Source organism: Bufo gargarizans, chromosome 2 (genome assembly GCF_014858855.1).
Source record: "Bufo gargarizans isolate SCDJY-AF-19 chromosome 2, ASM1485885v1, whole genome shotgun sequence".
In the NCBI taxonomy this organism is placed as follows: domain Eukaryota; kingdom Metazoa; phylum Chordata; class Amphibia; order Anura; family Bufonidae; genus Bufo; species Bufo gargarizans.
In genome coordinates, this window is record NC_058081.1 from 614,058,144 (window position 1) to 614,193,614 (window position 135,471).

A 135,471-nucleotide genomic window follows, 5' to 3' on the forward strand; every position below is an offset into this window, starting at 1 on the left:
TTAAAAAATTCGGATCGCCAGCCTGCCAGCGAGCGATCGCCGCTGGCAGGCTGGAGATCCACTCGCTTACCTTCTGTTCCTGTGAGCGCGCGCGCCTGTGCACGCGCGTTCGCAGGAAATCTCGCGTCTCGCGAGAAGACGCGTATATGCGTCCAGGAGGAATAAAGCAACCACCTCCCGGACGCATATATGCGTACGGCGGTCGGGAGGTGGTTAAGATGCACTCCATCAGACCTCAAAAATAAAGGGGATGCCTCCTCCAAGTCCTTATGTCGAACTACAAAACCCCCATGCCGCTTCACAAATCGGCCCACCTCCCTATTGACCTTGGCCCTAGCCCTGTTCAACTTCTCCACCGACCGTGCCATCCGCCAAGCTCTCCTTGCCACTATATACGACCACACCCTCAACAAGGACGGGTAATCAGCCCACAACCGCAGCAAGTCCAATTTTATGTTCCTAATGACGTCTCTGGAACGACGAACACCTAAATCATTCCCTGCAGCATGAATGACCACTATATCTGGAGGGCAATCAAGAGAAACATAAAAACTGAATTCTGGCAACACCCGTCCCTACAACAAACCTCGCAATCCAATCCAGCGGACCTGAAGCTCATGGGACTCAAAACCCAACTGCCTGCCGTTCCTCCGCACATCAGCTTTCTGGGCTCCCCAATAAACATACGAGTGGCCAAAAATCCAAGCCAGGCACGCGGTGAGCACTACAAAACAGAACAGAACAACCAATGAACAAAACAGCAGTTAACAAAGTACAACCACTCATACCTGAACCCCCACCGAGCCTAGCTAAACCGGCTATCCAACAGCTCACCCTGTCACAGTAAATGAGGCCTAACATAGAAACGGAAACACGCGGATTCCCATCTGCCAATACGCCAAATCACATCGTCCCCCAAGCCCCACCGAGCAGCCTCAGTAGCAGCTTCAATCCGAAAGGAGTGCGATGCAAACTCCGTGGCTTGGAAACCCGCCGCCCCCAAACACTTCCTAAAAACTGACACAAATTGATAACGGGACAAGGCCGACCCGTCCACGTGCACAAACAATGCTCCCTCAACATCAGGCCGAACCCCCCAGAACTCCTCCAAACACCTGATGGGGCAAACCACAGAACCCCACAAAGGGTGGAGCACAAAACGCCTCCCCCGTCCCTCCGGATCAGTTTTCGATCTACACACCATACAATTCAATCCTTCCGGGCAGCGCACCACATCTCAAACCTCCATCTCCACCTCTATTTCTTGCCACCAACTCAGACACTCGGAAATCCATGAAAAATGCCAGGGGAAAAAACGCACGAAACAGACACACCTCATACCCTGACACACAAGTAACCCCCACCTGGCTCCACAACAAATTCAATATCTCAAAAGAAACCGGGCGGCGTGTATCCCTAGTGAACAAATGTCTCCGATAACCCGTCAACGCCTGGCGCACCATAAAACATTTAGACACATCCGCCATGCCCCTCATGCGCAACCAGAAGGATATCGCCGACACCCGTTTAGAAACCACTGAAAAAGACGAACCCGCACTAAACGCCAATCCTACCATATAAATCAGAAGCACGCGAAACTCCTCAACCGTACTACAGCCCCCAACCTGTTCAATCAACCGCTCCCACTGGGACCAAACTGAAGCATAAGCCGACCACGTACCTGTACTCACATATCATTGAAGCAACGCAACCGAGACCCCAAGGCCGTGCTCCAGAGCCACTGAGGACAAGGACGGCCGTGCTCCTCCGCCATCGGCTCCAGTCGACGAAAACGATCCCACTGAAAACGAGAAAGAGCATCAGCCACCGAATTCTCAACACCCAGAACATGAACTGCCACAAAACATGCATTCAACTCCAAACCCCTCAACACCAAATGCCGCAACAAACGAATCACCGGTGGCGAACTAGCAGATTGGGCATTAATAGCCTGCACTAGGCCCATGTTGTCACAACAAAAACGAATCCTCTTGTTCCGAAAACAATCACCCCATAATTCCACCGCCAGCACAATGGGAAACAATTCCAACAAAGCCAGATTAGTCAGAAATCCAGCCCTACGCCAGTCATCCGGCCACAACCCCGCACTCCATTGACCTCGCCAAAACGCCCCGTAACCGCATGCCCCTGACGCGTCCGTAAAGAGCTCCATATCGACATTAGAAATCGTCTCGTCCATCCACACAGATTGCCCATTAAACACAGACCAAAACTTTTCCCAAACCTCCAGATCTGCCCTAACCTCTGCCGACAACCGCACAAAATTACTCGGAGCAACCACCCCGGTAGTCGCCATTGCCAATCGACGGCAAAAAACCCAGCCCATAGGCAGGATACGACAAGCAAAGTTCAGCTTACCCAGGACCAACTGGACCCTGCGCAACTGCACTTTCCTAAGTCCCCGCAAACCGGACACTTCCGTAACCAAATCCGCCAACTTATCCTCCGGCAAGCGACACTCCATGCGCTCCGTATCAATGACGATACCCAAAAACTTCACTGACATAGCCGGACCTTCCGTCTTGTCCGGAGCCAAAGGGACCCCAAACGCACCAGCAACACTCTCCATTGTATGTAACAAAACGGAACAAACTCGGGAACCCGCCGGCCCAACAAACAAAAAATCATCCAAATAGTGCAGTACCGACTTCCAACCAGCCTCGTGCTTCACTTCCCATTCCAAAAATGAACCGAACTTCTCAAACAATGAACACGAAATCGCGCAACCCATCGGCAAACAGCAATCAACATAAAACTGCCCCTCCCAAACAAAACCCAACAAGTGAAAGCTCTCCGGATGTACAGGCAGTACAACGAAATGCCGCCTCTATATCCGTCTTGGCCAATAGCGCCCCTTGCCCGAAATGACGCACCCACGCCACAGCCGCATCAAAGGATGTGTAGGAAACAGAACATAACTCTGGGTCAATCCCACCATTCACCGAACTCCCAGCCGGGTACGACAAATGATGAATAAGCCGAAACTTGTTCGGCTCCTTCTTAGGAACCAACCCCAATGGTGAAACGTGCAACCCTGGCAACGGCGGGACAGCAAACGGACCTGCGACCCGCCCTGCATTAACCTCCTTCTCAATCTTCTCCCTGACAACCCCAGGCCTCGCTAACGCGGACGCCAGGTTCCGAACCACACTGCCCTCCCAAACCGAAGAGCACGGAATACGAAAACCGTCAACAAACCCCTGACGCAACAACTCCGCCGCCGCCCTATCGGGGTACTCATTTAGGAAGGGAAGCATCGCGTCCACCTTCACCGGTGTCGAACCTCTTCTGCACAACATCCTGTCATCTCCCTTTCCCCTTCTTAAAACACCGGGAGAAACTATGGGCACCCCCACACCCGGAGCATTCATGCTTAAAACAGCAGTCGGACAGGAACTTACAGTACCCCTCATTAAACTGCCAGCAGACCCCTTTCTTCCCGCCAGAGAGCGACTCTGCCGCTGACGTACCCCCTGACGCGCCACGAAAGGGCTGACCACCCACCTTCTGGGCCGCCATGAGGCGCATCCAGAGGCTGATATCTTTGTGATCCCACCTAATACTGGGGCGGATAGCCTTGCATTGACGAAACTGCTCATCATAACGCAACCATGCCACCCCACCATATACCCTATAAGCCTCCCCAATAGAGTCCATATATTCAAAAAGCGCGGAACAATGCTCCGGCGCCTTTTCCCCTACCACACTTGCCAAAATAGCAAATGCCTGCAACCAATTCATGAACGTACGTGGTATCAGTCGATACCGACGACGCTCCTCCTCCTCCTTGCAATCATCCGGTTTGACCCTATCTAAATTAAACTTCTCTAGGGGCAAAAGTGAAAAAATTTCAACATATTCGTCCCTATAAATCTTCTCCCTCACATCTGGTTTCAGATGAGCCCCCAAAGGCCCCTCGAAACAGACATACACTTCCCCTAGCCGCGTCTGCCAACCGTACCACGTTCTCTGAACCCGACTTACCACCACTACCGGTCACGGCGACCGACGCCGAAGAAACCGCAACCGTAGCCACCGCCTCAGAAGCCCCAGACACACTCCCTGCTACAGCTTGTGCGACCGCACCATCCGCCCCCACGCAGGCCGGCACCCCCTTCGACCACACCGCCGCAGGCGATTGTCCGATCCCAGAACCCACCCTCGCTAACAACGCCGAAAAACCGGATAACAACTCCTGCACTACCTGAGTACCCCCGTCACTCACAGACATCCCCCCTGCAGCACCCTCCCCCCCACACTGACCCGCCCGTGGCGTCACCTGGCCATCCCTAGGGATGGATCCCATCAGCAGCCGCACGCCTGAACTCCGTCTCCCGGACACTCACGGAACCCACTGCCGCCGCAACCGACTCAGCAGCGTCCACGCAGGTTGCAAATTGGAAGTCGTCATCTTCTGTGGACTCTTGCGCAAGCTCCCCTTCTTCCTCTGACCCCTCCGCAGGAAAACCGGAAGCAGGTACTCGAGGATCCATTGCCGCGACGTCATCCGCACCGCGTCCAGGCCCACCAGACGGTGGCCGCACCGCACTAACAGCCGCAGCGCCATCACCTGGAACAGGTCCTCTAAATGCAGCACCCTCCGCAGATGCCTTCTTAGGGGGCGGAGCCACCTGCCACTCATTGCTCCCCCGCTGCAATTCCCTCCGGCGCCCACTAGAGGGCCTCAGCGCACCAAAATCCTCCTGCTCTTGCTGATGCTGCAGTTGCCTCCGGCGCCCACTAGGGGGCCTCAGCGCGCCCAGTTCTTCCTGCTCCTGCTGACTGCCGTCCTGGCCTACCGCATTGAAGGCCGCCTGCACTCTCCCGCCACGAACATGCTGCTGGCTCATTCCAAAAATGACCCGAACGTCTCAAACAATGAACACGAAATCGCGCAACCCATCGGCAAACAGCAATCAACATAAAACTGCCCCACCCAAACAAAACCCAACAAGTGAAAGCTCTCCGGATGTACAGGCAGTAAACGAAATGCCGCCTCTATATCCGTCTTGGCCAACAGCGCCCCTTGCCTGAAATGACGCACCCACGCCACCGCCGCATCAAAGGATGTGTAGGAAACAGAACATAACTCTGGGTCAATCCCACCATTCACCGAACTCCCAGCCGGGTACGACAAATGATGAATAAGCCTAAACTTGTTCGGCTCCTTCTTAGGAACGAACCTAGGGTTGCCACCCGTCCGGGATTCACCCGGACAGTCCGGGTTTGTAATCCTGTGCCCGGGTACAAGCCTTTCTTAGACCCGGGCACAGGATTATTCATTCAAACTGCAGTGTGGTCCGACCGAGACTCCGATCGCATATTTAAGCTGTCACTCCGGGTGATCAGCTGAGCGCAGCGCTCCCGAGCCTCCCCCCTCCCTCCTCCCTCCTCCCTCCTCCCTCCTCCTCCTCCATCCTCCATCCTCCAGTGATGCCAGGCAGCGCTGTGTGTTCACTCACTGTTCAGGCTCCTCCTCTGCCTCCCAGTCCCTCCCTCCCTCTCTCTCTGATAAGGAACAGGAAGTGATGACATCAGAGAGAGAGGCAGAGGGAGCTCCGTGGGAGAAATCATTCTACTTCTCCTCTCCAGCCCAGCTCCAGCAGCCTGCCCATGTAGTGGCCAGCCAAGTGCCCACTGTGCCCTACATGCAGACAACCTGACCAAGACAGTCCTAACTCCTGAGTCCTGACACCTGTCCTAGTCTGTCACTCACTTCTAAAAAGGTATACATAGAAACTGTTACATACAATTACACAATTCAAATGTTTTATGTCCCCCCACTAAACTCTTTTTTTTGCCTTCTTATAATCCCTATACTGCGATATATGAATACATAATGTTATTAGTCATTTTGGTTTAGTAGATAATGAATAAAACTGACTTTTATAATATGTAAATTACCTGTCTACCAGCAGGTAGGGCGGTTACTTGCTGGTAGCAGCCGCATGCTCTTTTCATAATGACGCCCCCTCCTCATGTCGATTGACAGGGCCAGCGAACGCGATCGTTCTCTGGCTGGCCCTGTCTGGTATCAAGATCTCGTGCCTGCGCCGTAACGGTCTTCAGTTGGTGCAGGTGCACTGAGAGGAGGACACTCGCTCGGCCGCTCCATCCTCAGTGCGCCTGCGCCGGGTGTAGATGTGACGTCATCGGCGCAGGCGCATTGAGGATGGAGCGGCCGATCGAGTGTCCTCCTCTCAGTGCACCTGCACCAACTGAAGACCGTTACGGCGCAGGCGCGAGATCTTGATACCAGACAGGGCCAGCCAGAGAACGATCGCGTTCGCTGGCCCTGTCAATCGACATGAGGAGGGGGCGTCATTATGAAAAGAGCATGCGGCTGCTACCAGCAAGTAACCGCCCTACCTGCTGGTAGACAGGTAATTTACATATTATAAAAGTCTGTTTTATTCATTATCTACTAAACCAAAATGACTAATAACATTATGTATTCATATATCGCAGTATAGGGATTATAAGAAGCCAAAAAAAAGAGTTTAGTGGGGGGACAGAAGCCCATTAAACAGGTTTCTGAATCTGTCAATCATCAGAAAAAACGTTATGTTATGTAGCTGACTGAGGTTAGCGATGTGCTAATACTACATAACAGTATGTTTTATAACTCCCTGCCGCTGCCGCCGTTCTCTTAAAATAAAGACTTATAATATGCTAATGAGCCTATAGGTGCTATGAGGGTGTTCCTGCAGCACCTAGAGGCTCAGTCTATTCACCCTTTGTCAGTGGCACGCCCATGTCCAGTTGATTGACGTCCAAGTTCTCCTCTTCGTCCCGTAAATCCCGCGCCTGCAGCGAATACTAAAAGGGACAGCGCAGGCATGGGATCAGGGGCGTAACGATTGCGGTGCGACAGCGACCAGGGGTGGAGACGGGACATGGTTGGAGGCGGGACATGGGCGTGGCTGGAGGCGGGGCCTGGAAGGGGGCCCTCCCTCCCTTCTGTTCGGGTTTGGCTTGAAGAAAAGGTGGCAACCCTAAACGAACCCCAATGGTGAAACGTGCAACCCTGGCAACGGCGGGACAGCAAACGGACCTGCGACCCGCCCTGCATTAACCTCCTTCTCAATCTTCTCCCTGACAACCCCAGGCCTCGCTAACGCGGACGCCAGTCACATTTTGCCAGTCACGTTTTGTAGTCACAGGTGCCCACGGTAATAGACCGCAGTCTCAAAGTCCATAATGCAAGTGGAGTGCTGTGGGTCTTCTGTACACATTAATATTTAAAGGTCATATTACCAGATACAGAAGACCTGCAGCACTCCTCTTGTAGAAGAAGTAGTCCTTTATTCACCAAACATTATACTACGTTTCGAATCCCCATGATTCTTTCCCAAGTTGCTTAAGAAAGAATCATGGGGATTCGGAACGTCGCATCATGTTTGGTGAATAAAGGACTACTTCTTCTACAAGAGGAGTGCTGCAGGTCTTCTGTATCTGTTAATATGACCTTTAAATATTAATGTATACAGAAGACCCACAGCACTCCACTTGTAATATGGACTTTGAGACTGGGGTCTATTACCGCAGGCACCTGTGACTACAAAACGGGGCCACTTTTAGGTTTTTTTTTTCAGGGCCACTTTAAGTTCCCATTCCGTCCCTGGGGCATATAATCACTGCAGTCATGAAGGCAAAACCATGTAGGGGGATGGGAGCGGAGGCGCTGGGGTAGAGGGGATTCAGAATGGTGATCATAATTTTTTTTAAATTATTTTAATAAAAATAAATAACTAGACAACCCCTTTAACAGTCTTCATTAACAAAGTTCTATCATTTTGTGTATACAGACCTGCAGACCTGTGCATTTCCATGGTAACAGACTGCAAACAGAGCCTGCGTAGTCTGATTTTGCATCTTGTCATACTCCCTTCTGTCTGTGCCATAGTTATGAAGAAGTAGGATGAATGGATGGAGCATGACTGCAGGATCAGACTACACAGTGTTACCCACTTCGTCGTGTTGTAGCACTGGCTTCTTTCTCCATCTCTGCTTACAGGGGTTTTCCAGGCTCCTGATATTGATGACATTCTCAGGATAGGTCCCCAGGATAGCCTCTGGCACCAGAACTAGCACTTTGTATGGAACAGGAAGCAGACAGCTCCATTCAAAGTGTAGTGGCTGTGCCGGGTTACTGCAGCTCAGCGACCATTCGCTTCAATAGAAGCTGAGCTGCAGTAACCCAGCTCATACAACACGTGCTGTCGGTGAGAGTACTATATATTCTAAAGGTACACCGACGCCTGCCAAAGGGAAACTGGTTTGTAAGCGACTCTACAAAATAAATCCTCAGTGCTGGACATTACTTGTACATACATCAAAGTTAATTGTAAAAATTCTTAAAATGATTTATTGTCCCCCCTCCCCTCATTAGTCACCTCGTTGGTTTCCTCTCAGTATACTGCTGCTTTGACCTTGGTTTAGCTAGTACATAACATAGTAAATGGAGTTGACATTTGCGCGGTTCTCAGTCCTCAATGTTAAATTGGACATATCGCCTTTTAAAAACGTTGCCTTTATTTAGACCGATTCCTGGTGTTGACAGTCCTGAGGGACTCCTTTTTCAAGCTTTATTGACATTTAGGCTACGTTTACATCTGTGTTGTGAACTCCAGCAGTCTCTTCCGGCAGTATCTTCTCTTACTGCCGGAGTTCATTGTATCCGGCATAGCCAGATACCAAGTGCACCGCCAGATCCCCATTCACTATAATAGGATCCAGCCAAAAGCTGACACATATGCTACATACAGTGAACTCCAGCAGTCTCTTACTCTGGCGGAGTTCACAACACAGATGTAAAATGCAGCCTTGGGGCTCATGCACACAAACATTTTTTTTCTGTGTCCGTTCATTTTTTTGCCGGCCCGTATGCGAACCATTCATCTCAATGGGTCCGCAAAAAAAAGCCGGAAATTACTCTGCGTGCATTCCGTTTCCGTATGTGTGCATGGTCATTCTGCAAAGAAAATATAACATGTCCTATACTTGTCTGTTTTCCAGACAAGGGTAGGCATTGTTACAATGGATCCGCAAAAAAACTGATGCAATACAGATGTCACACAGACGTCATCCGTATTTTTTGCAGACCACAAAATACATACAGTCATGTGCACCACATTTTTTACACAGATTTTTGGCACATACATTAGTAAATCTGGACTATTGGTTAGAGAAGGGATAATCAACCTGCAGTAGTAGCAAAACTATAACTCCCAACATTCCCTAATAGCTGTAGGCTGTCTAAGCATGCTGGGAGTTGTAGTTTTGCAACAGCTGGAGGGCCGCAGGTTGAGCATCTCTGGTTTAGAGGTATGCCCCACCCTGACCTTGAGGTTTTCCATATTGTGGTGTTTGCAATGTACTGTCCCCACACGACAGCCCCATAAAAACTACATAATTGGGTTGTAATAGTGCCGCTAGTGCTAAAGCTAAACTGCCCATAAAATGGTTCCAACACACACGGAAATGTCTGTATTGCCCCAACATTACCAGCCAGTGCAGTGGAGCAGGAGCTGAATGAAGAGGCCAGAAACCACATCTAGCCACCCTGGGTATATACAATACTGCCTTTAATACTACAGATGAACGAATTTCATATTTTGAAATTTGTTTGTGATTTGTTTACTGGTAAAAGCAGAATTGCGTTATGGATTCCGTTACCACGGACCATAACGCAATTCTATAATGGAGGACTCCCCTGCATAACGGAAACGCGACGGATCCATTATGTAGCCCATAGGGGCGGAGCCTAGCAGCCGAGCCGCATGCACGCTGGTGTGTGAGCTCCGCTGAGGATTGCACAGGAACTGGCATTATTAGCTTTTAAAGCCAGTAAGCGACGTCTGGGCAAGGCGATCTCGAAAGATTTCTTAAAAAGTCAAACACGCTTGTTGTGCTTTTTCATAGGTGTATAAAATTTATATAAAAATATCCTAATTATAGTGGATTTGATATATAATAGGCCATATTGTGTTATATTCACCATTGTGTATGTATTTTACAGTAGGCCGAAAGAGGTACATGGAGAGGACACAGTTCATATAATTTCTTCTCTGTAGATGTACCAGTCTGAGAAGAGTCATTCTTGTCTCCTTATAGATTTATCACTGAGATAAGGACATTCTCTTAGATGCATCTGGTGCTAATTATCCCTATGGTTTGATGTATATTGAGGAAGCTGAAAATCTGTGAGGTATATGTATAATTAACATTAAGTTTTAGTATAAGATAATCAATAGGACACATGTATTTTACTACGTTGTTAAATATTATGAAGGACTTCTATTATCTTATATATTTCTCACTAGGAATGCATACACTCCTAAAGCATGATGAGAAGGATTTTAAGTGTAAACTTAGTAAGATGGTGTTATGTGGCACAGGTGCTTTTAATTAGCAGAAGTCTGCAAAGGGTTTAATAATTCCTACCACATCTCAGTTGGAGTTCCTGAGAAGCTGTGAACAGGTGATCCCTTTGCACCAGTTCACATGCGGCGCTGGACGGTGGCCGTCGCCGCTTCTATGCTGTGCTGGTGGAGTGATGGGATCTGAGGCCTAGGTGGCTCTGCCGTACGGTGGGGCTGCAGAGTGGCTGTTGGATCCCGTTGCCTGCTAGAGAGGTGTGGAGGCGCGGGGGTCGCCGCATGGCGCCGCGCTATGGTTAGAGTAGGTCCCCACTTAACAAGAGGCAACCTTGTCGCGGTAAGTGGGCCTATGCTCTTTGATCAAACTGTATACCAATGCCTCTTAATAGTGCACAGCAAATGATTGATACCAGTGCTGTATAGCCATGTTTTATCAAATGAAATGCTGCAAATTGCAAACAGTTGTCGTATCAGAAGTATAGGAATGAGGATGTGTGATTTAGATTCTCTCTACATAATATTATTTTAACTAACAATCAATCAACCGTTAGAGTAACAGAGGAGACACAAGTGTCCAAGGTGATACCCAAATGCCTATGTTTTACTGGTATATGTGTCAAAATTAATCCCTTAGCTCTGATTTAGGATTCCTTATGTTATGTGTATGGAATGTAAGACGAAATCAGACCTGGACATTTAACCCTTACTAGTATGATGCTAATAGCTTATGCAATAGTGACAACTAGGTACGAATGAGTAACATTACACCAACAGCAGAAATGCATTTTGGGTGATATAGTGACATCACAGTTTTTTATCATATATACACGCCTAACCGACAATGGATGGAAAACGCCAAGTTAGGAAGGTGTGTCTAACTGATAAGTTTGTGATCATAAACCAAACACACATGAAGGGGGAAAAAACACAGGAAACACAGAACACAGAAAACAAGGAAAGAAAGGACATACCCCAGGAGAAAAATCCCAATGATCAGAACGTACAGTACAGACCAAAAGTTTGGACACACCTTCTCATTCAAAGAGTTTTCTCTATTTTCATGACTATGAAAATTGTAGATTCACACGGAAGGCATCAAAACTATGAATTAACACATGTGGAATTATATACATAACAAAAAAGTGTGAAACAACTGAAAATATGTCATATTCTAGGTTCTTCAAAGTGGCCACCTTTTGCTTTGATTACTGCTTTGCACACTCTTGGCATTCTCTTGATGAGCTTTAAGAGGTAGTCACCTGAAATGGTTTTCACTTCACAGGTGTGCCCTGTCAGGTTTAATAAGTGGGATTTCTTGCCATATAAATGGTGTTGGGACCATCAGTTGCATTGTGGAGAAGTCAGGTGGATACACAGCTGATAGTCCTACTGAATAGACTGTTAGAATTTGTATTATGGCAAGAAAAAAAGCAGCTAAGTAAAGAAAAACGAGTGGCCATCATTACGTTAAGAAATGAATCTCAGTCAGTCATAAAAATTGGGAAAACTTTGAAAGTGTCCCCAAGTGCAGTCACAAAAACCATTAAGCGCTACAAAGAAACTGGCTCACATGCGGACCGCCCCAGGAAAGGAAGACCAAGAGTCACCTCTGCTGCGGAGGATAAGTTCATCTGAGTCACCAGCCTCAGAAATCGCAGGTTAACAGCAGCTCAGATTAGAGATCAGGTCAATGCCACACAGAGTTCTAGCAGCAGACACATCTCTAGAACAACTGTTAAGAGGAGACTGTGTGAATCAGGCCTTCATGGTAGAATATCTGCTAGGAAACCACTGCTAAGGACAGGCAACAAGCAGAAGAGACTTGTTTGGGCTAAAGAACACAAGGAATGGACATTAGACCAATGGAAATCTGTGCTTTGGTCTGATGAGTTCAAATTTGAGATCTTTGGTTCCAACCACCGTGTCTTTGTGCGACGCAGAAAAGGTGAACAGAAGGACTCTACATGCCTGGTTCCCACCGTGAAGCATGGAGAAGGAGGTCTGATGGTGTGGGGGTGCTTTGCTGGTGACACTGTTGGGGATTTATTCAAAATTGAAGGCATACTGAACCAGCATGGCTACCACAGCATCTTGCAGCGGCATGCTATTCCATCCGGTTTGCGTTTAGTTGGACCATCATTTATTTTTCAACAGGACAATGACCCCAAACACACCTCCAGGCTGTGTAAGGGCTATTTGACCATGAAGGAGAGTGATGGGGTGCTGCGCCATATGACCTGGCCTCCACAGTCACCGGACCTGAACCCAATTGAGATGGTTTGGGGTGAGCTGGACTGCAGAGTGAAGGCAAAAGGGCCAACAAGTACTAAGCATCTCCGGGAACTCCTTCAAGACTGTTGGAAGACCATTTCAGGTGACTACCTCTTGAAGCTCATCAAGAGAATGCTAAGAGTGTGCAAAGCAGTAATCAAAGAAAAAGGTGGCTACTTTGAAGAACCTAGAATATGACATATTTTCAGTTGTTTCACACTTTTTTGTTATGTATATAATTCCACATGTGTTAATTCATAGTTTTGATGCCTTCAGTGTGAATCTACAATTTTCATAGTCATGAAAATAAAGAAAACTCTTTGAATGAGAAGGTGTGTCCAAACTTTTGGTCTGTACTGTACTTCAGAGCTGACTTCTGCATATCAACTGCACTCTTGGGTAACGTATAACTTTATTATGTGTAGTATCGATTGAATTAATTTGCCTGATAATTAGAAACTTTTCAAGCTGTAACTGCCTTACTAGTCGCTAGCGACACTAAAGGCCATAGAAGTGTCCCCCCACATCTTCCCCTAGAGAGGAATGTTTGGGTTAAGTCACCTGTGCCAAGTGAGTACGATGGAAGTGTGCGGAGTATGGGTGATTATGACAGTGATGTGGAAAAGCCTGTGGCTTATTCCCCACCACGCAGGCATGAGTTTGCCCACAAGGGGGATGAGAGTTCCAGGCGACCGCCATATGCTGAGGTGGTCTCTAGAAAGAAAAATGTTCAGTGTTCAGAAGGGGATCAGAGTTCCTTGAGTATCATTACATTTCTAAATGCCACTGTACCTAAATTCTCTAATAGAGGTTCTCCCGAAATTGCTGATCACTTAGAACTGCACCAGTCCACCATGGATTTTTTAAATTGTTTTCTGATGCGGACAGGATCAGATTCCTACCATGGGCATTCGAGAATAAATATCGCTATTACTTTATTTCCTTCAGAGACTGGGGGATCAGAGATTGGCAGGATGTTTTGCACGAGGTGAAATTAGAATTCGGCCCTTACCGGACTGTTACTGCTGCAAAACGTGATATTTATAAACTCACATGTAGACCCAATCAAAGTCCCCGGAAATTTCTCTCTATCCTAAAAATGCCTATGGGTTAGCGTATAGGTTCCCAAATTGGGAATCTGGGGAATTCAAACAACTGTTTTATTATGCAATGCCCATGCAAATTAAATTTAGTCTAGCTAGAGATCTTGATCTTAAAGTTCCCTAGGAAAGGTTGGTGACGGCTGCCACTTCACTGTATAACATCAGTGAGTGCCATGCTACGGGTGAGAGAAGATACAAAAGGTCCCCAGAAAAAAAAAGTAGCAGAAGCTAAAATAAACCGTAACCTGGGATTTGAAACGCAGTCACACAGGTACCCTCCGTCTACGGGACCTTTGCAACAAACCCAGCGACAACAGGTAGGACCCAAGCAAATAAAGTCTCATAGCCCTAATGGGTCAGAGAGGGATAATAATGGTGATAAAAGGTCTAACTACCGTCCCCAATATTACAATAGGGGTCCCCCGGGACACAGGCGCTGGAATAACAGGCCCAGACAGCAGAAGGAAGGTAGGCCTAAACTCTCTACTTCATCTAGAAGTCGGTCACCCACCTCTAGTAAGGGTACACCACAAAACCAAACTGTGCACAAATCAAATGATCGGTTTAATCAGTTGGCAGATCAAGTGGCTAAATAACTGGAATAGTTAATAAGATGTCCCAGGTGTCCATCGAAAAACAACCTGAGCCTTTTTTAGGGACGGCTGCAGGTCTCAGTTCAGCCCTATAAAGCAGGCAGGGCGGGGTCAGATCCCAGGCCAACGCAAGGCTACCGAGCTGGTTGAACAAATATCTCATTTGATTCCTCATCCTATATTGCCTTACAGCGTTCTTGACCCTAAAATTGAGGCCAAAGAGGAGGTGTCTAACGTGTTGTCTATTATGCAGTCTAACCATGTAGATTTGTGCACGAATGTGTCTTCTCCATTGAGTAATCCCATAAACTCAGCGTCAATCTGTGAACTGCCGTCTGTAAACTGTGATATAATCCAGTTTTCCCCGAAAGTGGGGACTGCTGTCGCGCGCAGTAACAATGTCCGGGTTTCTCCAGAAGTCGCATCGCTGAAAAAGGATCAAATCCTCAAAAAGATGAGTGAACATCCTAATTTCTTATGTGATTTGTTTCAGGTTGAAGGCCGATATTTTGTTGATTCTTATCTCCAAAATGAACTTATTGGGCCAATTAGGCGTTTACTTGACACGGGATCACAAGCCACTGTATTGTCATATAGTTATGTCCAACAGGTTATGGATGTGACAGCAAAGAGGCCGAAATTAAAATAGGCAAGAAAGTAATTAGACATACCACACACTCACTGTGGACCTTCCCTATGATTGGCTGATCATAGGAATTGACCTCCTGAAAAGATTGAGTTCCATAGTAGACTTCATCAATGAAGCAATCTGGACTCAGGTAAAGGCACCTATTGCTTATGAGTACTCTTGCAATGGACAACCCTATTGTAGTTGTCATGTGATTCAGGAAAGGCTTAATCTGTTGAAGTTCGTTTTAGGAACTCCCGGATGCCGAATGTAACGATCCTGAAAAATGGTAAGCCTGGGGAAGATGTCAATGGTACCGCTCATACCATAACCATCCATCAGGACAGAATTGAAAAGGTAACCTTGGATGAGAATGTATTAACTATTTATCTTGAAGGGGGAAATTACGAAGTTGCGGACCTGACCAAGCATACTCAATCCATGGTACGGATTCAGAAGGTCAGTGATAACTTATTGATTCCCATACAGGTGAACAATATAGCACGGGTGAAATATGCCAAGTTGAATCTAAAATCCGAAGCCAGTTATATAAGCCTAGGTCTCTTAAAACAGGTCACCAACCCTAAAGTGATTAAAGGTTCCTCTCCACAGGACCAATGGATTCATGATCTGGATGGAGATTCTCAATCATAATGTGATTGCGAGATGTCTATTGTCTATTTCCGAAGAAGATAAAACGACGGAATATTTATTCATCGTATTGAATGAACCACGGAACCAGATGTATTTAGGTAATGACCTTCTACACCGATTTGCCGTGCAGATTGATCTGGTCAACAATACTCTAAAGTCCAGATTACCTGGAGACCCGGAGGGGTTCGAGGATGAAGAGCAAGCCTTGAGATGAGGACAACAGATGCCCTATGCCTTAATTATCATGGTTGCTGATGAGGTTAAAATTCCTGAAGGGTGCAAGCCATTTATTCTTCCCACTCAAGTAAAGAAGGGGCAAAAATTAAAGAATGCAGATGCTTTGATCTGTTTGTCTAACCTGATACAGCAACTCGGGCCTGAAGGTAAAGCCTACTCCTATGGTAAAAATCCATCAGAATCCATTGCATATGGTGATTCATAATATGGCTCCCCATAGCATATCCTTACAAAAAGGTACCATAATTAGCCTAGGTATGGATTCAGAGTATTACACTCTCGGATTCCAGAATTACGTCATTGGACTTATTCCGGATGAATACTTGACAGAAGAGCAAGTAGTGGAACAACATTTTTCCTCAACACCTGAGGGATTATTCAATAGCCACTCTGTTTATCCTTTTAATTCTGAAGAAGGTACATGCCACATTGAAGAGTCATCTTTGGTTTTCAACCAAGAGATCGATGAAAAGGAGTACAAGTCATGCCAACAGGGAAAAGAGAAGGTACGCGATACTCAAAACGATTTAACTAGTGAGCTTATGAGTTAAGTCAACCTGAAATCTTTCCAGAATTTCAGGAACGGGTGGAAGAGAAAATCTCTATAGCTGACGCATGCTCCGATGAGTCAGAGCGTCAACAGCTAAAGGGGCTCTTCACAGAATTCCAGGACATGTTTGCTAAGAACTCTTATGGCTGTGGGGAAACTGACCTGCACGTTGCAAGAATCCAGACGGATCCCAATGCACCCCCTGTATATGTCAAACACTACCGACTTCTGCTGGCAGCTTACGAGTTGCTATAGGAAATCGTCAAGAACTTGAAGAGGCGGGGAATCATCTGTCCGGTGCACAGCTCGTTCAACCATCCTATACTTGGGATTCTCAAACCAAATGGTCAATTTCTCTTCTGTTCTGAACTAAGGCAGTTAAATAAACAGGTATATATGTCCGGATGGCCCGTGCCGTATATTGACCAGTGTTTGGCGCAAATACAGGGGTCCAAAATGCTCTTGACTGTGCGCAAGGATATTGGACGATTAAGGTGGACGAGAAGGATCAATACAAATTGGCCTTGACATTTGGGAAGCAGTAATATGCCTGGACCCAATAGCTTTTTGGGTACATTAATGCAGGCCATGAGTTTGCTGTGTTCATGCATAAGGGGATGTCTGATGCCACTGAACAAGGTACTTTATCCTATGTGGATGACGTCCTGATCAAAAGCACGACTTTTGAGGAACACATTGCGGAACTGAGGCATGTACTAACCCAACTGAGGAGAGCTGGTGTGAAACTTTCTTTACAGAAGGCTCAATGGTGTTGTACCAAAGTAAATTTCCTAGGTCACAAAATCACTGCTGATGGAATCAACCTACAGAAAAAGAAGGTGGAAGCAGTGACCAATACGAAGTCACCTACAAATCTCAAGGAGTTGAGATCCTTCCTGGGTATGATGAACTATTTACGTAAGTTCATAGGCAACTATGCCAAGATTACGAAACCTCTTTTGCAGTTGCTGAAGAAGGGAGTGAAATGGGAATGGAGTGAAATGGGAATGGAGCAAGCTGTGAATGAGCTCAAAGCTAGACTCACCCAAGCCTCATGCCTTGCTTACCCAGAAGGTGGGAAACCTTTCTTCATTGAAACAGGCTTCACCGACAAAAACGTGAGTGGAGTCCTCTTCCAGAAACAGGGAAACCTGAATAGGATCCTCGCCTATGCCAGCAAATCCTTATCAGCAGTTGAGGTAAAATTCAATGACTGTGAAAAAGCTGTTTTATCTAAGGCGAAAAGATTATTGGGGAAACTGCACACCAACTGCTGCAATATTTGCAAATAGTGATGAGCGACATAGGCAATATTTGAATATTCGCCAAATATTTGCCATTAATACGCTAATACGCGAACTCGTTATCTCCAGTCATTATTTACTTGATTGCAAAAATTGCCAATGTATTATATTCACAACAAAAATTTGCTATTACAATATTCGCAATCAACAGTGAGGGGCAGGCAACTTTCCTATTGGTTGCTAGAGATGTTGCTAAGTGCCAATATTTGCGATAAATTCGCAATGAAAATATTTGCAATCAAAACTATTCACGAATACGAATATATAGCACTATATTCAAAATATTCGCGAATTCTCAAAGTGGCGATATTTGCAATTAAAATAAAATAAAAACACTATTTGCAAAGTGATAGAATCAAGGATGGAAATCTGTCAAACAGCAGGATAACCGCCTGGACGATGTCCTTAATGGGATGGCCATTGGAAATCAGATACAAACAAAATAAGAGTCCAGTTGCTCAAGGATTAGCTGAACTTCACAATTGCACCAATGCAGGACATAAACGTGAATCACCAGGAAATGATTTCCTGGAAGAACAATCTTTATCTCCATACAAGTCTTATGAAAAAGAGTATTGCAAATCCTTACCATGTGTATATGTAGACGGTTGTTCTTTCCATACCAATATAGGAACTGCATGTTGCGGGTATTGGAGTCGTGTGAAATAATATATTCCCAGATGTGTCCGTGGGGTACAAAATTGGTTCCAAAAGTAGCCAGGTCGCAGAGCTTACCGCTGTGTACAGTATAAAGCCGTACAAATGGCTATCGAATCTGGTATTAAAGAGTTTGTTATAATCACAGATTCTAATTATGTTCTGTCAAGGATGCCCTTCTATGGTTGTCTGCATGTTTTCCTCTCCCTGCTTAAAGGAGACTTTTACTAACTTTTGAACCCTGGTCTGATTCGTGCCAGGTTGGGATATGTTACATGTCTATGTGTATTGTAAAGGGTGGGACATTGTATATTTGAGTAAGTGATGTCTGTCCTATTGTCTCCCCGGGTGTATTGGCGATTTCCCTTTGTCCTGAGATAATGGAATTACACCTCGGTTGTCTCCAGGACAGAGGACATTGTCTATTGTCCTGCCTGGGATAATTATGTTAACCATTGTACGATAATTATATCACAGGCAGACGGGAGGATGTTATGTGGGTTGTAACCTTTGTGTTATTGGTTAATGTATGTTTGTTGTGGATGTCTCCCTTGCATGGGAGCAGGGCATAAAAGAAAGTGTAGTTTTGAATGTGATGTGCTTCCAGTAAAGTCTTGTTCCAGTATCCAGCTTTGGCTCATATGTGGAATTATTCAGCGCTACCAGCGATTTTCTTATTTGTCGAATGAGGGATTCTTCAACTAATTGGAATTAAGGAATTACAAGGCGGTGAGATACAGTGATACCGTCACATGTTCGCAACAGCTTTGTGGAGTACTTCCCTGGATGGAAAAGGTCTAACATGGTAAGAAGCAACAACAAGTCTGTCAGGTATGGTAAAATGTTTTGTAGGATTGACGCAGTTATCGCTCACGGTCTGATCATTTACTGGAAAAAGTTAAAAGGCCACTCAAAATATCTAGGTGTGGATAAAGCAGGGAATGATCTGGAAGATTCCCTTGCCAAACAAAGGAGCCATTAATAGAGAAGTCCTGAACGTTGATGACCTTATGGGAACTGTTCAAGTGGAGGCAACGACAAGAAGACAGGCCCAAAAGGAGGCCAAAGCCAATGTGGTGCAATGGAGAGAAGATTCCCCTAGTGAGGATCTCATTGCGATTCAAAAGGGGGATCCAGTCATTGGTATCTTTTACACACATTGAAGACCCACAGAATTGTCCCATAACTGTGGAAGACTGTGTAGACAAAGAAGAGTTACGAATTTTGATGAAAGGTAAGTCCCAATTCTCGTTATAGGATGGATTGTTGGTAAGAACCTTGAAGAATGGTATCCCACAATGGGTGGTACCCACGGCATTCCGAGGTTTGATGTTACAGCACGCCCATGACTCCCCAATGGCTGGTCATCGAGGTGAGAAGTTAATGTATGAATTATTACGGGATTACACTTTATGGCCTCATATGTTGCAAGACGTTCGCACATATTGTCAGGGATGTTTAATCTGTCCTCAATTCCAGCTACAAGCACCCACCTCGTTGGGTACCGCTGATGAAAAGGGGGATGTCCATGTCATGGTCGGACATCCAGATTGACTTTATTGGACCAGTAACAACTTCACCAAAAGTCAACTGTGACTTGTTTGTTCACATAATGGGTGGAATGTTTGCCTTGCAGAACATGCAGTTCAAGTGTGTGCGCGTCTCTACTCATCAACCACGTATTTTCCAGGTTTGGTCTTCCCCAACGCATCAAATCTGATCACGGAAGTCATTTCACTAGTGAGGTGATGATGAAAATGTGGGAGATACTGGGGGTAAAAAGAAAGATACATATAGCTTATCGGCCAGCCTCTAGTGGTGGAGAAGAAAACGCTACAACCAAACAATTGTCAACATTCTAAAGAAATTTGTCAATGAATCCAGAAAAGACTGGGATGTAAGGTTGCCTTTCGTTCTCATGGCCATCAGAGCCACCCCAAGCACGGCAACCAAACTTTCTCCCTTCGAAATGATCACAGGCAGGAAGATGGTGTTACCCCAGCATTTACTCTACCGAACAACAGACTACAATTTGATAAATGCTTCAACAGCTCATCAATATATGGAGAATCTATGCAAGCACCTTCAGCATGCTTTTGCGTTTGCCAGAAGAATATAGAGAAAGCAGCAGTAAGCGCCAAAACCTACTATGATTTGAAGACTGCTCAAAAGGAATACCAGATTTCAGATCAGGTTTATATCTATAACTTTGCCCGGGATCAGGTGAAGGAAGTTCCTGCCTTCCTGGAAGGGACCCTACTTTGTCGTTGACAAATTGTCACCTGTGGTCTACAAGATCAAAATTCCTAAGGGGGATGGATTTATAGAGAAATGGGTTCATATTAATCAATTACGTGTTTGTCATCCTAGGTCACAACTTCACAAGATGGAAGGATTACCGGATGATGAGGAGTGAATAGATATCAAGGTTCCAGCTAAAGGCGGAAACCCAGGATTGGTATGATATAAACAAATGAGTGTACTAACCTACCCTTATGAATTTCCCTCTGTAACTAATAATCTCTTGACTCACTTCTGAACCAAAAACTTGCTTTGTTAAAGAAAGAAAACTATGCCAAATTGAAGATATATGGGTAGTATGACTTGTTTTATGGTAGGGTTGATAAAAAGAAAAGTGGAAAGATGTAAGTGCTCATATTTGTCATACAATATATTATAGGCACAAGATGGCATCAAAGATTGTTGCTGTTATCTACATCATCCTAGTCTTGGGGAAGGAGTTCCACGCTGAACCAATCGCTGTACCAGGCCCGTCATCTGGGATCATGCTGCAGAATACCACGGGATTCATCTTGATGAATAAGAGAATTCGATCCGAGAAGAGCTACGTGAGTTTGGATCCACGCATCTCCATTCAAAGACAGTTCAACGTTTCCGAGATTTAGTCTCCAGAGATAAAGATGTATCAAATACACGTCAGTTATTCCCAAGAACGCATTACACAAATCCTGGAACAGACAAGAAAGACCCTGACCAGGGAACAGTTTTCCACAAGTCAACGACCAAAGAGGTTCATTTCTGCGATTGCAGCTGCCATAATCTTTGGCGTAGTAGGCGCTGTCATTGCCACCGGTGTATCAGCTGCTAATTCCATCTCTATTAAGACATTGGAACATATCAGGCTTGATAATTTATAACTTATGTAGCAATACTACCCAATATCCGAGATTTGTCATAGTTTGAGCAGAGCAAGGGTTCGTATCTGTCCTTATCACTATTGAGTGTATATCTCATAATTGTCGCCGAGACGCTTGCATTTCATTTTTATGTTTGAGAGGTGTTATGGAACGCTGGTAGTCGTGTTAGAGCCATATAGTGGTGAATTTTGGGTACTGCACATCACTGTGTGTTAATGCATATTATTGAGTTTTTCTATTGATTAAGCTTTGATTGTATTTTGAGTTATTGTATAATAAATTATTTATATTTTGGCATAGACACTTGTACATTATTTTACTGATTGCACAATATAATTAAATTAATGATGATCTCTTTTTGAGGTGTTTTATATGTCCACCTCTAGGATAAATTCCGCCCAGAGCACTGATCCTGAGCCACTGGAGTCTTCAGAACAGGAAGTATTTACAGTCATCCACTGTACTCTACCAGGTGTGTGGATTTATTTTGTGTGTGTGTTGTGGTGGAGTGCGTTATTGCATGCTAGGGTGTGGAAAGGCGGGATCCAGGGGGCACAAGTAAATTTTTGCCCAGGGTCCAATCAATATGAAAGACAGCCCTGGGTGAGAGCACATGCTGACTTTAAAAGACTGTATGATTGCCTTGATATTGCCGATCTTCAAATTACAGATTCTTCCTGATAAGGAATGAGATTCTCTCTTTACTACTAAAATATACCTACCTCCAGAGTCAATGGGAAGGGTAAGCTGTTAATTACTTGCTTGTAGTCCAGTGCTAATCAGTAATCACTTTACCTTCTACTTACTCTCTGGTATTTCATCACAATTTTTTCCTTCTAAGTATTCCCCTCTAAGTGGGAAAGGTGTTTTCCTCTAATCTCTTCTTTTCTTTATTCTTTTCTTATTTCCTCTTATTTTCCTAAAGAGGTTTGCCCATGTGACAGTAGCTGCCCGTTCCTCTGATGAGATCCTCTAGGTGGCAGTCAGCGCCCATAACTCTTGCCACATCTATGTGGTCTGATTACAACTTCGAATTTGAGATGTATTAAAGGGATTCTCTTTAAGTTTAGTAATTGTTTACTATATGGTTTATGCTGTGACATGTGCTAGCCAGCCTCATGCGAATGTTGATACCAATCATTCGCTACATATAAGCGGCGCCGGTCGAAAAATTTTACTTCCAAGTTCAATGTTTTTATTGTTTTATGATGCAGATGGGGGTGGGGATGGATTTAAATGGTGTGAGGAACTGTATACAGTTAAGATGAAGATTTATTATGACACCTGCTACGTAAGCTTGCATAAACCTCTGAAAACCTTAAATGGCTACCCAAATGACAATAATTAAAGTATGCTCTTTCAATGCTCGAGGCATGAATGTGCCGGCCAAAAGGAGTCAGATCTGTTACATGTTCAATAAGCAAAAGGTGAACGTCCTGCTGTTACAGGAAACCCACTTTAGGGCAAAGCATATCCCAAGGCTGGGACACCTTATATATAGCCACTGGTACCATAGCACATCACCTGACTCCACATCTAAAGGAGTAAGTATTGTTTTTCATATCTTTTACAACAAAATTGGCCACAGCACTCTGTTCATAGAATGGCAGGGGTGGGTGCATGTCCGGGTAGCGTTCTAAGGCTCCACCTCCAGAACTTGTGTCACAAATATTTAGACAGCACTCCTTTTTTTTTTTTTTTTTTTTTTTTTTTTTTAGTGATAATTAAATGATTTTATTTCATGTTATTTCAGCCGGAATAGGTGGGTTTTTTTGTCAGTTGCAACGTTTCAGGCGTAATAATCGCCCTTCATCAGGCTGACAAGACATAATGTACAGAAAGAGAAGTTCATACAGTGATCAAAAAAAGGTTCATACAGTGATCAAAAAATACATAATAGTGTACATAGATGTACCAAAAAATTCATATGATAATCATATAAATCAAAAATACATGATAGCATAAATACATGATTGTACTGCTAAGAATCACATGCGAAGGAGGCGGGCCCAATGGGCATAGTTAACATCACATATGCAATACATATTCCTGGGCGTTCCATTTAACAAAATAGCACTGGGTGTTAAAAACAAGATTCCTGGTTATGTACGTGGTGTGCACCGTGGCCAATCGGAAAAAGACGATTGCCCCAGAGCACAACAGCACATACATGGAGACATCTATAATTGCATAGAAATTGTTTTTCATAGACGGCTCCCCTGGTCGGTGCACTCTACGCTTGCAGATAGCGAGGGCAGATACATATTTGTCAAACGAACCCTTGATTCCCAATTATACACATTCGGATGTATGTATTCACCTAACACATCTCAGGCACCCTGACTGAAAACAGCACTAGAAGTTTTTGATAAGTTTACAGAGGGCCTGACAATGCTGGCAGGGGACCTTAATGTAGCACTTTCGCCTGATATTGACACATCTAATGGTACTTTCTCCCAGTCGCAATATGCGTTGCAGCGTATACGCAATAACATTGCAAAGGCGGGATTGGTGGATGCTTGGAGAACACTGCACCCAGGGGAAAAAGATTTCACATATTATTCGTCAGCGCATGCTACATACCAAAGTCTAGACTATGTTCTGGTGTCAACTTCACTCCTACCATACTGTGAAAAGGCCTCAATTGGCTCGATTGTGTTATCTGACCATGTCCCCGTTTTCCTGCAGTTTTCTCTAACACCCCAAGAAGGGAAATCATATGGAGATTGAATGAAATGCTTTTGAATAACCCTGACAACGTGAAGCATGTTGCGGGGAAAATTGAGGAGTATTTCCAATTGAATGAGTCTCCAAACATCTCCCCAAGTGTGATCTGGAAAGCCCATAAGGCAGTGGTGAGGGGACATTCTATTTCACTGGGCACATATATCAAAAAGAAAAGGGAAGCAGAGGTTCAAAAGCTGCAAACCCAAATAAACCCACTAGAATTGCTGCACAAAAGGCAAACTACACCAGACGTGCTACACCAGTTAGAACTTCACAGATCGCAACTTAAAAATATACTTAATGAAAGAACAGGAAAAATATATCTATCATCTAGATTCCGTTACTACGTACATGGAGACAAAGCTTCTAAATTTATGCTCTTCCAACTGAAAAAGAGAAAAGTCAATTCCTATATACATAGGATCAACTCAACAGCAGCTCAGTTGGCCTATCCATGAAATATTACAAATCCTTTCGGGACCTCTTACTCCACAGGCTGCTTTTTGTGTGTAATTCAACCTGGGAGGGAAAACCGCTACACCCTCACATGCTGGCAGCCCAAATTACTATTATCCCAAAAGAGGGTAAGGAGCCCGGCTTCTTGCTTAAGCTATCGACCAATTTCACTACTTGAAGCTGCTGGCAAAGATGTTAGCCCTGAGTCTCCAACCTCTCCTTCCTGGGCTCATTCATGCGGAACAGGTGGGGTTTATCAGCGGTCAGGAAGGTAGAATGAACACAACTTGGATCATCAACTTAATCTATTACGCATATCACACCTCTTCGCCCTTGGTCCTTCTCGGCACTGATACCGAGAAGGCCTTTGATGGGGTCGACTGGGCATATATGGAGAAAGCCATGCTTAACTTTCAAATGCCTGATCGTTTCATAAAGGTAGTAATGACAATGTATGAAGGCCCCAGTGGCCGGGTCCTAGTTAATAACACGTTATCACCACCTTTTAAAATAGGCAACGGAACTAGACAGGGGTGCCCATTGTCCCCTCTCCTGTTCGTTTTCTCTATGGAACCACTTCTCCAGGCCTTTCAGTTAGATTGCAGGATACAGGGAGTAAAGATACAGGGGGAGATCCATACACAGGCTGCGTTCGCAGACGATCTTCTACTGCTTGTTTCTAATCCAATTGAGGCATTTCCTGCCATCCATGCAATGTTACAGCAATTTGGTACTTACTCTAACTTTAAAGTGAATCTCTCAAAATCGCAAGTTTTAAATATCACATTAGACCCACTAACCCAGGCAACGTTGGAAAGGTGTTTACCATTTAAATGGGCAACGCATAGTATCCCCTTCTTAGGTATTAACCTTACCTTCAAATTTCAAAATCTATATCAGGAAAACTATAAAAACCTTCCTCAGATTATTGGCAACATCATTAAATCATGGGATGTTCCATTCGTCACTTGGTTTGGGCGCAGATCGTTACTTAAAACTAGTGTTGGTCGCAACTATTCGAATAGCGAATATTAATCGTGAATATCGGCACTTCGAGAATTCGAGAATATTTAGAACATAGTGATATATATTTGTAATTTAGTATATTCTAGATTTTTTTTCATCAGTAACCTCCCTTCTTGCTTGTGGGCCAATGAGAGGGCTGCAATATCTTTGTCTGAACTTAGCAACATCCCTAGCAACCAATAGGAAAGTTGCCTACCCCCTACTATATAATAACCTCCCCAGCAGCCCTTGTATGCAGTATTTTGCAGATCTGAGAGAGACAGCAGTGTTATTACTGTGTCATTACATTAGACAGTTAGTTAGTTAGCTTATACATATATATATATATATATATATATATATATATTACAGATAGTTAGTGGGAGATAGTCAGTGTAGGCTAGATAGTGATATAGTGTAGCTGATAGGTTGTGCTGTCCATACATACATGCTACATACATAGTGTTGTGATGTCACAAGTTCACAACAATACTTAGTGCACCAATGACTAATAAGTAGTCAGGCCTGTTAAAATGTGAAGTTGCACGTATTGCGCCAAAATATTTGCATTAGTGCTGATTTTGCAATCGTGAATATATTGGAGCACTCTATCTGCATATAAAGCTATTGTAATGTGCTGCCTTGCCAACCATTTTCTCCAGTCTCAGGAAACTTCTAGAAGCTTGAAAAATGTAGCTATAGTGAGCCATGCCTGTATTACGCGAATATTACATTGCCGATTTTTCGCGATCAAGAAAATAATATCGAATCCGTGAATATATGACGAATATTCTACCGAATATTCGCGAAATATCACAAATTCAAACATTGCCCCTGCCGCTCATCACTACTTAAAACAATCATTCTCCCGAAAATCGTATATTATTTGCAGGTCTTACCAATACCTCTCCTGAAGGTCTTCTGCACACAACTGACAAGAACACTTACCCATTTCCTCTGGAATGGGCACAGACCTAGACTTTCCCACTCCCAAATAACTAAATCAATCAGAGAAGGCTTGTATGGGTGTACCAGATTTTCTCCAGTACTATAGAGCCATACAGGGTCTACAAGTTTTAGAATGGGGGAGGTTAGATATATTACTTGAACAAGCTATGTCAAAGATACCCCTTCTCTCCCTAACTTTAGCCACAACCTACAAACATGAAACTCTCAAAACAGTTTCAAACACATTGACACGAAATTCGGTCAAACTATGGCACGCTGGGTTGGCAGACCGTCTGCTTACAAACCCGTTAACACCTTTACTTCAAGTGAGAGATGTCCTATGGGACTCCACTTTGGAATTTAGGTCCACATTAACAGCGGCCTGCAAACACAACACTGGTACAATCTGGGACATACTAAGAGATAACACTAACACGGTTGATTCTAACATGGAAGACACCCCCAAATCTCACTAGCTTTCAAAAGAAACATCTCCTCCATGTACTCAGAAATATGAAGACACCTACTAATAAGGAACCTACAAGCTTTGAACAGGTGGTTTTAGGGAACAGAGAACCTCTTAAGAAAATATCTCAAATATATTCAGCCCTCCTGCCCAAAGACACTTAAAAAAAAAGCCCCTATTTATCTCTAGTCAGGAGAGGGTCTTAAAACAACCCTTTACTGAAGATGAAATAAGGGCATTACTAGCTTGCACCCCAAAAATGTCTAGGTGTGTTCGTCTTCAGGAATATTATTATAAAATCCTTACAAGATGGTATTACACTCCAGAAAAACTACACAAGCTGTTTCCATCAACACCATCGGTCTGTTGGAGATGCCTTCAAGACACTGGTACTTTTATGCACATCTGGTGGACGTGCCCTCTGATAGCCCCTTTTTGGTCCAGTGTCTGTGAGACGTTGGCCAAAATATGCCACAAGACGATAAGTCAAACGCCACAGCTATGCCTTCTAGGGATACTCCCGCTTGCTACATTCTCCAAACAGGAGGAACGCCTGTGCCAACACCTGCTGGCGACAGCGCGAATACTAATTGCAACAAACTGAAAAGACACTGCTTCTCCAGCAATTACACATTGGCTTAATAGATGTGATTAGGTTTACAGATTGGAACAATTAGCTCATTGGGAGTCCAAGACGTCCTACCAGTTTGGACACATATGGGGTATTTGGAAGAAATTCAGGAATCTCATCTAATTACTCAGCATACAATTGTTTATAGACCCACTGGACCACCTATCTACCCAGCTGCAACTGTTCACTTTATTGTAAAGTTATGTTATATGGTTGAAAATAAATGTCTTTATTAAAGGTGTACAACACACTGATAAAGCTGTGCAACTACGACACAACACAAATTGTACAGTTTTCATGCTTTTAAGTACTTCTGTGATTCCAACATATACAGCGTTGCTATTTTTGCTTCGCTAATAATTTTTTTTTAAAACAAACATTATGCAGCCCATAGACCTCTATTATGACGGAATGAATAACGGAATGCCTGTATAGGCATTCCGTTATGTATTACGTCATAGAATTGCCTTTTTACCAGTAAATGAATCGCAAATTTCATAAGCAGAAATTCGCTCATCTTTATTTAATACTATACAAAATGCAGCGCGTGTAAATGTCCGATTTGGAGGGTTCTCTATCACCAACTAATGATCATAGCGGTACTGTACCCTCATTATAAACTTGGTATCTTTTTGTTAAAAATGTTAGGTTTTGTCGGCATTTAGCTTCCCCTCCTTCATAACGGAACAGATCTGTGTATGGTCATCTGCTACTATAGCTGACAATATGTGATGCATGAAGACGTCCTGGTACGGAAATAATGCCATACATCTGGTAGAAGTTGGGTCACACCCCCATTCCACAGGCATATGCTCATCCCAAGTACTGGTCAAAAGGTTGCATTCTCTAATTTTTCCATGAGACACATAGAAAGAATTCAGGTATAAAGAGAGGTGAGAAGCCTCTTATGGTAGGAATGTCAGGATGCCAACAGCCAAGGGGTCAAGTGGGCAAGTTGGCTCTTCGGAGGGCTCGCTGCAATGGCAAGGGAAGGATAACTTTAAAAGGGAATCTTCTACTGGCCTGAAAACAGCCTCTTTATCTTTCGGAAGTGATAGAATGTGGATGAGTTCATGCCTGGGACAGACTCTTGTCAGCCTGGCACATATATAACCAGTCAGTGTTGTGGTTGTCGGACAGTACACAAGACAAACATACAGATAGACAGGGGACGAAGGGACCAGCTACTGGATCAGAGAACACAACAGTCGCCATGGGAGCCTCAATTGTGGAATACTTTACTTGCCTTCTGCTTCTTCTGGCATTGACCAAGGTCCATGGAGGTCCAGTCTACAGCTCCATGATATCATCAGACCTGTCCGATCTAAAGGTAAGACAGGCAAAGACAAAAATATGTTAGAATGCAGAAGCCTATTTACAGATGTAGAAGAGCTGAATGGGTCAAGGAAGTAGATCCTCGGCTTTTCATTGGGCACAATGTAAGATGGTTCACCTATTTGGTGCAAGGAGACTGATGCACGAGCTCTATGATTATATAGAGATATAGCTGTGCTGAGTTTGCCATTTGGTACAACTCATCGCCATGACCCAATGTTTTATTTGAAGACAGTAGACAATGATTTAACTGGATGACATGGGCAGAGTCCATACTAGACTTGTAGCTCATGTCCAAAGTCTTCATGCTAATTGTTCCTGCAAACCAGTGTATATCATTGCTCAGCAGTGCAACTATGGGGGTTTAGAAGTTGCAGCTGCACCCAAGTACTGGTGTCTGGCAGTCTGGGTGTGCCCCCTTACTACATAATAGGACATTGTTGCTATTGATTAGCATGCTATGGTTTGGGGTCCCTTCATAGAAACCATGATGGTGGTCCTGCAACTGGAACCCCCTCCAATAGATAAGAAGAGAGACACTACAATGATCCTTCCTCTTGACTGTTGGCATATAGGCATCACACAAACCCCTACTGATATCAGTATGTGCTCTATAATGCTTCAGTTGCTTGAGTTATATCTATTACTAGAAATACCGCCTTTAAGAGTAAGGGGCAACACTGCAAGTAGAGCCGGGCAGTGCACCAGCCTGTCTGCTCTACTGCCAACGTTCAGGGAACTAGTCATTCCACTTGCAGATATGCATTTGAGACTGGCTAAAGACACAATTCCCTAGTACAGTATGAGTGCTCCCACACTTAATTTTTTGGGCATGTTTTTAATGAAATTCATGGATTTGCAAGCTTTTTTCGGGTGGCGGTTTTTGGTCATACAGTCATAAAAAAAATTTGCCTGTTTTTCCTATATGAAAGTCTAGGGGAAAAGAGCTTAGAGAGTCTTCGTTAAGTCTCTTTGCTGCTTTATAGTGAACCACAAATAGGGTGATGTTGCTTTTTTATACATTTATGAATGTGTTAGGAAGTAGTTTTAGGAACTCCTTAAAAGACAGAGGTTATGAAACACGTCAACGGTGTATTACTCTTCATTGAGGATGTTGATAACCCTAACTCTTCACTGTTTACCCCTTTGTGCGGATCTGTTTTGTGGACATGTCTATGAGGTAGTACTTGTACCTGTACATGCACAGATAGGCGCTGGGGACGGGCTCAGGAAGCCCTCTGTGTACTACATGGTTTTATGACGATTGTACAAAGCAATTTGTACCTGTTGTGTCACCCCCCATCTCTCTCATAGATTGTTAGCTAGGACCCTAGGGGTACGTACGGCCACGCGGTCAGGTTTCCTGATGCCGTTTTGGAAGCCAATACCAGAAGTGAATTTAAAATAAATAAATAAATGTATTTGTCCTTTATACTTTGTCATCTTTTATGATCCACTCCTGGTTTTGGCTTCCAAAACTGTATCAGGAAACCTGACCGTGTGGCCGTACCCTCATGCCCATGGTTTGAATTGTTGATACACTCGGTGCATATACCCTCTGATTGTAAAACACTGCAGAACATATTGGCACCATATAAATAAAGCTTATTATATTCTTCGCTGTAGGGTCTCCTGGAACGCTTAGAAGATAAGATTCCCATAGAAGAACCAGAAGTCCCAGCACAAGACTTATTTATGGGAAACTACGATTCATCTGATTCCCTCCAGTCTTCAAATGCAGCTCCATCCTGGCCTGGAGAAGCCGCCCACCCGCCTGCAGACATGGGCTATAACAGAGGGCCCTGGGCCCAGGCTGATAGAATCTCTCCACTGAAGAATAAGCTGCGAGAGCTGTTGAACGCCCCCCGGAGCATGAGGCGGTCTTCAGACTGCTTCGGGTCTCGGATTGACAGAATCGGGGCTCAGAGTGGCATGGGATGCGGCCGTCGGGTAAGGATCAGGCGGTCCTTTAAAATATAATGTGTCATTTATAAAGGTTTAGTGCCCCCTCACCATGGCTCCAGTAACAGGTAGCAATGGAGGAAGGTAAAGCTCTAGGATAGGAGTTGATGGTGGGCTGTAATGAAAAGTTCTACAACTACTCACCATTTTGAAGATCTCTGCTTGCAGTTAGTAAAAGACTGATACATTTTACATGCACTGATACATTGCAGCAAACTATCAGGATAGCAGAGAGATTTGTGCTGCTGGTGTGTTTAGCTCACAGAGGATTGTAACAAATCCTCAGCTGTGAAAAGTATTACAGGTACACGTTTCTAGCTTCTGTATGTAAAGAAGACATACAAGTTCACTGACAGTAAGTAGAGATTTTGACCTGCTTTCCCTACTGACACCGTCATAGTAGCTATTTGCGGTCACTACTAGGGAGTGCTCACTGCATACAGATTATGGGCTCAAGCACACGGCTGTACTTTTTTGTCCGCATCTTTTGCAGGTCGGATGTGGACCTATTTACTTTAATGGGGCTTAAAAAAATGCAGACAGCACACCCATGTGCTGTCCGCATACGTATGTCTGTTCTGCTGCCCCCAAAAAATATATAGAACGTGTCCTATTCTTGGCCATTTTACGAACAAGGATAATACAAGTTCTATAGAGGCCAGGACGTTCTGTACCTGCAAAATGTGGAACTCACACAGGCGGGATCCATGCTTTGCGGACTGCAAACACAGCAACGGCCATGTGCATGAGCCCTTATTCTTTTAAATTCAATGTCTGTGCAAATCCATATGCAGTGGGCTCCCCCTAGTGGTGACTGCACTCGGCCAGAATTTTACCAGTCAGAAAATCAGAGCTACACATGCAGATATATTATGCAAAATCCAAAAGGATGACTCTACAGCTGCTGTGAAACTACAACTCCCAGCATGCCATGCCAGCTTGAGAACTACTGATTACTGTCCTAATATAGGACAGGTAGAAATCTTTACTGATGCCTTGGGGCTCCTTACAGAGCACACACAGTATCTGCTGTACATTGAGCACAATATTCTGTGGATAGACCTGTTTCTATAGAGGCCTCCAAACACGTACAACAATCAATACCCTTCATTACTCTTGTATTTCTCTCTGCTAGGATGAAATCAATAACCTTAGAAAAACACATAGGATAGAAAGTAACCCCCTTCTTTCGGGCCTCCTTCCCCGCTTTCCTGCCCCGAGGCATCCTCGCCTCCCATTGTTTACCAGGCGCAAGTCTCTGCATCATGTAGGAACATACTGTAACGCCATCCTCTTCTTCTTCTTTTCATAGTTTTCAAGAGAAAGTGAAGCACAACAAGTACAGAACTAAAAGATGATCAGCGCCAACGTCAGGAGCCCGGTTCATCATTCTAAAAGGGACAGTCACCCCAAAAATGAAAAAACAAACAAAAAACATGTCAAGTCATTCAAGATTGTAGTCCGTGGCTTCGTAGCTACAGCAGGAAAATGGACGATGATGAATACGGACACCTCTGGGGGTTGTGATCCAGCTTTTCTAGAGTCCTGAATTTCTCATCTGCCTAATTATGCAGACATATTGACTGAACTTGCTTGCAAAATTGTGCGAGTTTCACTGAACGCATCTGGAGCCAATCCGTCACGCTCGTGTGAAACGTCCGGTCTAGATATTCTGTTTGTACCTTGAAGATAACTGTTGGGCAATTGGATGAAACTACTGCAAACTAAATAAATAATTTAATTGCAACACTAGAAAATCTGTGTGCCTGAATTTCACTGCAGGTACATTGGCTGATGTCAGCCCTTGATTGGCACCAGAGTCCATCGAATTGAGTGCAGTTCTCCACTTCATCATATATCTTTCCCACAAGCGCGACGGATTGGCTCTGGATGCGTTCAGTGAAACTCACACCATTTTGCAAGCAAGTTCAGTCAGTTGTGTCTGCAATTGCGTTCAGTTTTTTCCGCGTGGGTGCAATGCGTTTTGATGCATTTTCACGCACGTGATAAAAAACTGAAGGTCTACAAACAACATCTCTTAGTAACCATCAGTGAAAAACGCATTGCATCCGCACTTGCATCCGTTTTTCATTGAAGCCCCATTCACTACTATGGGGCCAGGGCTGCGTGAAAAACACAGAATATAGAAGACACTGAATATAGAACCGATGCGTGAAAAAAAAAAAAAAAAACGCTCATGTACACAGACCCATTGAATTGAATGGGTCAGGATTCAGTGCGGTGCTATGTGTTCACGTCACGCATTGCACCCGCGCGGAAAACTTGCTTGTGTGAAAAGGGCCTAAATGTGTGTAACCTAGCAGACTTAGCCTTAAAGAGGTTGTTCACCCTCGGGAGCACTTCATGCAGACCCCTCAGTGGGGCTGGACCTGCAGACGGAATCGTACTTACGTGATCCCAGCAGTGGGTTCCGGTTCCTTCACTCCCCTCCACTGTAGATCACCAGTCTCCCTGCGTTCCGGTTTGACATGGGGGCTGCAGCAGTGACTGGTTGATGTGATGCATGGGGGACACGCCACCACTGCAGCCAGCCGGAAGTTGACGTGGGGAGCCCGTTGATCTGCAGTGGTGGTGGAATGAAGGAGCCGAAACCCTACATCGGTGGTCAGGAAAGTATGATTCCCTCCGCAGGTCTAGCCAAGTAGGGAGTCTGTCAGAAAGGCCCCACAGTAGAAAAACCCCTTTAAGGGTTTGCACAGGATTAGAAAAACATGGCTGCTTTCTTCCGGAAACAGTACCACACTTTTGATATTGGATCTCAGCTCCATTCACTCCTTTGGATCTAAGCTGCAATACCAAAAACAACCCATGGACAGATGTGGCACTACTTTTGGGGATGGGGGGGGACTGCTTACTTTAAAGGGGCAGTCTGACATTTTAAACAGACTTCTTTTAAATATTTCTTCAAAAACAGCGCCACTCAGGTCCATAGGCTCTATCTGGTATTGCAGCTCAGCCCATCATGTAAATGTGGCTGTGCTGGAATACAAGTACAGGCCACAGGCAAGAGCGATTCTGGAGAGAAAAGGCAAACCTGTGTCTTTATAAATCTTAGATAGTCCCTTTAAGGAACGTGGGAAAGATGGGTGACTATACCTGTAGGAGCCACAGTGGTCACAGGCAGAAATTATGGCAAATGTTAGAATCAGGAGTCTGGGAAAGCTGAGTGACAACCCCTGTGGGAGCAATAATAGTGCCATATAGGTGGTCACTGACATACCTAAAATAAAGTTATATTTACTGGAAATTTTTTGATTTTGGGGCAAATACCCTTCGACCATGATCCCTACTTGTCGCCACAGTGCACACAACACAACTTTCTCAATTATTTAAATCATATGCAAAAATCTATTTATTTTTCTACCTTGTATAAGAGTAGCCTGATCACCAGGGTCAATGAGCGGCTCCTGTGAGGAGAGGGTTAATGCCCAGGGCCCATTCACTTTGTATTTGTCTTGTATGAAATAAAGATCCATTTTTACAACCCTCACGGTGTCAGTTCTGCAGCCGTGGTCAATATCTCTGTACCCCGGATACATCCGTACATGAATGGAGAAGGTTAATGATCTCTCTTGTCTGTGTGACGCAACCAAGAGGGGGCATTTTGCAGGCTTCTTACAAGACGTCTCTGCTGTTCCTGGACAAGTGGTTGGAACTCTCATGGTCTTTGTTCTCGCCAGGTTCATGTGGTATTGAGGAAAGTAACATCAGTCATTCTATTGATGTGTGGGTGGAAGAAGCTTAGCAGGTAAACGGCACAAGACTCAAGACCTTGAGCAGATCCTCAAGGAAATGGCAAAGGGTCAGGGAGAGTTACAATGACGTGCTGGCTAGCTACAATATGTTCAAATTATAAAGTGCAATCATTGAACGAGAAAAGATCTGCACATTTCTAAGATTCATTTTCAAGATCCCTGTTTGCTGTCAGTTACCTAGTTGGTAAGGTTCAAACAAAGACAGATCAGTGAAGTCCTACCTATAATCCTAACAGGATTCCTTAACAAATAAAGCTACTGTATGCGGCAGAAGTCAATTATCTCCTAATAGGGTGGTTTCATACCATTTATTTTTTTTAAAGCATTTTTTTGTGCTTGCTTTTTTTCACTAGCAAAAACGATGTAACAGATGTTACATGTCGGCCAACAAGAAATTATAAAATATCCTAAAAAAAACCTTATTTTTTTAGTTGCATTTAAAGACCTTTTTTGGGGGCATATTTCGTCTCTCTTGGTAACCAAATTGTATACAATATGCAATGTGTGGCCTCTTTTGGTGCATCCCATGATACTTTGCCTTGGCAGCTGCTGCCTGGCACTGGTTGCTCACCAAGTCTTTCTCAGCTCCTCTTTACCCAGCAGTTCACTGTTTAGTACAGAACTGTACATTTTGCACAAACTGACATTTATTCACACTGACCCTCGTTTCCCATCTCTCCGCCATAAGCGTCCAGCCTCCTCAATATTAGATTTCCTCCTCTCTGTTGCTTACTTTGGAGAGTTTAGTATTATCTGAAAATTTTGGAATTCTATGTTGTAGAGGCCCTTTTACACAGGTCGACAGTGGGGCAATTATTGGGAAGCAGTTCTCCTAGGAATGCTTGTTCCCGATAAGTGCCCTGTGTGTATATGGCACCAGTCATCTGATGAAACATGCCTAGCAACAGACATTTATCGGGAGTGAATGGTTCCTCCAGCCATCTACAAGGTCATAAGTAAACCTATTACTAAGAAGAGAGCACAATACTGACCCCCGGTGCCACCCCACAGGCCACTGGGACCCAATCTGATGCACTACTATTAATAATCACCATCTATTTCCTATTACTGAGCCATTTGTTAACAACCTTCCACCCATTTTGCAGTCCTGGCATTCTCATTTTATACACCTACCTTTTAATGTTACTGGACGGATTATGTACATTAGTTACAATGTCGTCCTTTAAAATGATCTGCCCCTCTCCTGACCTGTCAGTTTTAGGCTACTTTCACACTGGCGTTTTGGCTTTCCATTTGTGAGATCCGTTTAGGGCTCACACTAGCGGTCCAAAACGGATCAGTTTTGCCCTGAATGCATTATGAATAGAAAAGGATCCGCTCAGAATGCATCAGTTTGCCTCCGATCAGTCTCCATTCCGCTTTGGAGACGGACACCATAACGCTGCCTGCAGCGTTTTGGTGTCCGTCTGATGAAACAGAGCCAAACGGATCCGTCCTGGCACACAATGCAAGTCAATGGGGACGGATCCGTTTTCACTGACATAATAGAAAACGGATCCGTCCTCCATTGACTTACATTGTGTGCCAGCACTGATCCGTTTGGCTCCGTTTCATCAGACGGACACCAAAACGCTGCAGGCAGCGTTTTGGTGTCAGTCTCCAAAGCGGAATGGGGACGGATCCTTTTTTCACTGACACAATAGAAAACGGATCCGTCCTCCATTGACTTTTAATAGTGTTCAAGACAGATCTGTCTTGGCTATGTTAAAGATAATACAAACGGATCCGTTCTGAACGGACGCAGACGTTTATATTATCTGCACGTATCCGATTATGACGGATTCGCACAAAACGAGAGTGTGAAAGTAGCCGCAGTAACTACTTGAATTCCCCATGTAATAACAATTCTGGAGCATCTAATCCTATAACTATGTTGTGACATTCCTCTATTACTCCTGCTAGAAGTTTATGAATGAATTGCTAGCTGTCTGCAATAAAAGTCCAACCAAATGTTACCAGTGGGGGATGTGTCCCTGCAGTTTGACACTTTCCAATCAGTGCTGCCAGTGAAAGACTACGCAGGGACACACCCCAAACTGGCAACACCCAGCTGTACCCTTACTGCAGACTGCTAGTAATTCATTCCAAAACTTTGCCCGGGAATAATATAGGAGTAGATGCTCCAGAATGGTTATTACATGGGGAATGCAAGTAGTTACTAAGAAATACGTACTCAGGACAAGGGATAGGGCCTCTCTTTAAGGGCTCAAGCACATAAACGTATTCTCTTTCAGTTTTTTTTGTGGACCGTATGCGGAACCATTAATTTCAATAGGTCCGCAAAATAAACGGAGAATACTCAGTGTGCATTCCGTTTCCGTATTTCCGTTCCACAAAAGAATAGAACATGTCCTATTATTGTCCGCATTATGGACAAGGAAAAAACTGTTCTATTAGGGGCCAGCTGTTCCATAAAATACGGAATGCACACGGACGTCATCTGTATTTTTTGTGGCTGTGTGTTTTGCGGACTGCAAAATACATGCGGTCGCGTGCATGAGCCCTGAGGATAAATCTTACAGTTGCACATAAGGTACCTTACTTGAGACACATGAAGCATATCCACACCTTGTAACTTTCTTTTTTTTTATGAAATATAATACTGAAATGAAATCACAAATTAAATATAACAAAAATAAATCTAAACACAACTGAATATACAATGATGAGAACACTTACAATGGAAGAAGACGATTAGTGCAAACGAATAATTAGTGGTATATTACTATACGGTTACACTAGGAGAGAGAAGCACAACGTCCGGACAGTCTGCCGCCGCCGCCTGCAAGAAACCCTTCATACAGCAGAGTGTGTGATATCCGTCTCCTGTCAGCTCCTCTCTGCGATGGCTACGTTGGGACGACCGCACGGCTTCTGAAGAAAGCACAGCGCAGTTTACAGGTGCTTACCTAGTACCACTGCCATTTCATTCCCGCAACTGGTAACCCCACAGTGGACAGAGCCTGTACTGTAAAGTCTCTACTGAGACACGCTATTACTTTTTGGGATATATTTTCCAATGGATGACGAGTTCAGCTCTGCTACATCCATACATCCATCCATACATATAGTCTATGCATGAATCCAGTTATTAAAACCTCATGATACGGCAGCGAGCATCACATAAGACAGTTATCCAAGGATGTGAGTGAATCATGTGATCTCACTTAAGAATAAAAAAAATGCTAAGATTAAAAAAAATATAATAATTATTGGGATCCTCTATCAGGATCTGTTCATGAAAAAAATGATGGTTTTGCAGGCAAGTTCAATCAGTTATGTCTGCGATTGCGTCCAGTGTTTCAGTTTTTTCTGCGCGGGTACAATCAGTGAAAAATGCATTGTATCCGGATATCTTCCGTTGTTCACGCAAGCCCCATTCATTTCTATGGAGCCAGGGCCAAATGAAAAACGCACAGTATAGAATATGCTGCGATTTTTCTTGAAGGCAGAGATGATGCGTGCAAAAAAAAAAAAGCGTTCATCACACGCAATACAAGTTCACCAGAGATTCCCCTTCCCTGATGATACAGAGGAGTGCTCTGCAACCAGTGACCCTGCAGTGTACGCTGGAGGGCCACAGGTTACAGACCACTACTATAGATAAACATGGACGGCAATCTTACAGCAGGTTCACCACCATCACATTACTTCCCCTGGGTGCTCATCCTGGGTTATGTTATGTCTTATACTACAGTCACAACCAAAGCTGCATTTACATCTCCAGCTGGTTTCCTCTAAGGCCTGATTCACATGACTGTGCTCGGTCTGGAAAACCTGGCCCATGAGTTGGCTGCATTGACTCGCGGCTCCCATGTCCTGAACTGATAGCGTCATAGGGTTTTACAATAGTCAATTCCTATCGGATTGTGGGTCTATTGTACTGTACTCATATCATCATGTGAGCACAGTACAATAGGAAGTGACTGTATCATAAATCTCTATGATGCAGTCAGTTTGGGTCAGTGGAGCCGCGGGCGGTCCGGGAGATGCGGTTGACACGTGGGCCATATTTTCTGAGCCGAGCGCGGTCGTATGTATCAGGCCTTAATGCTCAGGGTAATGAGCTTCACATTTCCATGCTGGGTCGGGGTCTGTTCACAGCTTGCTTTGTGGATGAGCCACCAAAATGCAGTGATTTAATAGCTCATTTCAATTCTTTGGGAGGTGTCTAGGTAATTCTGAATGCAGCTTTGTATGTGACTGGAGTAAAAGACGTGATGATCAAAAGTCCAAAGCCTCTCACTATATCTATAATCGAGTGAAACTGAGTTCAATAATCGAGTTACACTTTAAAGGTTTAAAGGAACACTCTGGGTAAAAGTGATGTGCTGTGTAATGCCTGGTGCCGCACCTGTGAGGCCGAAGCATAGAACCATCATTCAAAGGGCACCAAACAGAGAAGCCACTCTGCCCCCCGCGGGCTGCACTAGGCATAATACCATGTCTTAGTTTTGCTACGAGTGTTCCTTTAATTAACTCTTCTCATGCCACAGAGCATACACAGGTTTAGGCGACATAGAAGGATCCCAGGCTTTGCAGCAGTCGACACGGTCATGACTTTAACGGTTAATGTTTCTACATTACTGGTTGAAACACACAAAATTACATTACGAAAAAAAAGACCATTTCCTTAGCAGCATGGAAAAAGAAGACGCCTGCCTAACGCTTGGGGCGGCTCAAAGTCAGGATGACTGATTCCGTGACATTTTAACAAAAATAAATGTTCTGACATTGAAAAGAAATGAAGCATTGGTCCAAAATATTACTGGCATATCCATCATTCCAGTAACGCTGGCAATCGCCGTGCCCTGAAGACACGCGTTTCATGTCAAAGGAATTATCATGCACAGACCTTATAGAGAAAGTCAGCCCACTCCTCAGTTTTATGTGGAATTTTCCCCAGATCTCACACCACCCAAAGGTTTACTTACCTGTGGCCTTATTAACTGGAAGAGTCCTAAGTGAAGACATGACTCCTCTCTGACTGAGGCTCTGCAGGGTCCCATAGGGTCTGCAGGCCTCTCCCTGACTTTTTATAGAATGAGTAGAGTCGGGTCTGACAACTTGGTTCCCACACAATGTCACAAGAAAGCCTGCTGGAATGTAAGTGGAACATGCAGGTTGGGATGAATCCTAGGATCAGCAGGAGTACAACTAAATGGAATGTCTTACAGATTAAAGTGGGTTTTCATGCTCCACCTATTGATGGCTTATCCACAGGAAAGGTCATCAATATCAGATCAGTGGGGGTCCGACACCCGGCACCATCACCAATCAGCTGTTTGCTACAACCTCTGGCACGGGAAGCACAGCTCGGTCCAAGTGAATAGGAGTCGAGCCACAGTAACCCAGCACGGCCACTATATGGGAGCAGAGCCGCAGTAACCCCGCACAGCCACTATATGGGAGCTGAGCAGCAGTAACCCGGCACAGCCACTATATGGGAGCTGAGCTGCAGTAGCCCGGCACAGCCACTATATGGGAGCAGTGCTGCAGTAACCCCGCACAGCCACTATATGGGAGCAGTGCTGCAGTAACCCCGCACAGCCACTATATGGGAGCAGTGCTGCAGTAACCCAGCACAGCCACTATATGGGAGCAGTGCTGCAGTAACCCCGGCACAGCCACTATATGGGAGCAGAGCTGCAGTAACCCCGGCACAGCCACTATATGGGAGCAGAGCCGCAGTAACCCCGCACAGCCACTATATGGGAGCTGAGCAGCAGTAACCCGGCACAGCCACTATATGGGAGCAGTGCTGCAGTAACCCCGGCACAGCCACTATATGGGAGCAGAGCTGCAGTAACCCCGGCACAGCCACTATATGGGAGCAGTGCTGCAGTAACCCGGCACAGCCACTATATGGGAGCTGAGCTGCAGTAGCCCGGCACAGCCACTATATGGGAGCAGTGCTGCAGTAACCCAGCACAGCCACTATATGGGAGCAGTGCTGCAGTAACCCCGGCACAGCCACTATATGGGAGCAGAGCTGCAGTAACCCCGGCACAGCCACTATATGGGAGCAGAGCTGCAGTAACCCCGGCACAGCCACTATATGGGAGCAGTGCTGCAGTAACCCGGCACAGCCACTATATGGGAGCAGAGCTGCAGTAACCCCGGCACAGCCACTATATGGGAGCAGAGCTGCAGTAACCCCGGCACAGCCACTATATGGGAGCAGAGCTGCAGTAACCCCGGCACAGCCACTATATGGGAGCAGTGCTGCAGTAACCCGGCACAGCCACTATATGGGAGCTGAGCTGCAGTAGCCCGGCACAGCCACTATATGGGAGCAGTGCTGCAGTAACCCAGCACAGCCACTTTATGGGAGCAGTGCTGCAGTAACCCCGCACAGCCACTATATGGGAGCAGTGCTGCAGTAACCCCGCACAGCCACTATATGGGAGCAGTGCTGCAGTAACCCAGCACAGCCACTATATGGGAGCAGTGCTGCAGTAACCCCGGCACAGCCACTATATGGGAGCAGAGCTGCAGTAACCCCGGCACAGCCACTATATGGGAGCAGAGCTGCAGTAACCCCGGCACAGCCACTATATGGGAGCAGTGCTGCAGTAACCCGGCACAGCCACTATATGGGAGCAGAGCTGCAGTAACCCCGGCACAGCCACTATATGGGAGCAGAGCTGCAGTAACCCCGGCACAGCCACTATATGGGAGCAGAGCTGCAGTAACCCCGGCACAGCCACTATATGGGAGCAGTGCTGCAGTAACCCGGCACAGCCACTATATGGGAGCTGAGCTGCAGTAGCCCGGCACAGCCACTATATGGGAGCAGTGCTGCAGTAACCCAGCACAGCCACTTTATGGGAGCAGTGCTGCAGTAACCCCGCACAGCCACTATATGGGAGCAGTGCTGCAGTAACCCCGCACAGCCACTATATGGGAGCAGTGCTGCAGTAACCCCGCACAGCCACTATATGGGAGCAGTGCTGCAGTAACCCCGCACAGCCACTATATGGGAGCAGTGCTGCAGTAGCCCGGCACAGCCACTATATGGGAGCAGTGCTGCAGTAACCCCGGCACAGCCTCTATATGGGAGCTGAGCTGCAGTAGCCCGCCACAGCCACTATATGGGAGCAGTGCTGCAGTAACCCCGGCACAGCCACTATATGGGAGCAGAGCTGCAGTAACCCCGGCACAGCCACTATATGGGAGCAGTGCTGCAGTAACCCGGCACAGCCGCTATATGGGAGCTGTGCTGCAGTAACCCCGTCACAGCCACTATATGGGAGCAGTGCTGCAGTAGCCCGGCACAGCCACTATATGGGAGCTGAGCCGCAGTAACCCCGCACAGCCACTATATGGGAGCAGTGCTGCAGTAGCCCGGCACAGCCACTATATGGGAGCAGTGCTGCAGTAACCCCGGCACAGCCTCTATATGGGAGCTGAGCAGCAGTAACCCGGCACAGCCACTATATGGGAGCTGAGCTGCAGTAACCTGGCACAGCCACTATATGGGAGCTGAGCCGCAGTAACCCGGCACAGCCACTATATGGGAGCTGAGCTGCAGTAACTCGGCACAGCCACTATATGGGAGCAGTGCTGCAGTAACCCCGGCACAGCCTCTATATGGGAGCAGAGCTGCAGTAACCCGGCACAGCCACTATATGGGAGCAGTGCTGCAGTAGCCCGGCACAGCTACTATATGGGAGCTGAGCAGCAGTAACCCAGCACAGCCACTATATGGGAGCTGAGCCGCAGTAACCCCGCACGGCCACTATATGGGAGCTGAGCTAGAGTAACCCGGCACAGCCACTATATGGGAGCTGAGCAGCAGTAACCCGGCACAGCCACTATATGGGAGCTGAGCAGCAGTAACCCGGCACAGCCACTATATGGGAGCTGAGCCGCAGTAACCCCGCACGGCCACTATATGGGAGCTGAGCTAGAGTAACCCGGCACAGCCACTATATGGGAGCTGAGCAGCAGTAACCCGGCACAGCCACTATATGGGAGCTGAGCCTCAGTAACCCGGCACAGCCACTATATGGGAGCTGAGCTGCAGTAACCCAGCACAGCCACCATATGGGAGAAGAGCTGCAGTAGCCCGGCACAGCCACTATATGGGAGAAGAGCTGCAGTAACCCGGCACAGCCTCTATATGGGAGCTGAGCTGCAGTAACCTGGCACAGCCACTATATGGGAGCTGAGCCGCAGTAACCCGGCACAGCCACTATATGGGAGCTGAGCTGCAGTAACCCGGCACAGCCACTATATGGGAGAAGAGCTGCAGTAACCCGGCACAGCCTCTATATGGGAGCAGTGCTGCAGTAACCTGGCACAGCCACTATATGGGAGCTGAGCCGCAGTAACCCGGCACAGCCACTATATGGGAGCTGAGCTGCAGTAACCCGGCACAGCCACTATATGGGAGCAGTGCTGCAGTAACCCCGACACAGCCTCTATATGGGAGCAGAGCTGCAGTAACCCGGCACAGCCACTATATGGGAGCAGTGCTGCAGTAACCCGGGACAGCCTCTATATGGGAGCTGAGCAGCAGTAACCCGCATGGTTACTACACTTTGAGGCGCTGTACTTCCTGAAGATAGGTCATCAGTATGTGGAGCCTCGAAAAGTTATTAACAAAGTAATAAAGGGAATGTCTGACAGATTAACAGTGGTACAAGACATAAAAGGAATGTCTGACAACTTTCCTAACCCATGGACCATCCACTGGAAATAGCAAGCAGAGGTGTTGAATAGACCTTGACATAGGAATACGCCATCTAGTGGGGACTGGAAACTGGACAGAGGGCGGAGATATGCAAAATATTCCTGGCCAACTAGAGATGCAAATAAAACCTGGGGCCTGTATACGGCTGGTTTCACACACAGTGTTTTTCAGGGAGTTTTGATTTTATTTTTTTCTGGCCAGATGTTATTTTGAAGTCGAGTGCAGTATGAAACGCACTACATACAACGGGAAGGATTTACTAATCCTGTCTAATGTTTTGACAGCATGACCAAGACACGGCAGTGCAAATTTATTATATTTGGTGCACATTTAGACTCTTTTGTCTACCGCTATACTTTCTATTGGTTGGTTTACTTTGCGCCAATATTTTGCCCCCAAATTTTGGCACATCTTGCAGCATCCCAAGCCAAAACCACAGCCCTTTCCCTTTGAACCACGCATCCTTTTGTTATGCGAGACGCAAAAAAATATCTAATGTGTGTCTGAATTTTGATTAGTAAATCACTATTAGTAAAAGCCACTATTTGTTTTGTGGCTTTTGTGGGGGGAGTCAGTGACATTACTTTCCAAAAGGCCGTATACTCTAGATTTTTTTTTCCCATAGGCCTCTCTATAGGACCTCCCCCCCCCCCCTTAAAACGCATGTATGAAATGACACTGAATAAAAAACATCACCAGAAATGCCTGTTACAATTGAAACGGGCGCCTTTTTCATGCAAATTAGAACAACAGAAACAAACACCATATGAAAGGGCGCTATCGCTGTACTTCAGTCCTCATCGATACGAGCTCCGCTACATGGAGCCAGGGTTTCCATATCCTGCAATACAGAAACAGATGTGTATATGTTGGAATGAATGGCAGTACACTTGGCGGCAGTATCTGTGCCACATACCAGCATTTCTGGAGGAATACATGACCACGTGACCTAGAGTCTCCGCCCACTATACTTAAAGGGGAAATCCAGTCAAAGAAATATTTTGTTACGTCAACGGTATACGATGTCAAAGACACGTATGAGGGTCAGATAGGTGAAGTCTGATCTCTATAGAGAGCAAACAACGGTCTCTTCTATGACATACCAGAGCATCATGCAGACCGGACTTCACCTTTAAATCAGAATTATATGCGTTATTCATTTGCCCATACATGTGGTCAGACAGCAACACTTTCACTGTCCATACGGGAAGTTACTGGCCAAATTATGTGATACAAAGTAAAATAATAGCCAAGAGATACAAGCCAGGAAAATATAATCCCTATGACAGGTGAACATTGGCCGAAGAGACTGGCGTGACTACAGATACATGGACCTCATAACCAATCATCTGCGCGTGGGGACTGGATGGTTCTCAGCCATTTCTCTAGATCAACAAACCTCCATATGGCACCAACCGTAACAGGAGCAGCATTAAGACGTACGTAGGTTGGAGGGTCCTTTTAAAAATGGAAAAAAAGTTTGTTCTCATGCAAACTGTAACCTCCTCCCAGAATATAAAGCAGTACTTAACAGAAAGATGATCTCAGCTTATATAAAGAGGTAAGAAGGTGCAGAAAGAGAGAGCTGGAGCGGGCCGGCGCTGGAGGGGTTACAAGAAACCATCTTCATTATGGCAGAACCCACGCTAGGAGTCTTTGGAAAGCTCAACCACCCGCATCAGGGCAACTGTAAAGGTTCCAATTCCTGGATGAGTTCCTAGTTCAGGGAGAGCGGCAGTATCAGGAGGTCATGCTGTGCTGCCTCAGCCGAGCTTGTAGAGATTCATGGGTTAAATTATGCCGCGTTATTATTCCAACTATCTGCGAGAGGGAAGCACAAGAGATATCTGTTATAGACAGTGAACCTAACTTACAAGTTTATGAAGAGGTTTGCTGCCACCTTGTGTTTAGCATCTGGCACTGCAGGTACACTTTAGCAATTATAAAAAGAATAAGCATTCACACTTTCTTTTTTGCATCTTAGTTCCTGCTTGTTTTAAACGGAGGCATACAGGGTGTAAAAAGTACATACACCCCAGTCCACATCAATATGTAGTGCCCACACGTATCACTGTCAATACAGGTTAATCAGGGCAAATCCATCTATGGGTACTGTCGTCTGAACATATAATTCAATCACAGTCTCACAGAAACACAACCAAAACCCAATACACAAAAAGACTACCTGAGCCCATGGGGTTACCATCAACATAGTCATGTGGTTATGTAACATACAATATACACCCCATAATGGTAAAACTAGGACAGACGCACAGAGCCAATCCTCCGGAGGTACGCACACTTCAAAACATGCATGCTAATTCTGAGATTTCTGCCGTGGGTTCATATGCGGCCCCACTCAATAGGACTAATATTCGTGTGGCTCCCGTCACGGTTTCCGTGTGGACTCCACTGCAAAATGGGGATTTTTTTCTCATGAGACAGATTACAAATCCACTTTAGAAAAAACTAGTGTGATTTTGAATTGACAACCATAGGAAGTGGATTTTAAGCAGATTTCATTCCACTTTAACCTAATTAACGAATGAATAAGTAAATAAACAAATACGTTAATAGTAATAGTTAAAGGGCATCTGTCAGCAGATTTGTACCTATGACACTGGTTGACCTGTTACATGTGCGCTTGGCAGCTGAAGGCATCTGTGTTGGTCCCATGTTCATATGTGCCCACATTGCTGAGAAAAAATGTTTTAATATATGCAAATGAGCCTCTAGGAGCAACGGGGGCGTTACCATTACACCTAGAGGCTCCGCTCTCTCTGCAATTATCACGCCCCCGGTGTCCCTAGAGGCTCATTTGCATATATTAAAACTACTTTTCTCAGCAATGCGGGCACATAGGAACATGGGGCCAACACAGATGCCTTCAGCTGCCAAACAAACATGCAACAGATCAGCCAGTGTCATGAACGAAGTAATCCTAAACCAGCCTTATGGGTAAGCCACTCCACACACAATAATTTGGTGTTTAGTATTGAAATTGGGTTAAAGTAATTAATGTCAAAATACATAATAACTAAATAAATAAACCATTTCTGCTTGCAGTCAGTGAATGGAAACAATCATTAGTTACAGAGGATGGAAACGTCTTGCTTAGGCTTCATTCACACGTCCGTGGAACGCGGTCCGTAAGATACCGGACTGGCATCCTGCTTAGTGCAGAAGCGCACGGCGTCATTGGTTGCTACGACGCCGTGCGCTTTGTGCCGCAGCCGCAGTAGAGTAATAAACTGGTATGATCTATACGAGTGTATTACTGTACTGCAGCACAAAGTGCCTGGCGTCGTAGCAACCAATAACGCCGTGCGCTTCTGCACTAAGCAGGATGCCAGTCCGGTATCTGACGGACGTGTGAATGAACCCTAAGACAGGTGTATGGCTCACTAGGAGAGCTCACCTCAGTAAAAGCATGCTTTGGCCGGGTCTACCCACGCTGGCAGCTGCATGTGGCCCAATCTCAGCACTCCGGCAGCAGCCAATAGCTGCACAATTTTGCAGGTGGGCGTAATTTTGGCCAAACGCGGCAGCTGGAGCGTGTAAATCTGGCCAACAGAAGAAATGACGTTATCCAAGAAGATCATTCCCACCTTTTTATGCGTGATGTCTAAAATCTCTAGAGTGAGAATGTCCATTCAACCGATGTAGCAGAGCTGGGTTTGTGATCAATTTCACTTTTTCATGGCAAATTAAACTGCTAAAAGTTTTCACACTACACATCACTTACCTCTCCCACTGCATTCACCACTGGCAGATGCCGAAGCCCCATGGTTCTGAACAGGTTAAATACCTGTGAGACATGGGTGTTTGGTGACACTGTGAACGGGGATGGGTTCATGTATGGAGTGACGTCCTGCAATGGAAGAGAAAGTGCCGGAGATGTCAGAACAGGATGGATAAAGGGCACTGGAGCTTGGGTTTGGTCACCCTTGGTTTACATTAGCCAGAGACTCCTAAAAAGGGATTGTAGCCCACCTCCAGAGGCATGCATTTTAGCTAGAGAATGCATGTGGCACAGTGCCACCATGTGGCAAAATGGTATACTACTGTTTAACAAGGTAGACCCAGGAATAACTATTGAAAGTAAGCGATATGTGAATGTCACGTTAAAACGTTATTCTCATCTCAGACATGGATGACATATCACTAGGACAGTGGTGGCAAACCTATGGCACAGGTGGGCACCCACGCCCTGGAAAAAGGCTATGGAGTACCAATATGCCTCACCCTTTTCCTGCCATTCATCAGCGCAGGACGCACTATGAACAGCGCAGGCAGCACATGGAATGTAGGCAGGCTGTTATAGCTAAATGATGAAGTACACGGAAGATGTACTACATTGGACTGTAGTGTTCAGGTTAAATTGCCGCGTTGGCAATGATATAAATAAGTGGGTTTTAGGTTGCAGTTTGGACACTCGGTCTCTAAACGGTTCGCCACACCGCACTAGGTATACCATCATTGTCAGACAGGTATGGGTCTGAGACCCACTCCTATGTCCTAGCCACTGCAGCTGGAAGCGCCGCTGTACTTACCACAATCATTCGTGGATTGAGGAGCGTCAGGTTGACATCATGGATGTCAGGGAAACGGGGATAATCCTCCGACATCTCGGCATGGGAAAGGCGCGACTGGCTGGCACTCTAGAATAAGAAACACAACATGAAGGATTCAGTAAAGGCCCAAGAAAATGTGGACAGTCACAGATGTATGAACATAAAGCAGTGGTATTAGGGAACTTACAGACTGCGTCTCAAAGTAACAGACGCCCCTCACTAATAATGTGACCAACTGGGAGCGCAGGATGATTCCGTGGAACGTCAGAGGCCGGAAGCGTTCCTCCATGGTCCACTCCTCACTAGGTGACTGGTCAGGGTACAGGTTAGGATAAGGGGTGTACCTGGAAACACAATAACACCATAGGTTACAGCTGGTATTTGTCCTCACAATCCATGTCAGGGCATGGGATTGCGGAGTAAAATAGAGGGCTCTGTGCATGCGCAAGATTTCGGAAAGCAAAGCCGAATTGTGGGCTGTCACTCAAAGGCAAGAGGAGGTGTGGTTACCTTGACTTAAAGCAAGGAGGCCGCTGCCCCCTTGACTTCAAGCTGACATGCAAATTAGCGCGGACGGAGGATAAAAGATCGTTTTCTGACCGTACGCAGCATTGGACTGCAGGATGAAAAGTATGATTAGTATCACACTGCGGGCTACCCTGAGGTACTGCTGGCGGGTTTACATGCATTTAGGAGGTGACAGGTTCCCTTTAAAGGATAACTGTCATATTTTCATCAAAAAAATCAATTTTAGCATATGTTACTGCTGCAGCAGCATTATGCATAAAGCAATCTTTAGTTTCTTCACTTACCACAGTTTTTCTTGAGTTTTCCCCTTAGTTACGGCTGTTTTGAATCCTACATTATGAGGATCTTCTCAAAATGGCCCCTCTGCTAGTTCTCTGAGGCCAAAACTGCATTCCCTCAGGTCACATACAAACTTGCTGTAGCCAGCAGCTTCCTGCCAGCCAATCGGATTGGATTACTGAGAGACACGCCTCCTCACTCTGAAGCCTAAGGCTCCATTCACACGTCCGCAATTGTGGTCCGCATCCGTTCCGCAATTGTGCGAAACGGGTGCAGACCCATTCATTTTCTATGGGGACGGAATGGATGCGGACAGCACACAGTGTGCTGTTCGCATCCGCATTTCCAGAGTGCGCCGCCGATCTTCCGGTCCGGAAAAAAATAGAGCATGTCCTATTCTTGTCCGCAATTGCGGACAAGAATAGGCATTTCTATGGGGGTGCCGGCCGGGTGTATTGCGGATCCGCAATAGACTACGGACGTGTGAATGGACCCTAATGCAGGCATGCAGTGTGAAGGACCGCCCCTCTGTCTTCCTAGCCGGAGACAGATGAGCCATAGCAATGGTCTTTTAAGGGAGCAGTGGAAAGGCATTAATGAAAGCTGTTATTATAAGGTAATTACAGATCTTTTGGCAATCATTGACAGACTAACTCAGCTATACATGCCTAGCTCTAATAAACTAGCAAATAAAATAAAAATATGACCGTTATCCTTTAAGTCCACTCCCGTAACCCCACCGAGAACGCATCCTTCAACTGCCACCAGCCATATCTTCTTCGGAAGCTATGACAGTTAGGCTCCATTCACACGTCCGCAATTCTGTTCCGCATTTTGCAGAACGGAATTGCGGACCCTTTCATTTATATGGGACCACACTATGTGCTGTCCGGATCCGGAAATGCGGATCTGCACTTCCGGGTCCGCAATTCCGTTCCCGGAAAAAATAGAACATGTCCTATTCTTGTCCGCAATTAGGCATTTGCTGGCGATGTGCATAGTGCTGGCGATGTGCGGTCCGCAAAATGTGAAACGCACGTTGCCGGTGTCCGTCTTTTGCGGATCCGCAAAACACATACGGATGTGTAAATGGACCCTTACAGGTAGAAGCTGTGGTAGAAAGGACACACACCCTAAGCTGTGATAGGGAGCGCTACAGCAGAAAGGATACACCCCCTGAGCTATGATAAGAAGAGAGCTGTGGTAGAAAGTAAAAGGACAAGTCCACTGAGCTGCCAGTCTGAAGAGGGTCTAGAAGAGCAATTTGAGCAATGAATTGGGATATCTACTGTCATGTACTATACGATGTCTTTTTTTTTTTTTTTTTTTACATAGGATAGACCCTTTATGACATACATATTGCGGCCTGTGTATACAAAATGCACAGGTATCTGATAGGCTTTATCATAGATAGTCTCAGCAATCCCAAATAACCAAGGACACCCCTCCTTTGTTGGCACAGTTATCAGCATTGAAGGGAATAAAGGGTCAGAGCTGCGCTGTAGTGAGGTCAGATGACGTTTCCTTACTTCCGCTCTAGCATTTGCTGAAGCATGTCTTCTTTCTCAACCGGTTCTTCTGCAGCCAGCTGCTCATCACACATGTTCCGCAATTCGCTGGATGGGTAAGACTTCATAGACTGACTCCTCTTCCGCTGCTCGCCTGCCCGGGTCAGGATACTGGACTTCTATACAAAGGAAGAAAATGGTCTGGATTACTAAAAGGTGTTCTACATTTTCAGATCACTTCAATCTCATATACATGAAGCTTAAAGAGTCACTGAGCTTTCAACAAACTTTGCATTAGCCAATAGTACAGCGTTTGTACATGTGGAACAGCACTATTTATTGCCACTATATGACTTGTATCTGGCATTTTGTAGCAGTTTTGTGCATGGTAAAGGTCTTCTCCCAGACATGGTAGGTAGAGAGTAGACGCCATCCACTGCACACAGAAAGTAGAGGATAATCTCCTTCCTAACTGTCTCAAGGTCACTCAGAAGCAGCCCCATGATAATGGAGGACATGACAGAGAAGTGCTTACCTGTATTTTTATGAATTAAGCACTTGATGAGCTATAACCTTCCTATGTAGTTGTGCAGTCCTGCTTGTCTGTCTTCTCTGTCTCACTCATGCACCTGATCACTCATCCCCCCTCCCTAAAATTCCACTCACATGTGCAATATGATCCTCCTGCAGAGATGATCCCGTCCTGGACGGGGAAAAAGGCATTTTTCAAAGTGAAAAGCAATTAGCAGGGGGGGGGGAGGGGAGGGGTAGTAACCAGCTGATAACAGGAGAACTAGACAATTTTCACAGATTAAACATCTTACAAAGTTACCTGTGGTCACCTGTACTATTGATTTATACAAAGTTGTGTGAAAAGTTAGTGACCATTATACCAGTAAGTTTTATTTGCAGGTATTTGCACATTTATATTCCCTCCATATGAAGACCTTAAACTTGATGTTGTTGCTGATCAGCTGGTTTCCTTTCATAAATTCTTTTTCATTCCCTCGGTTCTCAGTCACCACGGGAAAGGCGTGATGGGCGGTGGTGCGCAGAATGCTGACCAAGGACTGGATACGAGTATGGGGGTACACATAAGTCAGATTGGGCTCCATGATATCGCAGGCTCTCAACCTGTGGTCATAGAAGCTTTTATTACTGAGGGAGCATCCAATGACGGCGCCCCCACCCAAATCAAACACATTCTCCTACCATGGACCCCACACCTACATAGTGGTATACAGATATATATACATATATTTACATAGTATATGATACATTCCTCTAAAGCTTTAGGCTACATGCAAATGATCGTATGCGTTTTGCGGTCCGCAAAGTGCGTATCCGCCCAAAAAAAACAACTTATGACATCCGTACACCAACCGTTTTTTTTTTTTTTTTTTTTGGCGGATCTATTGTAACAATGCCTAAAACGGACAAAAATAGGATATGTTTTTTTTGCGGGGCTACGGAACAGACATACTGATGCAGACAGCATATGGTGTGCTGTCTGCATTTTTTGCGGACCCACTGAAATGAATGGGTCCACATCCTATCCGCAAAAAAAACGTAACGGACACGGAAACAAACAACGTTCGTGTGCATGTAGCCTTATTCACACGTCAGTGTTTTGGTCAGTAATTTCCATCAGTGATTGTGAGCCAAAACCAGGATTGGAGCCTCCACAGACATAAGGTATAAGGGAAAGATCAGCACCTGTTCTGTGTTTAGAGCCGCACCTGGTTCTGGCTCAAAATCACTGATGGAAATCACTGACCGAACACTGACGTGTGAATGAGGCATAAGGCTGGATATATACATGCATCACACTTCTAAAACATCACTACAACCCCTGAAATCTTCTTGCCTCTACTGGTTAATATAATGAACCCCATACTTGTCCATCTCCTCCTCTGTCTCCCACTCCAGCAGAGGAACACCTCTCAGCGCCACATGGATATCGTAGATGCCTTTGTTGAAGAAATCACCCGTCCACTTGGCGACCTAAGTGAAAATAAAATGGAAATTCTTAGTGACTTAGGCCAAGTATGTTCTTAAAATGACTATCCGGTGGACGAACGCTATTTATCTCCTGATCAGACAGGTTAAAATCCACAAGTCTCATCCTCCTTTCGAGATATTGGGAGACTTTAGATCGTCATCTAAGGTCTTCATTACATAAAATGAGGTGTTATCTATTGTCCATGTAGGTGTTTCTACATGTCTTTTGGATGGTCTTTTTAAATAGTTCAGGGAGACACTTCTACTCCATAAACACAGGCCATGGTTTGGGAAATGAATGACAGTGACACTAGTGTGTTCAAGGTTCCATGCCATGTCATGATATTGATGAGCTATCCTCAGATTGGGGGGGTCTGACTTCTTCTCCCCATCTAGTGAATGGGATGAACAGCTATAATACCAAACCGTCGATACAAGCCAGAAGGCGTGCAGTCCATGATACGAGCACTATGGCCTCTTCAAACAGCTGTTTGGTGGGGTGAGGACAGGTCATCGTTATCATGACACTGTACAACCCCTTTAAGAATTGCAGGTAGTAAACACATCCAAATGCCATCAAAGGCATGGGACTGGCGTAAGACTTTATTGCAGAGGGAGGCTAAATGGGGTATCTGTGCCAATGCTATGGGATCCTTTGCGTCTTAATGACAAAAATTACTTTAGCGCCTTTTTGTAAGAATATGTCCGACTGGTTGCTAGGGGCAACTGCTTCGTTGTCTCCTTTAGACTAGTCTTCATAAATCGCCCTAATATTTTGCTGTGCCACCAGGTATATTGGAAGGTTTAATCACAAGTGACCTCAACTTGGTGGACCTAAGAAAAACCTATGGTAGATAGAGTCTAATTAGAATAGGAGAAGCTGACACATGGATGTGAGTTTTTTTGGGAGGTCCCAACACTGGAGATATGAGGCAAAGTAGTGTTCATGGAGGGCAGGAAGCGTTCTTGACTTCCTGTCACTCATCCCAATAGAGAACACCAGAGTTTTAAATGAGGCATTGGATACTACTGGAGCACAGGATATGTCATGATTCAAGATCATTAGTACTACCCAATTTAAAACTGCAAAGTATATAGGAAATATACCAAACTGTTTGGCAGATTGCCATGGCAGCAACTTCTTACATACATGTCAATTAACAGGCAGAATATGTGGCTTTACTCCTCACCATAAGTGTGATCATTATAGGTAATCCATAGGAGATCTCATTGGTTGATTCAATGAGGATGACGGTGAGGCTGATGGTCATGCGGACCACACCGCCCAGGAAAGCCGCAGCTCCAATCAGGGCAAATGTTCCAGAGTAGATATGAGTCAGTCCCAAGTAACTAGGACAGAGATAGAGAAAGTTACCATCTGAAGCTCCAGCCATAGCACAGGCCAGGACCTGCTGGCGCATAATCTACCTTTTCAGGAGGTTAGCAACCAAGCGACCAAATGAAGCCCCGCAGAGCAAGGAGGGGACAAACAGACCACTGGGAACAGACATCCCATACGTCCAGCAGGACAGGAGGAAGTACACACAGCAGAAGAAAGACAGAGTAACTGGACTGAAAGTGCCTGTAACACAAGAGAGGGACAGAACCCTTCACACAACAATTATAGACGACCAAATGCAACATGGTGGAACATTAGTGTCCTACAGACTAACCATCCTGGTGGAAGAGCTGAAAGATGGCCGACTCCTGGGGATTGAAGAACAGCGTGGCCATGTCATTGTAGGTGTTGTTAGGACAGAAGAACGTTTTGATGCTGGAATTGATTTCATCAGAAGAGGAGACCTAAAAAACCATACAAACAGGATATTAATTTAGAGCAGATGAGAACCTGCACTGCTTCCAATGGTAGCCAGTGATATACTTGCTTCATTTCTGACCACCAATGAGATGGCATAGGATTGGCAGCCACAGGTTACAATTCTGTATGGTCAGGTGACCAAAAGGATTTCTTAGTTTTTCCTTGGCATTGTGTCATTTTTTTAAACGAAAGCTCAACTTTCTCAAGTTAAAACAAAGATTACGGTAAATGTTGAGTAACATGTTACATGACATGCTCTTCTCCGTTCACAACCAAAGATAAATACCGCTATTGCAGGTACACGAAGAGTGAGCTGTAATATGGGAACGCTAAGGCTACTTTCACACTTGGGGCAGTGATCCGACAAGCAGTTACGGAACTGCCTGCCGGATCCGGCAATCTGCATGCAAACGGACAGCATTTGTAGACGGATCCGTCTTACAAATGCATTGCAAGAAGGGATCAGTCACATTTTTACCGGTCTGCACATGCGCAGACCCGAAGGACTGATCCGGAATTGCTGTATTTTTAATGCCGGATTCGGCACTAATACATTTCAATGTAAATTAATGCTGGATCCGGCATTCCGGCAACTGATCCGGAATTTTGGATGGAGATAATACCGCAGCCTGCTGCGGTATTTCCTCCATCCAAAACACAGTTCAGTGACTGAACTGAAGACATCCTGAAAGGATTTCTCTCCGTTTAGAATGCATGGGGATATAACTGATCAGTTCTTTTCCGATATTGAGCCCCTAGGACGAAACTCCGTGCCGGAAAAGAAAAAACCCTAGTGTGAAAGTACCCTAAGTCACAGAGTTAGAGCTGGGCTCTTCGGTCATATATCTGATGGGGGAAGGAAAAGGGCAACCAAAATCGACCAAAATAATTCTGAAAATAGCTCTGCTTAGGCAAGGTGCTGGCGCATTATAAAGAGACTAGGTGAGTAGAGAGACTACTTAGCCCGGCTCCATGGGAAAAAAAATATGCAAAGAGGTATCTCAGTAGCGCCACCTTGTGGAAGTGTCAAATTCCAACTTTTTAACAAGCTTTGGAATATGACAAGGGAAAATTCCTTTCTCTGGGAGATACGGTACCTCTTTGCACTCATTTTCTCCCATTGAGCATTGCTAAAAAGTCTCCATACCATGGAGAACTTCCAGCAAGTCCCTATACACAGCTGGTCTCCACATTCAAGGCATCCCACTGAGCCAGTCAGAACCCTACTCCATAATGATGAGGGGCAAGCACTACAAACAGCTGTCTAAGGATAGATATTTGGCTTGGCTATTTTCCCTTTGTCATGTTCCAAAGCTTGTTAGAAAGTTGGACTTTGACTCATAGAAGGTGGTGCTGGTGAGATGGTTCTTTTTCCCTGGGAGATAACTCTTTGCATATCATAATAGCGCTAGATAGGAATGGAGACCCAACAGGAAATTAATCTGTAAAACAGCAATGCAAAGTACTTCAAACGTTACCTCAGTTTTAAATTTTTATTTTATTTTAAAGAGAAAAATGACTGGGTTTTCCAGGAATTCTACATTCTTAGGATAGGCCATTTGTGTGCCCACTACTGGCATTACACCCCTTCACTAGTACCACAGCAATGTCTGAAGATGTAGCGGAGGCTGTTCAAGTGAACCAATGCAGAACTACAGTACCAGGCATAGCGGCATGGACAAGAGTGCTTCTGTGTTAGTGCAGCAAATTTAAAACTTCAAATGGAAATTTGCTGGATTGTTTAAGGGGTTATCCAGCCCTGTAAAATATATACTTCTCACAAAAAGTTTGGGATATTTGGCTTGTGGGTGAAGTTTCAGTATGAGCCTGAAATGCACTCTAACCTTTACAGGTGAATTTAATGTGACCTTCTCTAAACTTTTGAATGCACATGTCCAACTGTTCAGTGTTTCAGTACTATTTGCACAACTTGCTGTTCTCCGAATCGCCCAATAAATTTCCATAGTTCAATTAGAACTGGCATTTAAACAGTGCTCCTCATCAGGCGTGCTCCATAAACAGCTGATCAACAGCACCTCGCCATTGTGAGGCTTCAAGCAGGATGTTCTCAGACAGAAGTGGCCACTGAACTTAAAGTGTCACAGTGTCGTCAGTAGGTTACAGGAGAGATACAGAGAGACTGGAAGAGTCCCAGAAAGGCATAGAAGTGGACGTCCTTCGGCGCCATCGTAAAGATCAGACCATTCAAAACCATTTATATTAGCGTGATCTGCGTGCTAGACGACCTGCAAGAGTACCTGACCACAGACTTCATCATCTTGCAAGGGTCAGGGATCATCTACGTTGGATGAGGGACCAGTGGGCCTCAGTGCTGTTTACTGATAAAAGTTGATTCACGCTGAGCAGAAATGATGGCCGCCAACAATGTTAGAGGCGTCAAGGAGAGCGCTATACATCAGCCACTATTTGCCTTTGGTGATGGTGGTGTTACAATGGGGCCAGGTGTGTCTAGTCAATGCAGAACTTCTCTACACTTTGTGAATGGTACAGTGACAAGCCCAAACTACTTGAATAACATCATTAATCCAGCCAGTGTGCCTCTGCATGAACAACACAGGCCTAATTTCATCCTCATGACGACAATGTGCCAGCTCATCGAGGTCACATCATTATGGAACGGCTGCTGGAGACTGGGGAACCTCATGTGGAGTGGCCTGCACTTTCTCCAGACCTGAATTCTATTGAAAACCTAGGAGATCAGCTGAGTCTCCCTGTAGAGGCTCGTAACTCTGTACCCCAGAACCTCAATGACCTGACGGCCGCCCTTCAAAAAGAGTGGGATTCCATGTCTCAGCAGACAATAAGTCGACTTGTGAACAGCATAAGACGTCGTTGTCAAGCTGTAATTGATGCTCAAGGCCACATGACAAGTTTTTGCAACTGACATTTTTTGTGAGGGCATACCTACCACTGGTGTTGGCTTTTGTTTCAATAAATTGAGATGAGGAAATCACCATTGCTGCTTCTACTCACAGGCCCTACTTTTATTATATAATATCACTGTAGCGTTAATTTTTTACGTTTTCCATAAATTTCACCGAAAGCCAAATATCCCTAACTTTTTGTGAGTAGTGTATCTGAATCAATCCTTTATACATGTATTAAAAACCTATTAATACATTTCACATTGGTCAAATTCACAGGAAGATAATTCAGGTCAGGTGACTACATATTACCTATATCTGTGATGTTTCATACTTTGATCACGTTGTCCCTCTCAGCACACAAACAGATGATGTGATAAAGTATCATTTGTTATCCACTTCCCCTGAACGTAACATCACAGGGGGTATTATGCCGCTATCCTGGCAGTCACTGTATGTACAATCTATGTGAGCGCACTTCTCAGCCAGCCAGAGGGTCCACCACCAGAAGATCGTGGTTGCTAATGGTAGCAGATAATGTGTGCTGGAGGGTCCATGCAGCTGGTGAGAGGTGCACAACCAAATAACTGGACACACTTGTGCTTTCCTCCTCCCAGGTACATCCTGGGGACTGTCCTACTATAATTTCGCAGGAGGTACAAGCCATCACCACCACTTGTATACAGAAGGGGTGAGTTCACAAGCAGGTGGAAAGCTAGCAATACGCAGACTGGAAAAGATAAGCAGCTCAGAGCCCCATGAGGTGGATGACAATGATCAGGACAAGATGAGTGAGGAAGCCCCCGTCCTCGAGACTGACAACTACATAGTTATGTGAAGATCTGCAGAAGGAGGGTGGGACTTAATAGCCCTTTCCTACAAGCAGAGCAGAACCATCCAGTTTTTAGTAGCACCCAGGGGCGTAGCGTGGGGGGGGCATTGCCCCGGGCGCCAAATTGTAGGGGGCGCCAGGCAGAAGGAAGTAAAATGAGGGTGATAGAAGCCTATGGCACCCATCCCCTCCGTTCCGCCTGACCTGAAGCTTTAAGACGCAGTAGAGCGGTACAGGATTCCAGGAGATCGCGATTATACCACCGTGACCTCCTGCGCCGGGTCTCACGAGATGATGTGATGACGCGGCGCAGGAGGGCAGGGTGATGTGTTCCTCAACACCTGAGCCAGGACGCACAGGCAAAGACTACAAGAGGTGATGAAGAGAGGTGAGTATTTTTTTATTTTTTTTATGTAAGTACTGGGAGCCATACTATGGAGGTGGGCAAAAGAGATACAAAGGAGGCCGGTATATTTAGAAAGAATGGGCACCGTTTTATATTATACAGGGGTTCATTATATATTATAGTTATACAGTGGGGCCATAATATATAATAATTATACAGGTGGGCCATTATATATTAGACTTATACAGAGGGCCCATTATTAATAGCCTCTCTGTATAATTATAATATATAATGGCCCCTTGTATAATTTTTATATTTAATGGCCCCTTTGCATAATTATTATTTATTATAACCCCTCTGTATAACTATAATATATAATGGCCCCCTGTATATTATATATAGTGACCCCTCTGTAATATTAGGCTATATAATGGCCCCCCTCTGTATTATTATTAATTTTATATATATATATATATATATATATAATGCCCCTCTGTATAATTATTATATATAATGAACCCTCTGTAATATTAGGATATATAATGGAGCCTCTGTATAATTACTATATATAATGACCCACCCTGTATTATTATAATATATAATGGCCCCCTCTGTATTATTAGGATATAAAATGGCCCAATATATATCCTAATATTACAGAGGGGCCATTATATATAATAATAATAACTAATAATAATAAAACTCTGCAGAGATTAGATGCGGCCGAATGAAGACGCTGAGGAAAGTCTACATCACAGGAGATGTCACTGGATGGATGAGGTATGTGGTGCTGTATTCTCCTGTATATTTTGTAGTGATGTATGTAATATCCAAACACATATTTGTTTCACGGTAGGGTTGGGGGATGGATTGAGAATTTGGCCCACCCTGCAGCATCCTGGCCCCAGACTTCAGGTCACACTGTGTGTGTGTGTTCTAAATTCTGGGGCCTCACACCCATCTACTACATCATCTGTACTTAGAGAGTTACCACCATGTTATCTGTGGTGTTACATAGGACTGCTACATTATCTGTAAAAGGGGCGTGTCCACAGGTTGGGAGGGGGCGCAATACATGGCTCGCCCGGGTGCTGGCAACCCACGCTACGCCACTGGTAGCACCAAATGGTTACGTATTTATTTTTAGAGTTGTCTTTTCTTTGAAGGATACCTGGGGCTGTGTGAAGATAACTTAAAGACATCTGGAGCTACATGCAGCAATGGAGAAAGATAGGAGGAGGACAGGAAAGACTGACAATGCAGGACCAGGAATAATGGTGTTTTCCATGCTGTCCAATGAATATAAAGTACCTGCATGGCGATGGTGCTATTATTCCAGTCATTAGGGGGGGTGAGTGACCGACACTCTCCCAGGACCATGGATGAGACAAAGACAATGACGGTAGTGACTAAAGAGACTAAGAGAGTCTCACAAACTCTGGAAGAGAAGAGAAGTTTAATGGTATTGTATACAGAGACATTGTACAGAGACATTGTGGCACGGGGCGGCAGAGTTACCTGATAAGCTTTGGCTTGGGGTGCACGTTCTTCATCCGGTATTTTGCTAGTCTCTTATTCAAGCAGTTAAATGTGGCTCCAAGCAACCCCCCAACCACCCCCATGATAATGAAGAAGGCCAAGTCCAACACCGTCCACAGGTGACACTTCTTGTCCGAGTCAGAGCACTAAGAGCAAAAAGGATAGCAGAGCCTAATGAACGTGCTCCATATGGAAATGGCCTGTTAACCGCAAATATCCCTAAAGGGGAGCTCTATTAGGGAACTCCCTGAAGGGCAGGGGGGTTTAAGCTTAAACATAACTATGCAAATTTCAGTCCCACAATATTTTCATGATCACTGCTTGCTGTTAGTGAATTATGTATTTCTGTTTACAGCCTGTATTGACTTAATGCTTCTCACAGCTGAGAATCTGCTACATGTGAATCCAATCTGTCCATGTCCATCTCTGCAAAGAGATATTATCTCTAGTACAGTGGTGGCGAACCTATGGCACGGGTGCCAGAAGTGGCATTAAGAGCCCTCCCTGTGGGCACCTGCACCCTGGAAAAAGTCTATGGTGTATTAATATGCCTTAGACTTTCCCTGCCATTCATCAGCGCAGGCAGCACATTGGATGTAGGCAGGCTATTATAGCTAAATGATAAAGTACATGGAAGATATTCTATATTGGACTGTAGTGTTCAGGGTAAATTGCGGTGTTGACACTTTGCGATAAATAAGTAGGTTTTGGGTTGCAGTTTGGGCACTCGGTCTCTAAAAGGTTCACCATCACTGCTCAAGTAAGTAGTTCAATCAATTTGTAAATTCATGACAACTGCTAATCTAGTACTGAATACACTCCCAGCATTCCCAGCTCATTCGGTGTCTAGAACTTGCTCTGGCGATTTACATTGTGGGAAGTGTACTGCTAGTAGCTGATGAAGGCAAAAACTAACTACCTCCAGGTATTACCAGAGCCCAAACAAGCTGGCTGACTATTCCCAATGACAATCAGAATTGTGAATGCAGATCAGGAGGATCGCTCAAGAATAAGAAATGTATGTATGCAGTGAATCCATCAGCAGAATAGTGAGTGCAGCTCTGGAGTATAATACAGGATGTGACTCAGGATCAGTACAGGATACGTAATGTAATGTATGTACACAGTGACTGCACCAGCAGAATAGTGAGTACAGCTCTGGAGTATGATACAGGATGTAATTCAGGCTCAGTAGAGGATAATTAATGTAATATATATACACAGTGACTCCACCAGCAGAATAGTGAGTGCAGCTCTGGAGTATGATACGGGATGTAACTCAGGATCAGTACAGGATAATGTAATGTATATACACAGTGACTGCACCAGCAGAATAGTGAGTGCAGCTCTGGAGTATAATACAAGATGTAACTCAGGATCAGTACAGGATAAGTAATGTAATGTATGTACACAGTGACTGCACCAGCAGAATAGTGAGTGCAGCTCTGGAGTATAATACAAGATGTAACTCAGGATCAGTACAGGATAAGTAATGTAATGTATGTACACAGTAAAGTCACTTAATAGCCAGAGGCTATGATAATTCAGTTTGTGGCCCGATTATATAAAACATAACCTTCTCTTAAAGGGGTTATCGGAGACTATAAAAAACTTCTCCATATGCCAGGCCCCTCACAATAAATATACTTACCTGGCTCCCCACGCCGCTCCTTGTCCCCGTACGCAGATGAAAACATCCTGTGTCGGGGGAGGAGCAGTCAATGGCAGGCAGGGACGGGGACGCACCTGTGATGCTAGGGAGGCTCATCCCCGTCTGCCATTGGCTACTCAACCCCTGCCCCTTGACAACGGATGTTTTCATCCACGCACAGGGAGAAGCAGCAGTGGGCCCCGGCAATGTGAGGGGCCCGGCATATGGGGGACATATTTATACTTATGGATAAGCCCTTTAAAATGTAGAAAAGAAAAGAGAAAATGAAAAATGGTAAAATTGGAGCCCTAAATTGTATTAAAAAGAGCAACTGTATACAGTGTTTTTGGTTCTTGATATTTATCAGTTTTGACAGATATTGAAGCTGGTCTTAGCAGCCTATTGGCAGTGTAAGTGTTAATTTTTACACTCTCTCTGCCTCTACAGTTGATAGATTGAAGCTCCAATACCCGAGGATGCAGCAGCGGCGAAACATGCCGGGGAAGCTCCGTTCTTTTTTATATTATTATAATTTTTCTACATTTTAAGAGAAGAAATAATAAAGGTTACGTTTTATATAATCAGGCCACAAACAGAATCATCATAGCCACTGGCTATTAGGTGACTTTATTATGGACATATTCTGGGCCGCCTGGGGGCTATTATTATTATTATTATTTGATGTACATAGTGACTCCACCAGCAGAATGCTGGCCACAGATACATAGAGAAGCCCTAAAACACATTGTTACTATGAAGGGATACAATTATGTCAGATTGTTAAACTATATGTGTGTGCAAAACGTGGTCTTATAGGAACGGACACAAAGTCCATTTTAAATAACTATAGATAATGTCACTACAGTAAGCACATACACACCTTGAATTCCCCAAAATTGAGCAGACCAGGCACTTGGAAGGACCCCCAGCTTGAAAACAGAATCCCAGATCGGAAAAAATTCAATGTAAATGTGGCAGACATGGAGCAGAAGAGCTGACAAGAAAGGAGAATTAGGAAATCAGATCTACATGGAGCTCTCAACGTAGCACACATGGCTCTAGTCTTGCAGGGTCAGTCAGTACTGACCAGGAGATTTAGATCTATAACAGATCCGCAGACGCCTCAAGCCCATATTACCAGACGACGACATCTACTCACCACTTTCCATGTAAGTCCCTGATTCCAAAAGCTGGATCCTTCTTCCAAGCTGAAGAGTGTCCCCCCGATAGGAGCACCAAAAGCAGCAGCCACCCCTGCAGCAGCTCCAGCGGACACAAAGTCCCTCTTGTCCCTAAAAGAGAGAGAACAAAAAAAGACAGCAAATATCAAGTGTTAATGGCATCTCCCAGAGAAAAGTGCATGCTGTAGGCCCTGGTGGATTCACATTCCTTGGAGAGATTTTTTTATTTTATTTTCAAAAAAATTAAATTAGTTTTCGGGTGCCAGAAGATGTGAACAACAGCAGATACCACATGTGCCTGTTTTCCTTTAAAGGGGAACATCAATTAAATGTTAAAGGTTGAAGGGATCCATCAAGATAAGCTTATTGTGAGATACGCCATCTCTTAGGGCTGTTTCACACGAGCGGATGCCGTGCGTGACATCCGCTGCGTGAATGACAGCCAAGACCCGCTGCAGACTGCAGAGGCACGGAGCAGTAATATGACTGATAATGCTCCATGCCTCTCTGTGACCTCTTTACTACGAAATCACGGTGACAACTTTATATCACTGTGATTTCGTAGTAAAGAGATCATAGAGAGGCTCGGAGCATTATCAATCATGTTAATGCTCCGTGCCTCTGCAGTCTGCATCGGGTCTTGGCTGTCATTCACGGAGCGGATGTCACGCACGGCATCCGCTTGTGTGAAACAGCCCTTAAAGTGGAGTTCCAAAAGTTCCAACCTCCAAGGGACACAAATCCAAGTAACACATTCGCGAACGAGATCCAACATAAAGATGAAATCTTCCCCCGTAGTAACTCACCTGTCACTGCGGAAATAAGGGAAGTCAAAGCGGATCTTCTGGAAGGAAATACTTTGGAACTAAAAGGATAACAAAACAGGCTTCAGATCCTTCAGATATGATCGAGAGCAATTCTGTCCTCATTACAAGATCATCGGTGACGCCATTATTACATCGTGTGGCAAGAAAGGGTTTTCCTGACATCCGGATAAAATTAGGGAATGTGGATTCATCAAAGACATACCAGCAATGTTCCGAGGTCCTCACCTGAGGCAGCCCTGCTCCCACAACCGCCCCACTGTGAATCATTGGTCCTTCCTTTCCCACAAAAAGTCCTGGAAAAAAAAAAAAGAGTGGAGAAACATCATGGTCTCTTTGTGAAGGAACATTTGACAACACCAGGGCAGAATAGAGGGCAATGTGTACAGACAGGTACGGGTTTAACCTCTTGGATACCAGAAGTTGTTTTTTTTTTTGTTTTAATTTTTCTTCCCTGTCTTCCTGGAGCCATAACTTTTTTATTTTTCTGTTCACATAGACGTATGAGGGCTTGCTTTTGTGTGGGACAAGTTGTACTTTCTAATGCCTTCATTTAATATGGCATACAATGTAGTGGGAAGCAGGAAAAAAATTCCAAATGGGGTTGAATAAAAAAATAAAAAATAAAAATTATGCCAGTTTTAAGGGTTTTGTCCCTACAGTATTCCCTATGCCGCAAAACCGACCCGTGTCATTCTCTGGGTCAGTACAATTACAACAATACCAAACAGCGCAGTTTTTTTGGGTGTTTTAATACAAAAAATAAATAAAAACTTTAAACAAAAAGATTTGCTTTTTTACAACGCCATATTCTGACCCCCATAACTTTTTTATAGTATGTCTACTGAGCCGTATTGGGGCTCATTTTTTGTGCGACAATCTGTAGTTTTGATACCGTTTTGGAGAGTGTGTGTCTTTTTGATCACTTTTTTGGGGTAAGTGAAGCAATGAAAAAATGGCGAATTGGCCATTTAGATTTTCTTCTGGTTATGCCATTCGCCGTATGGGATAAATATTTTTATATTTTAATAGTACGGGCATTTTTGGACAATGTAATGCCCATGATACTTATATTTTTTATTGTTTAAGTGTTTGAGTGATTACAATTTTAATATTTTTTCCCTCCATTTTTTATTCCCTCTAGAAGGCTACAATACTTCCAGGTTTTTCGCCATTTAGATGCCATGGTCGCGCTTGACAGCGACATCGTAAAGGGTTACATGTCAGCGATTGGCATTATTGCCAACATAAGCCACGGGCCTCTGCTGTTTAAACAGCAGAGACCTGTTGCCTACGGCGCCATGTTTAAAGACCCTTCCAGCACCGTACATGTACAGCCCCACTGACATGAATGGATCCGCACCCGTTCTGCAAAATTGAGGAACGGATGCGGACCCATTCATACGGTCTTGTGAATGAGCCCTTAAAGTTATCCCCTATTCACAAGATAGGGTATAACTATTAGATTGGTGGGGTTTCTACCACTGAGACCCTTAACTATCCTGAGAACAGGGGCTTCGAACCCTGTGTGATCTGTAGTCATTGATGATACCATTTTGAGATGTGTATGACTTTTTTGATCACTTTTTATTGGGAGGTGAGGCAAAAAATAGAGAAATGGGATATTTAATTTTTTTTCTCTATTATGGCATTCACTGCACGGGATAAATACATTTATATGTTAGGGCTTGTTCACATAACCATTATGGATTCCGTCATTGTTTTCCGTTCTAACTTTGTTAGAATGGAAAATAACGGAATCCATAAGACAGAAGTCAGAAACAGAAGCCTTTAAGAGGCATTCCGTTTTGATCCGTCATAATAGAAGTCTATGGGAATCATAACGATTCCGTCTGGTTCCCGTTATGCAAGACGGAAAACAAAGTCCTGTCGACTTTGTGCAGATGAGAGAAGCCTTCAGAACGTCAACCATCACTGCAGCACTCCACCAATCTGGGCTTTATGAAACACTGGCCTCCTTAGTAATAGACACAAGAAAGTTTGCAAAAAAGCACCTAAAGGACTCGCAGACTGAGAAACAACATCCTCTGGTCTGATGAAACTAAGATTGAACTTTTTGGCCTCAATTCTAAGCGTCATGTCTGGAGGAAACCAGGCACTGCTCATCACCTGCTCAATACCATCCCTACAGTGAAGCATGGTGGTGGCAGCATCATGTTGTGGGGGTGTTTTACAGTGAGTGGGACAGGGAGACAGAGTTGAGGGACAGATGAATGGAGCAAAGTACAGAGATATTCTTAAACCTGATCCAAAGTGCTCTGGACCTAAGGCCTCTTTCACACAGGGGTTGCGGGAAAAGGTGCGGGTGCGTTGCGGGGAAAACGCGCGATTTTTCCGCGCGAGTGCAAAACATTGTAATGCGTTTTGCACTCGCGTGAGAATGTTTGGTACCCAAACCCGAACTTCTTCACAGAAGTTCCGGCTTGGGTTCGGTGTTCTGTAGATTGTATTATTTTCCCTTATAACATGGTTATAAGGGAAAATAATAGCATTCTGAATACAGAATGCTAAGTAAAATAGGGCTGGAGGGGTTAAAAAAAAAAAAAAAAATGATAATTTAACTCACCTTAATCCACTTGATCGCGCAGCCGGCATCTCCTTCTGTCTTCTTCTTAGCTGTGTGCAGTAACAGGGCCTGTGGTGACGTCACTCCGGTCATCACATGATCTTTTACCATGGTGATGGATCATGTGATGGACCATGTGATGACCGGAGTGACGTCACCACAGGCCCTGTTACTGCACACAGCTAAGATGAAGACAGAAGGAGATGCCGGCTGCGCGATCAAGTGGATTAAGGTGAGTTAAAAAAAATTGTCTTTTTTTTTAACCCCTCCAGCGCTATTTTACTATGCATTCTGTATTCAGAATGCTATTATTTCCCCTTATAACCATGTTATAAGGGAAAGTAATAATGATCGGGTCTCCATCCTGATCGTCTCCTAACAACCGTGCGTGAAAATCGCACCGCATCCGCACTTACTTGCGGATGCTTGCGATTTTCACGCAACCCCATTCATTTCTATGAGGCCTGTGTTACATGAAAAACGCAGAATATAGAGTATGCTGCGATTTTCACGCAACGCACAAGTGATGCGTGAAAGTCACCGCTCATGTGAACAGCCCCATAGAAATGAATGGGTCAGGATTCAGTGCGGGTGCAATGCGTTCAACTCACGCATCGCATCCGCGCGGAATACTCACCCGTGTGAAAGGGGCCTAAGACTGGGCCGAAGGTTCACCTTACAACAAAACAATGACCCTAAGCGCACAGCCAAAACAGCACAGGAGTGAGGGACAACTCTGTGAGTGGTCCAGACTTGAACCCAATCGAGCATCTCTGGAGAGACCTGAAAATGGCTGTATGTCAACGATCCCCATCCAACCTGACAGAGCGTGAAAGAATCAGCAGAGAATGTCAGAAAATCCCCAAATCCAGGTGTGCAAACCTTGTGGTAGGGTTGTTTCGATACCAAAATTTTGATTCGGTTTCAATACCATAAAAAAGTATTGTGATACTCAATACCACGCGGAAAAAATAAAACACCAAAAAAAAAAAAAAGACACGTGCATTCCGCATTTTATATAAGTCCGGCCCATATTAGAACAATCCGATCCTATTTTTTAGGGGGACAAGGTGACAAAAAAAAATGGCGAATCACGCAGTTTGTATTAATTTTTTTTTCTGTTACGGCGCTCACCGCATAGGGCATTTTTTAAAATATTTTAATAGTTTAGACTTTTCAGATGTGGCGATATGTAATATGTTTATTTATTTATTGTTTATATATAAAATTAGGAAAGGGGGTGATTTATACTTAAAGGGAGTCTGTCAGCAGATTTACCCCTTTTTAACAGTTGCCATACCGCTGTAGCCGCAAAACAGATGATTAACACAGTACCTTGATACGCTTTGGTGGACTTTTAAATCTGCCAAAAACGAACTTTGATGAGGGCTCGCAAGTGCCCAGGGCGGAGTCCACCGGGTTGGAGCCCAGGCAGCTCTGCCTCTTCGGCTCTTATCCCCGCCCAGCCTCCTCCTCTGCTCGCCTATCTGTTGTCTCTCCCCCTCAGCGAGATCCCGCGCCGACGCGATGACTTCCTTGGTCGGGGCATGCGCATAAGCTACTGCGATGCCGTGTCAGCAATGGGCATCGCAGTGCGCATGCCCCGGCCAAGGAAGTTATCGCATCGGCGCGGGATCTCGCTGAGGGGGAGAGACAACAGATAGGCGAGCAGAGGAGGAGGCTGGGCGGGGATAAGAGCCGAAGAGGCAGAGCTGCCTGGGCTCCAACCCGGTGGACTCCGCCCTGGGCACTTGCGAGCCCTCATCAAAGTTCGTTTTTGGCAGATTTAAAAGTCCACCAAAGCGTATCAAGGTACTGTGTTAATCATCTGTTTTGCGGCTACAGCGGTATGGCAACTGTTAAAAAGGGGTAAATCTGCTGACAGACTCCCTTTAATATTTTGATGTTTTTTGTAACTTTTTTTATTTTTTACTTTTTATTTAATAACTATTTCTCCCCTTAGGGGCCAGAACCTGGGATCTTTTAATCCCTTGTCCTATTCACCCGAATAGAGCTCTATCAGGGTGAATTGGACCTCACATTCTCCCTGCTGCCCTGTGCATAGTACACACAGCAGCAGGGAGCTCACCATGGCAGCCAGGGCTTCAGTAGCATCCTGGCTGCCATGGTAACCGATCGAAGCCCCAGGATTACACTGCCGGGGCTCCGTTCGGAACTGCCACTGCTACCAATGAGGAGGAGGGGAGGGGAACTGCCACCAATGATTTTAATACTGGGGAGGAGGGCGCACTGCGCCATCAATGATAATATAATTAACATTTAATACAAGAGGCGGGTGCTGCACCTGAGTAGTTAACTGCCACTAATCGCAGCTCCCTGCCAGCACCCGCCCCTCTCTCCCCACTGGTGGCAGCGGCAGCAGTGGCACAGGGGGGAGGGAGATGGTGCTTCCTTCTCCCCTGTGCTGCTGAGGAGAACACGGAGCACGCCGACAGCAGCGCACTCCTTGTTCTCGGATACTAGACTGCGCAATAGTGAAGCCTAGTATCGAAAAAAGGTAAATCCTGGTATCAAGGTCGATACCAGGCAAAAGTATCGATTGGGTATCGAAAATTCGATACCCGAAACAACCCTACCTTGTGGCATCATACTCAAGAAGACTGGAGGCTGTAATTGCTGCCAAAGGTGCTTACACTAAGTCCTGATTAAAGGGTGTGACTACTTATGTCAATGCAATATAACACCATAACAAAATGTGAAAGGGTCTGAAGACTTTCCAAATGCACTGTATTGCCCAAATCCTTCTATACTGCAGACTCACCCAAGAGAGATATATTCAGGGTATAAAGGCCATATTTATTTTTTTGCTCCTAAATGAATAACCTTGTGTTAATGTGGCCTGTGTGGTCCAGGAGATGCTGCCGTCCTTACCTCCAGACACACTGAATAAGACCCCCAGAACTTTACAGACGAGTGTCCTGAGACGGACCACACCAGGAACCTTCACACCATTCAGATAACATTTGATCTCCGGAATTCCAGAGCCGGCTGCCACAGGCTAAGTAACATAGACAAAGACATAGTTATGACCCTCTGCTCCTCAAAGTTATATTGCTTTATTGCCTATGAGAAATTACCTGGATGAGGACGAATAATGTTGCAAAGAAGGCAAAAGTCAAGTTGAACCCAAGTAGTTCCAGGAGGGAGAGGGCAAGGCATCCTCGGTCTGTACAGTCCTCCACAGCTGGCACTATGTTAAGGAAACATCTAACTATGCTATGGGTCACACTGACCCCTTTATAGAAGGTCCTTCTGCATATAAAACCATGGGCGTGTATACTTAATGGTGCCCAATGAAGTAGTAAAAACGTGTGTGACTACATCCCCACGGAGCCAACTCTGGGGAAGGATACAGTCTTGTACCACTCGGAACTTAAACTGAGAAAATAGGCGAACAAAGTAATCCACGAATAGTCCAACCTGTGCACGTGGAAAGAGACGTCAGCACGTAAAACAAATGCATATTACTCAGCCACTATTGAAGGAGCCTTCTCTCCACTAGCCTCAATGACATATCAATATCTCATCAGTCTGACGGCTGGGACCCAACTAATAAGACATTCATGGGACACAGACCATCTCTAACTGATGATCTATCGCCAGGATAATCAATATCTGATCGGTGGGGGTCTGACACCCGGAACCCCCGCTGATCAACTCTTTCAGAAGGCACCGGTGCCCCTGTGAGCTCCCCAGCCTTCTTGCAGCTCACCATGCACAGTGCTTCATATCGTGTAGTGGCCGTGCTTGGTATTGCAGCTCCATTCACTTCTATGGGGCGGTACTGCTCCTAGGTCATGCGAACGATGAATGTGATGTAACTGGCCTAGGAAAAGCTGAGAGAAGGCCATGGTGCTCACAGAACTGCCGCTGCCTTCTCAAACAGCTGATTGGTGGGGGTCCAGGGTGTCAAATCGCCACTGATCAGATACTGTATGGAGTGAGCGCTACAGTATTAGAATGTATTTGCGAAGTAATAACTATTTTTTTTTATTAACTAATTTCTACTGTTAAAAACCTTTTACTGAACTCGGGTTCGGTTCCAAGGTCACCCCTAGTCATCAACATCAGATCAGAGGGGGTCCGACTCCAGGCTCCCATTCCGATCAGATGTTTGAAGGGGCCGTGGTGCTCGTACAATTAATTTTGGAAAAATAAAATAAAAAATAAAAACACAAAAAAGATTTGTACCAGTCCTGTGCAGACGCCGATGGCAAACACCATGATCCATCGCAACACCTCATACCGCCGGGACCTCTGTCAGTAGAGAGAAAAAAAAGAACAGCAGAATAAGGCGACGTCCACACATGCTTGGAAATCCGGTATACTGTTCTGGCATAGGAACAGAATACTGGAAGTGCCGGATCCCGCAAATGCCAATTCCCAATGGATCACATTCACTATAATGGAGTCCGCTGGATGTCTGTCTAGAAGACCAGCATTTTGTTGTACAAAATTTCAATTTTTTTCCGGAATCTGTGATAAAGGCTCCTGTTGGAACCTCTGCCGCAGAGGTGAACCTAGCCTGACATTGGATTCAATGGGGTTGTGTCACTTCAGCAAATGGCACTTATCATGTAGACAAAGTTAATACAAGCCACTTACTAATTTATTGCTATTTATGGATTATTTTTTTCCGCCATATTATACACTGCTCGTTTCCATGGTTATGACCACCCTGCAATCTATCAGTGGTGGTTGTGCTTGCACACTATAGCGTCGGCCTCTCTGGTGGTCGGGTCTGTGGGAGTAGGTGTAGGCCAGTGTTTTTTCCTATAGTGTGCAAGCACGACCACCACTGATGGATTGCAGGGTGGTCGTAACCCCTGGAAACAAGTGTATAATGTGATGGAAAAATGAATCAAGCCTGCTAAGGAGGCAACATGGATAATCACAATACATTAGTAAGTGCCTTGTATTAACCTTCTCTACATGATAAATGCCATTTGCTGAAGTGAGACAGCCCTTTAAGGTAAATAATGTGTAATCGCTGTATATCCAGTTCCTCGTTATTTACAAGATCTTTGCCTGTCCTTCGCAAATGAGATCAATCCCTGTCCAAAAGCCCATGCTGACCTAGTCCTGCTCAGTGAGGAGAGGGATTGTTACACTGTATCAGAGCTACAGGAATGGGGAGGACAGTATACAGATACATTGTAACAATCTGTGCTTGTCCTTATTTGGCCTCTCATTGGAAACAACTCCATTCATCGAAAGCAAGGAAGATGTTGAAATGATGCGGGTGAAGAATTGCAGCAGCAACAAAATCTAATTCTGTGTTACTGGCCTAGGACCGTAGGCGCTATTTATGGCTGCCTGTATACTACTCACACTATTGTAAAAGAGCCTAGATCAGTGGTGGCGAACCTATGGCAGGCGGCACTCAGAGCCCTATCTGTGGGCACCTGCACCCTGGTAATAGTCTATGGTGTACCAGTATGCCTTAGACTTTTCCTGCCATTCAGCAGCGCAGGGCGCACCATGAACAGCACAGGCAGCGCATTGGATGTAGGCAGGCTATTAAAGCTAAATGATAAAGTACATGGAAGATATACTACATTGGTATTCAGGTTAACTTGCTGTGTTGGCACTTTATGATAAATATGTGGGTTTTGGGTTGCAGTTTGGGCACTCGGTCTGTAAAAGGTTCACTATCACTGTCCTATATGTTCTGGGGGCTGAATACTACACGTCTTCCCAGGGTCTGTAGTACGGCAATTCTCCTGTGTAGGAACACCTGCACTAGAAAATGATTAAGCAATTGCCGTTCATGCAGTTACCCTGTATGGGGCATAGATGATGCTTCCTCTACGCGCTCTGCGCTGTGTTACCTTGCGGGTAATAGATTCCAGCACTTCCAGGTAGGGGTCATTGATGCATCGGTCATAGTCCAAACTCTGCAGCATAGAGAGACAAAGGCCAATGAATGAACACAATACACAACTCAATGAAAAGAGAACACAACTCTTCAGTATACAGCAATTCCATAATGCACTGGGAGCGTTTCCATAAGAGGAAGTTCTGCTTCAGGACAGTCTGTGTCCGCAGAGTACAGGCTGCCATAACTGGAGACCTGCATTGTGCCGAAGACAGCCTCAAGGGGCAACCGTGAGTACCTGTAGTGCAGGGATGACCACTCTGCGGCTCTCCAGCTGTCGCAAAACTACAACTCCCAGCATGCCCAGACTGTCTACAACTATCAGTCTACAGCAGGGCCTGGTGGGAATTGTAGTTTTACAACAGCTGCAGAGCCGCAGGTCGGCCATCCCTGCCATAGTGGCTTTCCAAGTTACAATATTTTCACCGTACAATGGTTTTCAGTCATTTTCTCCAGGACGTGGAGTGATAATGTTTTTAGTACAAATCTTTATCGATTATAAAAGGTTGCTTAAAAAAAAAAAAAAAAAAAAAGGGGGAAGGATAAGGGGTCTCTGGTTTCTCTGCAGCTCAGTAAATGTAACACGAGTCATATGGAGTTAAAGGGGAACTCTACAGTAATGTAAAAAGGGAATATTCATTAGTGCTTCGCTCTAGCTCCATAATTAACTAATAATCTAGTAACAGGGGTCAAGGCTGGGAGGCCACGACATCGGGGGCTAATGCAGGTGTCTTCCCAAAGGTAGATTCTCTTTTAGGGTATGTTAAAGAAAAGCCACTGTGAAAACCGAGGCAGAAATCCAGGGCTGCCCCTCAGGTTTCTCCCATGGCCTTGCATTTTGCATGCTGCGGATCCTCCCACAGCTTCCGCTCCACACCATAGGGCTAGTGACTCGTCCACATGTCCCTCCCTGACGCGGTGGAAACCAGCATGGAAATTATCCACGGTCAAATGAATGGTAGCACAGACTCCCACTGATGGAATCTGCAAAAAAAGTCCACCACGTAAATGAGCCCCAAATAATAAAATCAGCATGTAGCTACTTTTAGAGGATTTATACAGATGTCAATGCACTCCATGATAAATCAGTATGCAGTGAGCTCCCTCTAGTGGTAACAGAGTTCACCTGAACTGCTCAGAGAGGGATTACTGTGTACTAGGAAACAGCCCCCAGGTGTCTTCTAGACCTCCAGAACCGTCATGGACACTCAGCCAAAGGTCAAGTCCCAGCTGTCAAGAAGAGGAAGGTGGTGGCCAGAACTCAATGATGGAGGGAGCACCAAGATAAGAGTCCTGGGGGCATGCTTGAGGAGTAATGGGAACTCCTGGGCCCTGTACATGTGATATACAACTTACTGTATATGAGGTATGTACACTGAATGAATGGTAGCCCTCCATCCTGCCTACTTCTGATGCCACCGACTATGGGCCCGACTGCAAGTGATGCATCACGGGGCTGGTGACAGTAAAGAGTCGGCGTCTTTAATAAATCCCTGATGCTTACTTCATAATCTTTACGGGGTAAGATCTCCTCATCTTCTTCACGCGTCTCCCCCAAAATAGTCTGAAAGGCAAATATAAGGAGAGAAGGTAGAGATATTGTCAGTAAACGCACCATGAAACCAAGAATGATCTGATCGGTCATCACCGGTTGCCATATTTTCTTAAAATTCAAATACCTAACCAAGTGTAAATAAGTTCACAATACTTCCCTTGTGGGAGCAGCAATTTGTGCTCCAGAGCTGCCCTTCCTACAAGGACAGGAGTTTACTACTATTGGCAGCCATTTTAGAGGCTATGGAGACCACCTTCAGTCACCTGGTCGATCACCTTTCTCCCTCTTGCTATTTGTCTTGTGCTTGCTTCTTCCATAGTAATGCCCCTGTGCCAAGTGCCTACCTGTAGTATACCACAGGGGATGCCACTTACACTTAAAGGGATTCTGTCATCAGATTTGTGCCCTATAAGCTAAACATATGGCCATGTCGGTGCTAATCACATGAATCCTAAACTGCCCTTATTAAATCTGCTTGTGGCTCTATTAGCCCAAAAAACTGTTTTTTATAAACTGTCACTCACCTACCTAAGGTGCCCAAGGGGTTTTGCGTTAATCCAGGATGCCCGCCTGCACCCCTCGCTGTCTGGTGCCCAGCGCCGCCTTCCTCACCTCAGCGCCGCCTCCTCAATCCACCCGTCCCTCTGCCAGATCCTGCGCTTGCGCACTAGGCTAAGCCTGATGCGCCGCGGACTCCTGGCAGCGGCTTCGTTGAGCGAAGTGCGCATGCGCATCAGGCCGGCGCATGCGCACTTCGCTCAATGAAGCCGCTGCCAGGAGTCCGCGGCGCATCAGGCTGAGCCTAGTGCGCAAGCGCAGGATCTGGCAGAGGGACGGGTGGATTGAGGAGGCGGCGCTGAGGTGAGGAAGGCGGCGCTGGGCACCAGATGGCGAGGGGTGCAGGCGGGCATCCTGGATTAACGCAAAACCCCTTGGGCACCTTAGGTAGGTGAGTGACAGTTTATAAAAACCAGTTTTTTGGGCTAATAGAGCCACAAGCAGATTTAATAAGGGCAGTTTAGGATTCATGTGATTAGCACCGACATGGCCATATGTTTAGCTTATAGGGCACAAATCTGATGACAGAATCCCTTTAACTGTGATTGTCGGGAACTGCTCCAACATGGCAGCACTTGAAATGTCAAGTTTGTTTGCACATTATGGAAGCCATCAAACAACGTGTCCTGCAGCTATGAACGGAATCAGTCCCAATAAGACAGTCTTGGAGGAATCCTGCAAATCAGCATTCCTTCGTAGGCTGTGCCCACACAACAACAATCAGATTTCTATGTAAAAAGTAAAGCGTAAACAGACGGGGATGCCATTCTGAATGCCTTTGCAGTGGACGGGCTTCCTCTCTAGTGCCCTCCCAGCCAGTGCAGACAAGAGATGATGCAAGATGGTCGAAATGTCTTGTATGAACACTTAGGCCTCCTTCACACAAGCGAGTTTTCTGTCCAGATGCGATGCATGTAGCAAACACACAGCATCCGGGCTGAATCCTGACCCATTCATTTCAAAGTGCATGTGTACACGAGCGGCGTTTTTCATGCATTATTTCTGCGTTCAGGAAAAACGCAGCATGTTCTATACTATGCATGTTTCACGCCTTCCAGAAGTGAATGGGGCTTGTGTGAAAAATGGAAGGCATCCAGATTTTCACTGATGGTGTACGCATGCAATCCAGATCAAATCCATCCGGAAAAGTAAAGGCAACCACTGAACACAATCACAGAAAAAAAACTGACTGAACTTCCACGTAAAACCGTCAGTTTATTTTCCTGAAGAGATCTTGACACAATCCGTAACACTCGTGTGGAAAAACGCCTTAGGGTCAGTCGTCCGAAGAATGGGTCCGGATCCGTTCAGCAATTATGCGGAACGGGTGCGGACCCATTCATTTTCAACGGAGACGGAAAAGAACGCGACAGCACACAGTGCCCCAAATTTCCGGTCTGCAGCTCTGCAAAATAATAAAACATGTCCTATTCTTGTCCACAGCTGCGGACAAGAATAGGCATTTCTATTGGGGTGCCGGCCGGGTGTATTGCGGATCCACAAAACACTGTGGACGTGTGAATGGACCCTTATTCATACATCAGTGAATCACAGGCATGTGCGGTCCATGTTCCCCAAGGAGAGCACACGTACACATTGACTTTAAAGCTGATTTCCATTGACCTGGGACATGCATTACTTTCCTCCATGATGTGGACCAAACATGCCCACTGAAGTCTATAGGTCAGTGAAAAACCACCAGATGGCATCAGTGTTGTGTCAGTGATTTTTCATGGACCTCTACTAGGAGATGCTCTGGAATACGGATGACACACAGACCAATACTCAGATTCTTTATGGATGAACCACTGACCATCCGATCACAGATGTCATTACAGGAAACAGACATCTGAATAAGGCCTTAGGCTACAGGCACATGAAAATTGTTTGTTTCCGTGTCTGTTCCGTTTTTTTTGCGGATAGGATGCGGACCTATTCATGGGTCCGCAAAAAACGCGGACAGCACACCGTGTTCTGTCCGCATCAGTATGTCCGTTCCGTTGCCCCGCGAAAAAAAAAGGTGCATGTTTTATTTTTTTCTAGTTTGCGGACAAGGATAGGCATTATTACAATGGATCCGCAAAAAAAAAAAAAAAAAAGGATGCCATATTGAACGTCATCCGTTTTTTTTTGAGGATCTGCAATTTGCGGACCACAAAACAGATACAGGCGTGTGCATGTAGCCTAAGGCCTCATGCACACGGCCGTTGTTTTGGTCCGCATCCGAGCCGCAGTTTTGGCGGCTCGGATGCGGACCCATTCCCTTCAATTGGGCCGCAAAAGATGTGGACAGCACTCCGTGTGCTGTCCGCATCCGTTGCCCCGCAAAAAAAAATATAACGTCCTATTCTTGTCCGTGCTTTGCGGACCAAAATAGGCGGTTATATTAAAGGCTGTCCGTGCCGTTCCGCAAATTGCCATGCCATGCGTGTTTTATGGATCCGCAATTTGCGGACCGCAAAACGCACAATGGTCGTGTGCATGAGGCCTTAGAGAGAGGTCAGTGGACTTACCCGAGAAATCCTCACTTTGGGTACGGCCAGTCACATGCCTGCAAACCAAGCCCAACTGTGGCTGCCAATGACCATATGATTGTGTGGTAAAGTCATGGCTCTGCTGCATGCGGCGAGTTGCACCGTCGGGTCGTATCCTAAGGCCAGACACAGACGAGCAAGTTCAATGTGAGAAACTGGCAGTGTGTGGCAGTGTGAGTTCACGTTCTGACCTCCGCTCCTCTGACGAGATTGCACAGCATAAGGCCTCATGCACACAAAGGTTGTTTGGGTCTGCATCCGAGCCGCATTCATATGCCCGTTCCGCATCCCCGCAAAAAAAAATAGAACATGTCCTATTCTTGTCCCTATCACGGACAAGGATAGGACTAGTCTATTGAGGCCCAGACCTTCCGTTCCGCAATATGCGGAACACACACGGCCAGTATCCATGTTTGGCGGATCCATGATTTGAGGACCACAAAACAGGATACGGCCGTATGCATGAGGCGTAAGTCACAGTCATTGTAATGCCCTGCAATCCTGTCAGAGGAGCCGAGGTCAGAACGGCAATTCACACTGCCACAAGTAGCGACTTTCTCACATTGAACTCGCTCGTGGGTCTGGCCTAAGTGATCCTAACAGTTTAACCCCTTCAATACTGAAAGTAATATTGACCAGTAGTCCAGCAATAGAAGGGAGTTCCTGGTGGTTGAGTGGAAGGGACTGAGCACCTTAGGCTAAATGCACAGGATCAGAATTGCGTGTGGAATATCCGCTCCGTAGGTCATGTACATTGTATGTTATGAGAATTTAAAACTCTCATACACATTAAGCAGATTTTTTCAGTTCGGATTTTGACCTGTGGTGCGGATTTTAAAATCAGCAGCATGTCAATTTATTTTATTTTTCCTGACCAGATTTTTTCTATTCACCTTAATGGGGAGAGGATTTCCCTGTGAACACCTGCAGATTTCAGTGAGGATTGTCCGCACGTAAATCCTGAACGTGTGCATTTACCCCTGCAGATCAAACAAGCAGGAGACCTGCACATCCAGAGCCATTTTACTGCCGCAACAGCGTCCTATTACACAGGAAGAGCTAGAACAGTCCATTACGGGATCACTCATAGAGGTACTATTTGCAGCAGCTCTCTGTTATGGGTAATGGGGGTCCCAAGCTGGGGGCCCCTTCTTTACCTCACAAAGGCATTGAACAAGTCAGCCGTCTAAACCAACTGAAACTGTTTGAAGGTGATGCTGTGAAGAAAGACCCCTCACGTCAGAGTGAGCAATGGGCCCGAACTCTTAAGGCTGGGGAGCTCTGTATGCTAATCATGTGCGCCTATAAATCTGATTGGACAGGAGGCCCCATGTGACCACATCCATGGCTGCCATTATGTGACATAATGCCATAATGGCTGGGGGTCTTTCCTCTGGGTTTCTTTACGCATTGCCATCACAATGCGTTTTTCTGCCACAATGTTCCATAATAACAGCAGAAATACTGCAAGTCCACAAATCACAGCAAAAACGGTGACATTTGAAGAAACCGTGATACTGTTCCTAAGCAGTCTGCACACGACTCACGTGCCTCAGATTAGCAGCCACTTCTGTAAAGAAGCTGAATAAACAGTCGAGTCAAACATTACAGCAGCGGTCAGCGGGTCCACCTGGCACTGCCCGCGACTGTGTACCCGTCTCTGTGCCTCGCTAATGGCAGAAAGGCGTGACCATGAGCAATCCTGGCAGATCGTAGCAAATGTTTTTATACATCCCATATAACTGGAGGAGAACGAGGGCGTGATGGTAAAGGGTGGCTCCTGTAATGGCCTGAGACGCTCAGGCTAGATCTAGGTCATACTACAGACGCAAGAAAAACTAAGTGAACCCTTTAGAGATACCAAGATTTCTGCACTGGTTTCTAATAAAATGTGGAGCGATTGTGATTAAGTCACAATTTTAGCCAAACACAATCTAATAAAACACTAAGGCCTCTTTCACACAGGCGTTGCGTGTGAGGGGTGGATAGGACGCAAGTGCGTCGCGGGAAAATCATGCGATTTTTAATGCAAGCTGGGTGAGTTTTGTATGCGGTTGCGTTGCGTTGTTCAGTTTTTTCCGCGCGAGTGCAATGCATTTTGCACGTGCATGAGAAAAAAACTGAATGTGGTACCCAGACCTAAACCCGGACTTCTTCACTGAAGTTCAGGTTTGGGTTAGGTATTCTGTAGATTTTAATATTTTCCCTTATAACATGGTTATAAGGGAAAATAATAGCATTCTTAATACAGAATGCTAAGTAAATTAGGGATGGAGGGGTTAAAAAAAATAAAAAATAAAAATAAACTCACATCATCCACTTGTTCGCGCAGCCCGGCTTCTCTTCTGTCTTCTTCTTTGAGGACCTGGGAGGAAAAGGACCTTTGGTGACGTCACTGCTCTCATCACATGGTCCATCACCATAACTAACCTTTTTTTCTTCTTGGTGATGGACCATGTGATGAGCGCAGTGACGTCACCAAAGGTCCTTTTCCTCCCAGGTCCTCAAAGAAGAAGAAAGAAGATGAGCCGGGCTGCGCGAACAAGTGGATGAGGCGAGTTTAATTCATTTTTTTAACCCCTTCATCCCTAATTTACTTAGCATTCTGTATTAAGAATGCTATTATTTTCCCTTATAACCATGTTATAAGGGAAAATAATAAAGAACGGGTCCCCATCCTGATCGTCACCTAGCAACCATGCGTTAAAAATCGCACCGCATCTGCACTTGCTTGCTGATGCTTGTGATTTTCACACAGCCCCATTCACTTCTATGGGGCCTGAGTTGCGTAAAAGATGCACAATATAGAGCATGCTGCGATTTTCACGCAACGCATAAGTGATGCATGAAAATCACCGCTCATGTGCACAGTCCCATTAAAGTGAATGGGTCCGGATTCAGTACGGGTGCAATGCGTTCACCTCACGCATTGCACCCGCGCTGAAAACTCGCTCGTGTGAAAGGGGCCTAACAGTTGTACCGTTCATGTCTTTTTTTGAGAAAATATCCACAGTGCAAGGAAAAAGGTAAGTGAACCTATGAATTTATAACAAATCCCCCTTTAGCAGCAATCATCTCCACCAAACCATTTCCTGTAGATCTGCACAACGTCGGATTTTTGAACATTCCTTCCTAATTTCTTTCAGTTCCACAATATTTTGGAGATGACTTGCATGCACAGCCCTCTCCAAGTCAGGCCATAGCTTCTGAAGGTTAAGGTCAGGACTTGGACACTTCAAGGCTCCAGCCTTATCCTTTTTCAACTATTCTTTAGGTAATTTACGTGTGTTCTTTGGTCACTGTCACATTTCTTCAATTTTAGATCATGGGCTCCTTTCCACACATTTTCCTGTAAAATGCCTTCACCAAACCTAGGAATTCACCTTTTGTCTCATCTGTCCATACGTTTTCCTAGTAGCGCAGTGGCACATCCAGGTGCTCTTAGGCACACTTGAGATGGGTCACAATGCAGCAGCTTTCTTTGTGGCATTCTTCAATGAACACCATTCTTGTTCAGTGGTTTTTAATAGTGCTATGCTGAATCTTCTGTAGGTCTTTTGCTATTAGCCTTGGGTTCTTATGTACCTCAGGATTTGGTGTTGAGCTCTTGGCAAGATCTTACCAACGTCTAAAGGTGGATCTACACAAACCAATAATCCGCCAGATTAGCAGGAATAAAGGACTGTTCCTGTGAAAGGTCGTTCACAATAATCTGGCCTTCTAAATGTGCCGCCGATCAACGATGAACAAGCAAAACACTCGTTCCTCGGGTGATCCTGTCGTTCATGCAGGCACCACCGATCATGACTTCTGGGCAGCAGATTGTGCGGTCTAAACAGCCATCTGCTGTCCAGAAACAAAGATTCTGTTTGGGGATGAGGGATTGCTATAGCGATCCCCCATCCTCATACTGTGAAGGAGATCGCTGCATGTAAATGCGCAGTCTCCTTCACTAACCGAGCAGCCGAATGCCTGGAGGGAACGCTTACTTCCCAACAATCGGTTGCTCCATCAGCCCATCTAAACCCACCTTAAGGAGCCTAGAACAGTCCTGTACTCTCTCCATCGGCAGATAATCTGTGTAACCATGGATTGATGTACTCCAAGGTTTTTAGGAATGCTTCTCTAGTCTCTTCCAGCTTCATGCGTGTCATCTGCAGCAAGGCACAGTCCACCATAACTAATCTTTTTTTTCTTGAGAAGAATAAATTTGTCAGTAACCAGGCTTTGTGTGCCTTTATTTAATGGGAAAAGCACCAATTAAACCTACATTTGTCAAATGTTTCTTGGAGAAGTCCTTAACACAGCTCTTCAATCCCTGTTTTCCCCCTGAGCTCAATAAAAGACATGGACGTTACAACTGTTGAGGTTGTGTCATCTAAGTCACAATTATAGACAATCAGACCACACTTTATTAGTAAAATTGCAGAAATCCAATGGGTTCACTTACCTTTTTTTGTAACTGTATGGGTTCCAGCCATATAAAGATGGTGGTGGATAAATATCACGTGGATGCTGGGTGTTGGCATTTGTATCTGGTACTCGGGGATTGGGATGGATGGATGTCAGGCACAACAACGTGATGGGGGAGTGTCATGTGTGAGGGGTTAAATCAGCACATATCAGGTGTATAAGGGATGGGGGGGAGCAGTTTCTCCTTATGGTGAGCAGCACAGCTGGTGAAGACAGTCTTATAGGCCAGGCAAAGAACATGCAGATTAGTTCTCCTCCAAGACATAGGTAGCTACCCTATAATCAATGCCCAACCCTTAAACAGACTATGCATGACTAAGGATATTAGTCAAACCAAAAGCCTTCTTGTGATGGAAACCCACCTACAGTCAACTGCTTCAGGGTTTTCAACCCTTGTCAGCACAGTGCAGCGCATAACAAACGTGCGAGACTACGAGAAGTCAGGGCCAGGCTTGATGACCTTTATACTGCCTGGCCCTGTCAATCGAAATGAAGAGGGTGCAGCAGTAGCTGGGAGAACAGAGCCTCTAGGGGTAACGCCAATGCTCCCATTGCTTCTACAGGCTCATATGCATATATTAAAAGTTCTGTTTTCTCAGAAATAAAGCCTCAGATGGGGATGGGACAAAGACTGTCACAGGTCAACCTGCTTCACTACAATAATTCTGGTGACAGAAGCCCTTTCAAGGATCAGACATTTGACTATAGGGTAGGTACCTCCACTAGGTGCCACTATCTCTTAGACGATAACTAATCTTCATAGGTATAAGGCTAGGGCTACACGACGACATGTGTCGCGCGACAGATAGGGCACAACTACACTGAAACATCCTGTCACACCAATGTCGCGCGACAATTTTTATAATGATAGTCTGTGGTGTCGCAAAATCTATCTCGAATGGATTTTTTGCAACTGGCGCGTCACAGTGCGACACCACAGACTATCATTATAAAAATTGTCGTGCAACAAATGTTGTTGTGTAGACCTGGCCTAAGGCTACGTTCCCCTTTTCATCAGCTCTTTTCCTGCCCCCATCCGCTTCCTAAACAAAATCTCAGACTTTTCTGCCAATTCCATCATGAGGCATTTCAGCTCACTGAAAAATCTGATTACATCACCCCATAGATGTTTATGGAGATAGGAAGGGCGAGTTGCAGTGAGAGAAGCCTAGAGACAAACACCTAGACTGCTGCAGCTTATAGTATGTTTTACATCTCATCTCAAGTGCTTTATTCACTTCTGTACTCATCAGTACTTTTCTGTAGTGTCCTATATGGTGCTTCTGAGTGAGTGTGTGAGAGAGAGAAAGTTAGGAAGCAGAATCTGTACAGTCTATGGGAAGACATCACAGCAGCTGGTCTCCACCCACCTGTTCAGTGAAAGCTAAGAATCAGAGATCGAGCCTGCAAAGGTGAAACTTCTAAAAATGGCAAATACCATTCATATAAAGGCCACATATAGTGATAATCCTCATGTACACACATGTGGCAGCCTATTTTTTTATGTTATCTAAAAGTAAAAGTGTGCTTTAAATTTTCAGACTTGAAGTGGGTTTATTAGTCTAATGACCTGGTGCATAGACATTAGACTTATTGGGGTTGCCCCATCTCGCATTTTGGTTAGATATCACTAGGATATGCCACCGTTGTCCAACAGGTGTGGGTCCCACCTCTAGGACTTGTACCTATTTCCAGAACGGCCCAACCAAAGTGAGGGAGAGCGCACTGTGCATGTGCTCTCCACTTACTTCTATGGGAGTTCCAAGAGGAGCCGAGACAGCACGCTCGGCTATTTCCAGAACTCCCATTGAAGTGAAAGGAGAGCGCATCGATCAAGAGCGGCCACCTCTTCATTGACCTCTACGATGCCAGTGCTCAGCTATTTTCACCACTCCCATAGAAGTTAAAGGAGGGTGGCCATGCTTGCACTGTGAGCTCTCCTTTACTGTGGGGGCCCCGTTCTAGAGATAGGTATTGGTCCCAGAGGTAGAACCTGCACCTATTAGACATTAGTAGCATATCAGAAAGACATGCCACTAAAGTGCGAGATGGGCCAAACAAGTCAATCTGGGTGCCTGCAGCTGCCACTAGAGGGACCATCCAGCACACTGGCATCACAGTAAACTCTGTGGCTCCCTCTAGTGGTGACTGCAGAACATAGATCACAACATCTTTGGTAAACACTTTGGCCGGTCGATCAGTTCACAGTCTACTGGAAACACTGCGGTCGGTCTATAGTTTAGTGGAATTGGAAACACTGAGGTCAGCCCTTATTCATCTGTAAAGAAAAGGTATTTTGTTGGCTTTGCCGACTAATTTATTTGCTCCCCACATTCGAGGTGCCTGGTTTATGACAAGTGTTACTGGCAGGGGCTCAGTGTATGAGGGAGTGTTGGGAAAGTGCTCAGATATAAGAATGTAATCAGCATGTGCCTGACACCCATAAGAAAGTGATTGGCGCATGCCCCTGTGCGTTGGGCAGGTGCCCAATGTATAAGGGATGTGATGTAAAGGTACTTAATGTATATGGATATAGGAGGAACCCATGTATGAGGACCAGGCAGGAGCATGGTGTATAACCATGTGTGATGAGCAGTACGAGAACATTATAGGCAGGTGCCAGTTTGGTGTACGACCATGTGCCATCGGCAGGAGCCTGATGCATAAGCAAGTGCCACGGTCAAGGGCCTGGTCTACGACCATGTGCAGGTGACCGGTGTATGATAATGTGATGGACAGGGCCCTATGGATGAGGATATGATTGGTAGGTGCCCGGTACATGAGGCATATGATAGACAGGGGCCTGGTGTATGAGTATGTGATGGGCAGGGACCCAGGGTATGAGGCATATGATGGGCAGGTGCCCAGTGGATGAGGATGCAATGGGCAGGTGCCCGGTGGATGAGGATGCAATGGGCAGGTGCCTGGTGGATGAGGATGCAATGGGCAGGTGCTCGGAGGATGGGATGGGTAGGTGCACAGTGTATGGGGCGTGTGATGGGCAGGTGCTTGGTGTATAATGATGTAATGGGCAGGTGCCCGGAGGATGGGATGGGCAGGTGCCTGGTGTATGGGGCGTGTGATGGGCAGGTGCTTGGTGTATAATGATGTAATGGGCAGGTGCCCGGAGGATGGGATGGGCAGGTGCCTGGTGTATGGGGCGTGTGATGGGCAGGTGCTTGGTGTATAATGATGTAATGGGCAGGTGCCCAGTGGATGAGGATGCGATGGGCAGGTTCCTGGTGTATGGAGCATGTGATGGGCAGGTGCCCCATGGATGAGAATATGATGGGCAGGTGCCTGGTGGATGAGAATATGATGGGCAGGGGCTGGTGGATGAGGATGTGATGGGCAGGTGCCTGGTGGATGAGGATGTGATGGGCAGGTGCCTGGTGTATGGGGCATGTGATGGGCAGGTGCCTGGTGTATGGGGCATGTGATGGGCAGGTGCCTGGTGTATGGGGCATGTGATGGGCAGGTGCCTGGTGTATGGGGCATGTGATGGGCAGGTGCCTGGTGTATGGGGCATGTGATGGGCAGGTGCCTGGTGTATGGGGCATGTGATGGGCAGGGGCTGGTGGATGAGGATGTGATGGGCAGAGGCTGGTGGATGGGGCATGTGATGGGCAGGGGCTGGTGGATGAGGATGTGATGGGCAGGGGCTGGTGGATGGGGCATGTGATGGGCAGGGGCTGGTGGATGGGGCATGTGATGGGCAGGGGCTGGTGGATGAGGATGCGATGGGCGGGGGCTGGTGGATGAGGATGTGATGGGCAGGGGCTGGTGGATGAGGATGTGATGGGCAGGTAGGTGTATAACCATGTGTGCAGGGACAGCAGCTGTAGGTGATGCGGGCTGATGCGTGACATGATGGGAGAAGGTACTTGGGCGTCATGCGGGATGAGGATGACAAAGAAAGAACCCATCATTATGCTGATAAACGAGGCGCCTCATGTCACCTATGTCCTGCTCCCCAACTCTCACCAGCTCCTCTGGGGTGCGGCTCTCCCGGTCCCCGCAGCAACAGCAGCAGCAGCAGCACACCGGACCCCCGCACGTCGCCATCTTCTGTTAACCCCCCTGCGCCCAGACAGGCGACTGTCACATGACAACACCAGCGGTCCCTAGAAGCCCCCTACAGGCAGCCCGCAGGCCACGCCCACATCTTTTCACGTGATTAATTTCTCGTACAAGCTACGTCTGAAACGCCCCGCCCCGCCCCGAACTAGGCGGTGTTAGTGGATGGCCTGTCTGGTCACGTGATGTGTGCAGCAGCTTGTGTCCTGATGACGTCACGAGAGGTTTAATGCGCTTTCCCGACGGCTCGGGAGGGAGTGTGGGTCGGCGGCGTGGAGACAGAAGCTAGGGAGGTGAGAACGGGAGCAGGGAAGGAGGGGGTTAATGCACTTAACGGGGGACGGCTCTCCGTGCAGCCTGTGTCCTATGTATCTGCACGTTCCCCTCTTACTGTGTCAAGGCTACGAGGGACTGGATCTTGGTCTGCAGTCCCTGCTGCACTACAAGTACCATCATGTCATACTGCATGTGACATCTGCAGCATGCTGGTGCTTGTAGTTCCACAGATTAGCTGCTTGGACATGAATGAATGACAATGGCATGTAGCTGCACTTTGGGGGGGTTCATTACATCAGTTCTGAGATTTTGGGGATCAGTCCCTCTGCTGGGGTCCTGCATCCCCCGCCCCCTCTTCTGTGCCATGCATGAGGACTTCTGGTGACCAGGGGCAGATCTTTCCTTATAGCCTATCTCTGCAGGCTCTGGCTTGTAATCACTGATGGAAATCACTGATCAAACACTGACGTGTGAGAGCGGTGATATGATTGTGTAAGGCCGTATGCACACGCTGTCCGCCGTCCTCCGATACCGACCGTGTGCGTCCTGCACGACCCCCCCACCCCATGTTAAAAATGCCTATTCTTGTTTTCAGAAAGGACGCGCTCTATCTTGTTTGCAGAACTGATTTACGGATACGGGCAGCGCACGGTTTTCTGTCTTCATTTTTTGTTGTGTGCAGGGGCCTAATGGAAGGCTCTGCCTATATTAGTGTCTCAAGTCCTCACTACCTCTGCTTGCGGTCATCAGATCAGTGGGTGCATGTGCAGATGTAGGGATTGTCACATACCCATGGCACCAGTTTTGCAGACTGTGTGGCTCGGTGTCACAGGTCGGCCTCTTCTGTATACCCTGGGTCTAGGCTGGTCTCGTCATGTGACCTTTAGTGGGGCACACAACTGCTTAAATGCCCATCTAGGGGCAGCACCAACCTCCCTGACTAACTCGGTCTTATGGATACCAGGGTTTCTAGTTACCTGCACGACCTTACATGAATCCTAAGATCATGTTGGCGGCTGTCCTCTCACGGCAGTATTGCACCACAGATTATCTGACCAATATCTGTCCAATCAGACCAATAGCTGGTGAGTATAACAAAAGATCTGAGTGTGTAAACGGCCATCTGACCAGTGGTTGGTGAGAAAACCAGTCTGTCGGTGTAATCCAGCCCTAACTCTTTGTCTTGGTGCCGTTTTTATACTGGGTATAAACAATTCTGTGACGGGAAAACTTGGCAGCTTTAGCCGGGCATGGCTGCCAGGCATCGTCCTGTTTACTAAAGCGCCTAAACCAAAAAATCCATAAAAACACATGATTTTGCAATGCCCAATTCTTAAAGGGGTTGTAAATCTAAATGTCGCATTTCTTGTGTTGCTGGCCATATGAAGGCGACTGACCTGGGATGCCTCCATCTTTACTTTATTTCAGTGCTGAGATCCTTGCACCTACATCTAGCCACTTGTGCATATATAAGCTGGGTAATTTAGGGTCAGTGACCCCTTAAAACAGGCTGAGACACCCTCATAGGACGCCAGGGTGCTCCGATAGTCGCGGTGCTGCTCTTCAGTACTTCTATTGTAGGAGTGCACCTGATTGGTATAGAATCAGGGCTCCTGTACACGGCCATATGTATTTTGTGGTCTGCAAAGCACAGATCCGCAAAAAATATGGATGACGTCTGTGTGATATCAGTGTTGCATTAGTTTTTTTAACAATGCCTATCCTTGTCCGCAAAACGGTGAATGTTCTATCTTTTTTGCACACAGTCATTTACATTTTTTGAGGACCCATTGAAGTTAGGCTACTTTCACACCTGCGTTCGATCGGATCCGTTCTGAACAGATCCGCTCATATTAATGCAGACGGAGGCTCCGTTCAGAACGGATCCGTCTGCATTATAACTTAGAAAAATTTTCTGTGTGAAAGTAGCCTGAGCGGATCCGTTCAGACTTTACATTGAAAGTCAATGGGGGACGGATCCGCTTGAAGATTGAGCCATATGGTGTCATCTTCAAGCGGATCCGTCCCCATCGACTTCCATTATAAGTCGGAACGGATCCGCACGGCCAGGCGGACACCCGAACGCTGCTTGCAGCGTTCAGGTGTCCGCTCACTGAGCGGAGCGGAGGCTGAGCGCTGGCAGACGGATGCATTCTCAGTGGATCCACCTCCACTGAGAATGCATTAGGGCCAGACGGCTGCGTTCAGGGCCGCTTGTGAGCCCCTTCAAACGGAGCTCACGAGCGGACACCTGAACGCAGGTGTGAAAGGAGCCTTAATGGCTCCACATACTGGCCGCAAAAAAAATAAAAAAGCATCCTTCTATACTTATTGGGGAGGGGGGTGGTCACAAAAAAAAAAAAAAAGTATCCCTTAAACTCTTAAAAATGGTCTTGCTTTGCAGCAAGAAGTCACATTAAAGTGTCTTCCTCTGTGGGTGGCAGGAAGGTGACAACTACAAGGAAAGGATCCCTGCCTTCTGCTATATATTTTATCCTGGTTTTTATAAATGAAACATGCAACTTTCTAGTATATTTCATTCACGTTTCAAGATCTCTGCTTTCTGTTAGCAAATGGGAACATTCTTCTTTTACAACCACAGGCTGGAAACGCGCAGGGAGAGATTTATCATGGCCCAGTAGCATGCGCTGGGCTATGATACCCCGGTGTGCTGCTGGATGCTGCGCCTAATGCTTCCTTTACACATGCGGCAGAGCAATCCAGATAGTGGCGCGTCCCTGCCGGACACCATAGGCTGTAATGTGTTGCAGCAGGGTTATCACTGCGTGCAGCAGTTTTTTTCCCGGGTACAGCTGGATTCCCGCCGATTCCCATTATAGTCAAAGGACTCCGGCAGTATCCGACTAGCCCAGATCCGGAGAACTCTGGCAGTGAATGGCAGTATCCGACTAGCCCAGATCCGGAGAACTCCAGCGGGCTGTTGCACTGCCACATTTATGAAACGAGCTGAATTTTATGACTAGGCGCAGCATCTATGGATTTCAATGTTCTTCTACACCAGAAAACTGGCATGTGGAACCCCTGGCCCCACTCTGGTTACGCCCCCTTTTCGAGAAAGTGGCAAGGCCGGCGGAGAAATGCACAAAAAATTTTACGTAGTTTGCGTCTTTTTAACGCCACAAATGAGGCGTATCCTAATGATAAATCTGGCCCATAGACTTATACTGCTCATAGCTGAGGGTTTGTTTCTGTTGAATCCAGTCTAGACTGATGTAATGAAGCAAACCATCAGGACTTGCAATAAATGTTCCCCTGCTGCTTACATGAGCCCAAGATCAACGTATAAAATAGCCGCAGGCGTGTACCCGCTGTGGGCACAGTCTGGACAGTGATTGTTTTAGGCTGTGTCTGACCACACCTGACTTGGCCCGCAGAACTGGTTGACTTTTCACCTAGTTCTCCAGTGATACTGATGATTATGCAATGATATGACGATATCGTAGTGGAATATACCAGCTGTAATTCCGTGCCGCCTGCTGTGTGACTACTGGTTATTGCCACCCTGCGGCTCTGTTCCCGGGTACCTGACCTGTAGGTACAGCTTGTTAGGCCGCTGGGTATTAACCACATTAGCAGCACAAGATCCTTAAATAAACCCCAGGGGGGATGCTGAGCTCCTCGTGGCTGCCTTGCGGATTCTTCAGCTGCTTGAAGTAGTAGTGTCAGGTCAGCAGGTAGGTTGTGGGCCCCACAGTGTCTTCGTTTACGGACCTATGCTACACTTTTGGGATGTTTGATGGTAGGTAGGTGCCTATACATGTGTTTATTTAAGGGCATGTTCACACCATGGGTTTTGAAATCGGCTGCATAAACCACTGCAGTATTTCTGACGTGGGTTTTGATTTTGAATGGTGCAGTTCCACTCACGGTTTAGCGCTATTGACTGGAGCTGAACCATGAGCAGGCTCCTGCCGCAGGACCACGGATGGACGTGTACGTTCATGGCGCAGTCCATAAAAATGCACGGGAAAAATCCTCAGCCGCATGAACTGCGGCGTGGCTTCCGATTGAAAACAGTGGAAGACTGTTTCGGCACAGTTTTTGGGCACCGGATCCACGTAGAAACCCACGCCCAAAAAACGGAATCTACCCTAAAGAGTGTTCACTTTGGTAACCCATTTCCATATGCACAGAACGGGCACATCTAGATACCTGTTATCATCCGTGGTCGCTGCTGAATGTTTCCTTTACCATATAGTCTATTATCACGTGTGAAGTAGTCACTGGACAAAGGTGAACCCTTTTTAAGGGAAAATGTTACATTAAAAGGGTATTCCTGTAGGTAAAAGTTATTCCCTATCCACAGGATAGGGGATAATTATCAGATCGGTGGGCATTCCATCTCCGGTACTCCCCTAGAAATCAATAGAGCGGTCGCATGCATGCAGGTGGCTGTATCAGTCTTTTTTACCTACCGGAATACCCCTTTATGTCCCATATACCTCATTAGGGCATATGATGTAATGGGGGGGGTCTGTTTCTCATGTCCCTCTTTTACGTAGAAAGTCTCTACAATTTTTAAGTGTTTTCCAGGACTTGCTTAGGATAGCTTATCAATATCAAATTGCCAGGGTCCGACTCGTGGCCACCCACCAGTCAGCTGTTGTCACTAGCTCCGGACTTTACCGCTCCATTCAAATAAATGGGAACAGCGCTGCAGTAACCAAGCCCGGCCACTATATGGTGTATGGAGCAGTGTAGTTCCTGGTGCCTGTCCCGGCGCTAAAAATGATATAAATAGCTGATCGCCAGGGATGTCTGTAGTCGGACCCCTATCGATCTGACATTGGATAGGTCATCGATAAGCAAGTCCTCAAAAACACCTTAAAGAGGTTGTCCAGTTTTCTGATATTGATGAATTATCCTCAGGACAACCCCTAAATTAAGATTGTTTCCCACCAGGCTACTCCCCTGTTATGCTGAACATGGACTGCCTGCTAAGAATGTTGGGTTTCCTCATTTCACTGGTGGCCGCTTTGGAGCTACTGATGCGGAGGTAGGGATCCACAAAACACGGATACTAGCTGTGTGAGTTCTGCATTTTGCAGATCAGCACGTCCCGCCCGCCGTTTGTTAGAAAAGCCTATTCTTGTCTGCTGAACGGACATGTTGTTTTTTGTGAGGCCATCAAACGGATGCAGACAGCACACGGTGTGCTATCCGCATCTTTTGCGGCCCCTTTGAAATTAATGGGTCAGCATCCGATCTGCACCAAAAATACGGTCGTGTGAATGGACCCTTAGGCTACTTTCACACTAGCGTTCGTCGGTCCGCTCGTGAGCTCCGTTTGAAGGGGCTCACGAGCGGACCCGAACGCAGCCGTCCAGCCCTGATGCAGTCTGAATGGAGCGGATCCGCTCAGACTGCATCAGTCTGGCGGCGTTCAGCCTCCGCTCCGCTCGCCTCCACACGGACAGGCGGACAGCTGAACGCTGCTTGCAGCGTTCGGGTGTCCGCCTGGCCGTGCGGAGGCGTGCAGATCCGTCCAGACTTACAATGTAAGTCAATGGGGACGGATCCGTTTGAAGATGCCACAATATGGCTCAATCTTCAGGCGGATCCGTCCCCCATTGACTTTACATTGAAAGTCTGGACGGATCCGTACGAGGCTATTTTCACACTTAGCTGTTATATGCTAAAATAATGCAGACGGATCCGTTCTGAACGGAGCCTCCGTCTGCATTATTATGATCGAACGCTAGTGTGAAAGTAGCCTTAGACTGTAACGAGCCATACAGACATAATCGTGATGCTTCCATTCACTGACATGGGACTTTTTTTTTAACTCTAGACTCACTAGAGCCGTTACACAGGATAATACCTCGACGCCGCGGTAGTGGGATTGTACGGTTAGTATATGTCCTTCGCTCGCACCCGTGTATCCTCAGGCAGCTTTGCCTTCCATTTATGGCTGGAGGAACCTGTGGCCCAGATACTGTATAAGTAACAGGTTACATAATGTTCGATTAACCCTTTCCCCCCTCCTCCACGTCTGCAAATACAGGAGCAGAGAAGTGCTTAGAAGTCCCTGGGGCCACACAGATAAGCAGTTTAAACATTTCAGGGCTGAGGCGTCAGAACATGAAGATCAGATATCACCGGGCGCTTTAAATAGCAGCCTCTTCCCTCTGCTCCATTTTGGGACTGGCAATTGTGAAAACCAAGGACGCATGTTCTATGGTGAGGTCGGGGTTACACTGCTCTAAGCAGTTGTGGTCCACATTTCCTATTAATTATTGTATTATTGTAGGCTCCCAAAAAATGGTGCAGACCCCTTTTAATTTGCTGTAAGGTACATGATGGTGGGTGCAGCCTGGTCGTTGGAAGGTGCCCAGGTCCCAGTTAGTTGGCCAAGCCCATGTAGTACTCAGATTGGGGCTCCATTTCTTATCACCCCTTTCATATTTGGGGGGCACAGCTGTTGTTTTTGCAGACATTTAATACATTTAGGGCATTTTCTCTCCTAGCAGCAGATTTCCATCATTCTGTATAACATGGCAGCTATTGTAGGTCTCGGTCACGCCATATCTGTCATATGGGCGAAACTTCCAACATATAGTCTATCGTGATGTTCCACTGGGGCATTAGACCCGTCCTGTGGGGGGGAGGGGGTCATAGGCTGAGCTATTGTAGGGGCTGGAGCAATGGATGAAGTGTGAACGTCAGGAAGCTGAATTCTGATTGGTTGCTAGAGCCAAGTTTGCATATCCGAGACCAAAGATGGTTCATTGTCCAGGTGTGGCTCCCTGGCTATGTCTGGTGAGTAGGTGGAGGTTCCCCTTTAATTGCTTGGGACACATCACCTGAGTCCTAGATTACCTGGTGTTATCACAGTGGAGCGGTATATCTGCAGATAACTGTCCTGGGTCGCTTCCTCTGAGGCCTCCAATGAAAGTTCCCATGTGTCACTAGTAACGTATGTATGAACCGCATGACCCTGGCAATGTGATGACTCTGCGGCTAAAGTCTAACACCACCAGTACAAGCCCAGGAGATAAACGATTGGAAAATTGTCCTTTCTCCTGCATCAGGAGATCAGTCCATCACAATGGCTAGTGCACGGCTCTCATAGGACCCGCAAGATGCAAGAAATAATCCCAAATTCTGGAGCCCAGGGTCTGATCGTCCTATCCTCCTCCATCTCTGCGCTGCTGGAATCTCGCATTCATATTTATTAGCTCTACAGGTTATAGTTTTCATTGCTTTTTATAAGGCCTCTTGCACACGACAGTATCTGTTTTTTGCGGTCTGGAAATTGGAGATACCTGCAGTGTGCATCCCGCATTTTCCCTTCCGCAAGCCCTGCAATACATTACACATTCCTATTGTCCACAATACCTACAAGTATAGAACATGCTCTGTTTTTTTTTTTTTTTTTCTTGTGGGGCTGCGGAATGGACATATACGGATGGGTCCCATTGAAACAAATGAGTCTGCATCCCATCCACATAAAATAAAATGCGGACCAGAACTACGGTCATGTGCATGAGGCCTAAGTGTACAGCATTTCCAGGTCCACGACTGAATATATTTTCTACTTAAAGAGGTTGTCCCCAGGATAGATCATCAATGTCAGACACCGGACACCCCTGCCGATCAGCTGTATAAAGAGAAGGCAGTGCTTGTACAAGCTCTGCTTTGTTTACCTGCTCGCTGCAGCAATTGCAGTGTTGAGCAGGTGTAATTAAAAGTATGGCCTCCCTATTCAATTTTTTAGGATGGCTCTGTAGTATTCACTTGAACAGACAGAGCCGTCCCATAGAAGTGAATGGGGACACCATACTTGTAATTACACCTGCACGCCACTGCAATTGCTGCGGCTCGTACAAGCACTGCCTTCTCTTTATACAGCTGATCTGATATTGATGACCTATCCTGAGGATAGGTCATCAATACTAAAAAGTGGACAACCCCTTAAGGCTACTTTCACACTTGCGTTCGGAGCGGATCCGTCTGGTGTTTGCACAGACGGATCCGCACCTATAATGCAAACGCTTAGATCCGTTCAGAACGGATCCGTTTGCATTACCATGAACAAAAACAAAATATATATACATATAATTTTATTTTTATTTTTTTTGTTCATGATAGTGCAAACGGATCCGTTTTGACTTTACATTGAAAGTCAATGGGGGACGGATCCGTTTGAAAATTGAGCCATATAGTGTCAAATTCAAACGGATCCGTCCCCATTGACTTACATTGTAAGTCTGGACGGATCCGTTTGCCTCCGTACGGCCAGGCGGACACCCGAACGCTGCAAGCAGCGTTCGGGTGTCCGCCTGCTGAGCGGAGGACAAACTGTGCCAGACTGATGCATTCTGAGCGGATCCGCATCCACTCAGAATGCATTAGGGCGGAACAGATGCGTTCAGGGCCGCTTGTGAGAGCCTTCAAACGGAACTCGCAAGCGGAGCCCCGAACGCAAGTGTGAAAGTAGCCTTAAAGGGGTTGTCCCGGTTCAGAGCTGAACCCAGACAAACCCATATTTTCACCCGGGCACCCCCTCTAATGTTGGCATCGGAGCATTTCATGCTGTGATGCTCTCCTTTGCCCTGCGCTGAATCACTTTTCAGGAGATCTGGTAACGTACCAGGCTCTCCCAGTTAGCCCGGTGACGTCACCAGCCTGAAAATGGCTAGGGCAGCGCTAAAGCCAGCCCATCACAGCCGGTGATGTCACCAGAAACACTGCTGGGCAGAAGCCTCTCCCTGGCAGTGTGTTGTTGTAAATAAAAAAAGCCCTTGCCCTGTTTTGATCCAGTGTATGGCAAGGGAGAGCATTGGAGTATGAAATGCCCTGATGCTCATATTAGGGGCGCTGCCTGGGTGAAATTCTTGGTATGTCCAGGTTCAGGTCTGAACCCGGACAACCCCTTTAAGAATCAGTAGATTGAGCATGCAAGGCAGAAATGCATGGTGACAACCCCTGGGGAGTCTATAAGGGGCCGCTCACATGGAACCTCTCAACAGCAGAATTTGGTGCAGATTCCGTGCCAGAAACTTCCAGACAGCAGTGCGGAAATCGGTTCTCATGGTTTCCAGTAGCAGCGCGCCATCTCCATGCCAAGAAAGGACATTGGTTGCAGTTGTAAACCACGACCTCTCATTGAAAACATTGGGAGATAGAAAGCATCCAGGCTTACCTGGGAACCTGGCATGGAATCGACACCAAATTCTTCTGGCTGAAGACACCATGTGAACAGCCCCTAATGGCGACTGTTAGGCCCCTTTCACACGGGCGAGTATTCCGCGCGGGTGCGATGCGTGAGTTGAACGCATTACACCCGCACTGAATCCTGACTCATTCATTTCTATGGGGCTGTGCACACGAGCGGTGATTTTCACGCATCACTTATGCGTTGCGTGAAAATCGCAGCATGTTCTATATTCTGCGTTTTTCACGTAACGCAGGCCCCATAGAAATGAATGGGGTTGCGTGAAAATCGCAAGCAAGTGCGGATGCGGTGCGATTTTCACGCATGGGTTCTAGGTGACAGTCTATTCACTGTATTATTTTCCCTTATAACATGGTTATAAGGGAAAATAATAGCATTCTGACTACAGAATGCAGAGTATAATAGTGCTGGAGGGGTTTAAAAAAAAAAAAAAAAAAAGTTAACTCACCTTATCCTCTTGATCGCGTAGTTCCCGGTCCCTTCTTTATTAGCTGTGGGCTAAAGGACCTGTGGTGATGTCAGATCACATGCTCCATCACCATGGTGATGGACCATGTGATTGGAGCATGTGATCTGACGTCACCACAGGTCATTTAGCCCACAGCTAGCAAAGAACAGACCAGGAACTACGCGATCAAGAGGATAAGGTGAGTTAACTTTTTTATTTATTTTTAACCCCTCCAGTACTATTATAACCATGTTATAAGGGAAAAATAATACAATCTTCAGAACATCAAGCCCGAACTTCTGTGAAGAAGTTCGGGTTTGGGTACCAAACACGCGCGATTTTTCTCACGCGAGTGCAAAACGCATTACAATGTTTTGCACTCGTGCGGAAAAATCGCGTATTTTCCCGCAACGCACCCGCCTCTTATCCGGGCAAAAAAACTGACGCCCGTGTGAAAGAGGCCTTAGTTATATTGTTCCTGGAAACAATAATTTTCTTTTTGTGATTCCCTAGGTCTGTTCTCTAGTGCTCACCATGGTGAAGGCAAACAGCTTTGATGGCAGCAGCACCAGCTGTAGCAGTGCAGATAACTCCAAGGATAGCTCCCGATGTTCCACTCCAGTCCTTGACGTAGAGCGGCATGAACGGCTGCGGGATAAAATGCATCGACGCATTGAAGCTGGAGACAAGTGGTTCTCACTGGAGTTCTTCCCACCACGAACAGCCAGTGGTGCTGTCAACCTCATCTCCAGGTCTGTGAGTGATTCCTGTACCGCCGGGGGAACCTCTGTGTATTTACAGTGTATTCATGGGAGGTGTACTTCCCGAGTGCCTCCTCATCCCTCTCAGCAGTGACTGACAGAAGGCCGCTGTGGACAACATATGCATACACGGAAGCATGTCCGCCACAGAGAGGGGGGCGGAGGAGGTGCTTTCATCAAGAATTCACTGTACCACTAAACCATGTATCTGCTTTATTCTCAATCACTCCTAGTAGCAAACAGGAACAATATTTGTGTGACATTTGGCTAATAGGAGAGCAGACATGTCCCCATGTTGTTCTGCTTTTACAGATACTCATGTCAGATCTTCTTAACGGAAATGTGTCATTAGAAAAAAACCTATTGTTTAAATCATGTTTTTATTTTTAACAAATTCCTGCAGTTTTTGCACTGGCCACTAAGCCTAATAAGAGGCTCCACTTCTTGGTTTGTACAGGTCACTTTACTGCAGTTATCATGCTTATCATTACAGGCAGGATTAAAATGACAGATATCTCCTCTGTGTACAGATAAGACAGGATCCTCCATCCACAGTAGATGAGTTTGAAAGCTTATCTATTCTTTGCTTGCACAGTGACCTCTGCACAGCTCAGAGCATGCCTAGGAGACTCTCTCATAGAAGTAAATTAGGTCTCCTCCTGACCATTGTCTATGGCCCATGGGGCTGCCTTGCTGTTAAGAACGGCTCGGGCAAGATGGCCGCCCCCATAATCATGTTCAGCAAATAGAATAAATTTGCAATCCGAAAATAAAATCAGATTATGAAGTCGGGGTTCATTGAGGTCATACAAGCTTTTATCTGATTACTTCTCTCATTGCAGATTTGATCGTATGGGTTCTGGGGGGCCCCTCTTCGTCGATGTGACTTGGCACCCTGCTGGCGACCCTGGCTCAGAGAAAGAAACCTCTTCAATGACCATTGCAAGTACAGCCGTAAATTTCTGTGGACTGGAGACCATTCTGCACATGACTTGTTGTACCCAAACCAAGGAGGAGATAACAAGACATCTTCATAAAGCAAAACACAATGGGCTGAAAAATATAATGGCCCTTCGAGGGGGTGTGTTAAACTACTACTTATGCTTACCCTGATGGGAATAGAACTACTATAATACTGCCTCCTGTGTACAAGAACATATCTTCTATAATACTGCTCCCTACGTACATGAATACAACTGCTATGATACTGCCTCTATGTAAAAGATGTAACTACTATTATACCCTTTGTGTACAAGAATATGACTACTATAAGGATGCCCCTATGTTTAAGAATATGACTATAATACTGCCCTCTATGTACAAGAATATGATGACTATAATACTGCCCTCTATGTACAAGAATATGATGACTATAATACTGCCCTCTATGTACAAGAATATAATGACTATAATACTGCCCTCTATGTACAAGAATATAATGACTATAATACTGCCCTCTATGTACAAGAATATAATGACTATAATACTGCCCTCTATGTACAAGAATATAATGACTGCAATACTGCCCCTATGTACAAGAAAATAATGACTATAATACTGCCCTCTATGTAAAAGACTATAACTACTAAAGTACTGCCCTCTATGTACAAGGGTATAATTGTAATATTGAACCATATGAACAAGAATTGTGAAGCTTTTCTGTTGTGTTCTAGATCCCATTGGTGAGGAGTGGGAGGAAGAAGCAGAAGGATTTAATTACGCCATCGATTTAGTGAAACACATCCGCCATGAATTTGACGACTACTTTGATATCTGTGTTGCTGGTAATTCTCTATTTCTTAGCTCTGATAAACAATGGCTTTCATGTATAGGAGTGAAAGTAACATGCCTCTGTCTATGCAGGTTATCCTAAAGGGCACCCCGAGGCTGAGAGCTATGAGGCCGATCTCAAACACTTGAAAGAGAAAGTGGATGCTGGAGCTGACTTCATCATCACTCAGCTCTTCTTCAGGTCTGAGAACTTCCTACAGTTCTTGAAGGATTGTAGAGCCATCGGTATCACATGTCCCATCCTGCCAGGAATATTTCCAATCCAGGTGAGTATATCTTATTTTTTTAAGGGTTGTGCTGCTTAAACATCTCATAGGCATGACCCATTTAGTGTTGGTGTCAGAAGGCATTGGCCATTTTGGATCTTTTTGGATTATCTCTTTTGGTCTCCAGTGTCAACCAGACATATTAGAACAGGCATCCTCAAACTGCGCCATCCAGCTGTTGTAAAACTACAACTCCCACAATGCCCTGCTGTAGGCTGATACCTGTGGGCTCTTCGGGCATGCTGGGAGTTGTAGTTTTGCAACAGCTGGAGGGCCGCAGCTTGAGGATGCCTGTATTAGAAAATGGCATTGATGCTTTTCTTCCCCCAAAAAACACATGTTGTCCTCTTCCCTCAGGGTTATGGTTCCTTACGACAGCTGGTTAAGCTTTCCAAACTTGAAGTACCGCAAGAAATCACGGATGTCATTGAGCCAATCAAAGACAACGATGCAGCAATTAGGAATTATGGTATTGACCTTGTTGTGTCCATGTGTCGGGAGCTGCTGGACAGCGGTCTGGTGCATGGGTTACATTTCTATACTCTCAACCGGGAAGTAGCCACCATAGATGTGCTCAGGCGGCTCGGCTTGTGGCAGGAGGATCCGAGGTGAGTGTCAGGAACATGATGAATGTCATATATGTACTATTTGTAGCAGAAAGAATGTTGTCGGTACAGCAGTGTCACATGAGTTTCATCATTGTTTACCTTCTAATGCTGTAGCTGTGAATTTTGTAGGATCTGCAGGGGGTTCTAGTCGTTCTATTCCTGTTGAATTTCTCAGCTCCACTGACTAGCCTGATGGCAATCTTGCAAGGTGAATATAATATTACATGGTCTCCTTTTTAATCACTGGGTGGCCATATAATTCCAAGTCCTCCAGAGTAGGATTCACTTTTTTATAGCAGCTGTCTACTATGGAGAATGGAGAGGTCCTGATGGACTGGCCCCATTCACCACTTTATGATATCCATACACTATTATAGGGCATATGGAAAGGGGTTGTCTAACACTGGAGGGTATCCCTGTGGTTATAGCACCGCATATTCCATATATGCATTGATAGAATGAGGTCTGTTGACCCCTGACTGCAACATTCTCTATACACTTCAATGGAGTATTGGTGTCACCTGTACTGGGCCCCTCCAACAAGGTCTATGAGAGTTATGAAAAGGTCTCTGCTCTCTCATCAGGTAACAGTTCCTGAGGTGGGATCCACACCTATTAGACATGCATAGTATATCCAGTGGATTTGCTACCCTCTTAAATTCAGTCAACCTCTGTAAAGCTGTCTTCAGTTTGCTTCATCTAGTGGCTGCCCTGTTCTACAGAAACATGAATTTACCAATTCTGCCTACATAGGAATTCTGAATTTGACCTGTCTGTCCTTAGACATGCTAACCGATATTTGTAGAGCATCTAGAACCATAAGAAAAGAGCTTTTCCCTTGTGGAGTAAGTTGCTGGTTTATTTCTTTTTAGACGACCTATGCCTTGGGCGGTAAGCGCTCACCCCAAAAGGAGAGAAGAAGACGTCCGTCCAATCTTCTGGGCCTCTCGACCCAAGAGTTACATTCACAGAACACAAGAGTGGGACGACTTCCCCAATGGACGTTGGTTTGTATCTTGACCAAAGAAAATGCAATTTCCTTCATCCTTCCATGTGAATAAAACTGAGAAACTTTTTTTTTTTTTTTTTTTTTTTTATATAGGGGAAACTCTTCCTCTCCAGCCTTCGGTGAGCTAACGGATTATTATCTCTTCTTCTTGAAGAGTAAATCACCCCGGGATCAGTTACTGAAGATGTGGGGAGAGGAGCTGAGCAGCGAGGAGAGTGTGTTTGAAGTCTTTACCTGTTACATAATGGGAAATCCTAACCCTAATGGCCACAAAGTAAGTTTAAAGCATATCTAACCTATCAATAAACTTTGCATTAATCAATAGTACAGAGTGTGTATATGAGGAATAACACTATTTCTGGACACTAATATGCCTTTTTTTTTTTTTTTTTTTTTGCCAATTCTCTTTTTTATTAAAATATATAATCAAACATATCACAAACATATGGTCATACACTAGTAACAGCAATATTACAAATGGTTATTACAATTGGAGAGTACATACTATCCGTGAGCTCTTTGCCAAGTGCTATTCTAGCCCTCCAGGTAAGTTTGAGGTTCGGAGGGGGGGGGTGTTTTTCTCAAAGATCCTCAGAACAGCTCATCTTAGTCGAGCAAGTGTATACCTTTTTAGGTGTGAGAGGTGAGTGGTGTGTAGAAGTGTTAGAACAGAAATGAGGAGGGGGGTGGGGGAAAGGATGTGTGTGGGAGGGGAGGAGGGGAAACCATTGGAGATATAATCTTGAAGGAGTGACCTTCTACTGTAGTTGGTGGCATATGATGGAAAAAAGGATGGTATAATCTGTGTTTAGGGATGGTAGTCATGGTGGTCAAGCGTGTCTAGAGCTTACTGGACATTAGTTCCAGGTACAAATATGGAGACCGGAGATCACTATAGAGATACATTTGTCATTGAGCCGAAACGTGTCTACGTCAATTGAGGGAGAAAGATAACTATTAATGAAATTTCCTATAAACTTTCCAAGGGCTCCAAATTTTCAGGAATGTCACACGTGAATGAGTTTCCCAGTGGGCTAGTTCCTCAAAGCGGTAGATCTGGTCTACTTTTTCAATCCAGGATGATGTAGTAGAGGCAGAGCTACTCCTCCATAAATATGGGATCAGTAGGCGGGCTGCTGTAATGAGCATGGCGGAGAGGTTATGTTTGGATGGAGTGATGGTCTTGTTTGGGCACCATAATATCAGTTTGGGGTCCAATGTGATGTTTGTGGAGCATATTTTGTTTATTATTGAGCTAATTTTTGCCCAGAAGGGTTTTATGGTTGGGCAGTGCCACCAAATATGAGAGAGGGAGCCCACTTCCAGCCCGCACCTCCAACAAAGATCAGAGTTAATCATGTGTAAATATTCTGGGGTTTTGTACCATCTAGTTAACAATTTGTATGAATTTTCTTGTATCTTAATACATCTATTTAAATCCATGTGCATTAGTAAGTATAAAAGCTTTTTCTGGGTCTGAGAGTTTGGTTGAGAGCTCCCTCTCCATGCCTCTAAGAAGTATAGTTTTGGTGGTACGGAAGATAGGAGTGACTTATATGTTAGGGATAGTGTGACTTATATGTTAGGGATAGTAACCGTCTAGGGAGCTGAGTTACAACCAGTAGTTTTTCAATCCAGGATGCCTCTCTGTGGGGGGGGGCAGGAGGTATGATGAGATGCCTGATGTCTCTCCGAAAGTCTAAAAGATGTAAGAATGGGTCTTTCTGTACCCTGGGGAGGGTGAGAATTTTTTTTCCCAGTCTAACCTGCCTTCCGGCAGAGAAACCTCACGAAACGTAAGATTAGTTGGGAGAGGCCATACACCAGAGGGCTCCGTCATATTGGAATGAATATAGGGCTGCAGTAGGTTCAGAGGTAGGTTAGGGTGAGGGAACCTAAGCTCCTGTGTCTTATAAATCTTTGACCACTTAGCCATCACGATCTTCAGTAAGAGTGGTGAGGATGAGTCATTATGAGTGGTTTTGGATCCCCCTCAGTGTTAGTCTCTCCCTGTTGGTTAGAAGATGTCTCTCCAACCGTGTGCAAAGGTTCGGTGGATGCGGGGAGAGTAAGGTTAAGCTTCTACTCAATTGCACCACTTTAGAATATAAATGGATGTCTGGAAGCCAAAATCCACCAAATCTTCTCTCCCTCGTCAGGAGGGAATACGAAATTCTGCGAGATTGCCAAATTTGGACAATGCTGCCGACATAAAATGCCAGCTAACCCGGTCAAAGGCTTCTTCAGCGTCAGTGCTGAGAAGTGCGAGAGGTTTATGAGATTCTTGTGCCCAGGTTATCAGACGTAGTAGTCGTATTGTGTTCTCTTTGCCCTTTCTGCCAGAGACAAAGCCAACCTGCTCCCTGTCAATTATGCTGGGTAGAATTGTTTGAAGGCGTTGTGCCAGTATCTTTGTCCACCATTTAACATCCGTGTTCAGTACGGAAATTGGGCTGTAACTGCTAGAATCTAATGGCTCTTTTTTATCTTTATATATCACTGTGATGTGAGCCTCTAACTCCTGGGGTACCTTTAAGAAGGTACTTGCAGAGAGTTGTAAAAAGGGGGATTATGGTATCCCTAAAAGTTTTATAGTATTGAATGGAGAAACCATCGGGTCCCTGGCTTTTCCCTGAAGGGATAGAGGTTAGTACATGGCGAACCTCTAGTTCTGTGATGGGTGCAAGTAATTGCTCAGATTGGGGGATGGAGATGAGTGGTAAATCAAGAGAGGAAAGAAATACTTTAGTGGCCCCTGGGATGGTGGTTGGAGATGGGTGAACAGAAGGAGGTAAGTTATATAGCTCAGTGTAGAAGGTGCAAAAGGCTGTTGAAATTTCTGAGGTGGTTTTGTGCAATAAACCCTTCATGTCCTTGATGGAATATATAAAGGAGTCAGATTGCTGTCATTTAAGTAGAGCCAACATTAATTTGTTACCCCTGTCCCCATGCGCATATGCTTTAAATTTGGAGCGAAGGAGGGTCTTGGCCGAGGTGCTTCAGCTCTGTGCGTTGCTTCAGAAGCTCTTGTGCTATAGTTTTGGCTTTGGATTGTTTATGTGTGATTTCTAGTTTGGAAATCTGGGACAGCAGAGTGTCCAAAGCCATTAAGCGTTTCTTTAATATTAGGGATTCTAGGGCAATAAGCTCACCCCTGACTACCGTTTTGTGCGCTTCCCACACTATGGAAGGCAAAGTCTGTGTCACGGACGGTGTACAGGAAACAAGACAAAGCAACATGCATATATGACTGAGTGGATCCAAAGCTAAGGAACCAAAAGGGAGACCCCTGCACAAGACCTGAGACTTTCCCTGGCTGCTCAGCCTATGCAACGATCCCAGAGGTGGAAGGTTGCATAGCCACGTACCTCGACTATATAACCCCTGAACACCCTACAATAGTGAGGGGACACGACCACCGGCTCCCTACACCAGACACGGAGGGAGTCAGGGTCACCTGGGATCCAGCAAACGGAAAATAACAGATAAATGTTCAGCACTTACTTTTGTAGCAGACTGGAAAACAAGATCAGCATGCACACACACTCCAGGAAGAAGTATAAGCCACCCAGTAATGCATTATGGGGTGGAATTTAAAGGGATGCAATCAGTCCAACTCCATGACAGCTGAGAGAGGCTAACGAGATGAGGAACTGAACAGCACAACAAAGAGAACTCAAGGAGGAGGTTCTGAAAGGCCTCTGTCAGAGCTTCTCAGCTGTCTGGTTGTGACAGTCTGGTCGGCATTGTTAAATTTGAAGTATTCTTCCAAGGAGGTTTTAAGCTTTGATATATTTGAGGGGTCTGCAATCAGCGTGTCGTTTAAGCACCAATTCCATTCTCTCTGGGGCAGTTCCTTTAAGAAAATATGGAGAAAGATCGGGGCATCATCCGAAAGAGTGATATTGCCAATGCTGGCTATCGTGACAAGTGAGATATGGGCAGTGCATAAGAAAAGACAGTCTAGTCTGTGGTATGAAGACCTCACATGAGAGTAAAATGTGTAGTTGTGATATGAAGGATTGAGTGTTCACCAAACATCTGTTCCTCCCAGGTGTTTCAAAGCTCCCCGTAATCGACCTAGGAGTTTATGGGAGTTACATGTGCACTTAGTAATCTAGTTCTGGCTCTAGTGGGACGTTAAAATCGCCTCCCAAAATAACCACACCCTTCTTCAATGAAGTAGTTTGAGAGTCTGAACGAGCCACTGTACTTGACCCTTATCAGGGGCATATAAATTCGCCAGTGTGACCCGTAAACGCAATTGAGCCCCTGACAAATAGATAACGACCGCCAGGGTCAGTAATGGTGGCAGAATGCTTGAATGGAAGTTGTTTATGGATGGCAATGCTGACACCCCTGCTCGCTGATGTACAGTCAGGTCCATAAATATTGGGACATCGACACAATTCTAACATTTTTCTCTATACACCACCCCAATGGATTTGAAATGAAACAAACAAGATGTGCTTTAACTGCAGACTGTCAGCTTTAATTTGAGGTATTTACATCGAAATCAGGTGAACGGTGTAGGAATTGCAACAGTTTGCATACTTGTTGAAGGACCAAAAGTAATGGGACAAGTGGCTTCTCGGCTGTTCCATGGCCAGGTGTGTGTTATTCCCTCATTATCCGAATTACAATGAGCAGATAAAAGGTCCACAGTTCATTTCATGTGTGCTATTTGCATTTGGAATCTGTGGATCTCATCTTGAGAGTTGATAGCAAAAGAGCTGTCACTATCAGTGAAGCAAGCCATCATTAGGCTGAAAAAACAAAACAAACCCATCAGAGAGATGGCAAAAACATTAGGCGTGGCCAAAACAACTGTTTGGAACATCCTTAAAAAGAAGGAACGCACCGGTGAGCTCAGCAACACCAAAGGACCTGGAAGACTACGGAAAACAACTGTGGTGGATGACCGAAGAATTCTTTCCCTGGTGAAGAAAACACCCTTCACAACAGTTGGCCAGATCAAGAACACTCTCCAGGAGGTAGATGTATGTGTGTCAAAGTCAACAATCAAGAGAAGACTTCACCAGAGTGAATACAGAGGGTTCACCACAAGATTTTAACAATTGGTGAGCCTCAAAAACAGGAAGGCCAGATTAGAGTTTGCCAAACGACATCTAAAAAAGCCTTCACAGTTCTGGAATAACATCCTATGGACAGATGAAACCAAGATCAACTTGTACCAGAGTCATTGGAAGAGAAGAGTATGGAGAAGGAAAGGAACTGCTCATGATCCTAAGCATACCACCTCATCAGTGAAGCATGGTGGTGGTGGTGGTGTCATGGCGTGGGCATGTATGGCTGCCAATGGACCTGGTTCTCATGTAATTATTGATGATGTGACTGCTGACAAAAGCAGCAGGATGAATTCTGAAGTGTTTCGGGCAATATTATCTTCTCATATTCAGCCAAATGCTTCAGAACTCATTGGACGGCGCTTCACAGTGCAGCTGGACAATAACCCAAAGCATACTGCAAAAGCAACCAAAGAGTTTTTTTAAGGGAAAGAAGTGGAATGTTATGCAATGGCCAAGTCAATCACCTGACCTGAATCCGATTGAGCATGCATTTCACTTGCTGAAGACAAAACTGAAGCGAAAATGCCCCAAGAACAAGCAGGAACTGAGGACAGTGGCAGTAGAAGCCTGGCAGAGCATCACCAGGGATGAAACAGTGTCTGGTGATGTCTATGCTTTCCAGACTTCAGGCTGTAACTGACTGCAAAGGATTTGCAACCATGTATTAAAAAGTGAAAGTTTTGATTTATGATTATTATTCTGTCCCATTACTTTTGGCCCCTTAACAAGTGGGAGGCACATATGCAAACTGTTGTAATTCCTACACCGTTCACCTGATTTGGGTGTAAATACCCTCAAATTAAAGCTGACAGTCTGCAGTTAAAGCACATCTTGTTAGTTTCATTTCAAATCTATTGTGGTGGTGTATAGAGCCAAAAACTTTAGAATTGTGTCAATGTCCCAATATTTATGGACCTGACTGTATATGTTCTGATTCAACCATTGGTAGAATCGTCTGGGAGGTAATTTAGGGATCCAACCTGTTTTTTAAAATGAGATTCTTGGAAGAAAACGATGAAGACTTTGTCTTTGTGGAGAAGTGATAAAACCTGGGATCTTTTCCGTGGCTCGTTCAGACCCCGTGCGTTGAGAGATGATGATACAACAGTTACCATGATATCAGCATCGGGTACAATAGCATAGTAAATGAAATCTCCAAGGGATAGGGGTCAGTAGTGGGAGGTGGAGAAGAAAAGTGCAGATGAGAAAGGGAGAGAATGTTACATAACATAATAATGGTGGCTATCAGCCACATAACTGGGGAAGGTAAATGCTTTATTAAGCATCTGAGAACGTGCAGAATTCCCACATGTAAAACGCACATGGAAGGATGCTCAGGTGGGGTTGTCCTGTAGAGCATCTAATAGTCTCTTATAGACGAACAGGATAAAGGTGGGACCAGAACAGGTGGAATACTGGCTATACCCCCGCAGGTCACATAAAGCTATATAAAGCACTGTTATAACAATTAGAAAATAATGCGTCCTGTAATCCCCCAATAACGGTATTAGAAAAGGATGTGGCAGAGTCAGTGAGGGAGCTCCCAATATTTAAATTAATGCGAACTGTATGGACTAAGTCTAGGGAAGTTTTAAATGTGGCAGGATTACTCGACCTGTCGCCGATTTTGGAATAATCCCAAACTGAAGTAGTTGTCTCAGTTGTCAGGTTTTAAAGGATGGGAGCGTAAGGGGTTGTGGAATGTGGGTCAATTGTACTCCCAGGGAGTTTTAAAGCAATTTGAACAATTGTGTATAGAGTTTGGGTTGAATTCCAGACCATTTTACAAATACCTACAGCTTAGACATGCCTTAAGCTCACAAGCAAAAATTGGACCGATGGTCCTCACCTCCTATCAGGTGTTGTCCAATCTGATGGTGGTGGGGTCCTCCAAAGGAGGGATCTCTAGAGCCTACGGGAAGATGCAGGAAAGGAATCTGGAAAAATATCCACTACTAATCAAGAGCAAGTGGGAAAAAGATGTGGGCCCAATTTCGGATGATCAGTGGGTGGAGGTGTTGGCGTTAACTCCAACCCTGTCTTTGAGTGAGGCGGCTAGATTATCCCAGATTTTTCTTTTGCATAGAGTATACAGGTCGCCACTCTTTTTGAAGATGATAGGGTGTCGCCCTGACTTGTCGTGTCCGAAATGCAGGACTGATGAAGATGGGCTGTTCCACATGATTTGGCAATGCAACACTCTCTACATAGGTACTGGTCTAAGATAATAAAACTGATTAACAAAATATACTGCGCTACATATACACTAGATGCAAGAATGTGCATACTCGGATTGTTTGATTCTGAGTCTTTGCAACCTCCCATTAAGACAGGTATCAACAGAATCCTGTATCAAGCTCGGAAAACCGTCGCGGCTAAATGGATTCAGTCGTCTCCTCCTAGCTTTGCAGAATTTGTGGCTAGAATGAATGTGGTTATAAGGCTGGAGAGGGGAACGTATTTGAAGAGAAACTGTCTGTCGAAATTCGACAACATATGGGGACCATGGATAGACAAATCTGGGGTGTGCAGTCAATGGCTGTCCTTGCACTGTAGTAGCTGGATTGTTCCAGGTCGTTCTTAAAGCAGGGGTGGTGCTTATGTGCTTGCAACTAATAATATATGAATATCAGTCAAAGAAAGGTATACCGGGAGTGTGCCGATGCTATTGAACCATTGTTACCATTTTGGCTAGTCTGTCTATGGGCTTGGTATTGCGGGTCTGCCGGCGTCTCCATTGTCTCCGCTGTTGAATTCATTATTGTGCTCTGTGTAATTGCACATATTCTAATGTATCTGACTTATGTTAGATTTGCTGCTCTTCTCCCACAATGTTGGGGTTATGGGGGATTTAGTTATTGAATACATTTGTATTTACTTTTACTTCAATAAAAATTATCTGATTTATAAAAAAGAATGTGTCTATCTGAATGTCACATCAGCGATTGGCGCCCTTGTGAATCGTCACAGTGCTTCGGTAGCTCACGGGCGGCTGCACGGTACCTTTTGGTATGCGAACTGCGTACAGGAAGACCGGAAAGTTCCCCTGAGGTTGTTCCAGGTGGAAATAGCAGTGTCCCGGCAAGCTACTGGTGCCGCCTTTCACTATGTGCATATGGAAGCATCTTGAGGTAAAGTGGGAAGGTCTAACGATAGGAGCCACGCGGCTCTCATATAGAAGTGGATGTTCAATCCAGAGAGTTGCAGCACAAGAGAGAAAGTTAACAATGGCTCGTCAAAAAAGACTTACCCAGGTCAGGATCCTGGATATGCTATCCCTTTTGGTTTTATGCATCTTCCCTGCCGACACCAGTTTCCAAGGATCTGGTTGAGGTGGGCTTGGCAGCGAATCGCCCTAGTCTGCGGGCATCCAAGATGGAATTTCTATGGGAGTAATTCCCAGAGTGTCCCAGGCTGCTTTAAGGTCCTGCGGCGATCTGATAGTTATTTGCTTGCTGTTCTTAGTAATTGCCAGGCCAAACGGGTAGAGCCAGCTGAACGGTTGCGCCGATGCTTTCAGCGCTTCTAGAAGGGGTCTAAGTATTCGGCGCTTGACCAGGGTGGAGGGCGCCAGGTCTTTAAACATTAAGATGTCAGCCTCCTCATATTTGAGTGGGTTGGATTCTCTGCAGCTTTTCAGGATGTCTTCAGTATCGACACAGCTCAGCGTATCCTCATGTTGCGTCGCGGCTGAGATTTTCTTGGTCCTCTAATTTGACCAAAGCTTCATTCAGTAGGGCCTTATGTGCAGACAGCGCATCGCTGGTCTTTTCACCATAGGACAATAAGGCGTCTTGGGTATTTCCCAGTGCTACTACTCTATGGCCTATATGGCGGAGGTTTACGCTACCTGTATCAGAGAGCTCTTCATCATCTGAGTCATGTGTAGAGCTCGGCGCCATCATAGTCCCGCTAGGCGTAGCGGGTCTGGGATTCTTTTGCAGAAATGTATCCATGTCCGGCTGTTTAGAGCGAACAGGAGTTGCCTCAGCGATGTCCCTTTTGCTTTTCTTTGCCGACCTTTCCCATAGCAGCACAGATGGCAGGCTTAATTAGGGGTTATATAGCCAGTTCTCTCGAGGAGCTCAGACTTGAGCGGCTATGCAGCAGCGCGGTCAAACTCCGCCCCCACTAATATGACTTGTATCTTGCATTTTTTTAGCAGTTTATCTCGGTACATGCTGAATGTCTAATTTGCAGATCTCTCAGAAATTGTGGGTGGAGACTAGCTGCCATCCACTGCACATAAAAAGTAGGGGAGAAGCTGCTTCCTAACCTTTTCTTACTCACTCAGAATTATGCCCCAGGATCACGAAGGACATTAGAGAGGTACTGACCTGTATTGTTGTGAATTTAATATATATATATATATATATATATATATATATATATATATATATATATATATATATATATATATATATAATTTATTAGGGCCAGATTTATCATTAGGGTACTTTCACATTTGCGTTTTTCTTTTCCGGCATAGAGTTCCGTCACAGGGGCTCTGTACCGGAAAAGAACTGATCAGTTTTATCCCCATGCATTCTGAATGGAGAGTAATCCATTCAGTTTGCATCAGGATGTCTTCAGTTCAGTCGTTTTGACTGATCAGGCAAAAGAGAAAACCGCAGCATGCTACGGTTTTCTCTCCGGCCAAAAAAACTGAATACATGCCTGAACGCCGGATCCGGCATTTTTTCCCATAGGAATGTATTAGCGCCGGATCCGTCGTTCCGGCATGCGCAGATCGCCTAAAATATGAAAAAATGTACAAGACGGATCCGTCTGTCCGCATGACAAGCGGAGAGACGGATCCGTCCTTGCAATGCATTTGTGAGACTGATCTGGATCCGTCTCACAAATGCTTTCAGTCAGCGGCGGATCCGGCGGCCAGTTCTGACGACGGAACTGCCCGCCGGATCCGGCGGCCAGTTCTGACGACGGAACTGCCCGCCGGATCACACTGCCGCAAGTGTGAAAATAGCCTAACTCTGACAGCTCACTCCACTTTCACATATGGCTAAGGTCAGTTTTATCCAAGTCAGATTTATGATCGGCCCTTTAAGACTGTAATAAATGTGGTTTGATGGTAGCAGTTTATCCGTCAGTAAGCAGCTTTACAAAAGTCGCACATCTTTACGAAAAAGTTGCATGTTCTATTTAAAAAGTCTCATAAGATAAGCATGGTCCTCACTGGAGTGAAATTGCAAATTTTTTTTTTTGCGACTTTCTAAATAGTCGAAATAGTAAATGTGTCTATAGATTCATTTACATAAAAAAACACGCCCACTTTTAGAAAATTGGCGAGCATAATGCAAAGCAGAAAAAAGTCACATTTTTGCGCAGTTTTAGCGATTGCGCAAATTTTTGCGACTTTTTCACTCCATTATTCTGACTTGAGCTAATGATTAAATCTGGCCCTTAGTATCTCTGAGTACCATCTCACTCATGCTGCTGCTCACTCACCCCCCCCCCCCCCTTCTCCATAGACTTGTATTGACATGCATGATATGATCCTCCTGTAGAGCTGCTCCATTTTGAGATGCGAAAAGCGATTAGCAAATTTGGGAGGGGGGGGGGGGGGGTGAACGGCTTATGACATTAGAGCTATGCATTTCTCACTGTTAAAACATATTAGTTTTACTTTCTCGTGGTCGCTTGTACTATTGATTTATGTAAAGTTGTGTGTAAGTAACACAACTTTGGAGGATATGCCAGTCTTCCTTTTATGTTTTGTGAGTGCTGAAGGCATCTAATGCTACCTTGTATACTTTCCAGGTTACTTGCCTTCCTTGGAACGATGACCCCCTTGCTCAAGAAACCGGTTTGCTAAAAGACCAACTGGAGAGAGTTAATAAAAGGGGGGTTCTGACCATTAACTCCCAGCCTAATGTGAATGGGAAACCCTCAACAGACCCCATAGTGGGATGGGGGCCAAGCCGAGGCTACGTCTTTCAGAAGGTAGGCAGCTGTGGTAGAATCTTAAAGCTGAGGAGACCTGACCACTGATTACTTGAATGTTGCTTTTAGAGGCTGGAAGATTTCAGTGCAAGCAGCTGTAAAGATAGTGATATTTTTGCCTTATAAGATTAGAAAAACATGGCTTCCTTCCAAAAATTGAGCCACATCAGTCCATGGGTTGTTTGGCATTGCAGCTCTGTTTCATCGAGCTGGCAATGAGTTTAAAGGGGTTTTCCGATATTTTCTTAATGATGACCTATCCTCAAGGTAGGTCATCAGTATCTGATCGGTGGGGGTCCAACAGCTGGGACCCACGCCGATCTGCTCTTTGAGAAGGCAGCGGCGCTCGTGTGAGTGCCATGGCCTTCTCTCAGCTTTTCGTAGGCAGAGTGACGACCCATTCATTTGTCACCTAGCCTTTTGAGCAGCTCAGCCCCATTCAAGTAAAAGCAGACTGTGATTACTACTCCATGTAGGAGCTATTTGTATATGTTCAGGTCAAAATCCAACCCATTCTAAATCCCATTGGGTGGACCTTCACAAGCGGATGTCTTGTCATCTGCTGGGCCCTGGGTGGGTCCAGGCTGTATTATAGATCTTGGCAGAGCTGTAGGATGATAATTGGATAAGACTAAGTAAGTTGTGTATATTTGATGACCTATGGCTTTATCTGCACAGGCGTACCTGGAGTTTTTCACCTCCAGTGAGATGGTGACGGCTCTCATCAAAGTGCTGAAAAGATACGAACCTCGTGTCAACTACCATATAGTGAATGTACAGGTATGGATTTGTGTGTGATTCTAATTCTAATGGTGTCCAGACGAATCGGCAAAAAGGCTACGTATTCTTATGTCCCTGCAGGGGGAAAACATCACAAACTCCACGGACATGCAGCCAAACGCCGTGACCTGGGGCATTTTTCCCGGCCGTGAGATCATACAGCCAACAGTGGTGGATCCAGTCAGCTTTATGTACTGGAAGGTAAGCTGGGTGGGAGTGTGTTAAGAAAAGAAGTCTAACTAAATCCCCCAGCATTCCCAGCCTCTTAGGTGTTTGCTTTGCTAATTTAAATTTGCAGAAGAGTCATCTGATGTACGGGAAATCACTTGTGTTACAGGATCTAAGCTGGCGTGTCTGTTAGCAAGTTTGCTGCTGGCTTATAGTAACAACCAGCAGAATAGTGAGTGCAGCTCTGAAGTATATTACAGGATGTAATTCTGAGTCAGTACAGGATAAGCATTGTATGTACACAGTGACTTCACCAGCAGAACAGTAAGTTCAGCTCTGGAGTACAATATAGGATGTAACTCAGGGATCAGTACAGGATATGTAATGTGTATATACACAGTGGCTGCACCAGCAGAATAGTGAGTGCAGCTCTGGAGTATAATACAGGCTGTAACAGATGATCAGTACAGGATAAGTAATGTATGTACACAGTGACTGCACCAGCAGAATAGTGAGTGCAGCTCTGGAGTAGAATATAGGATGTAACTCAGGATCAGTACAGGATAAGTAATGTAATGTCTGTACATAGTGACTCCACCAGCAGAATAGCGAGTTCAGCTCTGGAGTATAATACAGGATGTAACAGATGATCAGTACAGGATAAGTAATGTATGTACACAGTGACTCCAGACTCCACCAGCAGAATAGCGAGTTCAGCTCTGGAGTATAATACAGCATGTAACTGATGATCAGTACAGGATAAGGATTTACAAAATTACTTTTTTTTTTTTTTTCGCCCGCAGGATGAAGCTTTTGCCCTATGGATTGAGCAGTGGGCCAAACTGTATGAAGAGGAGTCTCCATCACGCATGATCATCCAGTACATTCATGATAACTACTTCTTGGTGAATTTGGTGGACAATGACTTCCCACTGGAGAACTGCTTGTGGCAGGTGATTGAGGACACGTTCCAAGAACTTGATAATCCCAATGAGCAGTGACTGTAAGGCCATCGACACCGCACTTGCTACCTCTTTAAGTATGGAACAGTATGGGTCCTCCCCCACGTCCTTCTGGATCATGGTCTGATAGATGGCTGTGCAGTAATCTCCACACCCCTCTACAGGAATTGCCCCTGTACGTCCTATGGGTGCAGGTGACCTGGATGAATGGGTATATTAATAGGAGCTGAGGCTCTGTGCATACGGTTTATATGAACCGCTACGGTCTCCAGATTAAGACTCTCTTATATTTTTTTAGCAGCTTTCCAGAAGACTTTATACTTATTTATATTCTCAGCCTCGTCTGCGGTATAGCAAAGTTGTAGAATACACCCAATGCCATGCCTGAACCCAAAGGAACGGGGAGTTGGCAGTGGTCTGTGGGTGTCTGAGGAATAGTCCGTCCTGTGCGTGAAGTCTTTATACTGTGGAAGGCACCAGATGATCCCCTGTCTGTTGTTATATAAGCTCATTTTCTTACAGGAAAGTTATCAGAAATCAGTTTTTAAGCTCTTGTATTAAATGACCTGCTATATTTTCTTATTGCGTTACAAGGAGGACTCCGGCAATGAATTTAGATGATGGATAGGCGCTTGTTTTACTCATGTGACTTTATTTCGCCCTGCAATAATCACGATTATCATTTCTCTCCTAGCCACAGAATATGCAATAAATATTGGATCAGTGCGGGTCTGACCGGCGATTACTCACTCGGCTAATTCTATTTCTCCCACAGACTTGTATAGGGCGGGTTGCACATATACTCGCCCATCTGTCATACTGTCCTTCCTCATCCCTCACTGTGGAGGCATTGTGTGTCCCAGCGAGCAGTGGGAATCCCAGTGGTTAGACTAAACGATTCTGACATTACAGGGGTTATCCCACCCCGAAATGCTGCACCATTCGCGCAGGCCCCTCACATACAATATAATAAGGCTACTTTCACACTGACGTTTCTGGGTCCGCTTGTGAGATCCATTTCAGGGCTCTCACAAGCGGCCCAAAATGGATCAGTTTAGCCCCAATGCATTCTGAATGGATAAGGATCCGTTCAGAATGCATCAATTTGGCTGCGTTTGGTCTCTGTTCCGCTTTTGAGGCGGACACTAAAACGCAGCTTGCAGCGTTTTGGTGTCCGCCTGATGATGCGGAGCCAAACGGATCCGTCCTGACTTCCAATTTAAAAAATAATAATAATAATGCAAACAGATCCGTTATGAACAGATACAAGCGTTTGCATCATCAGTGCGGATTCGTCTGTGCAGATAAAAGACTGATCTGCACCGAACGCAGGTGTGAAAGTAGCCTTACCTTGCTCCCCGACACCTGCGTCGCTCCTGGTCCCTGCACGGCCACCACCGCCTCTCCCCGTGCGTGGATGAAACCCCCCCCCCCCCCCCCCCCCCCCGGGGAGCACAGTAAGTAGATTCAGTGTGAGGGGCCTGGGCATATGGTGCCGGAGCAGCAGAAGATTAGAAAGGAAATATAATAGGAGGCTGTATACTTCTCCTTCCCACTGGATCCACTTCTGACTTTGGCTGAAAAAACTGCATAAAAAACTGACATGAAACCTCTTTCGTATCCGGAGAAGCCTTTAAAAGCGTACTTCCAGTTTCACAAGAAAGACAATTGGAGCGCAGAACTCTAATTATTACTTTACCTTCTCTATAGCACAATGTATATAAAATCGTGTGTATTGTTTGTGGGGTTGTATTCATTGTCATCACGGAGGAGGCTCTGCTTGCCTGCAGTGAATGAGGACACCCTTGTTTACGTACAGTATCTGAGAACGTGTACCGACCTAGTACGTCTCATAGTTTACTACAGTCCTGTTAAATCCTGGACTCCAGACGAATCCATACATTGTGTGAACCTCTCTGGCTGCTAATGGATTTAGCTCACAGAGGATTGCCTACGCTGGTTACGCCTGTAACAGACCCTCAGCTGTGAGAAGTCTTAGGTCTGTACAGGGTTTTCACCCTCTGTATGTGACGATGAATGTTTGTTTTTAGTCAGGGACTGCAAGCAGAGATACTGAATGTGGTGAGGAATTGAAGGACAACCTTTCTAACTACAATTCCATGACGCGCTCATGGAAGGAATGTGCGGCTCCAGATGTGAGGCCTCTGCATAGAATCCAAAGAATTCGCCCTCCCCGGAAATTGTATGGGTCCATGTCCTCTCACAGATATTGTATAGACAGGCAGTGTACGAGCGGGGACGGATCCGTTTTCTATGACAATCTGGCACAATAGAAAACTGATCCGTCCTCCATTGACTTTCAATGGTGTTCAAGACTGATCCATCTTGGCTATAGAAGGCATAATGCAAACGGATCCGTTCTGAACGGATGCAGACGGCTGTATTATCTGAACGGATCCGTCCATGACGGATCCGCGCAAAACGCAAGTGTGAAAGTAGCCTTAATAGATACATATCTTCTCTTTTTGGTTATATATTTGATATGATATTTGACATTTTGTAAGGTAAGTAACACCTCAAATTGTAACTACCGGCACTGTCCTCGTATGCATAAAATCGCAATGCCCCACAGCAATTACGTTTCAGTTAGTATCAGCAACGGGATCCTAGCAACTCGCCAGTACCCAGTGGATCAGCAAGAATGGCGACAAGTTCCTTGGCACCGTACCAGAAGCTGTAATGCTGATCCTCCAGACTCCGCTCAAATAGCCATAGGGGGATAAACAGCGTGTTGAATTGATTATATGCATATTTTATACTGACCGCAAGCAGTTAAAAAAAAAAAATGGAAGTTACTCCATGTGCATTCCGTTTCCGTTCCGCAAAAAAATAGAAGATGTAAGACGAGGATAGGAATGTTCTATTAGGGGCCAGCTGTTCCGTTCCGCAAATTACGGAATGCACACAGACGTCATTCGTATTTTTTGTGGACCGCAAAATACATACGGTCGTGTGCATGAGGCCTCATTCTACTCAATTTGTAATTTTTTCCCACTTCCCACGACTTTGTATGCCATATTAAATGGTGGCATTAGAAAGTACAACTTGTCCCTCATACGGTTATGTGTTATCCCTGTAATCATACTGACTCGGATACGGAATCTTTTTTTGTGTAAAATGTCAATAGCAGAATTATTTTTTTTTTTTTTTTATTCCCCCTCCCCGAAAGAGTTGATAAAAGTTATTGAGTTATGTGTAACCTAAAATGGTTTTATTAAAAACAACAACCTATGACTACATCGGTAAAAAAGTGATCGCTCTTGGAATGCGACAATGAAAAAATAAAGCTTGATCCAGCCCAAAACAGGCTGGTCATTAAGGGGTTAAGGCTGAACCATGCCTGGTTGTTAATGGGTTAAATGGGTTGTCCATGGATTAATTAGTACGTTTGTCTGACCTGCTGTAATCAACTGCTTTTTTAAAACTTGTTTTTCCCTTTCTCAATTGGTATAGCGCCAGAACGAAAAAAAAATTCATGGTTTCTCTGCAACTTGTAGTAGCTCTTTATGTCCTGAAGGTGTCGCTGTTGTTCTAGTTTACAGTATCTGAGATTAGACTAGGGCAGGGATGGCCAACCTGAGGCTCTCCAGATGTTGCAAAACTACAACTCCCAGCATGCCCAGACTGCCAACTGCTATGAGCCTACAGCAGGGCATGGTGGGAATTGTAGTTTTACAACAGCTGGAGAGCCGCAGGTTGGCCATGCCTGGACTAGGGCTACATGGTAACTTTGGCATGTGTGCGACATGTCTATGCCTTGTACCTGGTAGGAGGACTATTTTCGGGGTGCAATTTGTTTGCGTGTGGTATGTGATTTAGGATTTGCGACAGTCTCTTAATAGCAGATTATTAGTGGCTGGTCTTTATCCTGACTATTTGGACTTCCACTGTCCATGTAAGCCATATACAGTATGTTATATATAACCAGGAATATATTAAATAAGTGTCCTTTTATTTGATGAAAAAAGGTAAAACACATCAAAAACAGGGTTATAAAAACCTCAGTCCATTTTGCTTGCAGCACCTCGCTGCGGGTTCGTTTCAGTGTGCCGGCTTCTTCATGCATTCACCTGTGCACTCAGTCTGGGCAAGTTCATTTAAGACGACAGGGAGCACTCCGTAGCCACAAAACGGCTACAGTCGTCTGAATGAGCCCTTACACTAATGGTGTCAGTGTAATACAATCCACGCCGCCTGCACACGAGTGCGGGAGAACGCACCTAAGATCTGCACGAATTTCCGGGCTGATCTATGTGCGTTTCTGCAGCATATCCGCACCAAAATCCACAGTTTCTAATTGCAGATTTGCAGCAGAGCTCACCCTTCCATTGAAAAAGGTGAAATCCGCAGCTAAAACCGCAACAGGTGCAGCTGGCCTAGGGTCATCCCTATTTATAAATTTTTTTACGGATCCGTGTTTTGAGGACCGCAAAACACATACAGTCGTATGCATGAACCATAGTCCTTCTCAACTGAGGGTTTGTTACAATTGTATCCAGTCTGGACCATTCTCTGGACTCTTTTTAGGCCGATACATTTTACCTGTGCTGATACACTGTAACAAACTGAGGCAGTTGCTGCTGATGTGTTTAGGTCACAGAGGATTGACTTTAGTGGATGTAAATGTAACAAATGCTCAGCTGCGAGAAGAACTGGTTCAAGGGTTTCAGCATCTGGAAGAGAACAAAAATGTTTCCATTCACTGACAACAAGCAGATGTCTTAAATGTTGAGAAACTGAAACAAAATATGGCGGAAAGTTGCTAAATGTTATTTACGCAAGTCTGGAAAAAACCCTCCCCCCAGTGCCCTCTTGTGGTTGTTTCCTGGCATTGCATGGATTTTCTTAGAATATTTTTACACTGTGAGGTCGGACCACCACAGTTCTTCTTTTCTGCCTCAGCTGGATAGTGAAGTGCAGTCTTGTGTGTTCAGTGATAGTACTGACTGTGTTATTTGTATCAGAAGAGGAACCAAAACCCAATGAAAGTGAAACCGCTGCGGAACGCACTTCCCTGTGCATTACTAGCATGTGAATCATACAGAACAGGCCAACCTTAAAGGGAACCTGTCACCGGGATTTGGGGTATAGGCCCCTTTCACACGGGCCAGTATTCCGCGTGGATGCGATGCGTGAGGTGAACGCACTGCACCCGCACTGAATCCAGACCCATTCATTTCTATGGGGCTGTGCACATGAGCGGTGATTTTTCACTCATCACTTGTGCGTCGCGTGAAAATCGCAGCATGCTCTATATCAGGGGTGCACAACCTGCGGCACGCGGGCCGCATGCGGCCCCCAGAGCCATGGTTTGCGGCCCCCGCCCTGCTGGGCAGAAACACAGCTGATCCTGCACTCAGCTGTGTTTCTGCACAGAGCGCCGCACAGCAGATGGATCACAGGTTTTGCTCCTCTACTGTAGCAGGAGCAGAAAGGGTCCCCGGCTACTAGTGAGAGCGGGGAAGCAGAGGAGAAGACAGAAGCGATTTATTAGCGCTTCTGCCTTCTCCTCTATGAGCACTCTGCGGTGTGGACTCAGCGATTATGTGATCGCTGGGTGTCTCGGGAACAGAGGAGCGCTGCCCTGGTACAAAGCCTCCACAGCAGGCTGGTTTCCCTAAAACTGGGGCTCCTTTGGATGCTCCAGCTACAGTGGTAATAGTACAAAAAAAAAAGTCACTTATTGTCTCCCAAAGGTCTTTCAGTGACCTCTTGGGGACAAATTATGTGGTAAAAATATATTTAAAAAAAGTTAAAAAATTATTCAAAAAAATTTGCAAACTAAATAAATTAAATTAAAAAATTAAATAAAAAGGAAAAAGTGCTTAATAAAAGAGTGTTCACTGTCCCACCACAGTCTTTTTATGAAAAAGTGCAAAATTAAAAAAAGTGACAGTGTGCCCCAAAGTCTTTTTATGACCTCTTGGGGGACATATTATGTAGCAGAAATATATTAAGTTTAAAAAAAAAAGATACATAAAAGAAAAAACACCCACACCAATCAAAACCGTCACCATTACCGCCCCATTCACGTGAAACTTTTCATATTATATAGCAAAACAGCTTACACAAAATAGAGAACTAATTATAATAATATATTTTGGTGTCAGTTTGCATATTGAAAGAATAAGGAGCTATAGTTTGAAAAAAATATACTTTTTAAAAACGTTTTGTACAGTTTCCCCCAAATAAAAATTGTTGCAAAAATTATTTTGGTAGTCCAACAAATAAGATAGTTACAACCATTTGAACCACCATGTGCGCTAAATCACAAAAAAGTGTTTGGTCCTTAAGGCCTTTTCGGGCCTGGTCATTCAAGCATTAACCAATAGGCGCCTTCCCCACTAGCAAGGTAATGTGCTTACTGGTTACTCTGGCGCCTATAACTGGATTGGCAGGAGATGGTAGTAACCAGTGAGCTCCGTCCTCTGCAGTGAAGGAAAACGCTGATTTAGAAGTAGGAGGCAGGATGGAAGGAAATGTCGCCACTTTTCTGGTAAAAAATGATTTTTAACAAGTTTCTGCAGCATGGCCTCTGAAATCGAAAATTCATAATTACCTGCTCTACTCCGCTCTGGTCCTCTGCACTGCCCCCGCTGCCTCCATCTTCCGGTTCCTGCTCTGTTTACACCTGTTAGTGCATGGCCATGGTCACTTGCACGGCTCTAGTCAATGACTGGTTTCAGCAGTGACACGCTGCTTGTGGCCACATCACCGCCAGTCATTGTCTGGAGTGGTGTATGACCATATCCATGCACTGCCAGGTGTAAACAGCGGAGGCAATTAGAAGAACCAGAGAGGCGGGGAGCAAGTAAGTATAACTCTTCGGTTTCAGGGGTTATGCTGCAGCACGATGTTTGGGGCAATTACTGGGAACAAGTGTTCATAACGAGCTCTCATATCTTATATCTGGCCGGTATAATCGTGCAGCTGATCAGTCGATAAACAAGGAATTGCTCATTTGTCGGCTGATTTGCATTATTTATCAGGATGAAAGATGTCCGATTATCTGCAGCACGACTGTGGCAGTGATCACTCCTCCCCAGTCACTTTGCACTGGCTTGTGTAATAGGCAGATCAGTGCTGATCAACATTTTTTTATTTGCGGCCCCTTGAAATAGAACGATGTGACAATGCGGCCCCCAGACCAAAAAAGGTTGTGCACCCCTGCTCTATATTCTGCATTTTTCACGCAACGCAGGCCCCATAGAAGTGAATGGGGCCGCGTAAAAAATGGCAAGCATCCGCAAGCGAGTGCGGATGCGGTGCAATTTTCACGCATGGTTGCTAGGTGACGATTGGGCTGGGGACCCGATCTGTATTATTTTCCCTTATAACATGGTTATAAGGTAAAATAATAGCATTCTGAATACAGAATGCTTAGTAAAATAGTGATGGAGGGGTTAAAAAAATAATAATAATTAACTTACCGAGTCCACTTGATCGCGTAGTTGCGGATCTCTGTCTTCTTCTGTAATGTTGAGCTGCCGGCTAAGGACCTGTGGTGACGTCACATCACATGATCCAATCACATGGTCCCTCACCATGGTGATGAAACATGTGATTGGACCATAGTGACGTCACCACAGGTCTTTTTCCAGGTCCTGAAGATGGAACAGAGACCGGCAGCTATGGAACAGGTAAGTTTACTTTTCTTTTCTTTTTTTTAACCCCTCCATCCCTAATTTACTTTGCATTCTGTATTAAGAATGCTATTATTTTCCCTTATAACCATGTTATAAGGGAAAACGATAAAATCTACACAACACCTAACCCAAACCCGAACTTCAGTGATGAAGTCCGGGTTTAGGTCTGGGTACCAAACATGGCGATTTTCTCACGCACGTGCAAAACGCATTAAAACGCTTTGCACTCGCGCCGAAAAAATTGCGGAATGGATGCGGACCCATTTGCGGACATGTGAATGGAGCCTTAGGCTGTGGTTGTTCTGCACAAAATCCGTACAGAAAAAAAAACAAGTAAGGCCTCATGCACACGACCATTGTGTGCATCCGTGGCCGTTGTGCCGTTTTCCGTTTTTTTTCGCGGACCCATTGACTTTATTACAATAGAGGGAGGGAGGGAGGGGGGGGGGGCGCACTGGCCACCAATGATATTCAAACTGGGGAGGGGGGGGGGGGTCAGCCCCCTGCTGCCTGGCAGCCCTGATCTCTTACAGGGGGATATGATAGTACAATTAACCCCGTGCGGCACCTGAGGAGTTAATTGTGCTGATCACGGCCCCCTGTAAGAGATCGGGTGCTGCCAGGCAGCAGGGGGCAGTCATGTAAACAGTTTGTAGTATATTCTAACCTGAAGCGTCCCCATCACCATGGGAACGCCTCTGTGTTAGACTATATTGTCGGATCTGAGTTTCACAATGTAGCTCATATCCGACAGTATATTCTAACATAGAGGCATTCCCATGGTGATGGGGACGCTTCAAGTTAAAATATACCATCGGATTGGAGAAAACTCTGATCCGATGGTATAATAGGGACTCCCGACTTTACATTGAAAGTCAATGGGGACGGATCCGTTTGAAATGGCACCATATTGTGTCAACGTCAAACGGATCCGTCCCCATTGACTTGCATTGTAATTCAGAACGGGACACCAAAACGACTTTTTTTTCATGTCCGTGGATCCTCCAAAAATCAAGGAAGACCCACGAACGAAAAAACGGTCACGGACCTACGGACCCGTTTTTGCGGACCGTGAAAATAAACTGTCGTGTGCATGAGGCCTAATCTGCATCATATGCAGGCAGCCTAAGAGTACCTGAACACGGTGCAGATTTGTATGTAGAAAATCTGCATGAAATCAGCACCAAAACCACATAAAAACACAAAAATCTGCACTATGGCAGTTTTTGTTGCATATTTTTATATGTAACAACAAACACAAATCAACAGCACTCTGCAAACATAAATAATAAAGTAAATACAATCGTGCCATACTCACTATAGAAAATTTAGTGATGCTTATGCTACCATGTAAATGTGAGATTCTTGGCGAATACATTTTGTACAAAATTATTTGTGCCTGTCCACCAGCATCAAGGCGATCTCTTCAGGACAGGAACCTACACTAAATACTACCTCTGCTGGTGCCATACTGGCCTCCATTAAATTCAGGGAATGCAGGCTTCGCATGCGTGCTGAGCCCAGGCTTACAAACAGACTGAAAAACGTACAGAATCCACAACACGTGCAGTTACCCTTACAGTGGTTATAATGGTTATCAACCCAGAGTACTGACCGGCAAATCTTGCTAGTAAGGCCTCATTCACACGACCATTTTTTCAGTCCACAGCCGCTCCGCATTTTTTTGTGGATCCCACACGGACCCATTCATTTCTATGTGGCCACAAAAAATGCAGACAGCACATGGAGGTCATCTGTTGCAAATTAAAGAACATGTCCTATTCTTGTTCGTTTTGCAGACAAGAATAGCCATTTCTATAATAGGGCCCGCGGAAATTGTGGGATGTACATGGCTGGTATCGTCATTTTGATGACTACAAAATGGATATGGTTGTGTGAAAGGTCAGATTTTTCAGGATGTACAGGATCTAGGAAAGCTGGATGCAATACATTTGGGTGCTCTAAAGACTTTTATATTTTATATATATATATATATATATATATATATATACAGTAAATATATAGATTTTTTTTTTATATTAATGGAAGAGTGTTAAAGTGTTAGCTCTGAGTGTGTTGTGTGGACTTCGTTTCAACATTAATGCCAAGGAAGATTAACAAGAGTAACCTACTAGGGGCTGACCAACTGGGAGGAACTGGGACTTATCCCATGACTAATGTAAAAAAATAAAATCAGACATCATATAGTACATGACAACATGTAGCTTTCTAACAAAGCTAGAACCAACCCTGCACATCACATGGATCCAGAGATCTCCCCATTCATTGCTCTGCTAGATTTATATCAAGCTGGCAGCTCAAGAGGAGTTTCCAATCTGCTGCAGCTCAGGGGGCGTGTCTCAGCGCTCCCTATCACAGCTCAGGAGGCGTGTCTCAGCTCTCCCTATCACAGCTCAGGAGGCGTGTCTCAGCTCTCCCTATCACAGCTCAGGAGGCAGTTGCAGGATGAAACTGAGCGTGTGCGGCCTTGTCAGTGAGCAGGTCAAAGAAATAAGAAAAAAAACAAACAGCAGGTGGCGTTATACAGACAGTTTATAGAATAACTCAGTGACTGCTAAATTTTTTATTACATGCAACTACAAAAGTATTCAGATTCAGGTGCTGGTTTGAAAACTGTAGAATATTTTTCGTGGGACAACCCCTTTAAGAGCAGAGGATTGATGGTGTATTCTTCTATGCAGATGGGTGACCTGGTGACTAAAGACAGCTCTCCACAGCCTCCAATATGGCTGACAGTGACCCCACCACATTTCATTTTAGCTTGTATTTGATTTTATCCTTGGCCATGGCTGCAGCTTGAGACTCATCCTCCATGCTGTCATTGCTCCTCTGTGCCTTCTCCCGCAGATTATTGCATTCCCGTCTCCTCAGAATAATAACACAATCTTACCTAGGATGCTGTGAATCCTTCACTAAGGAAATTACGCTCATTTTCTGCAATCTCAAGCAGTTAGACAGAACACAAGTTTTTCTCAAAGGCGACTGTCGGAGAAATTTTCCCTCCAGACCAGTAAACAATGTAATTCTGTCTAACTGATAATACTGGAGTGAGGGGCAACATGGGTATAATGCAGGGATGATCCTGAGGCTTGAGGCAGAAGGTAGCTCTGGTCTTCTAACATGGCCACCTCTGCTGGTTGTAGGGGATGGTAATTCCTAGGCTAGCTGTGAAATAAAATTTTATTCCAGTCACTACTACTGAAACCGACATAAAAGGTGGAAACCTCTCAGTATTTCATTGTAGATATTTTAAAGGCAGTCTGTCAGCACTTTCCATATTAAACTGGTCCTGATGTCCTGTAGGCCACATACACCCTATCATAGCTATACTTGTCTGGTTTACTCAGTCTTTATTGCCTCAGAAAAAAGATCTTCATTTATAATATGCAAATTAGCATAAAAGAGCCAAGGGGCAGTGCCCATAGGCTGGGCTTCGTTGCTGATGGGTACTGCCCCTTGGGCTGTTTTATGATAATTTGCATATTGATATATTTTTCAAAGGAAAATAGAAGCAGAAAAGCACATAAAGGTATGCCTGGGACAGGAGGTATGTGGCTACAGGACACCAGGAACTGTATGAAACAGAAAAAGGTGACAGGCTCAGTTTAAAACCAAAACAATTTGTTTACTGCCTCCTATGTACAAGAATATAACTACTAGAATACTGCCTCCTATGTACAATAATATAACTACTATAATTGTCATGGGTGAGGTATGGGAGGGAATACCACACCGACAACGGGAGGGAAGGGAAAAGCTACTACGCCTCAACGCTTGGGAAAAGGGGAAGGGTCACCTCCTAAATAACCGTACTCCTTGCCATGTCTCCTATACGTATGGGCACACCCCGTAGGTAGGAATTCCCATACACAGGAACCTGGGACCCTGGAGACCCTAAGGATCCTTATAGATAAAGGCTGGGCATGAGATGACCCACTCCTTCCCAGTTAAAGGAACCAGCATCTCCCTGAGGCCTAGTGGCAACAGACAAGGGGAGGGACAACAAAACACAAAGGAGCAAGACACTTAACTTCTGAAGAGATGGACGAACACGGACTCCAGAGAGGACAACACACCAACTCTTCCAAAACCCAAATTAAGCTATCAATTGCACAGCCAGAAGGTTGAGGTCATACTATATAGGGGAGGTGTGAGGACCACTAAGCTACACCTGAAACAAGGGGTGTTGTTATGAGCAACAACTGAACCAAAGAGGCTGCTAGATTCTCTAATGTATAGCCAGTCTCTTTGATCTCCTGACAGCTGTCACAGGAGGGACCGTGACAATAATACTGCCTTCTATGTACAATAATATATTTACTATAATACTGTCTTATATGTACAAGAATGTAACTACAATTATACTGCTCCCTATATATAAAAATATAAATACTATAATACTGCCTCCTATGTACAAGAATATAACTACTATAATACTGCCTACTATGCACAATAATATATCTACTATAATACTGCCTCCTATGTACAATAATATATCTACTATAATAATGCCTCCTATGTGCAATAAATATAACTATTACAATACTGTCTCCTATGTACAAGAATATGACTACTATAATACTGCCTCCTATGTACAAGAATATATCTACTATAATACTGCCTCTTATGTACAATAATATAACTAATATAATACTGCCTGCTATGTACAAAAATATAACTATTATAATACTACCATCTGTGTACAAGAATATAACTGTTATAATACTGCCTCCTATATATGAGTATATCTAATAAAATACTACCTTCTTTGTAAAATATAACTACTATAATACTACCATATGTGTACAAGAATATAACCGCTATAATACTGCCCTCAATGTACTATTTTCAATTGTCGGGTTACATTTTACCATTTTTGGCGTATACAAACCCCTGCTGTGCCTGTGTGACAGCGGCCTAAATCTCTCGAAATGAAAAGAACATAACTGTTATAATACTGCCTCCCACGTATAAGAATATAACTACTATAATACTGCCCTACTGTACAAGAGTTTAACTACTATAATACTACCATCTATCTTCAAGAATATAACTACTATAAGGCCCCTTTCACACCAGTTTTCCGCAACGCATTGCACCCACACTGAATCCGGACCCATTCATTTATATGGGGCTGTGCACATGAGCGGTGATTTTCACGCATGACTTGTGCGATGCGTGAAAATCGCAGCATGCTCCTCTTTGTGCATTTTCCACGCAACGCAGGCCCCATAGAAGTGAAAAGGGGTGCGCGAAAATATTTTTTAACCCCTCCAGCCCTATTGTACTATGCATTCTGTATTCAGAATGCTATTATTTTCCCTTATAACCATGTTATAAGGGAAAATAATACAATCTACACAACCTTGAACCCAAACCTGAACTTCTATAAAGAAGTTCGGGTCTGGGTACCACATTCAGTAATATTGCGCAATAAAAACTGAACAACGGAACGCAATCGCAGTCAAAACTGACTGCAATTGCGTACCTACTTGCGCGGGTTTGCCGCAACAGATTTGGACCTTATCCGGACACGTTCGTGTGAAAGAGGCCTTATACTACCTCCTATGGGCTGTAATATATGGCTGTGCTAACAGGACTACTCCTATTAATTCAGATCTCCATTGTCAGGTGTTTTATAATACCTCAGGCTAGATGTATTATAATACCATCCATTGACTGGATTTGTTAGTGCCCCCCTGTGGACTGGAGGTCACAGATTATATCTTAATGGGTCACTTAGCAAGATGATGCTAATTGTCTCTGTTCGGTTTGATAACTTCAAGATAATCCCGGACCATCTGGCTTCTCATTTGTTTTCTCTCTTCACATGGATCATAAACAAAGCAATTTACATACAGTCCATGAAAAAGTGTTTTATTCCTGTTCACAGAAATGCTGGAAATCTACCGAACACTCCGGAATTCTGTATTAGAATAATAGTAAGCTCTTTGAACCTGAGCAATGTTTTAACATCATGCATAAATACACTATGTACACCATAGGGGGCATTGTTTATTATTATTATTGCATTGTACTCATTTAGGGTTAAAAATCTTTTTTAAATTGGTCTTTATTATAAATATGAAGCCCTTTTCTCTGTACAGAGCTGAGATGCTCTAATAGAGGGATCTGAATTTCCTCTCTGCTCCATCAGCCACCTCACCTGACGGACTCCTTATCTCTGCTCTCTGATGTTATACACTCATTGTAGCTCAGTTCTTATCTTACTGATAGGAATGTGGCTTAAATAAGTCTTTATCACCTCTCAGTAAAAAAGAGGTGAGGGTTATTAGATGGCACAAAGTGAAAGTACCAGTCATACAGCTAGAAAAACAGTAACCCTTTGTGACAGAACAGCTCAATATTTTTAATAAAGACCAATTGAAAAAAAAAGATTTTTAGACCAAAATGAGTAAAATGCTATCATAAAAGAAATTGCCTCCAAAGGTGTACATAGCCTTTAAGGACCTATTCGCCGCAAGATTATCAGTAAATTATCAGGAACAAGTCTTCATAGGAATACGAATCGTTCCTCCCACATTTTGTTTGATCGGCCTTTGTAGTCAGACCAGTACAAATGAGTGTCAATGGATGTTTTATCATTTATCGGCGCTCACACTGCCCCAACATCAGGCAGTGTAATACAACCATTAGGGTGCATTCAAGTTTTCCTGCTTTCCGCTGAAGAGCTTCAATTATTTTTTTATTGAAATATGTTCTCCATATAGAACAAACCACATCCAATACAATTAAAAACAAGAGCAAAATACAGCATTTGGTGCCTCTTGATTAAGAATGCAAAGCAAGTATAATAAAGCAAGTAAATCACAGAAGAATAATCCATTGCACTTCATCTACCAAGGGGTGTGGCTTAGCAGAAATTGGGTGTGGCTTAAGAGGTGATTTTTTTGCAACATTATTTTGACACCCCACCGGACCTTCCGGATTGTGGATCATTCAAGTGAATGGGTCTGCATCCGTAATGTGGAGTGCACATGGCCAGTGCCCGTATATTGCGGACCCATTTGCGGACTGCAATACAGGCACGGCCAGGCAAAGGCCGTGTGCATGAGCCCTAATTCTGATGAAAAGGAAGTCAGCAAATATATGGTAGAAAGTTAGACAAAAGCGTCTATCCCTGCACTAAATTTATCACTCATCCTGAGCTCCTGTGATGCCAGCTAAAAGGTGAAATGACCCGATGATCGACCATTCATGATCGCCAACACCTCTTACACAGGTCAATTACTGAGAACGAGTGTTTCCATAAACGCTCAATAATTGGGAAGATTGTCAGTCTGTGTAAAAGGCCATTTACACCCACAGATACTTTGCAAGGTGAGAACTATTTCTCATCTTCCTCATCTGTTTTGAACATTGTAAAATAAAATAAAACCTTCCTGTTCCCTATAATAGAATTGTGTTCTATTTCCCCATGGGTTACTTCCCCATGCTGCAATTATCGTGACTGACGCGGCAGATCCGTTTTCTGGCAGGTGAGACAGATTTCAGTCACTGGTTGAAGGCCCATTTTAAAGCTGAGATAGGAGGTAATCATCTCTGCTCTTGTATGGGGAATAAATGATTGTTACTGCGATTGTTCATCCCCATGCAGTTTCATTGTTTGTCGGGAGTAGATCCCTGTTCACACACAGACTGATGTGCTGCCACCAAACAAGGATTTTATGTGCCACATCACAGATCCGTGTTTGCCCTCTGCTGGTGATTGGCGGCACATCTACACTTTCACTCAGAGCAATTCTTGGCAAGCATTCTACATTCGTGATGTCTTCTATGGTAGTAAGACCTTGGTGTGACTGCTACCTCAGCACCCTGGGGGGTTGTCTAATAACATTTTTATTGTATATCATTAGTGACCCACCACACGCATAATGGTGGCAGATGTCACTACTTGTGGTTAACGCCCTGAAGATCTCCTCCAGAAGAGGTGATTACTCCTCCATCTTGGTGACAGTTCAGAAGGAGATGGGTTTTGTGTTGCCGGAGTCTTTTGTGCTCTGCCCGTAATTTCAGCTTCTTTGCGAAGTCAAAAGTTTAAGTTAACATCGACATTTTGTGGTTTGAATTTCATTGATTGTTCTTGCCCATAGATTCAACAAGTAACCTGAGTCGGGGGTAACCTTAGAAGAGCCCCCAGTCACAGCGGCCGATCCTCACTGTGAACGCTGTGTGCCAACGTTGTTAGGAGCAAGACTTTCATTTCCTCAGGTAACCCATGGGGAAGTTGTACAACCTATTAGACAGCCACTAATATATATATATATATATATATATATAGATAGATAGATAGATAGATACAGATATATAAACTTTAAAGGGAGTGTGTCACCTATGTTTAGCATCTACAACCATTGCTAAGATACTGTTCTGCCCTAAAACCTCACATAAACCATACCTTTGGTAGCTTTATTGCTATGTGGGTAAAAAGAAGGTGTGGTTCGGGGATGAGGCCTAACGCAGGTGTTATTTGACACCAATGGTTTTATCATATTTTTGCGTTTGTCCCTTTAGTTTTTTGTTTTTTATTAAACTTCTTTTTTCCTGTTGTTTTTAATATAAAATACTTCACCAATGTCATGTGTGAACAGGTATAATTCAATGATCTCTTATAGAGAAGAAAATACCCGCAAAGCCAGGAAAAAAATATCTATCTCCTCCACCTACAGTATTTCACTAATGTTCCTGAACTGTGCAGGAGGCCAGTCTGTCATACTGGTTTGTTCTGTACAGATGAGGGTTTATGGCAATAGTCAGTGAGGAAAATGTCTTTTCCCCTTCTCCATCTGTCAGAAATCTGTTAGATCTTCCCCTCTAGTGACAGTCGCTATTACTGCAGAGTGTAACTGGTATCGGTAGAGAAGCGCTCCGCAGGTTTTCATGATAAAGATCCAATGTGGACAATATGGATCTTTCGCTGTGATCCGGACACTGGTAAACATCAGCATTATGGCTTCAATAAAAGGGTCTACCTTGGAGCAGAGGAGATAAGATGGGCCAGTGATCATCTTTTCAAAAAAGAGCCTCGTATGTGACAATCAGAGAGCAAGTATACTGTGACTGATGGGGGGATTGATCACATGCACAGAAGTCGATGGAGGACCTGTCTCAGATTCCATCTAACATACAGGACAGAATAGAGCAGCATGCTGTGTTTTCCTATCCTATAAAATGCTGGGTTTTGGTATAGAAACCCAACAGATCCCATTACAGTCAGTGGGGTCCGTCATTTGACGGAAACACTGTTTCTATTATTTAATTGTTTAATAAATTAATTATTTAATTGTACTACTATAATGGACAGTTTTGTGATTATCACTTATTTTACGCCATTAAATAATTATACTTCTGCTTTTATCGTCTTAAAACATCCCCATACAGAGAAGATTAGTCAGAGAAAATCCTTCTCTTAATATCAGTGGCATCCGTGGCTCACTGCTTAGAACTTCTGCTTCCATACAGAAGGTCCTGGGTTCAAGACTGGGCAGTGAAAATTTAAAAGAGGAGACAGAATAAAAGTTAAATATATAGCAATAACCCCGAATAGCTGTTTCTGATTCCAAGAAAATGAAGTTTGTTTGATATGTAAATAAGGCCCCAAATGCCCATCTGGGTGCTATCAGTCTTTCACAGAAACCAAGCCTTCCTCTTCCTGCGCTGCCAGTACTCCCCCTTGTGCTTTCAGTTCTGTTCCCTTGGCTTGCTGTGTCACTGTGGTCCTCCCTCTGTGATGTCTCCTTTCTCCTCTCTCCAAATCTTGTGCAGAGGCAGACTGGGGATCTGTAGTACTTACTGTGAACATTGGCATGGCGCATGCGCAGTACAACCAGACTCAGGGAGCAGAGCTAAGGGAAGTGGCAGAAGAGGGCTCATTGAAGATGTGGGTCTGATATCACCCAGTTTGGTATTTGCATATCAAACTTAATTTTCAGGGGATCAAGAATGGTAATAAACAGGGGCGGACTGGGAATTTAAACTGGCCCTGGAAAAAAAATACTAAAAGTGGCCGCATTTTGTAATCAAGTCCAAATTGTTGGAAAGCAGAGCCAGCAATACCATATTGTGGCACATTATACCAACCTAACAGAGCCGAATACCACAGTCCATCACAAAATACAGCCCCAAAAACTTCCACCGGCCGGCTGTGACGTCGGTCCACCGGGAAATTTCTCTGTAAGGTCTATGGCCAATCCGCCCTTGGTAATAATGCTACCAAAGGTATGGTTTAAATGAAGTTATAGAGCACAACAGTCCCTCAGCATTGGTTAGACCTGCTGAACATAGGTGACAGACTCCCTTTAAGTTTTCCCATCAAATTTTATGCTTTTATAGACATTGCTACAGAATTTAACATTTTGGATTTGGCAAATAAATTTTTCGAAATCCATAGAAACACAATGCTTTATTGAAGCCTTTAGTATGGGACCATCTTCATGTCCACTCACATTACCTGTACCCCTCCCTCTCCATACTGGACCCATTCATGATCATTTTTATCCATGAGTCAAGATACAGCTCTCCAGTCCTGTATATATTAAAATTGTCCCAAGGCCAAATTAGAGGACAATTAATGACGCTCTGACACTAGGGCGTTCTTACCCTAGAGCAGGCATCCTCAAACTGCGGCCCTCCAGCTGTTGTAAAACTACAACTCCCACAATGCCCTGCTGTAGGCTGTTCGGGCATGCTGGCAGTTGTAGTTTTGCAACAGCTGGAGGGCTGCAGTTTCAGGATGCCTGCCCTAGAGGCAGACCATGGGTTAATATGGGGTCTTCAGAGCTTTGGTCAGTCCCATCTCCATTACTGATGGGTGGAAGAACTGGTGCTGGACTCCCCTCTCCAGAAACTCTACATTATTAGCAAAAATGGGGTGCGGAATTAGCCAAAAGATCATGGATAAGGAATGGAGGGAAACAACCATTTGCAGTGCAGACCCCCGCCGTCTGTGAAGACCACTGGTCTGACATTTTTAGTTTTAGTATTAAGATGCAACCGAGTACATGGGGATGTCCCTGTAGGTGGAGATAATTGTGAGGAGCATCAGTTTATGGGAATAATGACAGCAGCACAGAGTATTTCAGTAGATGAATTTGCTGGCATACTTTGAGACTGTATACTCATAGTGGAAGAAGCCGTATCTCCCTGCAGCACAGAATATTTCAGGAGAGGAGTACGCTAATCATATGATGATGATATTGAGGACGGGGCGGCATGTGACGGTGTCATGATGCGAGGTGGCGCGGTCACAGGCTAAGCAGCAATACAGAGTATTTCAGGAAGTGGTCTTGTCTACAATTATATAAGGAACATTTCTAAGAGAAGGATATGAAAGTGAAATCATGGTGGTAGTCACCAGGGACCAGATCTGTTCAGGTTTTATGTAAAGATGGTCAGGGGTGTGAGCAGAGGTCATTTGTAATCATTGTGTGGACATATAAAACAAGGACGGCCATGGAGCTGGCGCCGCTTATCTCTTGCAGAAACAAACTGTATCAGTTATTGGTAGATTCTGCCCAGAAATCTATTGTACAAAAACATCATTGCTGGTGGTTTCACACAAAGCAATATTTTTTTTCGTTTTGTAAAAAAGGTGTGTTTTCTGAAAGCTAATAATGAAATCTAAAATGCTGTATAATTTATTTATTTTTTGTATTTTTTTTGGGTCTATGGCATTTTTTCAGACATTTTCCCATAAAATTCTCTATAGGATTTGAATAAAAGAACACCCCCAGCCCAAAAAAACTAACTTGTAAAACCACTTGAAATTCCTGGCTCAAAAAACTGTATCAAAAACTAGAGCACCAATTTTCCATAAAGCTGTGTGTGAAACCATTAATCTGGGGCCAGATTAGCGGAGGCGATTCTCCTTCTGTATGTAAGCGCTAAAACATACCTGGAGATACAGGGAGGAATTAGGGGCAGACAGAAAACATGGTCTCCTCCCATAGCAATGAGGCCAGGTGAGGCACCAGGTAGGGGCAAGAGGGGGGCAGCAGACGGGCCATGGGCAATGAGTGCTTTCATTGTGGAGAAAGGTTTAGGGAACAGTTTCAGCTTTCACCTCAGGCAGCAGAAAGACTAGGTGCACCCCTGCCCATAGCATGTCACTAGCCGCACATCTTGGACTCGCTCGACCGTCCTCCCATTCTGCTTTGGATTTGACCACCAACACAACCGAGTTGCTGGCGAGTCACAGTCAGAAGCCACCTGCTTTGTGGTCTATGATGGCGAAGTCGCGTGTGACCAAAAATCAAACAGCGCTGGATTTTTTGTGCTTGTAACATCACAGCTGAGGCCTGTCATGTGTCACACTTTTAAAGAGACACCGCAGTCTTCATGTTGCTGTGTAGCGGAACAGATGCAGACCATTTCATCTCAACGGAACCGCAAAAGATGATGTGCTGTCCACATCCACACGTCTGTTTCGCAGCACCCCCCCCCCCCCCCAAAAAAAATAGAACATCTTATTCTTGTCCGTTCTGCAGACAAGGATAGGACATTTCTACAGTAGCTAAAAAGTAAATGGTAGAGTGGGATCCGTAAAACACTCACGGCCGCGTGCCACAGCCCTAATGGTGTTCACATCCATAGTCACCCAGCTTTCATTAATTAGTGCAGAAGTTCAGTACTCGCATTCAGAAGTCTGGGAAAGCTGGTCTTATATCGGTTGTCACTCAGAAATGAAGGAACCGTCTACTGCACCCCCTTCTTAAAGGGGAAATGCTCTTTACTAGAATTCAATTTCCTATTTTCCATTAAACGTGTCACGTTTGCTTCTACTTGTTGCAATCTTCATCAGGGACCATGTGTCCACACCCCAGTGGCTGATAGCAGAGAACAAAAGACTGCAGACACAATAGAGGACATTTAAATATGTATTAAATGCGGAGGGGAGGGTTACAGGAGGCAGACGAGTACCTCCAGCCCTGGCTATCAGTTGGCAGATGCTCACAGAAGCATTCCTGTCAGGCCGTCGTATATTGATTTATGTCCCAAGCCAAAATCTTTCCCAGAAGTTCCTGGCCTGCAACAACGTGTGGCTGCTCTTTCCTATGAGCGCTGTCAGCTCTGCTGCATCATATCCTGCTTAATATGTGATGACTCCGCACATTGCCCCTGTGTCAAGGAAATCTTCACGTATGACAAAGTGCTGATGCTCCGACTCCAAGTATTTACCCGTTTCGTGGTCTGCAAAACACAGCTGCACCAGATTTTTTTTGTGCGGACCCATAGGAATGAATGCAAAAGAAAATACAGATTGGACACGGACCAAAAAATACAGTCATGTGCCTGATGCCCTAACCTCCTACTGTAGTGGATTCGATAAAGGGAGGTAGATGCACTACTATAGTCTGTGTGGTTGGAGGCCCAAGCACAGATTTTGCATCAGGGGACAGGAAAATCAAGTTATGCTTCACCTAATCTGGGACTTCTGGATTATTGGATGGTCAGATAAAAGTACACCATTAGGGTACATTCACACGACCGCGCCGTGCTTCCCAGAATAGGACCTGATCTATATTTTTGGCGGGGCCGCGGAACGGAACAACAGATGCGGACAGCACACGGTGCGCTGTCCGCATCTTTTGCGGCCCCACTGGAATGAATGGGTCCGCACCTGTTCCACAAAATTGCAGAACGAATGCGGACTCATTCATACGGGCGTGTAACTGAGCCAGTCCCATAAATAAGAGAATATACTAGTCACTCTTGAGGGGTCTATTATAGCATCATATTCCCCCTTCTGTGAAGCTGCATGTTAATGTAGCTCTTGCCTCCACTGACAGGCAGGCAATTATCGGGAAGGAAGCGATCCTTCCTGATAAATGCCTGCTCAGGCATACATATATACACCTAAACACCCAGGTTTCAAAGTATTCATAGAATTCCAGGAGGAATAACAGAGGAACAACACAATGCAGAGTGCTACAGGAGAGAAGATACCTTTTAACAAGTAAAATGAAGGGCTTGCTCAGATTTAGGCCCCTTGCACACGACCCTATTGGCTTTTTCAGTATTTTGCGGTCCGCAAAAAATATGGACGACGTCCGTGTGCATTCCGTTGTTTGTGGAACGAAACAGCTGGCCCCTGATAGAACAGTCTTATCTTTGTCCGTTATGGGGACAATAATAGGACATGTTCTATCTTTGAACAGAACGGAAATATGGAAATAGAAGGCATACGGAGTACCTTCTGTTTTTACTTTTTGCAAATGCAGTGAAATTAATGGTTCCGTATATCCATATACGAAACGCAAAAAACGGAGAAAAGATTACAGCTATATGTTACAATTGTAGAACTGATGCACTGAAGGTTTTGTCAAATATTTTAGCAGAATATTTAGTTGCATATTTTCCTCCTACTGTTATCTTACTGCACATGTGAACAGGGACAACGGGCAATTAAAAAAATAAACACAAAACAGCTTCAACATGGGGATAGAGACATGAGCCTTTGTCTCATTCTGCCCTAACAATTAGTGGACGCTCCGCTATATTCAGCACAATGGGCGTGTAACGAGCGGGTTTCTCGGACGTTATGACAGCTGACGGTGAAGAGAAACCACAAGTGGCCTTATTATTTCACCCCGTGATATGAGACGAGATAACATTTCCTTTAGGTCAGAATTAGCCAGAGATGTGGTAATTATCAGCCACGGGCCAGACACGCGGAATATTGATTTAGGAGATCCGGACAGGGTCTCTGGTGACTTGAAAATGCTGATTTTACTTTTTTTTTTTTTTTTGGGATAAATTTACAGAAATGTAAAACAATAGTCATCAAATATTTATAGGAAGAGAAAACACACACCCGCTCCTGGTTCTGCAGAGCACACGGAACAAGATACATAGACAATTATTTATCATTTTCCTCTTTTTTTTTATTGATAGCAGTATTTCATTTTTGTAATTTTTTACTCATCTCTTGGAGGGGGGGGGGGGATGGGGTGAACACAAAATTAAATCTGTAATTTTATTGCGGAATGTGAATGACTTTTTTAATTTAATGACTCCGCTTTGTATTTAGTTCAATCTATTTACAAGGATGCATAATACATTCGTAATACCCTGGTGTGGACCTTCCCTGAGAGTTAGGGCTCATGCACACAAACGTTTTTTGCGTTCCGTATACGGACCATATTTTGATTCCGTATATGGAACCATTCATTTCAATGGGTCCGCAAAAGATGCTGACAGCACTTTGTG

General features: G+C 45.0%; 3 protein-coding genes across 5 annotated transcripts; 2 read left to right on the forward strand and 1 right to left on the reverse strand.

Moving 5' to 3' along the window:
• The first annotated feature begins 28,881 nt into the window (after nt 1-28,881).
• On the forward strand, nt 28,882-32,902 carry NPPA (natriuretic peptide A). The gene is made up of 3 exons (XM_044278322.1): nt 28,882-29,121; nt 30,753-31,076; nt 32,401-32,902. Exons 1-3 carry the CDS (start codon nt 29,005-29,007, stop codon nt 32,437-32,439), a joined length of 480 nt encoding a protein of 159 aa, XP_044134257.1. The 5' UTR covers nt 28,882-29,004; the 3' UTR covers nt 32,440-32,902.
• Nucleotides 32,903-42,068: 9,166 nt separating this feature from the next.
• On the reverse strand, nt 42,069-85,307 carry CLCN6 (chloride voltage-gated channel 6). Its single transcript, XM_044282082.1, has 23 exons — nt 85,141-85,307; nt 73,541-73,600; nt 71,990-72,055; nt 70,350-70,415; nt 69,512-69,578; nt 69,236-69,342; nt 69,030-69,156; nt 63,779-63,846; nt 63,533-63,591; nt 62,705-62,837; nt 62,426-62,539; nt 59,874-60,040; nt 59,667-59,793; nt 54,147-54,276; nt 53,902-54,055; nt 53,664-53,823; nt 52,370-52,476; nt 51,420-51,606; nt 50,494-50,651; nt 48,345-48,501; nt 48,137-48,244; nt 47,329-47,454; nt 42,069-45,404 (listed from the first exon to the last, which is right to left on the reverse strand). Exons 1-23 carry the CDS (start codon nt 85,219-85,221, stop codon nt 45,324-45,326), a joined length of 2,610 nt encoding a protein of 869 aa, XP_044138017.1. The 5' UTR covers nt 85,222-85,307; the 3' UTR covers nt 42,069-45,323.
• Nucleotides 85,308-85,410: 103 nt separating this feature from the next.
• MTHFR (methylenetetrahydrofolate reductase) lies at nt 85,411-113,302 on the forward strand. Of its 3 annotated transcripts, XM_044282083.1 has the most exons (14): nt 85,468-85,526; nt 90,433-90,526; nt 91,322-91,379; nt 95,670-95,908; nt 96,760-96,998; nt 97,591-97,701; nt 97,781-97,974; nt 98,332-98,582; nt 99,455-99,589; nt 99,685-99,865; nt 110,463-110,645; nt 111,324-111,425; nt 111,507-111,626; nt 112,397-113,302. In XM_044282083.1, exons 4-14 carry the CDS (start codon nt 95,691-95,693, stop codon nt 112,592-112,594), a joined length of 1,932 nt encoding a protein of 643 aa, XP_044138018.1. In that variant the 5' UTR covers nt 85,468-85,526; nt 90,433-90,526; nt 91,322-91,379; nt 95,670-95,690; the 3' UTR covers nt 112,595-113,302. The 3 variants fall into 3 exon arrangements, with proteins under 3 accessions (XP_044138019.1, XP_044138018.1, XP_044138020.1); XM_044282085.1 differs by lacking the exon at nt 90,433-90,526 and having other exon boundaries at nt 85,479-85,526; XM_044282084.1 differs by lacking the exons at nt 90,433-90,526; nt 91,322-91,379 and having other exon boundaries at nt 85,411-85,526.
• Nucleotides 113,303-135,471: the final 22,169 nt, after the last annotated feature.

Excerpts from the sequence above, each read along its gene's own strand:
- MTHFR (XM_044282084.1), top strand. The coding sequence starts at position 95,691 with ATGGTGAAGGCAAACAGCTTTGATGGCAGCAGCACCAGCTGTAGCAGT. Across the intron at positions 99,590-99,684 it reads GACTTCCCCAATGGACGTTG|GGGAAACTCTTCCTCTCCAG; the intron begins GTTTGTATCTTG and ends TTTTTTATATAG. Across the intron at positions 110,646-111,323 it reads GAGGCTACGTCTTTCAGAAG|GCGTACCTGGAGTTTTTCAC; the intron begins GTAGGCAGCTGT and ends TTATCTGCACAG.
- NPPA (XM_044278322.1), top strand. The coding sequence starts at position 29,005 with ATGGGAGCCTCAATTGTGGAATACTTTACTTGCCTTCTGCTTCTTCTG. Across the intron at positions 29,122-30,752 it reads CAGACCTGTCCGATCTAAAG|GGTCTCCTGGAACGCTTAGA; the intron begins GTAAGACAGGCA and ends TCTTCGCTGTAG. Across the intron at positions 31,077-32,400 it reads GCATGGGATGCGGCCGTCGG|TTTTCAAGAGAAAGTGAAGC; the intron begins GTAAGGATCAGG and ends TTCTTTTCATAG.
- CLCN6 (XM_044282082.1), bottom strand. The coding sequence starts at position 85,221 with ATGGCGACGTGCGGGGGTCCGGTGTGCTGCTGCTGCTGCTGTTGCTGC. Across the intron at positions 53,824-53,901 it reads GTTGCTAACCTCCTGAAAAG|TTACTTGGGACTGACTCATA; the intron begins GTAGATTATGCG and ends TCTCTGTCCTAG. Across the intron at positions 48,502-50,493 it reads CAGCAAATGCTAGAGCGGAA|GTACACCCCTTATCCTAACC; the intron begins GTAAGGAAACGT and ends TTGTGTTTCCAG.